The sequence below is a fragment of the Sarcophilus harrisii genome, chromosome 4 (genome assembly GCF_902635505.1).
Source record: "Sarcophilus harrisii chromosome 4, mSarHar1.11, whole genome shotgun sequence".
Lineage (NCBI taxonomy): Eukaryota > Metazoa > Chordata > Mammalia > Dasyuromorphia > Dasyuridae > Sarcophilus > Sarcophilus harrisii.
The window spans coordinates 275,995,932-276,117,827 of record NC_045429.1 but is presented as its reverse complement, the minus strand read 5'-3'; the positions used below and the strand labels follow the sequence as shown (position 1 = coordinate 276,117,827).

The window sequence follows — 121,896 nt, the reverse complement described above, 5'->3', positions numbered from 1 at the left end:
TTAAGGGAATGGGGGGAATAATGGGATAAGAGGCTTTTGGATTTTAAATATGCGGTTATTATAAAGGTTTGGCTGGAAGCACAAGACGAGAAAGAGGGTTGCGGGGGGTGGAGAGCTAGGTTTCAATGAACTCTGACAAAGTAACCACGCAGATTCATTCATACTTGCGCCCCCAATCCCCTAGCTTTAAAGTAGTGTCCCGGCGGAGGGCGCTTGTGGAGAAGGCGCAGAGACTCCGCGGCTCCTAGTCTGGTTCCCCACTTTTCCGGTGCACCGGCCAGAGTCAGGTCTGAGGTGGTGGGTCCTCGCTGCGACCCTGCCTCTCAGCTTCGGGGCCCCTCCATCCAAGGGGAGCCCCACCCCGGATCGACCCGCCCCCAGCTCCTCCCTGACGGGAGGGGGTTGGGGGGCGGCTCTAGCCCGGCTCCTCCTCCCCCGGGCGCGGGCCCCTAGAGCTCCCCGGGCCGGCTCCGATCTGCTCCTTTCTCAGTACAGCGGTGCCTCAGGTGGTGGACATGCTTCGGTCCTGACCCGCCCGCCATGGCCAGTCCCCCAGCCCCGCTCCGATTCACCCTCCTTCTGCTGGGCACGGTGGGCAGGGCCGGCCCCCACCCTCAGGTATGACCCCCTGGGGAGCTGGGGGAGGGAGGTCAAACGCTGGAAACCACCCGTCCACTCTGGACTCGTTGGCCCCAGTTCCTATCCCACCGCATCCTCCTCTCTCTTTCCCCAAGCTTCCTTCTCCTTCTCCCCATCCCAGGGAAGCCGCGGACACTACTCTCTGTATCCCCAGACATCGCAGGAGCGAGTTGGGTCTGGGGGGGGGGGGGGGGGAATGTTTAAGATGCGGGGAGACCAGAGCACAAGGCAAACTCTGGAGCCAAAACAGACCTTTAGACTTTAGGGACTGGGATAGAGACGCAAAACGGGGAAATGGGAAGTGGGGGGTTGTCTGCCAAGCCCTTTATTTCGGGAATAACGGGTGCCGTGAATCCAGGAGCTGTAACTCGAGGGGAGGGTGTGCTAGAGTTGGAGGTTCTTGCTCCCCACCACCTTTGCAGTAACTCTTTATCCTTGCCTCGAGCTCTTCCGCACCCCCTGTCCAGCAGCCACACTCTCCGACTGCCTTGACTTAGAACTCAATCCCACACCATCTCCTCACTCTTTCGGGCTCTTCCCTAGTTCAGTGGCCTCCCCTTCTTCCCCAGACATCCGGCGAATTGGACTGAGCCCCAAGAACACACACCTCCGCTAGATTCCCAGGCTAGCAGACTCTCTCGTACACTGGCTTTTTCTCTCCCCTTTAACTCCCCCTCCCCCCAACCTACTCTTTCCTCTCGATGCCTTTCTCTAAATCTACCTTCAGTCCTCCAACACTCTTACTCAGACTTTTTCTCCCAAACCTGCTGTCTCCCTTCCCGGATTTTAGCTGCAGGGGATGGAGACCTATCAGTTTCCAAGTCCTCTCACTTTTCTCCCATTTTCTGACACTACCCACTCCTGCTTTCCTGTTCCCTCCTCACTTTACATTTTTTCCTCCACTTTTCCTCTCCTGGTTTCTGTTTTCACCTCCGTTTTTCTAGTAAATTTTCCAAAGCTTTAATTTTGGAGCTCAAAGAAAGCTGGGGGGGAGGAGGAGGGAGTTTGGGGGGAGACAGGGCACCTTCAGAACCTTTCCTCTTCTCCTCCTATGCCTGCCCTTCATCTCTCAGACTGACTCAGAGGACACAATCTTAGAGTCTCTAGCCCCTTTTCTGATGACTGAGATGATGGGCATTCTTGCTGCTTCTCCCCCTATCTTATCTCTGTCCTCAGTCACCTTCTTGTCCCTCTCACTTCTGCACCTCCAGGGCTCTTTGGCTTCACCTCAGCACCATCTTCCCTATCTTCCAGTCCAATTTTTGGGACTCAGAGCCTCTGCAGCAAATCATGCAGAGAGGCCCCAGTGTCCCTTCTTATTCAGGTTCTCCCATCACACAGTATTCACTTCATTCTTTTTTCTTGTCAGAGCTTCTCTGTGTGTGTCTGTCTGTCTCTGGGTGTCTGTCTCTCTCCTATCCTCCAGTCTCCCTGTTCATGACCTTGCTGGTAAAAGGTCTTTACACCCAGTCATGACTTATCTCTTTATCTATCTCCTTCTTTATCCTTTCCTCCACAGAGTAACTGCTGTGGAGTAAGGGGAAAGGGATGATATGTTTACCAAGTGCTTTCTTGGGAAACAGATGAAGTGCTGGCTTTGATCATCATTGTTCTGGTGTCATAGACTTATCCTTTTCTTCATCGCATCCTTAGAGAATTCTAATATTTAGAGTGAGAGTAGGAGAATCTAAACCTTTCTATAATCTCCTCGGGGCCCATATGGCTTTGTCTTCAGACTTGGAGATGGGGAAGTCCAGGCCCTGGCTGAGAAAACACAAGGTACCATCTACCAATGTGGTAAATCAGATGTGCTTCATAGCAAAGAAAATGAATAAATTTCCTGTTCTATGAACTGCCTATTAGAGATTCCCCCTTCTTCCTTTGTCCCCTTCCTATCAATCTGATTTCTGCCTATGGACACTCCAGGTCTAAGATTCTCTTTTTCTAACCTCCCTATAAGCGGAACTGCCCTTCCCCATACCTGACAGTCACCCAGGCAGTCCCATTGGCTGGTGTTTTCAGGGATAGGAAGCAAGCCAGACCTGGTAGACTCTACCTTTTCTGGGTATGAATGGTGTATTTGCCAGTAAGATACAGAGTCTTGCCAGATTATTTTAGACCTAATCTATTCATGTCTCCAACCTCATCTTCCCTGAAGCATATGGGACCAAGAATAAAACCACCATTGGAAGGGAAGGGGGATGATTTGTTTACTATTCTTGCTCTCCCAATAAAAGTTTATAGATAGGGTATGAATTTCTTGGATGGGAATAAGTGGAGTGAGAAAAGAAATCCTACCTATGTGGTCTGTAGGTAGTCCATCTTTAACTATAGTGGAGGGTAGAATGCCTTCTCCCACACATAGCCATCTTCCCTTCTAAAGTATCTAACAACCCATCCTCATATGTATCCTTTGCCCAGAAATAGCAAATCTCTTCTCCCTTTCCCCCCAACCAACTGACTTGTTTTCTTCTCCTACCTAGACGTTTTAGAGATGAGATCTATTGCTTTGTGGATTAGACTAGACTTGTTACCCTAAAATGATTAGTAATGGGAGGCTCCAAATGAGGTTGGTGACTGCAGATGATCTAAAAAAAGAGATTCTAATGGAGACCACTTGAGCTCTGAGGTTATACCCAGAGCAAGTTGGTGGTCAACTACTTTCTGTCTCTAGTCAGCCCTGAACTAATGGGAAAGGGATTAAGATAAATAGAACAATTAAGTTTTGACTCTATAAATGCACAACATATACCATTACTAAATAATTTTCATTCTTTTCTGAGGTAAATGAGGTCAGAAGGATTCATTCCTCATTTCCCCTTTCGTTCCCTCACCATCAAAAATTATCTCCTTCTCATCTGAACTAATGCCACTTTGTACTCTCATACTGTGCTTTGGCGTTATACCTGATATTATAGTTATTCGTTTATACACCATTGTTCCTCTGACAAACATTTAGCTAGGCAAGGACAGGGTCTTCAATAACAAGAAATAAACATCTATTAATTACTTACTATGTGCAAGTAATTACCTATTATGTACAAGATGGAAGAAGACTGGATGGAGAATAGTAGAGTTTGGCAGGGAGTAATGTGAGATTAAAATGGGAAAGGCAGACCAGAACCAGATGTTGTGGGGCCTTGAATGCCAAAATTAGTAGTTTATACTTTAATCAGCAAACAATTGAGAGTCATTGGGATTTTTGAGGAAAGGAGTAGAGTGCTCAGAACAGGAAAATAATGGGCAATGATGTGAAGGATTGGTTGGGAGGGGAACTTTTGGCAAGTGGCCACAAGAATCTGAACTAGGACTAGCAAGGAGAAGTTGAAGGCAGCAGAGCTGAGGTAGAATTGGCAGGACTTGGTGAGTTGGAGAGAGTAATGAGAGGGAAGAGTCCATGATCTATGATGTCTCTGAGGTTACCAGCTTAGGTAAGTGGAAAGATAATAGGATAGACATAAAGAAGTTAAAAGAAGAAACAGGTTTCTGTTCTTTGGTGGAAAGAAGACAAAGTTCTGCCCCCGAAATTCCTCATATGACTTTGGACAAGCTACAATCTCTCTGGACCTCATTTTTTAATTAAGGATCTTTGAGGTCCCTTCCAGCTTAAAATTTGTGTGCTATGGTCCTGTAAGTTTATTTTTGGAGATGTTGAATTATAGATGTTAAAGGATACTCAAGGTGGAAACACCTAGTGAACAGTTAAAAATTCAGGATTAGTGCTCTGGAGGAGAGGTTAGGGCAAAGATATAGTCTTGGGAACCATCAACATAGAGATGATCATTTAAGCCATGAAAATGGATTAGATAAAAAATAGGGAGACTATATAGAGATAATCAAGGGCAATGGCCAGAGCATTGTAGGGGTAATTCCATCTAAGGAATAGGAAGAAATCATTTTCTTGCAAAGAAGAAAGAAAAATGGTCAAAATGCTTTGTCACAGTAGTTGAGTCTCAAGAAAGAGGAAATGATCAATATTGTTAGTGCTGAAAGGAAGTCCATATGAGGATAGAAAAAGACACTAAAGAGGCAGTTTATGACCTTGTAGAGAGTTCAGTAGAGTGGTGGAACTATAAGCCATATTGTAAGTGATTAAGGTATGATTGGATAGTGAAACAGTGAAGGCAAGAGTAGGACCAGGAAAAGGAAGGAGAGATGAGGGACAATAGTCTCAAGGGAGAGTGAAGTGAAAATAAGGTAAGGTAGAGGAGGCTTAAACATTTTTGAAACCAAGGGAAAATTGTAAGAGAAAGAGAAAAGGGAGATAGGAGAAAGGAACAGGAAGAAGTGGAAAAGAGTAATGGAGTAAGTCGGGGAAAAAAAAGAAGGAAAGAAAGAAGACAAAGGGAAGCAGAAAAAGGAAGAGGAAGAAGGAAATAGGAGAAAGAAGGATGAGACAAGGGGGAGAAAGAAAGAAAAAGAGAGAGAATGGAGCAAAGGAACCCACAGAAAAAAGAGGAAAGACTATGAAAGAAGAAAAGGGAAAGAGAAGGAGAGAGATTTAAAGATTCATAAGAGAGGAAATATCTAATGTAGCCAAGTCATGCTAGAGGTTTATCATTAAAGATATAGGGTTATCCTAGGGAAGGAAAGCTACTTACTAATCTGAACAGCAAAGGATGAATGAGGAATGAAAGAGGAGAATTGAGTGAATCCATATTGTTGTCTAGTTGTTTCAGACTCTTTGTCTGAAAACCCCATTTGGGGTTTTCTTGCCAAAGATACAGGAGTGGTTTGCCATTTCCTTTTCCAGTTCATTTTACAGATGAGGAAACTGTGGCAGATAGGATTAAGTGACTTGCCTGGGGTCACACAATTAGTAAACATCTGAGGCCAGATGTGACTTAAGGTTTTCCTACCTCCATGTCCAGCTCACTATCCACTACACTACCTAGCTGTCTATACTCATATCAGTTGATCTCAATCTTCTGGGTAAAATAGGAAGTAAAATCACTTTTCAAATTTCAAGTCAGGAGGTCAGAGACAGAGTTTGGGATCTGAGGAGATTCAGCATTTGGAATTTGCCTCTGGTGATATGCTAGTCAATAAGAAATGAGTAAAAGAATTACTATGAAGTGATAAGAACCCAGTTGAGATTGAAAAACACTGCACTGTAGGTGACTCAGTCAAAACAGTTTTAGGATTTGTTCTACTACTCTGGAATGTGTGTTAGCTAGCAAGGTGGAGGGAAATGCAAAGGCAAGGAACTCTACTGTGGAAGAGAAAGCATTACTGAAACGTCTGGGTTGGTAGAAAAGTAACACCAAAGCAGGCTAAATAGTCTCAAAGAACAAGGTGGAATTTAAGGATAAAAGGTCATTTTATGAAGATGAAAAACAGTCATGAGAGGAGTCTGGGGAAATATACAAAAAATATATAAAAGAAAAAGGAATGTGGAGAAGTTGAAGACTGTGATCAGAAAGAGGAATTGGAGAGGCTAGCATCTTGGAAGGAAGACAGTTTTGAGGGATATTAAAATTTAAGGTGTGACCACCGCAGAAGGGTAAGTTTGGTATATCATTCACTTTTGTGTCTTCCACAATGCTTCAGTGGTCTGCCAGTGAGAGCAGGCAGACAACTATCCCTTCCACATTTCAACTTTTTCTATTGAGGAGTTTCAATATATAGGGAATTAGTCTAAAAAATTAAATGGAAACCTTTTGGGAGTTTTGCACAAGCCAAAGATGATATACAAAGACCAGTAAATGACACAGAAAAGGTTTAGAAACTCAGAAATGCATAAGACATATGTATAATATTGTTTAATATTAACATATTTTGCCAAGCTTCTCTGATATGAAGGGAGAAACAAAAAATTTTGCAAAAATTTTTTCAGATCAAGGGGGTACAGAGGGGTGCAAGAGGGTGTTCTGTTCCTAACCCCCACCATGTGGAAAGAGTTAACCTAATATTAGGTATCTACTGTGAGCTAACAGCTGACAGAGATTCAGAGATTAAGTAAAATATGGTCACTGTCCTTAAGCAGTTCTTGATCTAGAGAAGTGTCTGAGAACAGATACTATATTTCCATCTCTATCTTAGTTAAGTGCTAAGGGATACATAATCCAAAAACTATTCTAGGTTTCAGGGGGCTTACAGACTAAGGAGAAGAGAAGGCTCCATAGTGCATTTGATCTCTGTCTTAAAAGATATGTGGGATCTTTAAAAGGTGGAGATAAAAGGTTGTAAGGATTTCAGATAGAGAGAACATAAGAAAAGGCACAGGGGCAATCAAAATAATGTCAGATGGTTTTGGAAGAATGGTTGGGTCTATTTTTTGTTGTGTTAGCACATATGGCTTTTTCATTTTAAATTTCAGTTGGGAGGGGGCAGCTAGGTGGTGCAGTGGATAGAGCACCAGTCCTGAAGTCAGGAGGACCTGAGTTCAAATCTGACCTCAGACACTTGATACTTTCTACCTGTGTGACCTTGGGCAAGTCACTTAATCCTAATTGCTTCAGGGAGGGGGAAAGTAAATTTCAGAGGGGAAAACTGAAGCCCAGAGGTTAATGATTTACCTGAAGTCACATAAACTGGAGACAGATCTGGGGCTAGGAGGGAGGTGAGGGTAGAAGGAATTAGAAATTAGCTCTCTTAAGGCCTAGCAGAGTATTTTTTCCTTTCTGATTTTTAAAATCTTTATTATCTTTTATTTTTATTTCACCTTCATGAGATTCCTCATTTCTTTGCTCTCTCCCCTCCTTACCCAAACCAACTCTTGTAACAGAGATTTTAAAAAAGGAATGAGGGAAGCACTTCAGCAAAAGCATTCTGGCAATCAGCCAGCTTGTATTTATTAAGCACCTGCTATGTGTCAGGACTATGATAACTTCTGGGGAAACAAAGGTTAAAAAAAAGAACAAACCATCCCTTGCTCTCAAGGGCTCTCACATGCATTGTACGCCCAGACAAGGTACATAGAGGATAAATGTGGACTGTTGTTGTTGTTTGTCCTTCCTTCTTGAAGAGACATCAGGGAGGTGATGCCATAATACATATATGAATTAGGTTATGTGAGGGAAGTCTGTGCAAAGTCACCGGACTCACTTTCACCTTTGGAGCCATCTGGGTCCAGTGGCAAGATAGAGATCTGGATGACTGAAGTTGGCCCCTTTTAAGCTAATCTCTTAAGGAGGGTGCTAAGATTAAGGTGGATCGGTGACCCAAACACTAACAAGTCTGACAGTCTAGTCAACATCCCACACCCAAGTCCATCAGCTTAGCACAAACAGGAGGAACTACCTTCTTTTATTCTTTGGGGAATCCAGCTTGGTCATTATGATTAAATGGTTTCAAGTGTTGTTCTTTCTGTTTACATTGTAATTCATTTTTTATACTGTTTCCCAGGGTCGGCTTATTTTACCCTCAATTAGTTCATACAGATCTTCCCCTACGTTTCTGTGAATTCTAAATAGTTACCATTTCCTGTACTTGCAGTTAACCTAAAGAATTTTACAGTAAGAGCCATCTCTGTCAGGCAGAGAGGTACCTGGTTTACTTGATGTCAAGAGGGCCTGCTTGAAGAGTCAGAGTTTATCATAAGATTGTTCCTTCTCAGTTTCTAATTGCCCATTCTTCTGTCCCTTAAACCTTTTCCCCAGGCCCTGAAGTTAAACTAGCATACTGGGTATAAAGAATAGAGACATAACTGGGAATTTTTGTGCCTGGGGTGAAAACATAAATTGTGGCTACAGCAAGTAGCCCCACACTCAATTTAGTAGAAGGCAGGAGGACTTAAACAGGAAACCATCCTGTGGAACACCCTGGGATTCTAGGGAGTGACCACTGTCAGGGAGGCTATAGGTAGGGGTGGATGGAGTAGGATAGAACTGGGTAGAATTGGAGAAGAGTTTATTTAGGGAGGGGATGTAACTCAGTGGTAGAGATCCCTGGCATCTCCAAATGTGAAAGGCCAGAAGGGAAAATTAGTTGCCTACCCTAGTTATGACTCTGGGGTATATAAGAACACTATAATTAATGAGATATTTGATCCAGGATTCAAAGGTAAGGAAACTCTTGAAATATTGTTCAGAGGAGACAGAGGATATAAATAGATAGATCATTTAGATATCTGTATCTATTATCTATCTTTATATATCTCTATCATTATCTATCTATGTCTTAATTATCTTTATTAATTTCTATTAATATCTAGGCATCAATATCTACTATCTGTATCTTTCTCTACCTATCAATATCTATCTTCCTGTCTGTCAGTTTGCTTAGTTATCTGTCTATAACTCTCTCTTTATAGGTAATTTCCTGGAAGACACTTGACACATTTCTGCCTCATCTCATTTGGAAAGGGAATTGTGTTCCTCTTCCTCTTGTCAATCAGGGAAGGCTTTCTAAAATAGGCCACTTGGGCCCTGGTCTTTGCTGTTTAGAAGACCAAAGATATACTTCCCTCCAACTCCTTTCCAGGAAACCTGCTGAAGAAGGTGTTGCATGAAGCTGTTTTAGTGCAGTTGCTGGGCCAAAACTGGAGCTAAAACAGCTTTCTAACCCTGGCTCTCTGCCCTAAGGAAAATGTCAGCCTCCCCTTGTATGGGGAACTAACTCTGATGAATGAGAGTGGGTTTGGGGTAAGCAAGACTATACTGCAAAGATGAGGATGGATAATGCAGAAAGAGTGCTGGGTTCTGATTCAGGGGATCTGAGTTCTAATCAGGGCTGTGTATCTGTATGACTTCAGACAAATAATCTTATGTCTCCAGGTTTTTTCATTTGTGAAATGAGGGAATAGGACTGGATTTCTAAAATCCCTTCTTAGAATATTAGTGTAATATAACTCTGATGTTGTAAGCCTGACTTTATTACCCTTCCCAGGGTATTAGTAGTTATTTTATTTTATTTTTTTATTTTTTTGCTGAGGCAATTGGGGTTAAGTGACTTGCCCAGGGTCACACAGCTGAGAAGTGTTAAGTGTCTGAGACCAGATTTGAACTCAGTTCCTCCTGACTTCAGGGCTGGTACTCTATCCACTGCACCTCCTAGCTGCCCCTGGTTATTAGTATTTTTACAAAAAATAAATCTGATCATTAAAACAAAGGATTTCTGATCGAAAAATTTTAGGTATCAGGGAAGGTGGATGTGTTGCTTTTGCAAAGTGAATGGTCTCCTGAAATCTTAACAGTCTGGACAAATTCCTGTTTTTCTATAAATCAGAGAATTTAGAGCTAGAAAGAACTTCTCATTTTACAAAAGAAGAAACTAAGGTCCAGAGTTTAAGTGACCTGAACAAAGATATACTGAGAGAAAAAGAGTTAGAGGTAGGATTTGAAGCCAGGTCAGGTTTTTGAAAAGAAGAGACTAGATGCCTCTTCACCCCCACCCCCACCCCCACACCAAACATTTCTCTCTTGGTCTCTTCTTTTATAATTTCCTCTCCCAATCTCTGACAGCATAAGTCTGATGAACACTCCCTTTCTTCTTTCTCTTCATCTCTCTTTACCCACCATGAGTCAGTAGGCTCAAGTTTGGGGAAATAGACCTACCACTGGGGCATCAGACTGTCTGGGTATCTACTGCTTGGATGTTTACCAAATTTGGTTGTAGAATTTGACTAGGATCTTGGTGTTTTTCTGGCAAGAGAAATACTTTATTCTACCTCTTCAGGTCTCCCAGGTCTTAACCTCCAACTGCTTGGGGCAACCCAAAGACACATTGAATTCTATCTGCTTATAAGTCTCACTTCTAAAAAAAATAAAATTAAATAAAAGGTGGGGACTAGTCTTACTTTTCAGAGCTCAGACTGGCAACCCTGGCTGTAAGGTGGACTGAAAACAAACTTCCTCCCAAGTAAAACCTTCCTGTGATTGGAGAAAGGTATTAAAAAGACTTAGAGAAAGAACACTGTGTCTTCTGGTCTTTATTAGTTTCAAGTTAAGATGCTGAGATGCACCCCATGGCAAGAGCAGATACCGCAAGCAGAAGGCAACAAGTAAAGCAATCCTCTTGGGCTATCTTTTTGATTAGGGGAAATTTGCTATAGAAGGGCATTATGAATTGAGTTTGCATACCAAAAATGTTGGTTCTATCTCCTGAAAAATATCTTCGTTGTTCTTAACATTACTTTAGCAACTTCTACATGGATAGAGATTTAGCAGCTGCTTAGATGTGGAGTTATGAGGTGGGGATTCATGGATGGATTTCAGGTGAAGAACCTTAGCGTGAGATAATGACATACTCCTCTACAGATATAGAGAAATTTGAAGGAGGGACAGGTTTAGGGCTAGACTAATGGGTTATTTTGGACATGTTATATTTAATATTTCAATAAATATTCAGGTGGAGAGCTTCCTAAAATAACGCTTTAACCATGCCATCCCCCTCCTCAGGAACATACTCTAAGCAGTGAATTCAAGGCCTTCCACAATCTGAGTACAGATTATATTTCTAACCATTTAATTAATGATGCATTTTACAATGCTTTATTATTGCAAAGCACCATTGTCTCATTAGATCTTTACACTACCTAGAGATCAAAGCTTCTTAAATTGTGGGTCGTGACTCCATATGGGGTCTTCTAACTGAATGTGGAGGTCAAGAAATAATGATTTATTGTCAGTAAATGCTTGATTAATCTATCTATTTTATATACCTATTTATCCGGGGTCACATAAAAATTTCTCAGGTGAAAAGGGGTTGTGAGTGGAAAAAATTTTAGAATCCCTGCTATGGACAACCAGTCCCAAAAACTTGTTTTCTTGGATTCCTAACAAGAGATAATTTATATAAAGTGCATTTGCAATCTTGTAGTGCTACATAAATAGCGATTGCTAGGTGACTGAAAAGCCAGATATCCCAGAAGGGAGGAAGAGATAGAACCTGGCTAGTTCTCCAGATGTCCAGTGGAGAGAGTTCAATATGGTGGTCTTCCCTAGCAATATTAGAATGAGAGCCCCCTGAGAGCTGTGTTATACCTCTCCCAAGAATCCTAAATCATAGGTTTTAAGCCACCTCAGTGGCTGTATGATCCAACTCCCTAATTTTGTAGATGAGGTGGCTGAAGCCCAGGAAAGTTAGACAGCAAGGTACAGAATCCAGGGGTAGAACCTTTAGTTTAATTGCTATTTATTTAGAAAGTACTTACTAGTTATAAAGCACAGTGTTGGATGAAATCGAAAGTTCCATAGTCAAATTCTACTTGGGTGGGATGGAAAAAGATGGAAAAGAAGAAATATTTATTAAGAGTCTACTATGTGTCTGGCCCGTTCAAAGTATTTTGCAAATATTTCAACAAATACCTCTTAGGATCATTAATATGGCCCTTAAAAAAGTGCAAGGCAATATGAGGTTAGCAACAAAACAAACAAAAACCACTATTAGGTGGGAGAATTAGGGAAGGCTTCATGGGGGTAAAAGGCACCTGAGCTGAACCTTAAAGGAACATAAGTATTCTTCAAGTCAGAAATGGAGAGGGAAAGGTAATCTTTCCAAGAAAAGGTGTAGAGTACAGGGAGATGGAATATTGAGGGGATTCCATGAAGGCAGGAACTTGTGGCTGCTCTTCCCCTTAAATTCCATCAGCCTTTGACAAGATAGGCAGTTATAACAGACTCATTAAGTCCTTACTTAGATGAACATAGCAATGATGTGGGGAAGGAGGAGGGGAGAAGAGGCAAATCTGGGAGGTCTGCCAGTAATAGGGTTGGGTGAAGGGACATTGAAGCCTGGGAAGTTAATCTGTTCTGAAGAGCCCTCCACTCTAGAGAACTAGCCAGCTGCCTGTCCCTGGAAGAGGCTGATAAAACCTTTTAGCCTCCAGGTCACCTGCCTTATCCAGTGACTGGTGAATAGGGAAAAGGCAGCGTGGGGCAGTTATAAGAGAAAGATTAGGCAGTGGGCCTTCGGTCTTCATTATTTGAACACAGCTCTAGGCTAGGCACTAAGGGAGAAAGAAAGGAGAAGACAAAGTTTCTGTGCCCTGGGAGCTCCCTGACTGGTGGGAAATGCCAAAGGCTGCATAAAAATAAATGATACAATCACATTTGCTTCAAAGAGCCCAAGAAAAAGCCCAATTAGGCATTGGGAAAGTTAATTTAGCCTTCCTAGGCTTCAGTCTCCTCATCTACAAAATTAGAAAGCTGGATCAGAGAGCCTCTGAGGCAGCTCAAAATCTATGACTAAGGATTTTAATTTGATGGGAGAGACATAATCTGGGACTTTTCTTGGTGGCTGTGAGAGGGATCACCTAAACTTTTGCCCAGGAATGCCCTGGGTTTCTCATCCTTCTCTTCCACTGTAGCTTTCAGAGCTGACTTCTGTTTGGTTCCTCTGAGTGACTTTAGTTATCTCACATAGATCAGGAGTGCTACCTGAAGATGTAATTTTGGTAGGGGTTTGATGGGTCCAGGATGTAAAGGATCACACTAGGACTGTCAGTTATAAGGAGCCTTGTTCTCCCTGATCAGTAAAGTAGAGGAGGGATTGGGATGAGGGAGTGGAGATGTTTGCTCAGGTGGGCTGGGCTGGGAAGGACAAATGAAGGAAGAGGAAAATGGGATTTTTGTCTTTCTGGGGACATGAGAGCTAGAGCTGACCCTAAGAAAATGGTAGCATGGTATGGGGTCAGAGGACCTGGCTTCAAATGTTCCCTTTGTTACTTACCACTTATGTGACTCATCACTTAATTCTCTGGGACTTAGTTTCCCCATTTGCTAAATGAATCTATGATCTTAAGCAAAAGAGATAAAGTAAGGAAACTATGTTTTGTTTTGTTTTTTAATTGGAAAACAAACTTGGCAGGCATTTTATTTATTCATGGCCTTCAAAGTTACTCCTGGGACTACACACACATTTATTCAAAATTCAAATACAATGAACATTTATATTTCTAAGGATAACTGATATTTATATAGCACTCTACGGTTTGCAAAGCACTTGTCATTTTCTCATTTGGGTCTCACAATGACCCTCCCGAGGCAGGTAACATTTGATTGTTGTTATTATTTGTCCTTTGTTCTGGAAGAGGGCCATGACATCAGGGAGGTGATGCTGTGACATGCAAGTGCATTGAATTGACGTGAGAGAGGGCTGTGCAAGGTCACCTGCCTTACTTTCTCCACTGGGACTTGCCCATGATCACAAAGCTAGTATCAGAAACAAGATAGGAATCGATTTCTTTAAGATACTAGAGCCAGAATTCTTCTGTCTATTATGAATCTCTCTTGGTAACAATAACAAGCATAGAGATAACTAGATAACCTTAGTGGTTACGCTTGAGTTTTAAAAACATTTTACATTCGTCACTTCTTTTCATTTCTACATTATTTCATGCCTACTATGTTTCTGAGAAACATCTGGTAGAGAAAAAAGACTGTAATAGAGAGTACCCAAAGAGGAAGAATATAAAATAAGTCTTCAGTCTTATGGGAATGGGAGACAGATGGTGGAGAGGTTTTATTATTAGGGAGGCTTTTGTATTTTATCAGGAGGGAGCCAGATAAGGTTTTTGAGTGATGGAGTGACATAGTCTGGTCTGTGTTTTAGGAATATCATTTTGGCCACTTATGGGGCAGATGGATGGGAAAGGGGAAAGCCTAGAGACCAATTAGGAGATTTATACTCAAGTGATGGCGTGAAATAATAAGGGTGATTGAAAGGGGAAAGTATTCATCTTGATGCACCTTTCTTGGTCTGTTTTCAAAGCAGTTAAATGATTTTATAACTACCCTTTATTGAGGAAATTCATCTTCACAGCTTTGTTGCCCACAGATGCCCACCCAGAATCTTGTTACCTGTCTTCTCTCACTTTAGGCTCTCACCTGGCCATTATGTTTCTACCTTTTTGCCCTCTGTGACAGGACCTTATGTTCCTGGTCTCTTCTGATAAGCTAATTTTTTCAGATACCTATAGGGAGATAATGAGTTAATATGTCATTTCTCAAGTGACATTATTATCAGATATGAATGAAAAAAAAAAAACCCATACCAGTCTCATCTCTTTGGGGCAATTATCATGTCGTACCCTTAAAAAAAAAACAAAACACCTAAAAACAAAAACAGTACATTTAGAAGCATTTACTGTGGGCAATGAGTAGTCATACAGCCTTTTAATGGGCACCTTCCATATGGGATACCTTAAAGAAAGATTTCTTGGGCAGTGGGGGGAATTGCAGGCATGGAGGCACAGTGGTATGGAATAATTCTATTTCACATTTCTATAGACTTTATTCAACCTTTAAAGTCTCCTTTAATACTAGGGCCTTTCCTTTGAGATGAATGCAATGACACTGTATATTTCTTGTACATACATACATAGTTGTTTATGTTGTCTTGCCCATTAGAATTTCGGTTGGCTTATGCCTTTTTTTGTATCCCCAATGCTTAGCATAGTGTCTGGAACATGGTAAACACTTAATAAATGCTTGGTGACAATGACTAAATTACTTGGTGAATAACAGCCTCACATGCACCTTTGAGATTTTTCAACCTCAAAGTAGAAACACACAAGACCTGGATTCAAATTCTAGTCTGATCATTTCATGAAATCTCAGAACTGGAAGAGACCTTGGTGGTAACCCATATCTGAACAACATCCTTCTCTACAATATCCCTTACAAGTGGTCACCCAGTCTTTAATTAAAGACCTCAGGGTGAGTCTCATTACTTACATTGACTTGGACAAAGTAAATTAGCATCTGGAGGCCTCCATTTCTTCATCTATAAAAATGGACTAAAATAACTTTTAAAGTGCTTTCCAACTCTGGATCTTATGAGACATATTTTACAAATGAAGAAACTGAAGCCCAAAGAAGTTCAGTGACTTGGGATTATAGGATTTAAAATTGGAAGGGACCTTAGTCATCATCTAGTTGAACTCTTTTATTTTACATATGAAAAAACTGAAGGAAGGAAATAAGCATTTATTAAGTGCTTACCAGATACTATACTAATCATTTTACAAGTAATATCCCATTTGATCCTCACAACTTTGTATAGTTGGTTGACTTCGGATTAGTAGGCATGGTTTTAAGTCCTGCTTTAGGCACTTATTGACTGTATGACTGTGAGTAAATCCTATAATCTTTGAGTCTCAATTTTCTCTTCTATATAATGGGAATAATACTTCCTTCACAGTATAAATCAGCACCTTCTTTGCACTTTATAGTTTAAAGAGTACCTAGAGCATTCTTTAACTGACTTTCTAAGGTCTCATCCAGTGTGAGTCAGAAGTCAAACTGGAATCCTGCTCTTCTTGACTTTAAGGCTGGCTCTCATCACTTTTATCATTTGTTATTGTTATTGTTATCTTCCTGTAGGTGCAATCCTTTTCAGAAACAATATATAAATGGAGGGAATATCGCCTGAAGTGTGAACAATCCATACAAGAGACACCTCTCCCAGCCACAGGTGAGCACTTTATTCTGTAGTCTCTGTCATTGAGAAGATACACATTAATTTGACCTTCCTCCCACATTCTACCCCACTGCTGTCCCAACCAGATTTTCCCCTTGTCCTGATACTATTCTACTAAACAGAGAAATAGAATCATAAAATCTAGAGCAAGAAGGACCTTGGAGATCTAATTCAACTGTTTCATTATACAGATAAACAAATTGGAGTGAGGAAGTGGTTTACCCAAGGTCACAAAGATAGTGAGTAGAATACTCAGGCTTGAAACTAGGTTTTTTGGACTCCAAATCTAGTGCTCTTTCTACCACATTATGCTGAATCTCAAAATCCACCACTCAGATCTAGAAATACCTCCTCCCCAAATCAGCATTTTTCCTGCTCCCCAACCCAACCTGTAAGTGACCAATCTTTTCTTGCAACTCTTAACCTCTTTAAACACTTTGCACCTCTCCTACTTCCTTATCACTTATGACTTGTATTATAGTTATTTGAGTTTGTATTTTATCCCTTTACCAGACTAGAAACTCTTTTGGAGCAAGGACTATGTCTTAATCACCTTGGGGATCTTCCTCACTACTTGGTATAAGCAATTATACCTAGTAGGGACTCAGCAAATATTGGATAGATGATAGATGAATGAATGAGAGGAAAGGCAGTGGAGCAAAATGGAAAACAATGAAGAACTAGATTTAAATCCTGACTCTGTTCCATATAACTTTTCTGTTTTCAGTTGTACCTCATTTTCCTCATCTGTAAAATGATAGAGTTGGATAAAATGATCTCCAACTACCTTTCAGATCTGAATAAAACAATGCATCAGGGAGCAGCTAGGTGGTGCAGTGGATAGAGCACCAGTCCTGAAGTCAGGAGGACCTGAGTTCAAAATCTGGTCTCAGACTCTTAATACTTCCTAGCTGTGTGACCCTGGGCAAGTCACTTAACCCCATTTACCTCAGCAAAAAAAAAAAAAAATAATAAAGAATGCATTGGGGGGACCTTAAGCAAAGGAATGAAATTATATAAACAGTATGCTAAGAATCTACTGTGGCAGATTCATTCAGATTTAATAAGAACAGGAAGGTAATCATATTAAGAGGCTGTTCCTGAACTTCAAGCACAAGAAGATGAAAACCTGAAATATGAATTAGTATGATTTTTATTGGGAATTGTAGACTGGAAGGAATCTCAAATATGATGGGAATCCCTTCAGATTGGGAGGAGAGCATAGATTGGGCTAAGTGGGCACTGAAGTGGGGAGATAGAAGAGAAACAATGGTTGGCCATGAGCTATTTCTGACTATGGATATATTAATGTCAGAGATGTCTGTTTCTGAGCGCTGATAGAAGAGCTCAGGGAAATCCCCAGTTTGGAAATCCAGGGAAAGGAGTGAAAATGGAGGAAAGTAGGGAAGATCTTTTTTTCCCCCCAGAACCTTGGAAAATGAAGGGGTGAGCTTTCCATTTCTTTCTTCTTTAGAGATGAACAAAAGATCCAGAATGAGAGAGGAACATAAAGTAGTGATGGAGGTAGTACTGACTTCACAGTCACAGAGAAGTTAGGGACAAGAATTCAAACTCAGAGCTCTTCTCCATTGGGTCAGCCGGATTGCTCTAATTTGTGCAAGAAAGAAAATTTGTGCAAAAAGAACACTGAACCTTTAAAAGGGACCTTTCTTACTTCCATTTTCACCTAATCAGCTGTCTTCTCCATTCTCTTTATTCAGGAGGCATATTTTGCAACCGGACCTTTGATAGCTATGCCTGTTGGCCAGATGGACTCCCTGGAACCTATGTCAATGTCAGCTGTCCCTGGTACCTTCCCTGGGCCAGTAGTGGTAAGAACACTCCTTCGCCAGTACCTCCTGCTTTAGATGGGTCCCTGGATGTGGGATTGGGGTAGTGTGGATGGAAACTCAATATGCCAGTATAAACAGAACCCAGAGGTTCTCTATCCTACTGTCTTGAACTAAGTAGTTTGACTATACTACCCTATACTCCATCCCTAAATACTACTCATAATTCCCTCCTCCCCTTTCTGGATCTTTATGTGCCTAGTACTGGTACCATTTGTGCAGCATTTTATCATTCACCAATCTCTATTCCTCTTTATAACAATCTAGCAAAACAAACAGAAAATGGAGGGATGCATTTTCCTTCCTCTCTCTCCTCTCCCCTTCCCACCTTCTACCATTTTCTTCTCTGTCCTATTCTTATTCTTCTTTCTCTTTCCCTTCCTCCCTCCTTCTCTTCTTCCCTCTCTATCCTTTCCATTACTCCTCAATCTTTCCTGTATTTTCCCATAGCTTTCTTCCTAGCTGTGTATCACCCATTCCCATTTTCTCCCTATTTCCTACTCTTTGCTGAGTATTCATCATGGAGTGACTTGATCTTTGTCCCCTCTTTCCTTCCCCTTCCTTCACTAAGTGCTTGCATCACTAACAAGTCCTGGGAGGCAAGGCTTACCTGGGTAGCTGGTTGATTATGTTTATACCCTAATTTAGGAAGGGGTCAGGACTTGTGATGATGATTTCCTGCTTTGTTGTGGTCTCCTATTTGACCTGATATCCTTTCTATTCCTTCTCTGTTTTCTATCTACACTGACCTCTTTCTGTTCTTTCTCTCCAACACTCACCCAAATACACACACACATACACACACACACAGACACACACACACACACACACACACACACACACCACACACATTAATTCATTGAGGTTCTGTTTTTAATCTGTTATTGTCAAGTGATTTGATGATTCACCAGGTTTCAATCAAGGTAGGTTGAAGGAAACCTTGAACCCCTGAGATTGTCCAGCACATATATAGTAGCATGTACCAGAGCAGAAGCCCCCTGAGTTTTGATGGGAGAAGACAGAAGACGCGAGGGCACATTCTGGTTGCAGTGTAGTGCATCTGGGGTCAAAGGATCCCATGTCTACCACCTACTAGCTAGATGACCTTGTGTTTATCATTTTATCACTTTGGACCTCAGTTTCTTCATTTGTAAAATGGGAGCGGGACTACCTATGATCTTATGATGAGTAAGAAAAGTTTGTTTCAAAGATTCCCACCTCCACCACCCCAACTTCTGTGGCAACCTCTCCTACCAGTAGCACTAGGAAGGTGAAGTGCTGGGCCAGGAAATACTATGTCCTGGGAGAAGAAGAAGTAGTTTGCCCTGGGTCTGTCTTTTCTCAGAGTGATGGAGGCAAACAGCAATGTCCTGGCTTCCTGGCAGGAACAATGGGGATTAGCTTCCCCAAGATTAAAATGGGTCTCGGGATATTCTAGGGAGGGCACAGAGGGATACTGATGGTAAGTGACCACCCACGTCTGCCTCTTTGAACTTGACACCCGCCTGGCCTGATTTAGAGATGATGACTTGGGAGCCGAGGGCTGGCCCGAAGTTGTTACTAGTATAATTCATTACCTACATGCCTCCTCTGGGGCCTGGCATTTCCTAGGGAAATGCTTCCATAGGCTCCCAGAGACAGAAAAGATGCTGAGGGGAAGATCAGACTTGCCAAGAGCACTGCATTTTTGCAAATGAAGTCTGGAGTTTTGGGGAAGGAGACAGATCTGTTCAGGACTCTTTGGTAGCAAGGTTTGCTCTGGAATCAGCTAGGTTATGGGGCAGAATACCTGGGAACTCAAACCATTGCTGTCCCATTCCCTGAGGGGAAAAACAAAGCATTATCCCCCCCAAGTCAAGCTCATCAGCTAGCTACATCCCTCAGGTAGCAATCCCTGCCCTGGTTCTAGCTATCAATGGTGAACTGAAATGGATTCCATTTTGCCCCATATAATAGTGCTCAGGCTGCATTAAGTGAAGTCCTGTTTTAAATGGAACAGCCTGCTAGTCATGAAGGTTAAAATACATTTATTATTCATTAATTTATTAACTTATTCAATATTGAAGACTTTCTTGAACTGTCCAGATCCACATAGTCACTGAGGTGTTTGGGTGAGGAAGAGGCTCCTAAACCCCTGGCCCTTGAGCTCCAATTTTCATGAAGGAGATAAAATCCATTTACTTGAAATTTTGTCATTTAAAGAAACGTCCCTTAAGCACACGGTACATACAAGCAAAGTTAGGGAAAGGTTTGAGAAGGATATAAGTTTAATAAGGCTCAGTCCCACCCTGGAGGACTTTCCTCTCAAACACTGAAATTCTATAGAATTACTTCCTCCATATTCAAGGGTTGCTAAGCCATGTGAGCCTATAAAATAGAACAGCCAAGAGAATACAAAGGAGGTAAGTGGATAGTCTGGAAAAGCTTGTTGAACGTACTCAGGACAACTCAAGATGTAGTTTTCATCTGACTTTCTCATCTTTCCCCATTGATGGGTTACTTAAAAGGTCTTCAACAGTAGGAGCAAGAAGCACTTGGGTTAAACCCAATTATAATCAGAATTTCTGCTACACAGTTTGATGGGAGCAAGCGGCTGTGATAGCTTTCTTCTACTTGCAATGGGTTCTATGCCCAGGGAGGTTCTAGAGGATAAGCACCCTGCTCCATCTAGCTTTCTTCCCCCTCACCAAGAGTTGAAAAGGAATGGGAATATCCTTTCTTTCTAGTGGAAGGAATAGGAATTAACTCCCTGTGTGGGAGTAGGAGGGCAGTTAGGTGTCAAAGTGGATAGAGTACTCATCATTAAGAGTTTAAATCTGACTTCAGACATTTTACTAACTATATGACTCTGGGCAAGTTACTTCAACCTGTTTATCTCAGTTTCCTCATCTGTAAAATGAATTGGAGAAGGAAATGGCAAACTACTCCAGTATCTTTCCCAAGAAAACCCAAATGAGGTAACAAAGATCAGATACAAATAAAAAATGACTGAACAACAACAGTGGGAGTGGGAATTTTGGGGAGAAGGGCAGAGCTACATTCATGTTAGCAGCACTTGAGTAAAAGTTGAGCACACCCAGGCTATCCCTAACCTGTGGGAGTATAGCATATTGGAAAGAAAACAATTTGGAGTCAAAAGTTCTGGGTTCAAATTTGTGTTCTGATACCTATAAATATCAAACTTCACATCTATTAAATGAGGAAATTGGCCCAGATGATCTCTGCGAACTATTCCATCTATGATTTAAATCATGTGAAAGAAAATAACCTATGTAAGCCTCTTTGTAAACAGTAAAGAGCTATGTGAATGTTAGCTATTATGATTATGATTATGATAATGATGGTAGTCCTAAAACTTGGGGTCAAATCCCAACCTATTTTTATCCTTTCTGAGCCTGAGTTTTCTCATCTATAAAGTGGAGAAAAATATTATACTTGCCCACTACTTCCTAGGGCTAATGTGAAGTTGTTCAGTCATTTTGGTCTTGTCTAATTCTCCGTGACCCCATTTGGGAATTAAGTAATTTGCCCAAGATCACACAGCTGGTTAAGTGTCTGAGGCAGGATTTGAACTCATCAAAATGAGTCTTCATGATTCCAGAACCTGTAATCTATCAACTTTGACACCTATAATATTGCCCAGGGGCTACTGGAAAAACAGTATCTGCAACCTCCAGTTGTTTCTGGGGATTTGGGGGATTTCCCAACCTTTTTTTTTTTTTCTTCTTCATATTATTGCTTGAGGCCATGTGGAAGCATGATCCTGAAAACATGAATACCCCAAATTTCCCCTTTTCTTCCTTGTGCTTATCTCCTATAACCCCTCGGACCTGTCTTTCCCCTCTGAACCTCAGGTTGGTCTTCACCTTCCCAGCTATCAGGAGTCTCAGCCAGAAGCAGCCTATCATCACTCAGCCTCAAACCCACCCCCAACTCTGCCTCCTTCTCCCAAGCCCCATCCATCACTTTTAATTTTATTTGAGCAGGAAATAGGCCCTCATGGTGGCCCGTTTATGAATGAACAGAGTTTTATTGCTTTCTCCATGAAGCTAATGACAGCCATCCCGACCCCCTGCCAGCCGCCACCTGGCTCACAGGACTAATTTACTCTGCTTTCTGACACTCAGAATCACCCATGACTACTGCCTGGCCCTCCTCTTTCTCCTATTGAGTTAGGGACCCATAGATGCAAGTGCTCCATCAGCATAATTGCTTTTACCACCCAGACCGCTCTCTGTCCCAGGAGTTAATGAAGCAGGAGAAATTAACCTGCAGTGAGGAAATCCTGCGCACTAGCTTGGGATCGGGCAGAGGGAGATTAGGAGGACACTGGAGGACCCTAGTAGGATTTTGACCCTTAATCCTTGACTCATGAATCCAGAGCTGATGGATCTTTTTAGTTTTCATAAAGTCCAACATAAGTATAATAATACATCGATGGATCTGTGATCTCACATGGAAAGCAATCCATCAATGTCTTCTCAGTCTGTGATGCTTATTTATATTCTCCCCTAAATGTTTCACTCAACTTGATGGAGGCTTTCTTCTAAGTCTCCTGACAGAGGTGGACACCAATGGTAAAGGTAGGCTATCTTATACCTTATGCCTTATACATTGTACAGCCCCAGCTCACTTTCTGTTCTGGTGATCTATCTCTCTAGTGACAATTTCTCCTTACTCCTACCCAGTTCTTCCCTGGTGGTGATATCTTACAGCCTACACACGCTTACACTGTTTCATTCATTGCATTTTTGGCAATGCCTGATTTTAATTTGAGTGAGGTACAAAATGAAACATTATGCTTGCCAAAGGCATCTTGCCATTGTTATGGATGAGACATAGTTTAGAGTATGATTAATAACAGCTGGCGTTTATATAAGACCTACTATGTACTAACTGCTTTAAAAATAATTTAAATTCTTTATTTACACTTTTATTTTTATAAATATTTTAAATTTTAAATTTAAATAATATAAAAATATTATCTCATAATTTCAGCTAATATTAGGTGTTATTACTCTCATTTTACAGTTGAAGAAACTGAGGCAGACAAAGGTGAAGTGACATAGCTAGGCTCAAGTTGAATTTGAACTCAATTCTCCCCTCATTCAAAGGCCTTTGCTCTATCCACTGTGCCATATCAGCTGCCTCAGTCTTTTGATTAAGGTAAATCCATCCAGAATCATCCCATTAAGATTCAACAATACTTATATGAAATTGAATTTGCCTCCTTGTCTTGAATTTGTCTTTGGCTCTGGATTGTCAACATTGATAAAATATCAATGACTTAGAACATACTTGTTCAAGTTTTAGATGACTCAAGATCGGGAGAATCCTAGTGATCCAGTGGCTAAAACACTGAGCCTAGAGTCAAGGAGCCTCTAAAACACACTGGAAGAGATTTTTGAAGTCATCATCAACTCCTTAATTCTTACTCTACAGAGGAGGAAAGGATTCCAATTCAAGTTCAATGACTCCACCATATCAGGTTGTCTCTCATACCCAATAAGTCACTAATTCTAATAGTTGCATTCTTACAACATCTCTTGACTCTATTCCTTTCTCTCCAGCTTTACTCTATTGAAACTAGGCTCTGCTTCTTGTCAACTATGTAGGGTAATTATACCTGGAGTCAGGAAGACTTGAATTTAAATCTGGCCTCAGACACTTAACAACCTGGGCAAGTCAGCAAGCCTCTGTTTGCCTAAGTTTTCTTAATGGTAAAATAGAGATAATAATAGCATCTATCTCCCAGGGTCGTTGTGAGGACTAAAGCTCGTAGCACAAAGTCTGATACATAAATGTTCATTCCCTTCCCCTTGGTAAGTCTTCCTACTGGCATTCTGTTCTTCATACCATAGCTAGCATAATTTTTCTTAAGTACTAAACTTTTTTTTTAGTACTAGCTTTCTATTATTTATTGATTATAGGACAAACTCCTTTGCCTGGCATTCAGTGCCCTCCATAATTTGTTGTCCTACTTACTAGCCTCATCATATTACTTCATTCTAGAAACTCTATGATCTATCCAAATCTTCCAACTACTCTCAGATACTATTTCCCCAATACACACTTTCCTGTTGGGATTCTTGCATATTTTCAATGACTGGGTCTTGATCTGCTAAATTTCTAACCATTCTTTAAAGACTACCCCAGATGCTTTTTCTGATCTAGTTAGCAGCCATCTTCTTTCTTGGACTTCAGAGGATGATTTTGATATAATTTTTTTCAGGGAATGGTAGAAATAACAGAGTCAGATTTTATTGAACTGGGGAACTCTCAATAAGGAAATTCCCTTTTCTAATACAGATCGGTAACAGCACTGGTAATCCTTGTCTTAGAAATTTGCCTAAGACTAAAATTTTAATAATGATTCTGGTCAAATAATCAGTATGTGTTAGAGGCAGAACAGGTCCCAGGTATCTACAATCCTATATTCCCTCTGCATCTGATTCCCTGTACATCAGGTACTACTAATAATTATTAGTGTTTGTGTCATATTCCTCTGCTAGACAATGAGCATCCTGAAGACATACCTTTACCAATAATTTGCTTCTTCCCCAGTCTCTTAAACAGAGTTTACATTTGTAGAATAAATGAATAATTTAATAATTATAATTATATTTATTATTTATGCAATAATAATAAACAATAAAATCAAATAAAAAGGTATTCTGTAGTCTCATCCAGAGATATTCTGAATTTAGAATTAGTGTAACCATAATGAATGACTTTGTGTTATTTGTATTTGCATTGTGTCTTATAAACCTCTTCTTTGGGGTATATACCTGTTTTTTTCCCTTCTAAAAGGGAACTCCCTAAGGAAACTGTAGACTGAGTCTCCCACTAAGATAAGGGCATCCAAAATCTTGTTACCTAAAGAATTTGGTCTAAAGAGTCCTACCTCATCTCCAAGGTGGGCTCCAGAGAGATTAGAGTCAGAAGTCACCTTTGTACCTGTAGAGGAATCCTCTTCAGTTTGAAGATACCAATGGAGAAGGAGACTGCTACTTACCAATGCTCCCCATTCCACATCTGAACAGCTCGAATGGTTGGGAAATTTTTTTTGTTTGTTTACATTGAGACTCTGCAGTTCCTACACAGTCACCATTTCTCCTTCTGCCCTCTGAGGCTAAGCAGAACTAATCTAATCCTTCTTCCAAGGGACATTCTTTCAAATATTTGAACACATTTATCATATCTCCCTAAGTCTCTTTATATTCCAGGCCAAACTCCAATAGTTTCTTCAACCAATCCTTATATGGAGTGATCTTGGGGTCCCTCGCCATTCTCTTTGCCCTATGCAGGGACTCCTTCAGACTATCTACAGCCTTCCTAAAAGTAGCACAATCAGATGTAATATAAATAAGGTAGAATTCAGTGATGTAATCATGCAGATTTTTTTTTATTCCTTTGCTGTTTTATTTTTTTCTGACTATTGCATATTAACTTTTTAATACACATTTCTTTATGAATCATGTTAAGAGAAAAAAAAATCAGAACACAAGGGGAAAACCACAAAAGAGAAAAAAAAAACAGAAAAAAGAAGTGAACATAGCATATGTTGATTTATATCCAATCTCTATAGTTCTCTTTCTGGATACAGATGGTGTTTTCTTTCCAAAGTTTACTGGGATTTCCTTGGATCGCTGAAAGACTGAGAAGAACCAAGTCTTTCATAGTTGATCATTTGCACGATCTTGTTGTTACTGTGTATAGTGTATTTCTGGTTCTGTTTGTTTTGCTCAACAAAAGTTCTTGTAAATGTTTCCAGTCCTTTATACGATCAACTTGTCCATCATTTTATATAGAATAATATTATTCCATTACTTTCATATACCACAACTTGTTCAGCCATTTCTCAATTGATGGGTAGATATCTATTCATTTTCCAATTCTTTGTTATCACAAAAAAAGCTGCTACAAACATTTTTGCACATGTGGGTCTTTTCCCTTCCTTTATGATTTTCTTGGGACACAGACTCAGTAATGGCACTGCTGGGTCAAAGGGTATGTATGCAGAGTTTGATAATCTTTTGGGCATAGTTCCAAATTGCTCTCCAGAATTGTTGGATCATTTCACAATTCCATTTTGATGTTTTTTAAATTAGCTTTTCTGATTGGCATATAATTTATATTAATCCTGTGGTCCTTCAGTATCTCCAGAACTTTTGGAGAGGAACCATTGTCTAACTCTTCCCCCCCCCCCCCCCGCCCCCAATTGTACGTTTGCGGAATTGATTTCTTGAACACAGGTGTAGGACTGTACGTTTATCTCTATTCAATTTCATCTTATTAGATTGAATTTATTCTTCTAGCTTGTCAAGAATTAATATAGAGAGAGGAAAGACAGGAGAAAGCAAGGGAGGAGGGAACAAAAAAAGAAGGAAGGAAGGAAGGAAGAAATGGAAGAAAGAAACAGGGAGGAAAGAAAGAAGGAAAAAAAGAAAGAAAAAATCAGCAAATAAAAATTTAGTATCTCTATCTTATCAGTAAATAAATGTACCTACTATGTGTTCAATATTTGTATCTTATGATCTCATGTGACTTGTTGGTATGATAAAAGAAAATCTTAATAATTTCTTTGGGAAAAGAGTTAATGGTGTTACCACTAGAAACATAGTGAAGTCAGAAGGAGCAACAATTTATGGAGAAGAAATAAGTTTAGTTTGGAAATGTTGAAGTTATTGGGATGCGTCAGCTTTTTGAAGTTGTCTCCTTCACCTTGTACAGTTTATGGCACAGAGAAACATTTAATAAACTCTTGTTGAATAATTGATTTATGTAAGCTCCCTGAAGGCAAAAACTTTCATTTTGAACATTGTCACTCTTAGTATCTGGCACCATGATTGACATATAGAAGGTGCCTAATAAATGCTTGTTGACTGATGACATCCAAGTAGAGAGGCTATTTAGACCATTGGAGATGTAAAGCTAGCCTTCAAAAGAGATATCTGAACTTTGTGTACAGTTTTGGGACTGTCCTTTAACAACAATAACAACAGTGATAACTAACATTTCTGTAGCATTTACTATGTGCCAGGAACTGTGCTAAGTGCTTCACAAATATTATCTCATTTGAGACTCATAGTAGCTCTGGGAGCCAGATGCTATTATTATCTCCATTTTATAGAATGAGAAACTGAGGCAAGTAGAGAGTAAGTAATTTCCTCAAGATCTCACAGCTAATAAGTATCTGGGATCACATCTGAACTCAGGTCTTCCTGATTTCAATCCCAGTGAGTTTCTGCTAGGTCATCTAGCTGCCTCTTTATAGAAATGGTTGTGTACAATTGTTGTGAGGCAGAAAGGAAAAAAAATAGGAATGGCCTTCCGGCCACTGAGGAACAACCCTATGGAGGAGTGAGGAATGAAATAGAACAAGAAAACTATGGCATCTCAGAAACCCAGGGAGGGGAGAAACTATCCAAAAACAGCTCCAGCATCATGCATATACTAATTGTATGACTAATTGCATGTAAGTATATGACTAGCTATGTGCAAAGAAATTTATTGCTATCTACCTCAGTTTCCCTGAAAGGGTTGGACTTCAGTCTCTGCTGCTCTAAATCTTTGATGCCATAAAGAATAGAGATAGAGCTGAGAAAAGAAAAGGCTTGAAAAAATATTGTGAAGCTCAAGAAGGACGGTTGTTAAGTGGGCATTGTGGACCCAACTGAGGTTCCATGATATAAATTTATAGTGGGTTAAATGAACTTGATGTCATGATTTTCTGCCAAGCAATCCTGGGTTGGGAACAGAGAATCAGATGGTAGGAATTTGGGGAATTTGCAGACTGGGAATAGCAGAAAATGGCATGGAAGAGGAAAAATCTAGAGAAGAGTGTCAGCAGCTGTGACTAATGAAACACTTTAGAAGTGGTTAATGAGGTAAAAGTTAGACATGAAGATTTATGAAATCAGAATGCAGAAAATTATCTAGAATAGGGGAGGTCTTTAACCTGGGCCTGTAAAATTTATAAAAATATATTATTTTGATGACTATATTTAAGGATAATTTGTTTCTTTTGTAATCCTCTGTATTTCACTTTATGGATTAAAAACCTCATTCTAGTGGTTTAGCCCAAAATCTGTTCTGAGAAGGTATCCATAGGTTTCATCAGCATGCTAATGGAGTTCATGAAACAAAAAAAGGTTAAGAATCTCTTGATCTAGAAAAATAGGAATGAATAGGGATGAATTATGGGACCAGAGGTAATCATAAGGGGAAAATACAAATGGAGTGTTCAATAGTAGAAAAACTTTAGGGTTAAAGGTTGTTCAGTTGCGTTCAACTTTTTGTGACTCCATGGGAACTTATTGTTCATGGGCTTTTCTTGGTGAACACTGCGTGGTTTGCCATTTCCCTTTCCAGTGAATTAAGGCAAATAGGGGTTAGATGGTTTCTTGCCCAGAGTCATACAGCTTGCAAGTGTCCAGTCCTCTTTAAACTCAACTCTTCCTGATTTCAGTCCCAGTGTTCTCTCCACTGAGCCACCTAGCTATCTCCTTGGAATCTGAGGACCTAGATTTAAATTCTGTATGTACTACTTGTCTCTGTACCTGTAGGACTTAGCACAGTGCCTTGCAGATTGGAGAACTTAATTAATGCTTACTTGCTTGCTAGATTAATTAATTGATCTGTGGCTTTGAGAAAATGATTTCTTTTACTGATTTACATTACCTATAAAAGAGGTTGGACTAGGTAAACCCTAAAGTTCTCTTTCCACTTGTAAATCTACAATCTTGTGATTTATGATTCCTTTTAATTCTATGTAAAGTAGAAAGAAAGGTATGGTTAGAAGGGAAATGATAACAATTGTATTTTGGAGGGATGGAATTCTGAGAGATGGTGAGGAAGTCTGGGATATGAGCATACAGGTATGTGGCAGACGTGTAAAAATGTAGAGAATGGGAGAAAAAAGAGGAGGGGAAAAGATACTAGACCTGTGGTTTCATTGGTGGTGGGAGTTCCTGATGTGAGACTTCCTTCTACTCAAGAACACTGGTGTGAGCAAAAAAATACTTAGAAAATTGCCAGGAGCAGAGATTATGTGATTTGCCCAGAGCCACAGAGCTTTCTTTGTTGTTCAGTACTTTTTTTCAGTCTTGTCCACCTCTTCCTGACCCCATTTGAAGTTTTCTTGGCAGAGATATTAGAGTGGTTTGCCATTTCCTTCTCCAGCTCACTTTCCGAGGTGTTATGATATGGTGAAGTGACTTGCCCATAGTCACCTAGCCAGTAAGTGTCTGAGGCTAGATTTGAACTCAGGGATTCCTGACTCCAGGCCTGGCAAGCTATCTATCCACTGTATCCCCTTAGCTAGTATATGACAATAGTGAGACAAATAGCAATTCTCCCCAAAGTTCCCAACTGTTTTCATCCTTGCTTTTCAATAAATCTTCCTATGCTTCCTATTTCTGTAAAAGTAGAGACATTTTTTTGCTTATCTGTATATGTACATAAGAAATTATAAAGCTTTGTTTGGCATATACCTTTTTAATTATCATAACGTTTTAAATGTTTATCAGAATGCAATAAAATAAATTCATGAGGCTCTTGATCATGCTTTCTGTCAGCTGCCAACTGTTTTATTCTTGGTATATTTTTTGAAAGAAATTATTCCCATTTTATATTCAGTTCAATTTTTTTCTTGCTCTAGATTTGAACAATCTTAAATCATGGAGCTTAAATTGTTATAAACAGAATTAGCGTCTTGTAAACCATTTTAGTAAGAATGGGCTAGGTTCCTTCCAGCATTCTACAATGCTTTTATAAACACCAAAAAAAATTTTAACTTCATTGTTTGGAAATCAGTCCAGAGTTTCTGGTCTGATCTGTAGAGATCAATTAATTTGTCTTTCATTGTTTTGTTTTTGCTGATTTTTTTTCTTGTTGCATTTGGAAAAAGGTTTCATAGCCAAACCTTGTTCATTTGTGGGTGGAAGTGAGTAGAGAGCTCTAGACTTGGGAGTCTAGAAGACCCTAGTTCAACTCCCAATAAGTGACCCTACTCACTGTGCCTCAATTTCATTTTTAATAAACATAAGGGAATTGTACTTTTTGGCCTCAAATTTCCTTCCAAAGTTCCAAAGTCCTTCCAAGTCACATGCTCCTGTGAATTATTCCCTTCAAGGTCAAATTTTTCAATTGTGCTGTAAATGGTTTTCCTTTTCCCACCCCATCTTTATATATCTCCTTCTTTTTTTCTCCCAGTCCCAGAATTTTTCATTTGCACTGCTGTAATTAGCAGACTTCCATAGGATAACATAGTTATTTGCCAAATATTTCCTGTGCCCTCTCCCCATCAGTTTCTTATAGTCTTGAGGATATTCTAGCCCAGGTTGAGAATCTTTGCTCCAAGCTTGCTTTCTTATTCCCCTGCTGCTTATCCTGGTACTAAATGGAAATTAAATCTGAGCCTGTATTTGAATTCATGTGTTCCTAATCAGACCTCCAGTGCCCTATCCATTGTTCCACTTAGTAGACTACAAGTATACTTAAAGGAAAAGAGGAACTGGGGAAAAGAAACTCCTGCCACAAAATAGCCTTTGAAAAAAGGCTTCAATCTAAGAAATGGAAGTGAAAAGGGAGAGCATTTCAGGCTTTGGGAACAGCTCAGAGGTAAGCCACATTTGATTAAAGCCAGAAGGTAAAAGGGATACTTAGTTGAAAAGTTTGAAGACACAGAGTGAGGGGTTCTTAATGTGGAGCAAGTTCTTGTGAACTTAATTTTTTTTTTTTTTTGATAACTACATCTTAACATAATTGGTTTAGTTTTTATATGTATATATTTTGGTTTTTCCTTTAAAAACATTATTCTTAGAATAGATCTATGGATTTCACTAATCTGCCAAAGGGATCCACAATCAAGCAATGGTTAAGAATCCTTGGAAGGAGTTTGCTGAGAGCAGAATGGACATTCCAGAAGGAACTGGGTAATACACTGGAGTGAAGCTAATAATGACTTTGCAGACTCTCACTCACTTAAATCCAATTCACTTGCAAGTCAAGATATCATCTTTCTGATATCATTAGTCTTCCTTGAGAACAAAGGACAAACAACAACAATATTATAGAGTACTAGACCATGTGAGAAGCAGATAGGAAGGAGCTGAGGCAGAAGGCAGGAGTGGGGTCAGAAAATACACATACTTCTTGTACCTAAGGCAGAACTAGGAAAGACCAGGGTTGGGGGGAGGAGAGGGCTGTCAATACATGGCAGAAATAATGGTGCTTTTGAGTTACATCATCAGAGTCTAATCAGTAGAGAAATTAAGATGCTTCCACATGGAATTTGTTTTCATTCTTACTTGAGAACCTGCCTTTATAAAGGCTCCTTTCCAGAAGTGCTGCCGCCCAGGCTTCCAGAGCCAGCTGCTGAAAGGAGCTAGTCTTTTGGGCTCAGGGAGAGGACAGCCGGGAAGACATTTCAATGGGAACTGACAGCCTTTTAGCAAAGGTTTGCAAAACCAATTAGTGGTGGATCTGTGAAATGCAAAAAGAGGTTTTAAACTGTCTAAAAAGAGGAAACTGGAAAAATCCTCAAATACCCCAAAGTGGACTCTCCCTCAGTCACAAGCAGCTTGTATGCTAATTACAAATCAGTCTTTTCTCTTCATTAAAAAAAAGTTGGCCCCCTCCTGATCTTAAGGAGGTTTTGTTAGCTTTGCTCTAATTACTTGAAAGCTGTAAAACCACTCTCATTTGAAGAACTCTTTAATTCAGACTTTTCTTTCTGCCCATTTTTATTTATTTCTTCTAATTAATTTGAACTTTTGTAACTCCAACCCCACTCCCAAGGTGAGTGCCACTAAGTGGAGCAAGTGATCTGAATTTATATTTAATGTGGATTTGGGGGACCAAGTACCCTTCAAGCATAAGAGCCCAAAGAATGGATCTTTAGTAGTTGAATTTGAGGTGGAGGAGAGGAAAGAGAGTGAGCTTTCTGGGAATTTAGTATAAGTGGAAAGAGGGAGACTTGAACCAAAGCATTCAGATCTAATAATAAAATAACTACTTTTGTGAACTTGGGCACATCAGTTATCCTCTTCTATCCTCAGTTTCCTCAACTGTAAAATTCGGGGATTAGACTAGGTGGCCTCTGATATCTCTTTGAGTTCTAAATGTTCTCCCTGTGGAGATGCTGCTGGGCAGAAGGCAGAAAGCAGTGGCTTAGGGAAAGCTCCCCTGACCCCTGGAATTCCTTGAATAAAGATAGGGAGGACATGGAGCCCTTCACCCCCCCACCCCACCCCCCACCCCCAATAAGAAATCAGGTTTAAACTGCAAATTCCTGAAAGAGACCACCGAAAAGCTAGCTTTCATCTTAACTGATCTTTTCCACTCAACTCAACAAATGTGAAATGTCTACTGTGTGCAAGGCATAGAAACAAGACTGAATCTCACCGGCTCTGAGGTCTCTTTCTGCTCTAAAACTTAGGATCATGGTGGGCTTCAGTGGGGGTAGGAAGAAAACAAAAATGAAACTGGTCTCTGCTCTGTGAAGGAGGGAAGAGAGAGACACACAAAAATAACAACTAAGGCTGAGGAAGTGACTCACGGAGATCTCTAAGCCTGTGCTAGTAAACCACAGGACAAGATTAAGGCTAGTAAGCATCCTAGGCTGCCCGCCTACTCAGCTGCGGTCAGCTGTTCTCAGGCTGGGCCCGTGGAAATCTTACGGTCGCCTTTTCAAGGTCTTGTAGTGATGACGGTATGTGTGTACTGGAGTGCGAGCGTGAGAATATATGTGTGTGTTTATATTGGGTATAAGTATATTGTATGTAATTTCTGTATAGTGTGTATGTGAATTGTGTTGTGCATATGTGTGCATATGTATATGTAGATATGTATATGTAGATACATATATATGTATATGTAGATAAGTGTACCTGTGTTCATTGTGTACGTGTATGTGATTGTGGATTGTGTTTGTGAGTACAATTATGCATGTATGCATATGGGAGTGTACACATGAGTGTTATGAATATTGTGTATATACATGTATGTTTTATGTGTGTTGTATTATGTGTGTGTGTGAATGCGTACTGTATTGTGTATATATGTATATTATATTGTGTATTGTGCATATTGTATTGTGTGTTTAATATTGTGTTATTGTATTGTGTATGTGTGTATAATATTGTGTTTCTGGTCTGTTGTGTTGTATATGTGTGAATGCATAATAATAATAACAGTGTGTATTTGTGCATACTTACTGTGTATATGTGCATATTATATTGTGTATTTGTATAATAGTTTATTACATTGTGTGTGAATGTGTACTATATTGTATCTTTTTGTGTTGCACTTTTTGTATGTGGATGTGAACTACATTGTATATATATTATAGTGTGTCTAATATTGTGTGTATTGTATGTGAATGTATTCCATATTGTGTGTTTATCTGTATATTATATTGTTTGCATAAATAATGTGTTGTATGTGAATGTGTTCTGTATTGTATTTTTCATATCATGTGTCTGTGTTGTCTGTGTGTGAATGTTGCTTTCCCTTCTTCTGACAAGTGAAGGAAGTGGTAGAGAAGAAGGGAAGGCAACTTCAGCTCTGGCTTCTTGATCCATTTCTTTTCCTTTTCCATTTTATTTCCCTTGCAAACTGGGCTACCTGAACCTCTCCTGCTAACCTTTTCAGGAATATGGGTCACTCATAAGGAGCAGCTCAGTGGCTCACGGGGTGTTGATTCTGAACTCGAGTTAAAAAGATCTGAATTCAAATCCCACCTCAGTTATTGACTAGCTACATGATTCCCTGAGCAAGTCAGTTTTCTCATTTGTAAAGTGAGGGTTGTGGGGATTAAAAGCGAAAACTTTTTTTTTTTGTTTAATACTTTGATTTTTCCCCAGTTATATGTAAAAACGATTTTTAACATTTATTTTTAAAACTTTGACTTCCAGATTCTTTCCCTTCCTCCTTCTCCAACATCCCTTCAATGAAAATACAAGTAGTTTAATATAGATTATACACATGTAGTTATGCAATGCATTTCCATAATAGTCATGTTGTAAAAGAAAACATAGACCGCTCCCTCCAAAAAACCCTCAAGAAAAATAAAAGTTTAAAAAAAGTATGTCTCAATCTGTATTCAAAAACCATTAGTTCTTTCACTAGGTATGGAGAGAATTTTTCATCTTTAAATCCTTCAGAGTTATCTTGGATTATTGTATTGCAGTGAATAGTTATATCATTCACTTTGTACACTATATATTTCCCTTTTCATGAGCTCATTGAAGTCTTTCCAGATTTTCTTGGTAGCATCCTGTTCATAATTTCTTATAGCATGATAGTATTCCATCATAATTACATACTACAGTTTTTTTTCAGCCATTCCCCAATTTATTCAGCCATTCTCCAAATAATGGGTATCCCCTAATTTCCAATTTTTTGTCTTCAGAAAAGAGCTGCTATGAATATTTTTGCACATATAGGTTCTTTTGCTTTTTAAAAAATCACTTTTGTGAAACAGATCTAGAAGTGGTATTGCTAGGTCAAAGGGTAAGCATGGTTTTACAGCCCTTTGGGTATATAGTTCCAAATTGCTCTAAGAATGGTTGAATCATTTCACAACTCCATCAACAAGGCATTCATGTCTCATTTCCCCCACATCCCCTCCAGTATGTCATTTTCCTTTTCTGTCCTATTAAGCAATCTGATGTGTATGTTGTAGTACTTCAGAATTGTTTTCATTTGCATTTCTCCAATCAATAGCAAGTTAGGAATTTTTTTCCCCATATGGCTATAGATAGCTATGATTACTTTATCTGAAAACTTAACTTTTGATCATTTATCGGTTGGAGAATGGCTCTTATTTTTATAATTTTGACTTAGTTCTCTATATGTTTGACAAATGAGGCCTTTATCACAGAAATTTGCTTCAAATTTTTTTCTCACAATTATTCTTGCTATTGTATTTCTCCCTTTTATTCTATTCTCTTTCCCCTTTCATCCTGTCCCTCCTCAAAAGTGTTTTGCTTCAGACTATCCCCTTCCCCAATCTACTCTCCTTTCTATAAACCCCCACTCCCTTAGTCCCTTCCCTTCCTACTTTCCTGTCAGGGAAGATAGATTTCTATACTCAATTGAGTGTTTGTTATTTCCTCTTTGAGGGAGTTCTCACTGAGAGTAAAGTTCATGACCATGCTTCTCCCTTTATCTGTTCCCTCTTCCCCTACACTATAAAGTTTTTCATGCTTCTTTTATGTGATAATTTACTCCATTCTACCTCTCTCGTTCTGTCAGTACATTCTTCTCTCACCCCTTAATTTTACTTTTTTTGTTATCATTCCTTCACATTCAACTAACACTTGTGCCCTCCCCTTCCTTCTAACTGCCTTAATGAGGCAAAAGTTCTTATGAGCTTTCTAAGTATCATCTTCTGATGTAGGAATGTAAACTGTTTAATCTTATTAAGTTCCTTATGATTTCCCTTTCTTGTTTATCTTTTTATGTTTCTCTAGAGTCTTGTATTTGAAAGTCAGATTTTTTATTCAGCTCTGATCTTTTTATCAAGAATGCTTCTTTCTTTCATTGAATATTCATTTTCCCCCTGAAGGTTTATGCTCAGTTTTACTGGGTAACTGACTCTTGGTTGTAATCCCAACTCTTTTGGTTTTCATAATATCAAATTCCAAGCCATCCCATCTTTTAACGTAGAAGTTGCTAAATCTTATATTATCCTGAATTGTTTCTTTCTGCATCTTGTCCTGCAATATTTTCTTCTTGACCTGAAAGGTCTGGAATTTAGCTATAATATTCCTGGAAATTTTCATTGTTGGATCTCTTTTGGGAGATGGAGTAGATTCTTTTGATTTCTATTTTACCCTCTTGTTCTGAAATATCAGGATAGTTTTCCTCTACAGTTTCTTGAAAGATGATGCTTAAGCTCTTTTTTTTTTTTTTTTTTTTTTTTTTATCATGGCTTTCAGGTAGTCTAATAATTTTTAAATTATATCTCCTGGATTTATTTTCCAGTTTTTTTTTCAGTGACATATTTCACATTGTCTTCTATTTTTTCATTCTTTTGGTTTTATTTGTTTCTTGATTTCTCATAAAGTCATTAGCTTCCATTTGCTTAGTTCTAATTTTTAAGGAATTATTTCCTTCAGTAAATTTTTGTACTTCCTTTTCCATTTGTCTAATTCTATTTTTAAAGGAATTATTTTTTTTCAGTAAAATTTTTTCCCATTTGGCCAAATCTACATTTTAAGGCATTCTTCTTCTCATTGGCTTTTTGTCCTTTCTTTACCATTTAGTCTAGTCCATTTTTAAGATGTTATTTTCTTTAGCATTTTTTGGTGTTTCCTTTACCAAGGTGTTGGTAAAATAATTTTTATGATTTTTCATGATTTTCTTGCATCACTCATTTCTGTTCCCATTTTCTTCTACCACTCATACTTGAATTTCAAAATCTTTTTTGTACTCTTCTATGGCCTGAGATCAATTCATATTTTGAGGGGAGACTTTGGATGTAGGAGCTTTGCCTTTATGTTCTCAGTGTGTGTTTTGATCTTCCTTATCACTACAGTAACTTTCTGTAGTCAGAATCTTTTTCTGTTGTTTGCTCATTTCCCCAGGCTATGACTTAACTTTTAACTCTGTTAAAGTAGAGCTCTGTTTCCAGGATGGAGGGTACACTCTCCCAAATTTCAGGGATTTTGTGTAGCTGTTTTTAGAGATACTTTTAAGACTTGCAAGTTTTCACTTCTTCCAAGATAATTGGCTCTAAGGAGAGATGTGTTTACTACTGTCCTGGTCTGTGCTTTGGTCTGTAAGTGAACACACTCTTTTCTGCTCAAGTCACTGTGGCTGCACACTGGGGTGTGAGTACTCCTACTTCTCCTTGTCCTGGGGTTGCCATCTAGGACTACAACCCACACTTGAGTATGGGCAATAGAGTCCTGCCTCAGTGCCAGCAAAGAGGCTCCTTTAATCTCTTTCTGACCAGTTGTTTGACCCCCTTACCATCTGTGGACTGAGAGCTCTGGAAGTTGTCACTGCCACTGCTGCTGCTGCTGCTGAATCAGTGGCTTCTAAGGCTTCCTCCTAGTTTGCTCCTCCAGCTAGGGCTGAAGCTGGGGCTGTGCTGGTGTGACCTGCTATGAGAGAATATTTATAAAGCATTTAAATGCTAGTTATTGTGGGGTGGGAAGGGAGGGGGAACTGAGCTAGATTCCCCAGTTTCCCTTTCCCATAGCTGACTCTCCCAGAGCAGAACTAAAAGTTATCTTTGATACTAAAAGCTGGAATGGATAGGTTGGTTGGTGGGATTCTGAAGCATCATTGCTTAGTAGGTTTAAATGGTAATTGGAGGGGATGGGGTATCTTACAGGGACTGACATTCCAGAACCTGTCTAGTGTGACTTCCTAACTACTTGTGACCTTGGATCATTACTGAGTCTCTTTTTCTTTGGCAAAGTGGCTGGCTAGTTAGAATAATGGACTTTAATTAAGTTCAAATCTCATCTCAGACACTGACTAGATGTGTGACCTTGGGCAAGGACTCTCTATTACTCAGTTTCTTCATCTATAAAATGGGGATAATAATAGCACCTACCTTCCAGGATTGTTGTAAGGATCAAGTAAGTACTTAATCACAGTGCCTAGCACATAATAAGTGCCTTTTCCCTTTCCCTTCTCCCTTAGAAGATCTCTAAGGTCTCTCCTGGCTGTAAATCTATCTGAGACCTAAAGATAACAAAGGACAGGCACCCACTCATGAACACACACACGTAAACCATAGCCTGTGAAGCTCCCCTCCAAGGTCTAGGCTCTTTCCACCAACCTGGATCCTTCCAACACTTTGACTTGCTACGCTGTCAGATGCTCGGGACGAGAATGATCAGCTTGTCCTCATCAGCTAACTTAACAAGGCCTGCGTGTGTAAGCTCTCTGTCAATTATCCTTCATTAGCATTAAGTATTAAAACGCCCAGAGAAGTTCCTGGCCATCCCAGGGGTCCCCAAGGCACCGATCTTGGCTGGGGAGGAAAGAAGGCAGGAGGAAAAAATGAGGCCGTCCTTCCTCCCCAGCCAAGCCCTTCTGAGCCTGATGGGTCTTGTCAAGGCCAGGAAACAGGCCTGAGTGCCTGCCAGGGAGGCTCAGGAATATTTCATGAAGTTAGACCCTCCGGCTGGAAGTAATGCCCCAATTAAACACTTGTTCTGATAAACAACCGTCGATCCAAGCGAAGCTGAGCCAAGATGGTCCATTAGTCATCTCCCACGTCTGTCAGGATGAATTTATTCCAGCCATTGTCCCTTTGCCTCCCCTCCAGGGAGTACCTAGGGGTTCAACTTCATGAGCATGAAGGTCCCTCTCAATTTTGAGTCCCAAGATCTCCATGCTGTGCTTAGATAACAATCTGGGATGGAGCTAGACAATAACTGGCGTTTATATACCACTTTAAAGTTTGTAGAATACTTTCTAATATAATTTCATTTATTATCACTTCCATTTTATAGCTAAAGAAACTGAGGCAGACAGATATAAAATGACTTGGCCAGGGTTACACAGCTAATAAATGTCGGAGGCCACATTTGAACTCCGATCTTCCTGACCACAAATCACACATTCTACAACTGCAGTGTTTTTTAGCTGTTGAAATTAATGATACCGTGATCTCTCCTGGGCTGTCTTCCAAATGGATGATAATAATAATAGGTAACATATAGCGTGCCAGGCACTGTGCTAAAGGCTTGACAGTTATTATCTCTGATATTCACAATAGTTCTGTTTTCCCGACTGCAGCCCTAGGGATCCTACTGAATTCTACAGTTCTTTCCTCCATTTGCCCTGACTCCTCAAATTTTCACCTCATTACTTTCCGGATTAAATGGGAGAAAATACCCATTTAAAATAGAAAAGGAGGAAGATAGAATCTGAATTACAAATTACAGGGTCCTCTAAAAGTGAAGTTTTATGACTTTAAAGAATTAGAATTAAAAATCCCTTAGGGGACCTATTTTAATGAAAGGAAAAGGATAGTGTATAATTAGCATATCAATGGTAAATTAAGGCCCACTTTGAGGTTTTTCTACTGTTATTTCTCGGTAGTATTGATCTTTTGAGACTTTGCGGATTTCATTTGTTGTTCTCTTGATTTGTGTTCCCTTTTGGGGTTTTCTTTGGGGTTTTTCAGAGTGGTTTGCCATTTCTTTCTCCAGCTCATTTTACAGATAAGGAAACTGAGGCAAGCAGGGTGAAGTGACTTGCCCAGGCTCACACAGCTAGTGAGTCTCTGAGTCTGGATTTAAACTCATGAAGATGAGTCTTAACTCTTTGTGCCTCCTGGGTGCTCCTTTGGATTTCATACTCCAAGGCAAATCTGGCAGCCTCTCCACCTTGGTCTGCAACTAAAAAATTAATCGCCTGGTAATCTCACTGCTGGACTAGTCCTCTAGGTTTCCTACATCTTTAGGCAAATCATTTTTCTTCCCTGGGCCTCCATTTACTCATCTGTAAAATGAGGGAGTAGGACTATATGGTCCCTGAAATTCTTCTAGTTCTAGAGGTATGGTCCTTTGATCTAGTTATTCTTCCTATTACCTGAGTAAAGGTAGCCACTCCCTACTTCTGATTATGGCTTAGCATCTTTCAACCACATAGTAATTAAGAATAGGGAGAGAAGAGATATTCAGCTTGTGCCCAGGTATTCTCATGTGAGACAGGGCTTATCTGATCTAATCTTTTAATCATTTGACAAACATTCATCATATGTTAAGCACTGGAGAGCCAAATAAAGGCAAAAATATTGTCCTTCCTTTCAAGGAGCTCACATTCTGAAGAGGGAGGAGAGATATTTTTTGCCTTTATTTAATTGCTTAACACAGCAAATGGTGAATGATTGACTGACTTGAATAGATGGGGACCATCCCATGTGTGAAAATACCTGGTCTCCAGCTGAGAGAAACATCATATAAAGAACTGGGCACTTCCAAGTATTATTATACATACATATGTACACCGTTATGTATGTATACATGTGTATGCACATATGTATGTGTTCAATAAATGTTCATAGGGATCATTTGTGTTCCATCTGTGGCAGAGTATTTTGAGCTTGTTTTGCTCTGATCAGCCACAGTCCAACAGACTGTAACTCAACTCTAACATAGTGATGTCATTTTGGTCCTCTTCGAGTTCAAAAAACAGCAATCAGCCAACCATATGCATATACACACACAGCAGATAGAAAGTAATCTCAGAATTGCAGTAGGTAGAAGTGGAGGGCAGCGAGACCTTGCAGAAAACAGGATTTTGAGGTGAGACGTAAAGGAATCCAAGAAAGCTAAGAGGAAGACATGAATAAGGAGAGAATTCCCGGCAAAAGGGAAGGCAAGGAATGTCAGGAAGGTTAATATCACTGGATCATAGAATATACTTGGAGAGGAGTAAAATGCAAAAAGATTGTTGATTTGTCAATTAGCTGTGCCCAACTCTGTGACCCTATTTGGGCTTTTCTTGGCAGAAATTGTAATGTCAAAAGAAACTGAGCAAGACAGAGATTAGAGACCAGTTCAATAGTTTATTAAATGGAGAGAAATACTGGGACCAATGGATCCCAGGGCTAGACGAGAGTAATCATCTCAAAGAGTCTAGCCCCGAGTATCGGGACAGCAAGCCTTTTATAGTATAACAAGAACAATGACATAATGCAGAGACCTAGGTGGGGATAGCCTCATAGATGGAGGTTACTGATATTCTAATGACATTAAGGAATGTCTATAACACCTTTATCTCAACCATTAAGAGGGGACGGTCATAACCTTAAGGCAGAATACAAAATAGGACAAATGGAGGAACTGGTCACCCCATTAAAAGTGACCTTTGGCATTACATTCCCTCCTTTTTCTCTTGGAACTATTCAAATCTTTGAATTACCTTCCTCTAGAAGGCCTTAGCACTATAATTTGAACAACCCTATGTGAAGTAAATCAAAATAAAGCTACCCTAACCCTGATAACCCCAGAATTAATCAACAATACACAAAAGTTCCTTATTTCAATTATTTCTGACAATCAATTGTCAGATCCTTTGCAGTTGGGGAGCATATGGACAGCTGTGGTCATTTGTGCATGACTCAGCCTCTGCTTATGGAGAGCAGCAGGCTCAAGGCAGTTGTGTTGCCCATTCAGAGGCACAACCGGCTCCATGAGAGAAGGGAGAGGCTTGGAGTAGCCCCACCTGTCCCACCCAGAGGAACAAAAGGGTTGCCACTAGAATACAGATTTCTGAGCAGATTATGCAGTTAGACCAAGGCAGGCAACCCCAAACTTTTTAGAGGCCTCGATTTCAACAAGGTCCTTTTAAGTACGCTGAAATACTAATTAAGGACCTGGGGTAACAGGAGTGGAGAAACAGCTCAGAGAGACTACCAGTTCCAAGACAGGTATCCAATTTTTGGTCGTTTCTAAAAAATAATCCCCAAAACTGAGTCTGCCAGGGCAATTCCAACAGAATAAGGGATTTCCAAGTTAAAGCACAACCAGCAAATCGTAGCAAGGAGTAAAGGACTTCCAATTAAATCTGAACTCGCAAGATACCAGTTTTCCCAATTTCCTATTTCTTCTCCTCCCTTTTTTTTCTTTTGGAAAGGAATTATCAAATGACCATCCCACGTACAAATCATACCCATATGCATATACATAACAGACTAAAAGTCCCTCAAACATAACAGCAATAGTTACACAAATTTAACAATTTCCATTCCAAGTCTTAAACACAGTACAGTAATACAGTGAAAATTTTGACAAGTCAACCACTTTCCCACTCCCCCCCATCAGTCCAAATTACATCAGGAAAAGTGGGCGATGGCTGTCATTTGCTTCTTCCAAGCTGAACAAGGACGATGCTCGGTCCTCGAGGGGGATGGATCTGTAGTGTGGCGAGCTGACAAACAAAAGTTTGATCTAGGTCCCAGAAGCAAGTCAATATATCTGCAATTTAACCAAATCTAAAAATAAAAACAAATCTAACAAAGAAAAGTTAGAACAGTCTGAGATAGAAAGACTGGCCCACAAGGACTGCTACAAGATGTGGCCCCTCATTAGTTAAAAATCTTTAAAAAACTTGAATATCCAGGCACAATATCTGGTAACCAATAGATGACCAGACTAAATACTTATTTGCTCAAGTATTTAGGATATAGTGATTATACATAACCAGATTGGAAACAGCAAGGTACCATAACTTTATCAGTTTGCTGCTTTTAAAATGTCTGGAACAGTTTAGAGGAAGGGGGGAGAATAGAATTCCATGTGACTACCCTTCCCCCAACTCCATAAGGGTGGGGAGCAAAATCACTCCAGGCTAACTAAATGGCTCCTATGGCTGAAGTAGCAGCAGTGGGGAGGGGGGGGTGAGTTTAAATCTTTACAAAAGATCCCTACCCCACCCAACATTTAAAGTAGCAGAAATCAGTGGGTGGGTGGGGGAATCCCATAAAACCTACGTGTCCAGCAGAGCTGGATTTAAAGCATATAATCCATTTCTATCTCATTTCAAATAATAACACAACATAGTTTCTTTCTCTCCTTCTGGCCCCATGTGGCCATTATTCCCAATGGACTTCTCCTAAGCCCAGCTTGGCCAGGGATGAAGCTTTCAGAAAAGTCCTTGTTACATATTTTAGGTAAAATTAGAGGCATATGACCTCTTTCAGGCAAGTTAACAGAACTTCTTTAACAAGCTATTGTTCCTTTAAGATTTTATACTTAAGGAAAACCAATTCATTTCCCAAATTTAAAATCATCTTTAAATTCCTAATCGAATGTTTTCACCAATTCCCAAATTTGATTATTGTTCTTAAATTTAACAGAGCTCTTAAGTTACCGAAACAGACAAATTACAAACAATTTCACAAAAAATCACACAGAACACAGAGCACAACTAGACTATCTAATAACATACAAGACATACTGAACACTGATCACACTTAGACTGCACAATTACAACATTCAGTAGGACACTAACATTAAAGCCAAACCAAATGGCGTTTTTAAAACCCCCAGTCTTTGTAGATAGCCCCCTGAGCATGCAAAAGCCGGAGGGCCGGCATTACTCTAACTAACACAGGATGACCCAAACAGGGAAACGAGTCCTATTTTCAAATGTATATACTTCCCACTCGATGGAAGGACCTCTCTTAGAAATGCAAAGGACGGGCCTTTGTCTCTGGAAAAGAGTTGGACAGAAAGAGTTTCCTCAAGCAAAGCATCTGCTCCAGGAAAAGAGTTTTGAGGCGGCGGAGTGTCTAGATTGCAGACAAGTAAAAACTTAGTTTTCCCAACCTTTGCAGCCTCCCTCGTATCTCTTTTTAGAGATAGAGCCGCAGCAATTCCTAAAGAATTGTGCCAGGGCTCCCAAGAGCTCCAAACAACGACTGCAGTCTTGATGACTGCAGTGTCCACCACAAGATAAGGAAAGAAAAAGTCTTTTACCTTGTCCAAAATTCCATCACACTCCAGTAGCGACCTCCTGCGTCCAGTAGGCCACTCATCAACCAAGCAAATGGCACCCCCAAAAAGGGCACCCCAAGTGACATCCGCGTCCGGTAATTCACTAATCAACCAAACCAACCGGTACCCCAAGAAAAGGGCACCCCAAAAGTGACAACCGTTCAACCGTGCAACCCGGTGAATCCGGTTATTCATCAACCAAACCAAACAAACAAAACCACATGGTACCCCAAAAGGTACCCAGACAAACTTACTCTCCTGTGGCCGAAATGGGGTTGTCTACCATCAGGCTATTGTGGCTGGAAACTGCTCTCTTTCCCGGAAGCTCTGGAAAGAAATCCAGGAGGGCCCGACCTCTCCAGGCCAAGAGTTCAGATTCCTAGTCACCCTGGCCCAAGGCAGAGGCCCCAAAGTCTCATCTCTTATCCTGCTCATTTTCTAATTATCTCGCTGGGGGGCCTCCAAATGTAATGTCAAAAGAAACTGAGCAAGACAGAGATTAGAGACCAGTTCAATAGTTTATTAAATGGAGAGAAATACTGGGACCAATGGATCCCAGGGCTAGACGAGAGTATCATCTCAAAGAGTCTAGCCCTAGAGTATCGGGACAGCAAGCCTTTTATGGAATAATAAGAACAATGACATAATGCAGAGACCTAGGTGGGGATAGCCTCATAGATGGAGGTTACTGATATTCTAATGACATTAAGGAATGTCTATAACACCTTTATCTCAACCATTAAGAGGAGACGGTCATAACCTTAAGGCAGAATACAAAATAGGACAAATGGAGGAACTGGTCACCTCATTAAAAGTGACCTTTGGCATTACAAAATACTGGAGTGGTTTGCCACTTCCTTCTCTTACAGATGAGGAACCTAGGGGAAATAGGGTTAACTAACATGTCCAGGTTCACACAACTAGTAAGTGTCTGAAGTTAGATCTGAACTCAGAACAGGCGTCTTCCTGATTTGCAGCCTAGTGCTCTATCCACTGTACCATCCAGCTGCTTCAGATTCTCCATTATCCTATAATCTTAAAACATTCAATGAGCCTCAGATTACCCCCTTTGGATTGGAAAGTGGTCCCAGATGTTCCCTCCAGTTCTAGATGGAAGCTTCCCTCTGTCATCTAGAGTAATGTAATAACTGCCAAACTGGAAGCCCCTGCAACTTGGCAGACCCTGCCAGAACCTGGACTCTGATAGCCTAGGAAGGGTTACCTCCACAGCATAATAACCATGGGAAGAAGACTTTAATGGAGAAAATAATTCACCTCTGAATTCTCAGCCACACATTTAGTTTGCTCAGGAATCCTTTCCTTGGGGAGAATGTCATGGCTAACTTCAGCAACAGCCTTGCCCAAAATTAATGCAAACTCTGAGCTAGTAAAATCATAATTAATGAATTTTTGCCACACGGTCTTTTGGGGCTTCCATATAACAATAGTGAGGAGGGTGATAACTGAGATTTATATTATTAATATTTTACTTTGTAACTCTTCTTCATAGACAATGAGGAGGGATGAGGCTCTTAGTTCCAGACAGCAATGAGGCAGCTCTCCAAAAGAAACATTTTGAGAGGATGTATTTGTATAGTGGATAGAATTGGTCTAGATACAGGGAAGTATGTTATTGTTCAGGTGTGGACCATATTGTCCATGGGATTTTCTTGGCAAAAATAATGGAATATGGGGGCAGCCAGATGGTGCAGAAGACAGAGCACTGGCCCTGAAGTCAGAAGACCTGAGTTCAAATCCAGCTTCAGACACTTAACAAGTGTGACTTTTGACACAATAAGTGACCCTGGGCAAAAGAAAGAATATTTGAGCCCATCATCCTTCCTTTAACAACCCACTCTTCCTACATACTTTTTCTTCCTTTGACTTCCATCTACTGGCTCTCCTCTTCACCAGTGTTCTTCATCAGTCTCTTGAAGGAACATTAAACATCTTGTACCTATGAAAAATGGCAGACTCCAAGGTTCCATCCTGGTCCTCCAATCTTCACCTTCTCAGGAATTTGCTCTCTGCAGATGACTCCCAAATCTAAATATCCAGCCCCAGTCTCTTAAGCATTAATCCCAAATGGCCAACTATCTGTAAGATATCTCCATCTGGATATTCCATTAACCACTTCAACTCAATGGAAGTCATTATCTTTTCCCCTAAACCTGCCTCTCCTTTAGGTTTTTCTATTTCTGTGACTATCCTTTCATTTCAATCACCAAATTTACAGTCTTCAAATCATCTTTGATTGTAACCACTCCTTTCCCTGCCCTTCCCCTTCCTATCAGTTTCTATATCCTGAATCTGCTGAATTTGTTCCTTTCTCTCTTCTGTCTTTCATCTTCTCTCATTGTAGTATTTACTATATTAGCTTCTTAATTGCTCTTTCAGCATGCTTCCACTCTTTTCCTTATACAATCCGTCTACCATAGAACCACCTAAATAATATTCCCAAAATACACATCCAACTATGTCACTCCCTGTCCCCTTCTCCAAAATCTTCTGTAGCTCCCTGTTGCCTTCAACATAATAATAATAGTAAAGATCATATAGCATTTAATATATGCTAGGTAAGTGCTTTATAATTATCATCTCATAACAACTCTGGGAAGTGATGTAGGTGCTATTATTAGCCTCATTTTGCAAATGAGGAAAGAGATTTATTGACTTGTCCAGGATCACCTAGCTAGTTAGTGTCTGTGGCTAGATTTAATCACAGGAATCCTGTCTCTAGGTCCAACTCTTATCTACCGTGCCTGATAAAATATAGATTCTTCAGTCTGGCATGTAAAGCTCTTCACAATTTGGTTCCCTCCCACATTTCTAGACTTTTCTTATATTACTGCTCTTTGTGAACTTTACATTCCCAATCACTTGTTCTTTGAAGGAACAAATGTTCTGCCCTTTACAAAGACTGTTCTCCTCCCCTCGCCCACTCTCCCATACCTGGCATCCTCTCCCTAGTCACTTCTGCCTCAAAGAATCCCTAGCTGCCTTGTAAGCTCAGTTCAGATGCCACTTCCTATTTTGGGGATGCCTATTTGTTAGCATTCTCTCTATGCTCAATTATCTTTATTTACTTATCAGCTGTATTCTCGGGTTGAATATAAGGACTGAGAAAATGCTATCTGATCAGCCAGTTAAAATAGCCAGTTACCTAGGAGAAAGCATCCATGTATATAGATGACCTTGTAGGGAAGAGGGAGCCTTCAACCATGGCGTGGGGTGGGGAAGAAGTGTAGTATTGAAGCACATTCTCGGAGTAGAGATGAGCATTGTGGCTCTTTCTTTTGATTTATGCATTTTGTTCGTCATATTGGCTGGGTACGTCTGTATGACCCTCCTCAGACTGAGGGTGATAGTGGTGCTATCTCAAGGCAGTGATTGTGGCAAAGGCAATCCGATTGGGAACACCTTAAAGGCTGAGTCTCTACTGATCCCCTTGACACTCCTCTAGATTTCCCTAAAGTCTGAAATAATGTGTTCCTCCCTGCCCCACCCCTCAAGACTGAGACTCCCTTAGGACAGAGAATTTGCTGCCCCTACCCAGAGACTACCCCAGGGCAGAGAATTTGCTGCCCCTATCCAGCCTGAGACTCTGCAAGGGCAGAGAAATTTTTTCCTCCTGCCCCCCACTGTCCCAAGGAGTTGTGAAGGCTTCCTGAGGGCAGGAGCTGAAATTCCCCCATCGCATTGGGAGATATAAGAACTGTTTCTTTTCCAATTTATCTCCCACTGAACTCCCACAAAGCTTTGCCTACAGCAATTAGTCAGGACACTTTATGGAAGAGAGCAAGAGGTAGACACTGACCTAATGTGTCTCAGAGGAAGCATGACAGGCAGTAATGGGGGCTGGCCAGCTCGCTCCCCTCTGAGCAGTGATTAAGTCGTTAGTGGGTGTGATTAAGAAGCTGTAAGCAGGGATATGGAAAAAGCTTGTCTCATTAAAGACCTGTTGGCACCAAACTACTTCTTAACAAATGCCAAGTGTGATGGTTAGGAGCAAAAGAAAGGGAGATGGAGTCTGAAAAATCCTCCTACCCCTTCACCTCAGGGGTCCTCTACCTTAAATAAACCCAGCTGGCTTACTCCTCTGAACTTCCACTTAGTGTTTCTCTCATCTCCAGGTCTTCTTATCTCAAGGACTATTTGTCTCTCTCCCCCACTTCATCTCTCCCTAAAATATCTTGCACTTCTCTTTCTCCTTCTAATTCCTCCATCAACCCTGCCCATACAAACGTCATCCTTCCAGACATTGCTCCCATCCCTTCTTCAGCAATGGGCAGCATCCACAGAGTTGTATCTACCTATGATAATGGTGGGGTGTTTTTGAAGACTAGAGTCAAGGGCATCTATATTGGGAAGGGGGTCAGAGAAGGTCTGAGGATATTATTGGGGTATTTGTTAGATGAAGAGGCTTAGTTTTTCACTCAAGGGAGAAGAGGGGATTGAAAGGATTGAGCTGGGAATGGGCAGATTTTTCATTAGTGACTTGACACTTTTGACCCTATCAATGGGAATCTTAACTGGGGAGTAAAGAGACAGGAGAAGGGAAGAGAGGAATACACTATCCTTTGCTTGGAGATGGGAAGCAGGGAATTAGATGAGACACCTAATTATCTGATTACTTCTGCTGGCATAAGTAAGAGAGGAGAGAAGAAGTTAGGATTGTGTTCTTTCTGGTAGCTAACGATGATGTCTTTCTGTCCCTGTTTTCCCATATTTTCACTCTGGCTATTTCTCCATTCTCTCCCAATCAACCTTTCTTTCATAATCTTCTCCTATATCACCAAATTTCCATTTATCACATATTTTCAATCTCCCATTCTTTCCTCACCTCCTATCTTCATGTCTTTTATCCTATTTCCCCAACTTCCTGTTTCCCAATATCCTCATCTGTGCTTATCTTTATTCCTCCTCATATCTTCCTCTCTCCCATATTTTCGCCTCTCTCAATCCGTCTCTCCTTCCCATATTCCCTCTCCTCAATTCCTTGTGCTTCTCTTATATTTCTCTCTACTCATCTCTCTGTGCCATTCCTCCTCTCCTGTCTCCCTCTCCCTCTATATCTTGTCTCCTCTCATCCTCACCTCTCCCTCTTTTCCCTTATTTCCATCTTGTCCATCTCCTGGGGTATTCCCTCCCCTCTCAGTGTCTCAGGGACATGTGTATCGATTCTGCACAACGGAGGGCACGTGGCTACATGATGACAACTCCAGTCTACCCTGGAGGGACTTGTCAGAGTGTGAGAACAAGTCAGGAAACAAGGTAAGCTGGGTTGTGAACCAACTAGGGGAAGAAAGGACAAGTGGATGATAATAGGGGAGGGGAACAGAGTGATCCACTTACATGTGAGAAGGAAGCAGGACAAGATACAAGTCCAGTATGGAAGACTCTGGGAAGACATGAACTCACCTGGATGACCATCCACTCCCTACTTCAAAGTTTTGTGCATAGAATGCATTCTGGGTCACTGAGGTGAGAGAAAGAAGGCACTTTCCTATCCTGCTGTAGCAGGAGATTCTCCAGGTACTGTTTCCCCCTACTCTGGAGACCATTGGTACAGTGTCCCTAAGAGCCTGTAGGCAGTTGTCTTCCTTTGCTTCTCTCATCCCTTAAACCAGAAGCTTATTCTTGTGTTTCAAGGAAGTGAGTGAGTAATGGGGCCAAGGTTGGGGATGATTTCTAGACCCAAATAGACTCTGGACCAGATGTGTCACCACTAAGGAGATGACTGTCCCTCTGGTCTGAGTGGGGAAGAGTTCAGGATTGGAAGTAACAGTCCTGTTCGTGTCCTTCCCCCTCCCCAAACCCACACCCACACAGAGCCACCCTGAGGAGCAGCTTCTGTCTTTCACCATCATCTACACTGTGGGCTATGCACTCTCCTTCTCGGCTTTGCTCATCGCCACAGCCATCCTTCTTCGATTCAGGTAACTACTGGGAACTGGGCAGGAAAAGGGTTTAGAGCCAGCATAGGCTGGAGTGGGGATAGGAGCTTCTCTACAGCAGCAGCCTAGCCCCACTGGAGTGTTATCGTAAAAAGCATGGTAGATTTTGAGTCAGAAGACCTGGATTTGAATCCCCTTTCTGAGCTTCAAGTTACCATCTGGGATCTTGACCCTTCTAGCCTTAATTCTCCAATCCCGAGGAATGCCTCTGGGAAGATCCATCTTCTCTTCACTGCACTAAAATAAAATCAGCAAGCATTTACTGTCGATTATGGTAGAAAGGAGTTATCTAGGTGGTTCAGTCAATAGATTTCTGGTCTTGAAATCAGGAAGGCTTGAGTTCAAATTCCAGCCTCAGATGTTTCCTAGCTATGTGTGTAGGCAAGTCACTTCACCTTGTATGCCTAAATTTCCTAATCTGTAAAATGAGCTAGAGATGGAAATGATGGCAAACCACTGCGATATCTTGGTAAAGAAAACCCCAAATTGGATCATGAAGAGTAGGATGGGACTGAAAATGACTGAACAACAAAAAGAACATTATGCTGGGAATCTCTTGTTAGGTTTCAAATAAGTAGATTCTTTCCAACTATCCATTTCTGGGTTTTTGTTTTTGTTTTTTGTTTGTTTTTAAGATTTCTATAATCTCCTAAAAATAACAAAGGTCATTAGAATTAAGTCCAGATTTAAGGAAACCTAAATTTTTTCACTTGGCTTTATTACCAATTAGCTTTGTAAAGTTCCTTTGAATGGGCTTTTTTTTTTTTGTAAAAGGGGGGTATTAGGATAACTGGTCATACCAGTTCCACCCTTAGGTGTTTGATGATTCACTGAGATGACCTTCTAGTGTTTATCAGCTCCCACTAGAAAGTCTTTTCCCAGGGTCAAGCTTTAATCTTTCCAGCAACCATTCTAATCTGATGCCTGTGGCTAGAAACTAGTCTTTGAAAGCTAGCCAGGATCTGTTTAGGTAGGGGGAAGAGAGGAAACCTCTCTAAGGGGGAGAATAGCAGAGCTGGACAATGTAGTCAGGAGTAAGCATGACGTATGTGAAAGGGTAGCAAGAGAAGGGGAGAATAAGAATACTTTATTCATATCGGTCTTCTATTTTTTTTTTTTTAAACTCTAAATGCGAGGTGTAAGGGTTTGAAATTGACCTCTATGCCCTAGGGAGCAATGGGAGATTTTAAGAACTCTTAAGAGATAAAGGTTGTTCTGGGGATCAAGTTAGATATTTGTAAAGGGCTTACCACTGTGTCTGGCAGATAGTAGATAATATATGGATATAGACAGATAAAGAGATAAACAGGCATTCCCTAAGTCTGACTGTATGCATGCAAGTGTATACTTCAATACTGTATACAGGGGAGCCCTGACAGCTGATGCTGACTGCCCTGACATAAAAAGGGTGGGGTGGGGGGGTGAGCTGAGGTAAGAGCAGCACGCAGAGGCGGCTGCTAGACAGTAGGGGCTCGGGGGCTGTGCTTTGCCCACAGACACCTGCATTGTACCCGGAACTACATCCACTTGAATCTGTTCATGTCCTTCATCCTCCGAGCTTTGTCCGTCTTCATCAGAGATGCTGTGATGAAGTGGATGTACGGTACGGCTACCCGACGCTACCAATGGGATGGTCTCCTCTCCTACCAGGTCTGTGGGTCAGGGTGTTTGGGTGTATATGTGGGGGTGGCTATGTGGGGTGGGGGTGGAGATTCTGAAGTATGAATAGAGGATTGGAAGAGGAGGAAAGAACTAGGGCAAGAGGAGGAAGTAATAAACATTTATTAAGCACCTACTATGCTCCAGGCACTGTAATTTATAAATATCTCATATAATCCTCACCACAACCTGGGATGTAGGTACTACTGTGACCCAATTTACAATGAAGGAAATTAAAGTTAAGTGACTTGCCTAGGGTCACTCAGCAAGGAAGCAGCTGAAGCTGGATTCTAATTCCGACCTTCCAGATTCCAGGCTTAGGGATAGAAGAATAAGTAAATAATAGTAGTAGTTGTTATTTTTTCAATTGTGTCCAATTCTGTGCATATTTGGATTTTTCTTGACAAAGATACTGGAGTAGTTTGCCATTTCCTTCTTCAGTTCATTTTACAGATGAGAAAACTGAGGCAAATAGGGTTAAATGACTTGCCCAGGGTCACAGTGTGTGAGGCTAGATTTGAACTCAGTTCCTCCTGACTCCAGGCTAGAGCTTTAGCTTCTTTGCCACCTTTCTGCCCTAATCATAGAGGTAGTGTGTGGGACTGTATCAACCACAAAAAACAACCAGAGACTCTCAGAGTAAGAACAATAAAAAGGGGTTTATTATTATCTCACTGAGAAAGGGCATCTCCCATCTTTCAAGGTGTTTGTCAGTAAAAGGGAATGCCAATTAAAAACTGCAAAACACAAGATTAAATATTTTGAGCAGAAGCCTCTACCTGACTTGGCCTTTTCTCCCATTGTTTGGGGGAGTCCAGGCTTACATTCTAATAAAGGAAATCTAACCCAGAAATAAAAGAATACAAGTCAATACTTATAAGCTTTTATTTAAATTTCCCTAGAGAACTGCAATATAAGCAGATATCCTCAAATAAGAGAATTCAAAGCCATCATCACTTTTAAAAGAAGTACTTAAATGCTTATTAAGAGATGATGGGAAACAGGAGGGGACAAATATCTACAACTTTTAGCTATAGCTCTAGTTGTTATTATAAAGTCTCAAGTCACAATTAAGGCTATAGTTTAAGGCTATATTCCCAGGAGTTAATTCCATGCCATAGTAATAAAGATGATGATGATAGGTCATATTTATATAGCATTTTTCACTTTTCAAAATACTTTCTATATCAATCAACAAGCCTTTATTAAGCATCTGCTGTATGCCTCTGAATGGTTTTGTAATCTAGGGCTAGTCACTCTTTTCCCTGTGCCTCAGTTTCCTTATCAATAAAATTAAAGATTTGATTCAATGGCTTCTGAAGTCTATGATCACAGGAAACAGTGCCTGCCTAAAGGAGCTTACATTCTATTGGGGAAAAACAATTTGTACATATATCAATATATTTGATACATATATCAATATACATATATATTGTATATCTATCAATATATATAAAATGTATACAAAATAAATACATCATTTTAATGAGAGGAAAGGAACAGTAATATACAAAGAACCAATTATGTGCCAGCCACTATGCTAATTATTGATAATGATAATGCTGATAATTTGATCAAAATAATTACTTGATAATAAATAATTTGATAATTATGATAGTCATTTGATAATGAGATCAAATTTTAGGTAAGGAGCTGACTAACAGCTGAGGGGAACGGTGGTAAAAAAGATCTTATGGAGGTGGGCTGCTACTGTGAAGTAGATCTTTTTTTAAAGTAATTTCATTTTATAATGCCAGAGAAACTGAGGTAAGACAGATTGGTTTTTAATCTTTTAATTGTGGAGAGTTTAGGGTTAGAGTTTTGGACTAGCTGGCTGTATGGGAGTCTTGTTCAAAGCATTCAACAGCGAGCAATAAAGCATTCAGCAGCGAGCAACTAAGGCAGGGAACTTATATAGCTACAATCTTATAGGAGAAACAAAGGCAGATAAGGGGGAGCAGAGATTAAGGACACTGGGTGATGGAACAAGCCATAATTCCAGGAAAGGATCATAACTTAGTCCTGACAGGATAAGGGTCAAGATAAGAAAGTTGAGGGCAGGACACAGTGAGGTGAGGGACAATATTTAAAAGGAGGGGGAATTATCATAGCAAGGATTGATTGAAAGCATCTGGAGTTTTATGACTTAATGGTATGTTGAAGCTTCTTTTCTGACTCAATTTTCCCAGTCCTAATGACAAGGAAAAAGAGATAGGGGGAAGGGGAGAGGAGATAAGGAAGGGGGTGATGAGGGGGTGGGTAGGAGAGGCTATAATAATTTTATTCAGGGTATTACAATTTGATCTTTACTACTCTCCTGTAATGTAGATGATATTGTTATCCCTATTTTACAGATGAGGAAACTAAGGATCAAAGAAGCATATAATTTGTCCAAGGTCATATAGGTAGTGTCTGAGGCAGGATTCAAACCCAGGTCTTCCTAATTAGCAGTCTAGATAGAGTTTAGCAATCCATCCATTTTCTACTGGTTCTTAAACTTTTTTGGTCTCAGGACTTCTTTATTTACTTACAAAGCCCCATAAAGGGCTTTTGTTTATGATCTAGGGGTATACTAAAGCCAAACTCTAACTTGAACCAGTTCTGAAATTTTCAATATGAGCATTTATACCTCAGAAATTTGCTACAAATCTGGGAAGCTAAATGGTACAGTAGACAGAGTGCCAGACCTGACTTAGGGAAACCCTTCTTCCTAAGTTCAAATCTGGCCTCAGACATTTATTAAGTGTCTAGACAAGTCACTTAACCCTACTTGCCTCAGTTTCCTCATCTGTAAAATGAGCTGGAGAAGGAAATGGTAAACCATACTAATATCTTTACTAAGAAACCCCAAATGGAGTCACAAAGAATTGGTTACAACTGAAATGACTAGACAACAACAACAAAAAACAACAAATCAAGGTTTGATTTATTTGTTGTTGTTATTGAGGATCTTGACTGAAGAAAGTGAGGGAGGAATGCTAATGATGAAATTTAAAAATGTGTTGTGGGTACCCCCCATCCTAAAAGCCAGTTGTTAAATATTTATTAGCACACTCATGGTTATCTCTAGATATTTACTTTATCAAATATGACAAAATCTTAGTAGTAGTATAAAATAATTTTAACTTCATGTTTCCCCAGACCACACTTTGAGAAACCATTGTACTATATGTACCATGAAATAATGAAACTGAGTTCCCTGTACTGAGTCTAAGAAAATATAGGGAATGGGAGAAATAAAGTCATCACCTTCAGGGGATTTATAATCTAATGAGTTCCTGGATCTGGGGGCCTCAAAGATTATGTGGGAAATAGGCTTTGCCCTTAGGAAGCCTCCAATTTTAAGATAAGGGAAGATTGTCTTTATCCTAAGAGGACTTCCAATTTTAAGGGGAAGGTATTCTTTGCCTTCAGGGAGTTTCCAAGCTTTACAGAGCAAATACACTACCTGGCTCAAGAAGATTCCATATGGAGTTTACATAGTCCCTATGTTTGGAAACCTTCAGAGGTGGTGGAGGAAGTGGGGGAAGGTTGGTCTAGTTCTTGGCTTCCAGAAGCTCTAAGTATGGTGGAGAAGACACAGACCCTAGACTAGGGAATCTCCAGATTTATTGCAGCAAAGACTTATTCAGCCATGAGCACTAATATGGATCTTGCCCCTCTACAGGAGTCCCTGAGCTGCCGCCTGGTGTTTATCATGATGCAGTATTGTGTGGCCGCTAATTACTACTGGCTTCTGGTGGAGGGCATCTACCTGTACACCCTACTTGTGCTGTCTGTCTTCTCTGAACAGAGGGTCTTCAGACTCTACGTGTTCATTGGCTGGGGTAAGGGGGTGTGTGGAGGAAGGAGGCTGGTGACTGGGGGATTCTGAGGGGACCTTGCTGCCAGGAAGTATGAGGCAAAAACCATATTGGAAAATGGAGACGCTTAAAACAGTCATATCCCACCTGCCTGTTCCCACGCAGTTGGATCATGGGTCTTCAGGGTTTCATCCATCATTTCTACCCCCATCCCTATCCAACAGACCTTTATACCAAAAGTTGAGCAGAAGCTACAAAGATAAATGAAATAGTCCTGTGAACTTACAGTTAGGAATAGGATAAAAGTTGAGCACATCTCTTTGGGAACACAGTCAGTAATCTGCGTATTTAACAACTGGCATTTCTGCTGTGTTTTAATTTTTATAGACAAATCCTTACAACAAACTGGTGATGTAGATAATGCAGTTATTTGGGGCAGTTGAATGGAGTAGGAGAGCAGAGAACATGATTACAGTGGGAGGACCTCTCAGTGTGAAAATTCCCTTCACTGATTCAGATCTGGTTGTGCTTTACAATTTATGGGTAAGAGAGATGCCTGGAGCAAAAGTTTAAATGACTTACACTAAGTCATACAGCCAGTATATGTCATGGGCAGGACTTGGCTCCGGTCTTTGCAATCCTGAAGGAACTAGAGAAGTAGACTTACCTCTCCTGACTCTTAAGCTAGCTCATGCCCTGCTACCCCCATCCCCACTATCACATTCTTTTCAGACCTCCACTTTCCTACTTCACTAGATGTTCTTGCAAGAAGAGTCCCCAACCTTCATCTGTCTGACTTCTTCCACTCCCATTCAAGATCATCCTCCTCATCCAAAAATCCCTTCTTCCTACAGGGAGGTCACCACCTGTCCAGATTCTTCTTTTACTGTTCAATTGGGTCAAAGGAATGGTCAACACTAGCAGCTGGGAATAAGAAAAAGGGAGTTTCTGCACAGGATAGGATATTGTAGTCCCACAGTGTAATATGTCAATGTTACACTTGGGGGGGGGGGGTGTTTGGGGGAGAGGTCACAGGTATGTTTTTCTCTGTTTTGTCCCACCTGGAGAAGGTGAGAAGAGTGCCTTAGCTTCTTCCATAACCCAACAAGATCTTGTATCCCTGCAGAGTTAGAATGGAAGGGGAGGGAAAATGGATGGAAGGGGAGGTCTGGGGAAATTGAAATGGCTGAGGTAGCTGATATGACTGATGGGAGGCCTGAAGCAAGAGACTGTGGGGTGGTGGGGATGACTGGAAAGGAGCAATGAATATGAATGGAGCCCAGCTGGAAATGTTTTAGCCAAAAAAGTATGCTGAGAATGACTGTGCCCTTTTTTTTGCTGGAACATTTCTGGTTGTGTTTCTGCCTTTCACCAAGCAAAGACTCACCTGAGAGAAGCGGGAGGTGGGCTACGTTGGGGGATAATGGGAAGTGGGCTGAGAAGGGAAATGGGCTGAGAAATGAAACCTGAGTTCAAATATGACTCAAATATTTATTAGCTGGGTGATCCTCGACAAGGCACTTCTCAATTTTCTCAACTATAAAATGGGGATAATAATACTACCTACCTACCTCACAGGGTTGTTGTGAGGATCAAGTAAGATGATATTTGTAGTCCCTGACATACAGCAGATGCCTATCAAATGCTTATTCCTTTCCTTCCTTAAACTGAGAAAACTTAGGGGATAACATCAATTCTGTCCCCTTCCACCTTACCTCCCTATTCTCATAAGAGAATGTACCCCCAGCTTATGTATCCCCAGCTTATTCTCCTCTCCCAATCTGTCCCCTCTTGATATGTCTCCCATCTGTGGCTACAGTCACCCTATGCCCTAGTCTCAGAGGGTCAGAACCTCTTTCCCTTGCACTCCCACCACACATCAGTCAACTCCTCACCATTTCTTCAAAAGAATAGTGGTGCTGGGGCAGCTAAGTGGTGCAGTGGATAGAACACCAGCCCTGAAGTTAGGAGGACCTGAGTTCAAATCTGGTTTCAGACACTTAAGGCTTCCTAGCTGTGAGACCCTAGGCAAGTCACTTAACCCCGATTGCCTCAGCCAAAAACAAAAAAACCCAACAACAGTGCCCTGGAAAGAATACTGGATGATTTTCAATCAGAAAAAATCTGGATTTTAGTACTGTTTCTGCCATTTACTGCCTGAGTGCTTAGCTCAGTGCCTGACACATAGTAGATGTTTAATAAATGTTTATTGACTTGACTTGATTTGACTTGAGTGAACATAGGCCAATCGTTTTCTCTCTCTGGGTTTCAGTCTTCTCACAAAAAAACAGAGGAGTGGATTATCAAGAGATTTCATTTTTTGTATGTCCTAAACTGGGACATGCTGGTAAATGTTTAACATCCAGCTCTCTGGGAGAGAGGAGGAAGTAGTACACAGGACATATTTTTAAGTTTGATCTGCATTACTAACATTTTTCTCCTTAGCATTTCTTCCTTAAGTCTGGAGAATCAACAAAACAATAAATCAAATTCTGATTTGCAATGTTTGGTGATTTTAGAGGTGTAAATGTTCACATGAAAATTTGATAATCCCCTTCTCAAAGGACTGGTTAGAGCTGGCTCCAGCTTACCCCTGATCCTGAGTTTCTTTGGCATCTTTCTCCAAATAATGTTTTTAAATGCATAAAACTAAGTACATAGGATTACAAAGGAAAGCAATTCTACTGAAACATTAATGATTAAGAAAAGGTTCACTGAATCAAGTTTAGAACTCCTGGACTAGATAATATCTAAGCTTTTTGTTTTTTTTTTAAATCTGCCTCTTCTTCCTTGTCCTTGTTGCCAACATACTAGCTCAGATCGTTCTCTCCCCTAGACTGTTGTTAACAGTCACTCTCCTAACTGATTCTCTGGGAGCCTTCCAAGGCTCTCCTCACTTCAATTCTCTCTGCACCAAATGGGCAGATTAATCTTCCATAAACATTATTTCCACATGTCATTCACTTATTCAAAATCTCATGGCCTTCTATTGTCCATGCAATCAAATCCAGACTGTTTCACTTGTCATTCAAAGCCCTCTCAAACCTAGCACTATTTCTCTAGGCTCATTTCTTACTAGTGTTCTCTGTGGATTCTGCTCAAGTGATTTGCTCTTGCCTGTCTCTTTGTTCTTCCAACCTGGCTCAGTATTACTCCAGTCTTCTTGACAGTTCATTAGACCTTTGACGTGTTCTTTTGAAAATTCTTATACTTGTGTCCTGTACATTGACTGTCCCTCTTTGACTAGATCTAGAGCTGCCCAACAGTAACAAACCAAGCATTTGTTAAGCTATATACAAGTTACTGTGCTAGGTCTTGGGAATACAAAGACAAAAACAAAAACAAAAATTTTAAGTCCCTTCCCTCAGGAGTTCACAGTCTAAGGGATGAAGGAAGATGTCCAACAGATGATGATATGAGGATGGAGCTCTGGAGAGACATGAGACATGGGTAATATGGGTGGCATCTGCATAGAGATGATAATTGAACCCATGAAAATTGGAAAGATTATCAAGAAAGAGAATCTAAAGAAAACAGAGGACTCCAGGCAGAACCTTTGTGAAGAGTACTTGGATGGGATATGGAGGGAGGATCTGGAACCCTGAAAAGGAGGTGCCAGATAGGAAGAGAACCAGGAGAGAACAATGTCATGAAAAAGTTGAGAGGGGAAAATGGGAAGCAACAGTGTCAAATGCAACAAAGAAGTCAAGGAGGATGATAGAAGAGATCTTCAGAATTAGCAATTAAGAGACCACTGGCAGTTTCATTGGAGAGAGGAGGTCAGAAACTATATGCAAGGGTTGAAAAATAGGAGGGAAGACAGGAAAGCTCATCAGTTTGGGAAGTAACACAGAGCGAGGAAATGACCATCCTCCTCATTACAGAATTATGGGAACAGAAGGAACCCAAGAGAGCCACTTAGCCCCAAATTAAATATTTCGGGTTTGTTTTCAATTTTTTTATTGACATTACTACCCAAGATTTGTTAATCTGACACACTATTTGTGTGAACAAAACAGAGCAAAACATCTCTAAATTTCTCCCTAATACCTCCCTCCTCACCATTTCTCTCCTCTGGTCTCCTAGACCTAGATTCCTAGAAAGTCATCAAAGCTCAGTGAAGGAATCAGTTCAAATCCTAATTGTCTACATCAGTGTTTCTTAACTTGGGACTCCTTTTTACCTGAGATACTTTTATATGACCCTGGGTATATAAGCATATAAAACAGGAAGATGAATCAAACATTTACTGGAGATAAATCATAATTTTGCAATTGCTACATACTGTTGTAAGACCTCATATGGGGTTGTGGACCACAATTTAAGAAGCTGGAATCTACATGACCTTGGGAAAATTTACTAATCTATTCCAAGCCTCCCTTTTCCCATCTTTAAATGAGGGGGTTGGATTAAATGAATTCCAAACTCTTCCCAGTTGTTAATCTTTGATCCTATAATCCCTGCAGCCTGAACTGCCAGGAGTTCCTTGAGGTGGACAGGAGGAGAGTAAACTGTTAGGACTTAGTTAAGATAAGTTTGACCAGTCCCTATCTGGCTGATAGCCAAGGCAAAGCTCTCCTAAAAGTGCATGAGACAAACCACAGGATATCTGTCCCTTCTAGGAAATGGCCCTTCTAGGCCATCTTTGTTAATGGCCTATCACCATGGAGACCAGAATGCAGGCAAAGGCAGTGGAGAAGGCCTGGGAGAAGATAGAAAGACTAGGTATCAAAAGGGTTTCATGGTTGGTAGGAAGACTGGAAGGAAAACAAAGCATGCTTAAGTTTCCTGATCTGGAACATTTGAAGAAGAGAGTGGTTGTTCAGGTGAAGGAGAAATAGCAAGCAGGGATAGGCTATCTCCCACACAATCTACCTGACCAAATAATAACTCTCAACACCTTTATCTCTCAAGTTTCTTCTTTCACTTCAATGGAGAAGATACTCCAGAGAGAGAATCCAGTGGAGACCCCAAAAGGACAGTCAACCTTGCAAAGTTAGAACAGTTTGAGAAATTATCGGCTGCTGTTAAAGTTAAATTTTTAAAAATCAAGTGATATTTTATGTTTTTTTACCTCTCCTTCACATCCAAATCTATCTTTTGCTTCCCTTTCCCTTTCAAAGCAATCCTTTGTAATAAAAAAGAAAAAGGGAAAAAAATAGCAAAACCTATTAACACTAATCAAGTATATGCAGCATTCCATACTCATAGATCCCTAACTCTACAGAGAAGGGAAGAAAGTGCATTTCCTCATGGGTTCTTCAAAATCAGATATGGTCATTATCATTAGGTAGATTTCAGAAGTGAGGATTTTTCAGGACAAGCTCACCAAACCCCAATCCCATGTTTAATCACTACCAAAGGCAACTGTGTAGGTTGTAGCCATACAATATGGTTTGGTAGCTTTAAGAGAGAATTAAGTACCAGGGAATTATTGCTTTCCTGAATGAGTTTAATTTTCTTCCCAATTGAAATTTCACTCTACTCCCCACTTCCCAGTTATAGCCCCTTTCCCCCAACCTGGTTTCTCTATTTCTAAGTGGAAAAAAAATGATAAATCCAGTTGAGAGTTGGCAATATTTCCAAGTCAGGGCAGGATTTCTGTGTGTTTAAAAAAAATTAAAAACAAGAAAAGAAGTCTTTGTTAAGGAGATGTTGCAACTGCAAAGCTCACTAGGCCTGATTACCAGGGTACCTAATCTCTAACTATTGCTGCCTTCTCTTTCTCTACCTCCATCCCTATTCCCACTACCATCATCTTACTCTGGATGAGGGGCAGTCTACTAAAAACATTACTGAGAGGATTGAAGATTTGGGAAGAGAAGAAAAAAGAAATAACCTTAGACATGTCTTTTGTCCACAAATGACTTGGAGTCCATCACATTTGTCCTCCAATATCCAGGAAGAATTTTCTTTTAAAAACAAGGAATGAATAATAGACTTGAAATCAGGATATTACAGTTCAAATCTTACCTCCGGCTCAGTGGCTGTATGACTTGGAGAAAGGAAATCTAAATCACTCTGGGTCTCAATTTCCTGAGAAAATGGGGATGATGATACCTTGTGTACTTCATAAATTTATAATGAGGAAAGTGTTTTATAAACCATGAAAGCACTATAATAATGTGATCCTTTATTTTTAAAAAAAATTGGTCATTTTTTTCTTGGATCCTGTCCTGTACATAAAGATGATCAGGAAAGGGGTTTCCTGATTTTGGTGGTGGTGATAGTGACAATAATAGTGAAGACTAAGAACTAAGATTTCCTGTCTCAGAAATATCTTCTGATTTAAATAATTGAAGAGATATTTGGCTGTCAGTATGATTAAAAATCTTTGGTTTCAGATGTGTCTAACTGTCTATGATTCCACTTAAAAGTTTTCCTGGAAAAGATACTGAAGTAGTTTGCCATTTCCTTTTCTATCATTTTACAGATGAGGAAACTGTGCCAGACTACCAGGGATTACTTTGTTACTAATTAAAACAGGGAATGGGACAGGATCTATTATTTCACTGATAAAGAGAATGCCCAGGCAAGGAAATTCTGGCTATCAATGTTTATTAGCACTTTCTCTATAACTTAGAGTCTCAGCAAGCGCCTAGAACACTAAGTGATTATAGTGACTTAACCAATGTGTCAGAGGTATGAAAAAACCATATCTTCATGACTCCCTAGGTACTATGTTACAGCTGCCTCTTAACAGTTTGTGGCATAAGAGAACTAAGCCTAAAGGATCTGGCCACATATACTAGCTGTGTGATTTGGCTAAGCCATTTAATCGCTCCTTGCCTCAATTTCCTCAACTACAAAATGGATGGAGAGACCTATCTCCTATCTAATAAGACCTATTTCCCAAGACTGTTGTGATGATCAAATGACATAATATTTGTAAAGAACTTGGCACATAGTAGGCACTTAACAAATTCTTGTGTCTTTCCCTTCACCTATACAAATATTAATATTTATATTGTCATTTAATAAATTGTATATATATTAGACGTTAAATATCATTGTAAATATTAAACAGATAAAAGAAATATCCCATGGAAAGAAATGCCATATAGACATTTACAGAACATGCCCATGCCTACACACCTAAATATACATCTTTACCTTTCCTGAAAATAGACAACAGATAGAAAGTCTCACAGAGAAAAAAGAAGAGATTCAGAGACGTCAATACATGAACATAATCAGAAAGATTCATAGACACAGTCTAGAGAGAGATACATAAGTATAGACATCACTAAGTCTCAGTCCTAATAATGAAGTCTCCAATTTGAAGTCTGATGAATGATGGATAATTTGATAGTTAGCTATATGCACATACACACACACATACACACACACACACATATATATATATATGAATATACCCTATTTGTAATATATTACATAAATATATTTATATACATGTATGTATGTGTGTATATATACATATATCACCAGACTCCAAGATGGAAAAATTATATATACACATATAGACACACACATATGTATGTACACGTGTGTATATGGAGAGAGAAAGAGCGTAAGGGACTGAGCAGACAGAGAGTCTCCATTTGGTCAAGATTAACTGGCCTTTGAGATTTAGTGATTCTTTGATCCTTCTGCCTATTACATTGCATGATATGAGAGGTGTGGAGAGTGAGCAACTAGGGGCCAAGACTTGGGATCTTCTGAGCTCCAAACCTGGATCACCAATTGCCTGCTGAACGTTCCCCTCTGAATATTCCTTAGGCATCTCAGCATGTCCAGAACTCATCATCTTCCATCCCAAACCCTCCTTTCCTCTAAAATTCTCTTTTTCTCTTGACAGCATCACTCTTCTCAGTCAAGCAGGTTCACAATTTTGGGGTCCTTTTCACTCTCCCCTAACCCCTGTATCCATCAATTACTTCATTGTTGTTCAGTCTTTTGGGTTCTGTCTAACCCTTCATGGCCCATTTCTTGGCAAAGGAACTGGAGTTCTGCTATTTCCTTCTCCAGCTCATTTGAAAGATGAGGCAGACAGGATTAAGTGACTTGTTGAGGGTCGCCCAGCTGGTGGAATTTGAATTCAAATCTTCTTGGACTCCTGGCCTGACCTTATACCCGCACTATCTAGCTGCTGTAAGCTTGTATCCAGTCAGTTGATACATTATTTCAATTCTACCATAGCTCTCCCATTGAATTGTCTTCTTCCTATTCAAAGGATCACCTCCCTATTTTTCAGACCTTTAGCTCTCTCACCTAGACTAATATAATAAGCTCCTAATTGATCTTCCTGCTTCCCACCTCATCCCTTTCCAATCCCACAGCTGGCAAAATCATCATCCTAAAGTACTCTGATTGCGTTACTGTCTTTGCCCAAGAATCTTTAGTGGCTCCTCCCAGAATCCAGACTTCCAGCCCGGGTCCCACTTACCTTTATAGTTTTGCTTTACCTTACTCCAGACCAACCCACTTGCTGTTCTTGGAGCTCTTCATTCTGTCAAATAAAAGAAATATCCCCTGGAAAGAAATGCCATAAAATCATACACAGACACCCTTTCCATAGGCTAGCCTTCAATGCTTACAGTGCTCTCCACTTCTCCTCTACCCTGGAATCCTTATCTTCCTCCAAGACTCAGTTCAAGTGCCTTCTGCTCCATAAAACTCAATGATATCTGCTCTCTCAACTTATCTTTATTTATAGTCACAGGCATGCATGTAGGTACCTAGGTACCTAGGTACACCCTTGTGCTCAAAGATTTGGCTTATCTTTTGCTTCATTTTAAAAGTTTAATTGTTTTAAATTAAGTTTGTTTAATGAATAAAAATGTCTTTTATGATTGAATATTCAATAAATGCTTGTCTTAAAAAAATATAAAATGGAATTTTCTGGATATATATTCTATAGGGACCTAAATTTAACTCATGTATTTTTGCATTTTATTTCTCCCCCTCCTCCTTGAATATAAGCTTCTTGAGAACAGAATCATTTTTCCTTTTCCTTTCTACCTTCACAGTGTATTGTACTTAGCAGGTATTTAGTAAATGCTTTTTTAAAAAAAGTATTTATAAAGCACCTACTGTGTGCCAAGAACTGTACTAAGTGCCAGGATCAAAAAAAAAAAAAAAAAAAAGGCAAAGACTGTCTTTCAGAAACTTGCCATCTAATGGTTGTTAGATTGACTTGAATCCAAAAGATATCAGGAGGTGAGCTCATCAGGACTTGCCCTGACCCTTGTTCATGTAGATCTCTCTTTAAAATCTCTGTGTGCTATTGGTCTATCCTGTTCTGTGTCATTTGATGGAGATCTCCACAGGTTACTGAATAATGATGAGGATGATTCTGGGGAGATAAACAGGACAGAAGGCTAGAGCAGAAGCCCCAGTTTCTTGACAGTGATGAGAATGTAGTTACGTTGCCTAATGCCATTGGATGGCAGGTCCAAATGAGAGACAGATTCTTAACCATTTTTGTCATGGCTCCTTTTGAGAGTCTGATGAAGCCTGTGGATCCCTTCTCAGAATCATGTTCTGAAACGCATAAAGTTAGATATATAGGATTATAAAGGAAGGCAATTATCTTGAAATATAGTTATATTTGTGCATGTATATGTATGCCTATATACATGCATATGTATGTATATGTAAATTTTATATATGTGTGTGTTTTATATATATAAAAATATATATATAAACCAAGTTCATGGGCCCCCAGGCTAAGAATCCAGGGTAGGGAGAGCTAGTGTAGGGGCCCACTTCCTTGCCTGTCTCCTCCTCCGCCTCCCATTTTTCACTGAGTGATAACATGACCTGAGGAGTGGTAAACAGTCTGTGCCCTCTTGCTTGCAGGGTACCACTGGGCTGGCTGTCCCCACAGCCAGCCTCTCTCTCTGTCTTTTCCCCCAGGTGTTCCCCTGCTGTTTGTCATCCCCTGGGGAATCGTGAAGTACCTGTACGAGGATGAGGGGTGGGTGTCTTGCTCAGTCACTGGTAGTTGGGAATCCTTGAGGGTTCTGAGGCTGGCAAAGGGAGCTGGCTGGCTTAGGGTGAGGGAGGCCCAGTCCTGAGAGTTTCACAGGAGTCTTTAGGCTGGCTGTGTGACTCCTGTCTCTGGGGAGTATGGAGGAACCAAAAATATATACTATCATCCCATCCCCTAGGAGTCCATTTCCCCAGTCCTTGTTATTGTGGGACACTTTTAAAGGTCCTAAAGACTAGGACTCCATAAAAGGGTCTGTCTGGAGAATCAGTATCCCTGTTTGTAACTACCTGGCTGTGCTTTGCATGAGCTGTGTGCATGTCTTTCCTTATTTGTATGTGGCTATGATTCTTTGCCTGTGGGCTATCTCATGTATTATACATATGTATGTGCATGTATGAATCCGTCCTCTCTCCAGATGTTGGAACAGAAATGCTAACATGAACTATTGGCTGATTATCCGGCTGCCTATTCTCATGGCCATAGGAGTGAGTCACCTTGGGGAAGTGAACCCAAATTGTGGCGGGGGGCGGGGGGGAGGGAGTTTGTGGAAGGCTCTGGTGGGAGATGGAGTGGGGGCTGAGAGAAGAGCCAGGGGATTATTAGTAACAGAGGAAGGGGAGGGCTAAGAGGAAAGAGGGGAGAGAAAAGGACATTGCTGCAAAAGTGATGTTATTGCACATCTTCCCCTTTCTATTCCACAGCTGAATTTCCTCATCTTTATCAGAGTTATCTGCATCATCATCTCCAAACTGAAGGCCAATTTGATGTGCAGGACAGACACCAAGTGCAGGTGATGAACAAGTTACTCAAAGGATAACCTAGACTTGTTTGCTGTTTGGTGTTGGTCCTGTACATATGGATCTTTCTACCCCAAATTAATGTCTTAGAACCGGAAGGGAAAATCATAGTTGATTTTCAGTTATCTATGGCCATAAGATCAATGAGAAACTGGTATCAGATTCATGGATATTCCCTAGCACATCACATTTTAAGGCAAATTTCAACATCTCCACCAGCTCTTACAGGATGGTTTGGGAGCACTGAGTACCCTTCTGGAGAATTTAAGTACAGATGCGTGATACAAAGCAGCAGACAAACTGAGATGAAAGAATGGTGATCTCAGTGTTGAAGGCTGGGAGGAACAGGAGTTATCATTAGAGACTCAAGCCAGAGAAGAGATTTTAAGTGGGCTTAACCCAGAACTAGTAACAGAATCAGGAATGGAACTCAAGCTTTCTTCTCCATAGCTACTGTAGCTTAAAATGCCAGACCTGGAAGGGACCTTAGAAATTGCCTTGAGTGGCAGAATTCCCTTATTTCATAGATGAGGAGAGAGAGAAAGTGAATGGCTTCAAGTCCCCCAGGTGGCAGGGTCTGCCCTCCCCTTTGCTGGCTCCCCTGTCAGCAGCTCATAGATGCTTCTTTCTGCTCATCAGGCTGGCCAAATCAACCTTGACCCTCATCCCCCTGCTGGGGACCCACGAGATTATCTTTGCCTTTGTGATTGATGAGCATGCCCGAGGCACCCTGCGTTACATCAAACTCTTCAGTGAAATCTCCTTGGCATCCTTCCAGGTAACATCAAATAGCAACAGGGATTGTCAAAGGAACCCTTTTACCCCCCTTTAGCCCCTTAGATCCATCAAAAGCCTCTTCTATCTGATCTATTGGCCCTATTCCATTTGGCTCTATTCCAACCCTAGGAAGCCAAGGCAAGGCAGAAGCATTCTTACTACCCCCATAATACAGATGAAGAAACAGTTCTAAAGATCATTATTTCCAGCACAGAGTATGGGGTTGCAATGTTCCAGGGTTGGGAAAGAAGCAGAATATTTGAAGAAGTAAGGGTGCTGAGGGCTCCCCAGAGCTGATCTATGGAGCCTTAGCTTCCTGACAACAATATTTGATTTCAGGGGCTGATGGTGGCCATCTTGTACTGCTTTGTTAACAATGAGGTAAGGAGTGGGGAATCTCAATGCGGGAGGTGAGGGAAGGGGGAAAAGGTGTTTAAAGAGCTGGGAGAGGCTATTGCCTTGACTGGTCCTCTGAGGGTACTGGGCTGAGAATAGGAGGATAGCTCCTTCTTAGCTAGATTTCCCAATCTACCTACACCTCCCACGCATAATCCAATTCTCCAGTTTTTTCTCACAGAATACCTACTTTGTAAACAACCTGAAGGTTTTTCAACCTAAAGATATTTTCCTCCCTTCCATACCACCTATTCCTCTTACTCCCCATTTACAGTTTTTATTTGTCTGGTGTAACTTTAGGAATATAATCTCATATGAATGGCCATTCTAATCCAAGTATAATTAAAGACATCTGCCTGTTAGTAAGAGATCATAAAATGAATGTCAAAGCTAAAGAGAAATTAATGGATTAATCAATCAATCAGTAAATTCAGCCAACATTTATGGAGTCATGCTCTATGGAGAGAAAGATACACAATTGCCAAAGTTCTCAAAGAGCTACCAGTAGAGGGAAGATTCATTTACTCCAAAAAGTATTAGGTGCATGAGAGAGCTACAAAGTGCTACGAGAGCACATAAAAGAAAAAGATCACTCCTAGCCAGGGGATCAGGGAAAGCTGCTTTGAGAAGGTGGCTTTGAGAATGAGAGTTTAGTAAATAGAGAAGACATTGCCAGCATGAGGAAGGACTTGACCACCTAAAGGGAAAACATATAGGTTTGTTAAAGGGTTCACTATATAAGTAGTTGGAAAAGTTAAATCTGGAGGTCATGGATGGAGGCGTAGGTTTAGGTGTCTTGAGTATTGAGGGGATAATGGAAGCTTTGTGAGTGGATAGAATCAAAGTGGAAGAAAGCTCAAAGAGAAGACCAAGAATATTATTGCCCAAATTCAGAAGGTAGGAAGAGGGAACAGAGTCAGCAAGAGAGACACAGATCCATTGGTCAAAGGAGTAAAAGGAAAGCTGGAAATGGATAGCAATACCAAAGTCAGGAGACAAGAGGGTCTCAATGGGGGCAGAATTGTCTGATGCCCCAAAGAATGCAAAGGGAAATAAAGACTGAGAAAGGCCATTGAATCAAGCAATTGCTAGGTTCTTCATGACCTTGAAAAGAGCAGGCTCAGTGAAACATGAGTTTCTTGTTGTTTAGTTATTTTCAGTGGTGTCCACCTCTCTGTGAGTTCTTTTTTTGTTGTTTTTTGTTTTTTGGCAAAGATCCTGGAAGGGTTTGCCATTTTCTTCTCTCTGTGAGCCCTTTTGGGGTTTTCTTGGCAAAGATCCTGGAAGGGTTTGTCATTTCCTTCTCCAGCTCATTTGATCAATGAGGATACTGAGGCAAACAGGATGCAATGACTTGCCCAGAGTCACACAGCTAGTAAGTGAAGCCAGATTTGAATTCAAATCTTCCTGACTTCAAGCCTAGTACTCCACCACTGCACCACCCAGCTACCCTTAAGCATAAGGAATAGAAACCAAATTACAAGTGGTAAAAAGTATCTGAGTGGTAAGAGAAGTGATTATAGTCATTAAAGAATTTTGGCAATAAAAAAAAAAGAGTTAAGAGATAAGGCAATAAATTGAATGGGATAATGGAGTAAAGAGATTTTCTGTTTGTTTATCAAGATAAAAAAGATTTGAGAATGTTTGTAGGTAAATGGAAAGGAATAAGAAAGAGGTAACAGCTGAAAATTGCCTGAACTTCATCTTTGTGTGTCTCTCTTGCATAGTGCAAGACTTCATAAATGTTGGTTGAATTAGTCCTTGCCTAGAGGAAGCAAAAGGGGACAGGCTCAAGGCCACAGGTGGAAGGGTTAACTTAACAAGAGAATGACCACTTTTTCATTTAAAGATTGGAGGGTAGGAGAAGAGAGAGTGTAGCAAAGGAGAATAAGCAGAGGAGCTGAGAGAGGTGTTGAGGAAGCTCATGTCAGTGACAGAGGGAACTCTGAAAAATAGAAATCAAGGTGATTTGCTTTGAGTGAATCTGTTTTTGAGGGCTTTGAGTAAGTTTGGGAACTCGGGGAATGAATTTTGGCATGTTTTCTGTAGAGAATATAATGAGATGTCAATGAGATGAATGAAAAAGTTGCCAGGTGGCAGCAAGGTCTCATGCCCTGAAGAGTCACTATCTTGTTGTTGTTCAGTCTGTCTAACTCTTTGCAATCCCATGGGCCAACTGGCTGTGGAATTTTCCTGGCAAAGATTCTGGAGTAATTTGCCATTTCCTTCTCCAGTTTTATGCTGGCGACCAGGGTCTTAAGTGACTTGCCCAGAGTCACATAGCTAGTAAATGTCTGTGGGCAGATTTGAACCCTGGTCTTTTTGATTCCAGGCTTTGTGCTATATCCATTGCACCACTTAGCTGCCTCACGGTTCATTATACCAAGATCTTATGGGTAAGACCTGGATTCCCTTACAAGGAAGAAAAGGCAGTTTCTTCATTTACTAATAACCCTAGTGTGGAGATGTATGTCAGTGGGAAGGGGGAGATGTTGTTTTAGTCCCCCTCCCCTCCGGAGTTTAATAGTGACCTTGTCCACGTGAGTTGTCACCTGAGGGAGAGAGTGCCCCTAGAGTCAGGCTGTTAACCAGCATTGTGAAAGTCAGTTCAAGGATTTTCTCCCTAACTTTGGAGAGGCAGAACAAGGAATAGAGACTATAGTTAATCATTCCATTTGGTGGCTGAGACCTAGGACTGGGTTGGGGAGGTTAAAAGGAGTTTAGTATGAAAAATGCTTTTGTTCACTCTTTTTCTACTTTGGGGAAAACTGCCTAAATAGAAAAAAAAAATAAGATGCTAGAGACAGAAAAGAAGGGTATAGGAAAAGACCTAAATCATATCAGACACATTTAAACGTCCAGGAATTGAAAGGGGGAGGGAGTGTGACTTTCCCAGGACCAACCAGACCAAACTAGGGGTCCCTTCCTTTACCCCATGCTTCCCAGCCACTCTGCAAGAAAGACCTAAGTCAGACTTCCCTCCTGAGTGACCTCTCAAAGGTGCCAGGTGAGTGCAGAGATGAGACTGCTCCAAAGCACCCTCTCTGGTGCTCCTCCTGCCTTTGTGAAAGATTTTCTCCCAGCACCCACTGCTTCTTTTCCACCTGACCCTTCTCCCCCCAATTCATATGAATCTCATTTAAGATCTTGTTACCTATGACAGACTTAGCTCCTCTCAGCAATATCATGATCCAAGACAATTCTAAAAAATTTATCATGGGGAATGCTCTCCACATTTAGACAAAGATCTATGGAGTCTGAATGCAGATCAAAGCATACCGTTTTCACTTTTTCTTGTTTTTCTTTTTTTATGATTTTTCCCTTTTATTGTTTTTTCTTTCACATGATTAATGTGAAAATATGTCTACATGATGGCACATATCAGATTGCTTGCCATCTTCAGGAGGGGAGATAAGGAAAGGGAGGGAGAAAAATTTGGAACTCAAAATCTAATAAAAAATGAATATTGAAAACTATCTTTACATGTAATTTAAAAATAAAATTTTATATATATACATATATTATATGTACATGTATATATATACATGTATATATGTATATATTATATGTGTATATGTATGTAAAGTGTTGTTACAAAGCTGGGAAGTCCCTGCATCATAGGGACTAGGAATAAGAGGGATCCCTAGCTCTTTCTTTTAAAAGAAACCTTAGCCAAAGGATTTTCATAGTATCACAGAATGTGAAACCTGGGATGGTCTTTAGAGATCATTAAATTCAGGACTTCTTAAACATTGTCTACTCGTAACCCCTTTTCACCCTCAAATTTTTACATGACATTGCATATATAGGTATATAAAATAGGTATATAAATCAAACATTTACTATTAATAAGTAATAATTTCATGTCATGTCCCCACATTCATATATGAGGTTATGATGTGCCGTTTAAGAAGCTAGGAGCTAACCCAGTCCCCTTATTGTAGAAGGGAAGAAAGTCAAGGCGGAGCGAGAAGGTGTAACTTGCCCAATGTCAGGATTCAAGTCTTGTGTCTTGTGGTTCTCAGTTCATACTGATCTGATTTTCAATAAGATGTGAGATGGTACAGAATGCTTTATGCCCTCCCTTAATTACTATAAAATATAGTTTTAGAGCTGGAAAGGACTTGATTCCAGTGAGTGTTGACCAACCTCTTAATGTACAAATGAGGAAACCAGAGCATGATTAGGGTAAGGGTCTAGGATAAAATTTAAACTCAGGCCTTCCTGAATCCCTTGCTCAGCTCTTTATTTACCAAACCACCTAGGAATAAGAAGATAAGGGAAAATCCATATAGCTTAAAGGTCCAACTCTAGTAGGAGAAGAGAAAAGGAGACTTCTGCTTATTCTCTTCTTCCTTCTCAGGTACCCAGGATTCTTCCAGATTCTAGGGATGGCTCAGCAAAGTCAGTGAACTGGCACAAATAGTTTATGATGAATGAGGGACAGTTCAGGCTGCCTTGCCTTCAGTATTCCCCAGTGGGCCCTTTGGGAGGGCTTTTTAAAAAATGAACAAAACGTTGAAATATGTGAAAATAAAAATGCTTGGCCTCTTGTGTTCCCTTCAGGAATTATTCACAGGTCTTATGGCCAAACTTTTCATCTTCCCCTTCTCTCTCTGCTCGAGTGGTGATTTGCTGCCCTGGACCTAGATCTGGGTCCTTCATTTTATAGTTTTCATAAGGGAGAAGAGGTACATTTCTCCTACCCACCCTATTCTCGCCTCTTTCCCCTCCCCTCCCCTCGTAGAGCACAAACCATTGAAGCAATAACATTGGAATATGGTACATTACTGGAAAGAAAATCACTCCAAAATAAGCATTTATTTACCACTATGAGTCTGGCACTTTACAAATAATATCTAATTTGATCCTTACAAATCAGGAGGGCCTCAGGAGGGAAATACTCTTATGATTCCAATTTTATAGTTGAGCAAACTGAGGCAAGTACAAGTTAAGTGACTTGTCCAGGATCACACAGCTAGTAAGTGTCTGGGGCCAGATTGAACTTCAGGCCCTTTAGTCTACCCACTGTGCCAGCTAGCTGCCTCCCCACCCAGAAGCCAAGGAGGAACAAGATTCCAAGGGGCAGAATTTGGCTGTGGAAGATGAGACAGGCCCTTCTGTCTTCCACAACCACGTCACTTTCCCAATCCACTCTTCTTTCTTTTTTCACCTTTCTTTGGAAGTGCTTCCTCTCTCTCCTCAACTCTAAAATACATATATACATATACACGTGTACACATACACATATACACGCATATATATATATATATATGTATATATATATATATATACATATACATATACAGTATCCTATCTCATTAAAAACAAAATATACATCAGACTATGTCTCCATGGACTCATATTGGAACAGAGTATTCCATTCCCCTAATCACCACCTTTATCACCTTTTTTTTGCCAGTGACATTGCTTGTATAATGCTGGACATGAGGAGCCCTTTAGTGGGCTCCAGTCTTATATATGAATTTGTGGCAAAATTTCTCAGACCATCAAAATTTTCTTTTGCCCACAAAGCATTTGCTCTTGATTATATATCCCCTTTCCTGTTGGTTTCTTCCTATGTTAAGGTTTCTGCTTTCTCCTCCCTCTTTATCTACTAATTAACAATGATAACAGACATATGCAGCTTTTCTCATCATTAAAAAAAAACCACATGAACCTCTAAGACATAGGAGTCAGAGTAAGAATAGTCAGCTGAGGAGCAAAAGACTAAAAGTTCAAAGACTTGGATTCTAGTCCAGGTTCTGCCACTTATTACCTGCCTGACCTTCAGTAAATCACTTTACCTCATCTGTAAAGTGGAGCTAATACTTCTAGCTGCTTCACAAGATTGTTGTAAGAGCTCTATGAGGTCATATCCATGGAAGGGCTTTTTAAACTGCAAATCACCATCCCAAAATGAGGTTCCAGTGTCACTTCATGCCTCATCTTTACACCCCGTCACTGGATCCTCATTAGGCTAGCTGTCTGATTTCCTTTTGGTTCCTGATTCCTTTCAAGTCCTGGCCTCCTCTCAGCTACCTCTGAGAGAGAAGTGACATGTGTTAACCATCTCCCAGGAGTTCACAAAAGTTCACAACCCATTGCCTTGGGCTGGTGCCACAAAGGGAGAGAGCATATCTTATGCCCACTGCCCAGGGTTGCTATAGCAGTGTTTCAGGTCTATGAGAAAGATGGCCAGAAGGCTCACTCTAAAAGCTGCCACATCTATTCCAGTTACTGAAGACACAAAGATCTAGGAGAACTGAGGCAATGGAAGGAGGGAGAGAAGAAGGAAGGGTTGCAGGAGGTAGTGTTGGTTTTTTGCCAAAGATGGTTTCCTCTTGTCAAGGTTTAGAAGGAAGGAAACAAATATTTACTATTAATGTGGCGGGTACTTTGTTGAGCACTTTATCTCATTTGATCTCACAACAGCCCTGGTGGGTGGGTACTATAATTATTCTGATTTTGCAGTTGAGGAAACCAAGGCAGAGAGCAGTTATGTAATTTTCCCAGCATCACACACCTACTTAGTGTGATGGTGATATCTAGACTTTCAGTACCTCAGAATCCATCTAATCCAAGCCCCTCAGAAGAAACTGAGGTCCAGGATGGGAAAGGAATTGATCTGTGATCTAATAGTTTGTTCTTTTTTTCATAACTTTGATGAACCTGCTGTCAGTGCCAATATATCATGGCTTAAGTGCATTTTAGTACTCTGATTGCAAGAGTGAGAAGTATATAAAGTCCTGTCTTCATGGCAGATTTCCTAATCGGGTGAAGATGTAAGATCAGCAGGTTACCATGGCCAGAAAGACAGGAAATGGGATTGCACTCTTCCCTTTTTCCTTTCTGCACTGGTCTTGTTTTTGTGACTTCAGTTCTGAAGGCAGCAACAGCATGTGCTTTGGGCAAGCCCTATAATCTGCCTGGCCCCATGTGAGGGGCTGCAGTACCTCGTGTGCACATGGACGACTTCTCTGGACATTATCAGCTCTGAACAGAAAAGTTCTTTTAAGGGATGGCATGCAGGGTGGCGCAGACATCTCACTATGCTAGCTTAGACTGATGATAGATGTTGGGAAGAGGAGGAGGAGGAAGAAACAGACGGGGGAGGCAAGGATTAGAATGTTTGCCATAGAGACTTAGCAGAGGGCACACAGCTGGCTAACCTGGCCAACACCAGCTGCACCTCTGGCACAGCAAGCAGGCCCTACTGGAGGGAGAGCCGAAAGCTCAAATATGGCTAAGAGAATGGCCCTGAGTGCAAGTAAGTGCCCAGAAGGTATTGATCCTTCTAGTCCTGGGAAATTACATGGAGATTCTTGCCTGGTAAAGCAAGCAATATTTACCTTGAAATTAGAAGCAGTTTCCAATCTCTTGGTCCCAGGGACTGGCTGTATAGCTCCCAATACAGAAAACAAACATATACTAGCAGTATTTAGGTCCTAGAGTCAGAAAGACAGGAGTTCTACTCTCAGCATTTCTTTGAGGTCAAGGAGCCAGCCTTCAGGGACACGGTTATTGGTGCCAGAGTTCTTGACAATATTTTGGGTATATTTACTCTCCATCCAAATGAGGGGAGCTGAGACAGAGGTCACTGAAGCTGTGTGTGTTCTTTTGGCTCTAGGTGAAGGATAATATTGCCTTATATTTTACTGTCAATATAGTCCATTTCCTGGGCACATGCCTTGTTCTCTTTGGCTGCTGTTTTGATTTCTACTTGATGGACTGAGGATAGTGTCCTGAATCGTATCCAGTTATTCCAATGCACACTGTGGTCAGTTCTACATTTAGAGAAAGAATATTTGTGTGTGTGTGTGTGTGTGTGTGTGTGTGTGTGTGTCTATGTGTGTATGTGTCTGTGTGTCTGTGTGTTTACACATACCTAGTTTCCTCCTGAGCATACTAGGCTCCTTTTTTGTTTTGTCTATTTATTTTTTATCTTTAGAAATATAGATTTAGTGGCATTCCAGTAGAGGAAAAGGGGGCATCTGATTGTCTCTGAAGGGGTCCAATCTCACTCTAGACTATGAGATTAAAACTGGGAATATGTGAGCTGTCTCTCTGTGTCTCTGTTTCTTTTTCTCTCTATTTCTGTCTCTGTGTTTCTCTTTCTCTCTCTCTTCTCTTTCCCTTGCTCTCTTCTCTCTTTCTCACTCATCCTCTCTTGTTAAATGATATTGTGATGGATAGTAAAATGTACTTAGCTGAATCATAGAGTTTAGAGATGGAAGAGTCCAATTAGGTCATTGAGCTCATTCCTCTCTCCTGAGAAGAGGAAAATAGGAGACAACAATAAACAATTTTATTGGGATATTAATTTAGGCGCCTGAAGGTCCTGACTTGTGTCTCTTAATATAAGACAGTAGATTTTTTTCTTCTTCCCCTCTAATGCAATAAAGAAAAGCTTTTGCAATTTGTGGGCAGTTTGGTTTATGTACTTGTTTTCACTTTCTCTCCTTCTCCTATGAAAGGTCCAGTTGGAGTTTCAGAAGACTTGGGAGCGCTGGCGACTGGAGCATTTGTACACCCAGAGAGATTGCAGCATGAAGCCCCTCAAGTGTACAGCCAGTAGCCTGAGCAGCGGTGGCACATTGGGGAGCAGTCTATATGCAGCCACCTGCCAAGCCACCTGCAGCTAAGATGCCCAGGTCTCTCTCTACCCTGAAGTCCTATCTGGGGGAGACCCCAGATATGGGAGGTCTCTTCCTGGGTACTTGGGCAAATATGCATGCTCATACACATATACCATTGCACACACAAGAGCCTTCTGCTTTATCTCCCTCTCCCCGGAACCTAACAAATAGGCAAATGGATGATGCCTCCTGGGATTCATGGACATATACATTTTCTCCAAGGAAAGGCTGCCTGCTAATTCGATCACTGTGTCAAAAGAAGAGAAAAAAATGATTGCAGCTAAAATGAGGATTTCTTCCCAGTAAGGCACAAGGCCCCTGGGGTTCCCCAGAGAGCAGCAAATCAACCCCAGTCCTATATTCAAGGTCAATAGCCAATTAGTGGGGCTGAAGCTGGGAAGTGGGGGTGGAGAGCAACACAGAGAGTGGGATGAAATTACAAACACAACACAGAGTCAGTTTTGAATAGAGATGTCATTTGGTTCCTGCTGGAGTTAAACTGCCCAAATATTCTCAAAAAATTAATTAAAAATCTGTGCTGGGTGGGGCATCCTGTTTGTGTTGCCCTATCCCTTCAACTCATAACTTGACTTGCTTTGACCATAACTGGCCCCACTTCTGAGCACAGGAACCCTCAATTGTGTAAAGGACTGAAGGAATATCATCTGACTCTCACCATGAGGATTTTCCTCCCCTTGTACCCAATTTTTCTCAGCCTGAAGAGCTATGGTAGACTTTCAGCTTGGGAGATCCAGGTATTTGGGAGGGAAGTTATCATATTTGGATCCCTTTAATTTTACTCCAAGATATTTCTAATATTCCTTTAGAAAAGCTTTAGGAGCACAAGTAGGTAGAACCTACTGCAGTGAATGGATTACTCTCAATAGCCCATCAGATACCAAGGTCTCACTGCAAAGTTATATATAAGCTACCAGAGAGCTTTTTCAAGGATAGACTGAAGTACCCAGCAATTGCTATGGAGGCAGTACAAGGTTGCTCAAAGTTTCCTTTCTTTGAAAACCACTCATTTGGGGATGTTTCAAGCCTCTTGGTTATTCTTCTTTCTTGCCATGACTATTTGTCAAGTGTGAATGTGCAATCCTTACTTCTCCCATCTATAGAGATGAAGAACTAAAGTGATGATAACAGGTTTTTGAGTCATGTGGGGGAAGGGGAGGGAGGGTACAATCAGTTAGTGAACTCATTCATAGATTGTGCTAATTAGCTTTGCCCTGTCACCAGCTGCAGTCTTGTAAATAATCATAATAATAAGGAAAACCCATAAATCCTTTCCCCTTTCCCCCCAGCCATGAAGATAAACTAGATGCATACAACACTGCAGAGTCTCAAAGAGAAGGAAAAAAATCAACCTGAAGGTCCAAGGATTAATTTCATGGAGCAGGAAAGATGTTTCTAAAGCATCAGCAAACTTTGGGAAGCATAGACTAATCATGGATGGGGGGGGGCAGTGGGAGAAAAGGGAAGGAAGTGTTGGAGTTCTGGATGAATTATTTTATGACTCAGTCTCCTCCACCTCCCTCTCCATTTGATGAGCCTGAAGATCCTCCCTGTGGCATTGTAGCAGATATAGGTCCCAATTCTTCCTCTAGAAGTATGTGATGTGTAGGAAAAATAATAATGGGGCATTAAAACCACACCAAGTAGAAAATTTCTTAGATCTGAGCTTCACTGGAGTGTTATGTCTGCATTAATAGGGAAGCTGAACTGCAGGCTAAAGTAAGGGATAAGGCAAACTGTATCACTCACTTTGGGCAACCTGTTAAGGACAGGCGGGAGGGGCACAGAAAATGCATAACTCCCCCAAACAAGGACAAATGTTATAGTTTGTCCTTCTTACTGATTTGTGAGTTGGGGCACTGACAAGAAGGGAAAAGTCCTGAGCTGGGTGTGACAGATGTGGGGGTAACAGTATGCACTTGAGTTTGAAACAAAGAGCAGCATTTTGAGAATTAATAACATGCACTAGTAATGGCAGGAAGATATATTGATATATACGAGCTTCATAAATTAACCTAGTGCAGAGTCGGGGGGAGAAGGAGGGAATTGCCAAGGGAAAGTGCTTACTTGGGCATCTGCATAGTTTCAGTTGGTTTCAGTGTATGTAATGGACAGAAGTCTCTCCCCTGGCACATGTTCTGTGGGTCTTCTTGGATCTCTATTATTATATCTAGGGGTTCCAGAAAGCTTGACATAAGCACCTCTTTTTGGCTCTGCAGTGTTTTCCCCCTTTACAACCAGATACCTATCTGATGAAATGTTTTCTCTACCCTTAGACCCTATGACTATTAATACTCCTCTGAGTGACAGTGTACTAGTCAGAGAACTGCCCCCACTTGAAGCTATTCCCAAACTATCCCAAGCTAAGTATAGCTTTACCAGGTCTGGGAACTATCGAATTCAAGGCGCTCTGAAATTCCTCTGGCATGTCTCTGATTCTGTTTATATATCTAATGCCATAGGCTTGGAGCTTGCTGAGAACTTTTTTGTCTGCCTCTTTACTCTCTGTCTATACTGCTGACTACCAAGGTGTCCTCATTGTATTGGTCTGTGGGGGTCTGATGGCTGGTCTGTGCTGTAGCTGATTTCAGCACTCTGGCCAGCTACCTGGAACTAGTTAACTAATTGTATTATAAATAAGGTTAGTGAGCCTTGTCCTGTGCAAATTCACAAAAAATAAAGGTCAAGATACATTTGAATTCATAGTTCCTTTCCTTCTTAAAATTACTCCATTTTGCTTCCTGAGCTACAGATTTAGTCTGAAAGATTAATTCCAACTCATCTCCCGGTGTAATAATTACACCGATTCAGTATTAGACTCCCTAGAGTGGTACACCTTGAGAAGTCAGCATTTATTAGAATCTACTATGTACCAAGCACTATGATAAGCACTCTGGATACAAAGAAAGGCAAAAGATCATCTCTGTTTTCAAGAAGTTTACAGTCTAGTGGGGGAGACAACATGAAAACAACTGTGTAATGAAGATACATGCGAGATAAATTGGAGGATTATTAGAGCTGTGAGTTTACATATATAGCCCAAGCCCCATCCTTCTGTAGATAAAGAAGATGAGGGTACAGAGATCCGATAACTTTCGGGTTATGAAATCATAGATTTGGAACTTGAAATATAAATACTGCCTAGTCTAACCCATTAATTTTCCAGATGAAGAAACCTAATACAATGGTTCATTTCACAGGTAAAGAAAATGATATTTCCAATGTCACAAAGCTAGTCAGTGAAAGAACCAGGACTAAAACTCCAGTCTTCTTATTCATTCCCAGTCTGCCTTTATGAGGAAGAAAATATAAATAATGTAAATAATAATCAGGCTATTTAGAGGGAAAGTTTTCAGTGGTAGTTGGCAGCATTCTATTGAATAAAGAAACAGATGGCAACAAAGACAGAAATATCAAACAGTGAAGGTCTAATCTTGCCTGACCAAATTCTATAATTTATGTGAGTGGGAGGACAGAAGGACTTTAGTGCTCCTACTGGAGTAGCTTATTCATTTTGAGCTTATTGTGAAGAAACGAAATGCCTCGACACACATGTGTGTACAGACACACAATAAATACATTTGGAATAGCAAATTCAGTGCTTTCTCATTAGACTGATTTTTTATTTGTCTGATGCATCTGAGCTTCTCTGGGGAAACATTGCTATCCCTATGGAAGAAGATGTACACAAAAGAAACTTCTTTTGTGTCTCATGTCCTTGTTGCCTTTATTATTTGCCTCTCTGGCCCTTCCTAGAGTTGAAGTGAAGTCAACCATCCTAGGAATTGAAAACAAGCATGGAAAGAGCAGAACAAGAAGGAAGAAATCAGTCTCCATCTGGCCCTTCAAGACCCTTATAAATGAGTAGCAGTGTGGTAGAGTAGAGAGAGTCTTAGACTGAAAATCAGAAGATATAGGTTCTGTTCCTAAAGTTATCATGCATTAGCTACATGAACCTGAGTCTCAATTCTCACATCTGTTAAAGTGTATTTAGATCAGTTAGTCACGGCTGGAACCTTAAGAGTACCTTCAAGATTTGACATTCTGAGTTCCTAGGACAGTAACTTACCAGAGATAAGAGGTCTTATCCCTTTCCCTAAGCTTCTTTCCTCAATGTCCAAAAGTTTTATTTTGTGGACTCGGAGTCAGCTCAGCATTTTGAAAGATGAATCCAGAGTCACCTTACCTACTGTGAAGGTCATGAGACTGTATAACTGAGAGCAGAGTTGTTTCAGAACCTGAATGGTATATGTGTCCTCTCCATGCACAGACAGAACTCCCATTATCACTAATGCCTGCTACGTGCCCAGGGAAGGGAAAATATATTTCAAGGCCTTGTTTTTCCTTCTCTAAATTGATTCTAATCTACAATGCTGCCCCCGCTTTTGGCTCTTATGAAGCAAGCTCTATAAAAATCCTCAAATAAAATGTTCCCACTTATTCTATTATGACAACTTTCTTTAATTCCTAACAGACCAACTTTCTCTTTGGTGAATAGGAGCTGTGGGGAAGCTTTGGCAATCAGAGGTGAATCTACTGTATCTATAATTACTTCTATGCTGCCAATGAGTCCAGATGGGCAGAATGTAGGCAAACTTAATGATATAGAAGGTATGCTGGACTTTCCCTAGATTTTAATTGATCACAGTAAAGTGTGCGCTGTTTATTTGCATTTGTCTATGCAGGGCTGGCCTAATATGTCATCATGTTGTTCGCTCATCTGCAGTTGTACCTGACTCTTTGTTTCCCTTTTGGGGGTTTTCTTGGCAAAGATCCTCAGCTGATTTGCCATTTCTTTCTCCAGCTCATTTTACAGATAAAGAAACTAAGGCAAACAGGACTAAGTGATATGCCCAAGATCATACAGTAAGTGTCTGAGGACAGATATGAAGTGGGGTCTTCCTGACTGCAGGCTCCATCCATTATGTCATCTCCCCTCCCCCCTGCCCTGATATTCACTTCTGACCAATTCACTTATTATTTATTTAATTGGATCTTATTCACCAAATAGTGAATTTTTGTTTCAAAAATTTAAAGATTCCGGTTTCTTTAGTGTCCCATCATGCTGTTGCTTAAACTGCCCCCTCGGAAAGGTGATCTTGCTATATTTGCTGTAATACAGGGGTCCTGCTGGCAGAATGCAGCACTGAACTAAAGTAAAATGTAACTGGGAAGCATTACAAAATAACTGGGAAGTATTACAAAATACAGTAGGATATAGTAATGTCAACATGTAGTTTCTAAGTCAATATATAGCCCTAAGGGATCCTTATTACATCTTGTGGCCCCATTTCTAAGACATACCTTCCAGTTGGGACCTAATGAAGGAGAAAGGGTAGAACTGAAAGGGAATCAGTGCTAACGTGATGTGTGTGAAAAACCCTGCACTGCAAAAGACATCTGAGCCAACTGTTAATATCCTAAGCTTACACGCAGGTTACTCAACCTTTTCAGTTAAACTTGTCAGAATATCTGTAATTAGTCAGACTGTACAATCTAGCATGACTAATTATCATTGAATCAAAGCAATCCAAGGAAATGTTTAAAAAAAAAAAGAGGAAGAGCATTTGCATGTAGTGAGCAGAGAACTTGACCATCCAAATTGGAAATTAAAGACTAGTCACTGCTTTCTTTCCTTTATGAAGTCTTTGCTGTTGAGTTGCCATGGAATTTCAGGGATGGGGAGTCAAGAAGGTACAAAGAAAGGAATCACAGGCAAATCTAGAGCAATGTCTCAAAGTTAGTGCATAATTTTACCAACGGGACAAGTTATAAAGACACAAAAGCAAGCCCAGACATCTGTCTTTGCATTTTTGTTCCTCTTGTATTGATTTCATGTGGCTGATGTTTTCCTTGCCAGTCTCCAGTTGTTATCAGCTCCCAGCACCTCCCCACCCTGAATCACACCCTTGAGGAGCAAAGCAAAATGAAATCTGCACATAAATGGTTCTTGCACCTCACTAGTTTGAGGCTATGGCACTCATAGGAGTTTTGGTGGGTTTCTAGGGAGTCAGGTGCTAGTCTTTAAGTGGAAAAGAAGACTAGGTACACAAGAGAATAACCTGCTTCTATCTTTGCTGCTATGGGAGATAATTGTTCTTCATGAATGTTTAAACAATGTAATTTCCATGTGACTTGATGTTCAATGCCATATGCAAATAAGACCAGCATCTCTCGATTGCATTATGTATATAATGTATGAATTTCTTGTACATATATTAATGTGTACTCATTCTTATTTGACCTGGTAAGACAAATAAAAGCCTGCCATTGATGTGACTAATTTTTTTTTTTCTCTGTCTATGAGAAGATGTCAACTTAGGTGACTCATGGTACAGTGGGAAAATACAAAAGATGTGGTTTTCATCCCAAGAAGGGAGGGAAAAAACCCTGCTCATTACTCATATAATGCTTTTCATCTTCGGAGCACTTAACAAGTGCTAATTTATCCACTGCTGAGCCTTTATACAGTGACTGTAATGTCATTTAATTAGAGATGTTGGGTGGTCGAGTGGTTTAAACAATAACTGACAGGCAAATGGACATGTATTCTAATTCCACTGATTCATTTGATCTCCTGTCCAAATGAATGCAGTCCATTAAATTTGGCTTTTAAAAAAATGACATAAAAGCAAAAGCCTTGTTTGCAAATCAGTCATAGTATTTGAATTGAGTTCATGTTTTGAAATCCATGTTCTGAGAGATAAACTTTTTTTTCAACTTAAATAATCACTCACTCACTCCTGGAATTTGTGACTTGCTCACATTTTCTTATAGAAGTAGAACTTATAGCAAACCACTCATTTTCACTATCAGCTTACTGTTATCCTGGTTTTTCTGAAGGTCAGTTTAGTTATCAGAATAAAGAGACCCTTTGTTGTTGTTCAGTCATGTATAACTTCTTTGTAACCTCATGAACTATAATATCCATGAGTTTTGTTTTTGGTTTTGGTTTTGTTTTGTTCTTTTTTTTTTTTTTTTTTTAATTACTGGAGTGGTCTGTCCTTTCCTTCTCCAGAAAGAGCTTCTTCAGCATATCTAATTCAGACAAGCTTTGAGATTAAAGACTTTTGGGATACCTTTTGTTAGGAGCAATATGGTGCAATCAGAAAATGCACTGAGCTTAAACTAAAAGTCCTGAGTTTGAATTCTGACTCTGTCCCTTTCTATTTCTGGGCAATTCTCTGAGTCTCAGTTTTCTCCTCTGAAGAACAAGACCAGACAAGATGGAATTGTGGCATCTAACAAACAAGACAACAAAAGAACACAGGGGAAATGGACAAAGCTAGCAACCTGAGCCTAAATGAATATAAATAGGGGTATACACAAAGTGCTGGGAATGTGAGTCAGAGGACCTGGGTTAAAATTTTTGATCTGTCACGATGCACCTTCTGTGTGTCTTCTTGTTTGGAACTTGTTGGTTCCTCTCTGTCATCTCTTTGGGGGATGTTTTATCTTTTACTGAAATGGATTCTTTTTGTAATTATTTTAGGTAAGTTCAACTTAGGTTAGTGACTTTCTTTATGACTTTATGTTCCCATCTGTAATATGGGGGATTCAATTTGACCTTCTAATGCTCCTTCTACTATGATTCTATAATTGGTGTGAGGCTCACTTTCAGCTAGATAAATCATATTCAACCAGCTCTGTAAGAGACCCCAAAAGTCAACTAGTTGTCATTTTTTAAATCCTAAATATAAAAACACATTCCACAGAAAATTGAAAGTGACATCAGAACATTTGGCAATATTGTCAGAGACAATCAAGACAACTTTTACTATGGTGATCACTAACCAGTTTTGTAGATTATGAAACTAATTAAATCATTTCTCCCCTTTGAAAGCCAATACTATCAAAACAGAAAATATATACATTCACACAATATAAAAAAAGAAAATAATAAGGTTGAGTATTTGGGGATAGGGAGATAGGATATAATAATGGAAAGCTATAGGAAAAAGGAAATTAGAATTCCAGAGCAAGCTGAAGTTAATAAATATGAATGAATGTGACCAAATAGTTAGAGGGAAAAGAGTAGGAGAAACATGAGAAAATGATAGATGAAAAGCAGTAAGAAGAAAAGTGGACAATTCAGACAAGCAATAGGCAGATAGAAAGGAAGGGGAAAATGGAGAAAAACAAGAAAGAATCCAGAAAACAGCAAGAAAGGAGATTGGGAGATAGGGGGAAAAGGAGGGAAAAGAAGTAGATGTGGAAAGAAGAAGGAGAAAGAAAATAAAAGGACAGAGGAGGAAAGAAATGGAATATACACATAATATGCTACCAAGAATAATAAAGATACCAGATTTCAACCACAGGTGTTTAAATGATGCTAATATTATGCACAAATATTATTCTATCCTGGTGAAATTATTGAATCCTAATATACTACAGGTCACCTTTGGTTTGAAGGCTAGCCCAGTGACATCAGGAAGGAAAAAGGGCAGCTTCTGAAGTAGTTAAGAGGTCATAGACTGATTGTCCTTTTGAAATGGCAGTGGCCACAAGTATGGGAACCAACAGACTCTGCCCTACCTAGTACTGCTTTGGACACATCAGATTTTTCTGTTACAAACTCCAAGAATAAAATCAATAGGCAATTACAAATGTAGTTCTGACTTGTGCCAAAAGATTGAGTAAATGCCTCAAGAGATGGGTATGAGCTGACAATGCCCACAGAGGGCCAGTGGTCAGGAAAACCTCATTGGCTTTCGAAGTCTCACAGGGTAAGATTTTGAAGTAGTAAATTAAAGAGGAGTATTTCTAGTGTAAAGATCACTGAGGAAAGCAGATATAACAACTGAGGTTTACAAAGACACATGCACATAGACAGAAACAGAGAGACAGATTGAGAGAAAACATTTTATGCTCTTCTACAATTTGTAGTTACCTATACAATTTTTTTGCATCATAAAGTTGGCAGTTTTAATGTATATCTATTTTACCTCCCAGAAAGCTTTTACATTTTCAGAGTTCTTAGGACAATGAATTTCACATTTTAATGAAACCCACAAATGACACAATGAGATTTTCCTCTCATTTAAAAAAATCTTTAAAAATGAATTCTGAGGATGAAAAAGAGCATTCAAGGGGCATTGCATACTATGGCCAAAGAACTCAATTCCAAGGGTCTAGTGACCAGGAAGTAACAAAAGGACAAAAAAGGACAAAAACACAGAAACAGATTATATCCCACTTCAACAAACTTTTATTAAAGGTTTATTATCTTTATCTAGATTATGACAGAAGATTTATTTTAATATCCAGTAGGAGATCAAGTTTTTGCACTCAAGGTCAAATAACTAAGAAATTTACAAAACAACTCCCATTCCAGTAATTGGTTGGCAAAAGGCATAAAATCTAACAACAGAAACCAGCAAGTAAATCCCAAACAAGGAAACACATGGAAAGTGCAACATCATAGCTTCTAACTGCATACAATCTTACAAATGATATTCAGAGGACTACTCCTTCTGCTTTCCCAATATGGTTGCTGTTAAAGTAGTATTTTTTTGAATCATTCTGGCAGCACAGGTCGACTTGAGCTCTCTATCTCCCTCATTTACACATTTTCTTTGTCATTCACCATGGAAAAAAAGCAAACTCTCTTTTTCCTGCCTACTCCATAGCATGGACAGTGAAAGTTTCTTCATAATAGTAATTGGAAAATACTTAGTGCATCAGAATTCCTTGTGCCCAATAATTCGATAGATGTAATACCAGTGGTTAATTTATGCACATTTCCTTGGACTCCTGAAGTGAGATACTTCCAAAATCCAACCTTTGTTTCATGTTGGGTATTGGAAGTCATTCTCAGGCTGACTGCAGTTGACATGGCTTTTGCTTCTGTACCCTTAGCCCGATCCCCTCAGGATAGAATCAGATTTTCACTAAGCATTGATCATTCACTGTTTCTGGAGAATTCACATAATTCTTGGCAGATATTTCTTTCCTGGAGGGTATTGCTGTGAACATAACAAATGGAGGTGGATTCTGGTAATACTTAATTAAATAGCCATATATTTGGTTTTGCTGTTGTTGTTTTTAACATTTTCAATGTTAATAGTTAAAAACTGAATAGAGGGAGTGTTATGAAATAAATGCTATGCCTATGAGGAGCCAGGGAGAACCAAGGTGCCCTGTTTATTGCTCTACACATATGTCCCCAATCCTTACAATAACAAGTTGGGTGTTTTTATTATTCTGGAGACTTCCCAAAGATAAGTCCTTTCTAAAGCAGATGACTATCCCCAGGAGGACAAACCACGTCCACCTGGCTGACCAGAAGATACGGATCTCAAGTGAGTGACTGTTCAGGCAGTAAAGACTAAGGAGTGAAATCTGTTCAGCAGTTTCCTGAGAAGTCTAGAAGTCTTTAGTTCCTGGGAGAGTATAACTAAAATGAAGAACTTCTCTGGATCTTCTGAGTGCCTCATATAATTTCCATTATCTGTTTACAAGCTACTGTGAGTCTTTGGTTATCAGCTTTATGTTTTAAATGTGTGTCAATGAGTGTTTATGAGTCTTTGCTTTTGTCAAGGAAATAAGGAGCTGGTCCACACCTGATATCTGCCTGGTAGCCCAGAGAATCAAGTACTAGGGCTATATTAGGCCTCAGGAAGATTTCAGTTAAAATGTAGCTTCACATATTTACTAATAGTGTGGACCTTAACTTCCATCTACCTCAGTTTCCTCATCTGTAAAATGAAGATAATAATACCATCTCCCTCTCGAGATTATTGTTTTGATAAAATGAGGTATTTGTCAAGTTTTTAATGAACTTTAAAGCACTATATAAAAGATAGTTATTACAAATATTTTGTACATTAAATAGTTTTCAGTATGAACTCTGTTAAATACTTTTGAAGATACTATACAGATATAAATCAAACCTAACCTTTGTTTCTAGAATAATTTAAAGTGTATATGTTTGGGAAGGGGAGTAGGGAGGACAAGGAAAGAGTCAAAGTGCAAGAAAATACAGTTATTAGTAAATATATAACTATACCTCTCAAGAAGAACTTGATCTCCTTTTTGGGATTAGACTCTTCTCAGGACTGAACCCAATTTTCCAGGGTCTTTTGTAGAAAAGGATATCTTTTTCCCTATTCCTAACTAGAAGTCTAAAGAACTGTTAGGAATCTCAAACTACTATTTGAAAGAGGGTCTTACTGGTGGCTCTTCCTGCCTCAGTTATTCCTTTTTTCCAATACAACTCTGTAACTCATCCTGCCATAGGGACCCACCAGGAGCCTTTTTTGTTAGCCAAGGGGCAGAGTGCATGGATTATCAGTTTCATGGTAAGTACTTGAATCTAGCAAATGGGAAGGGCTTCCCCAATTATCCTCATTACACAGGTAAAATACCATGGACAAAATATTGTTCAAATAAACATTCTACTTCCCCTCTAACTCCTATCACAGCTTGGAGATGTGAACACCCCAGAGAACTGAAGACATTCAATTACAAAGATAAGATGTACAACAGTACATTTCTTATTATAAGTGTTATATAATAAGCTCAGTAAATTGTTTGTTAAATAGATGCCTGTAAAACACAATGCCTCGCATATAGCAAATCCCTAAATGTTTGTTGAACTGAATTTCCACATATCACATGGAACAGATTAACTGGTGCAGAACTCACTGAACTTCAGTCTCCCCTTTTAAAATCCCTTTGAGGGATTTTATTAGACATAGCTAGGTGGTATAGTAGATTGAGCACTACACATTTATAATCAGGAAGACCTGAATTTAAATTCAGGTTCTGATATTTGTGATATTTGTGACCTTGTCTTCCTCAGTTTGCCTATCTATAAAATGAGGATAATTATTATGTTATATAATTATTATTATAACATCTATTCCCAAGGATTATTTTGAGGATTAAGTGAGATATTTGTAAAGTACTTTGTAAATCTTAAAGTTCTATATATTTCTCTTCCACTATTGTGAAAACTAAGTGGGATAATAAATGCTAAATAAAGTCACTGGCCTCTTTGCAGTAACATTCATTTTTTATTTTGCTGGACTGTTTGATGCTATTGACCTTCTTCTCCTTGTAGATACTCTCTCCTCCCTGGATTTTCATTATATTACTCTCTTCTGGTTCTCCTTCTACCCATCTGGCAAATCTTTCTTAGCCTGTTTTACTGGATCATTGAGCCATATCCCAATTCCTAACCATGGATACACCTAAGAATCTGTCTTGTATATCCATTCTCTTCAAAATCTCATCATATTTCAAAGGCTCAGTCACCATCTTTATGTAGATAACACCTAAATTTAGGTAGCAAGGGGCATAGTGAAGAAAGCATTGGATTTGGAGTCAAGGAGATCTAAGATCAAATTCTGGTCCAAATCCTGCCTCAGCACTTATTAGCTGTGTGACTCTAGGCAAGTCACAATCTTTTAAAGTCTCAATTTCCTCAGCTATAAAGTGGGGATAATAATTGTACCTCCCTTACAGGGCTATGGACCAAATGAGATCATATAGGTCTGCTCCAAAATCTTAGCACAGTCTTAAGCTTTAATGGTTTAAAACTTTTTAATTAATATCTATTAAGTCTTTTATATATAGATATCCCAAAAGTCTTAGTGAAGTTTTAAGCTTTAGTAGATTAAAAATGTTATTTAATCTCTTTATGATATTAAAGCTTAAAATTGCACTGACTTCCAGAATGTCTATATTTAAAAAGCTTTGTAAATCTTTACGTCCTTTTAGCCTTACAACATGAAAGTCATGCTCAATGCTTTATTTCTCCTTCATTCTCCACATATTGCTAAGTTTTGTTAATTCTCCCTCCTCAAAGGCAGCTAGAGGTACTTTGTGAGACAGTGAGGAGCATGCTGGGTCTGGAGTGAATCTTCAGTGGCTTCCTATTGCCTAGAGAATAAACTACAAACTATTCTGTATGGCATATACAGCTCTTCACAGTCTATCTCTAATTTATCTCTTTTAATCTAATTGCATATTACTTCTCCCTTCATAAACCCTATATTACAACCAAAAAGTCTTATTTGATATTTTCCATATGCCATATTCCATCTCTGTCTCTGTCCAGGTTATCCTATATGAATAGAACACACTTCATCTTCATTTCCCACTTTAGAATTCCTGGATCTTCTCAGGACTAAGTTTTAGTACCAATTCTAACATGAGGTCTTAACTGATTCCCTTCCCTCATCCCTACCATTGAAATGACTTCATATCTACTTTGTATTGAGTTATTTGTGTATAAGATTCTTCCAATAGAATGTAAACTCCTGATTTTTATCTCTGGGCCTAGGACAATGCCTTGTATATAGAAGGTGGTTACCAAGTTCTTGTTGAATGAATGATTCAATTATCAAAAGCTTTGTTAACACAAATTATTTTTTAGATGGGGGGCTTGCAATGTTCCTTTTGGCTGGCTAATAGCTCATTATAGAGAGACTGTATCCATCTCTGTTTTACCTCCAGTGCCTGTGGCCTTGGGAATAAGCTTTAAAATAATCATTAAAAGAAAACTCCATAAGCATCAAACCATTTAGTTGTCCCCAGGAGAATCCAAGTTGAAAACTGCTTTCCTCTAAGAGCTGGAGGTGGATCACAGGATATAGAACCATAAGGGACCTTAGGAACGATTTACTCCAACTCTCAAACTTTACAAAGGAGGAAACAGAAGCCAAATAACCCAGCTGGTAATGAGTAGGATCAACCTTCAAACTCAGTTACTCTGACTTAATTCTAGGACTCTTTCCACTGCAATATGGTGTGGGCTCTTTCAGCTCAATCAGCTTTTGTTCTTACCTCCCTGGAAACTGTATTTAACTGATCTTTAAAGCTAATTCCTTGCTTGCTGTAAAGCTCTCAATGTTTGTTTTTTCCCCTTGCTTCTTCTGTGCTTGGCCCTTTCAGTAAACAGATCTGTCAGTGACAAACTCAGTTGTTCATTTTTCTCATACACATGCTTCCCACTCTTTGCCAACTTCAGGGATCTTGACACTTTTCACATTAAATCATGAATGGAAGAAACTAAAAAAGTTTCCTAACAGTTTTCATATGACATTCCTTCCCTTTCTTCCGCACAGCCACTATCACTCCTATCTACCATGTCTGTCTTCAGGCTTCAGGCTTCAACATTTTAATTTGTAAGTTCAGCAGGCACTAGACTCTACTCAAACGTGACACTGCCAGGTTTGGTCAAGAAGTCACGGTCCCTCTCTAGCTCTCAGTTTCCCCATCTTTCAAATGAAGGACTAATCTCTAAGGTCCATTCTAGCTATAAATTTGTGGAAAACAATACCCATTTTTGTTTAATATTTTTAAAGCACAGTCATAGCAATCTTTATTCAACTTAATTTTTCTGCCTGCTTGCTAATTCATTATTCTTTCAGCTCTCTCTGATCTCACTGAATCATGACTGATCTAGCACCTACCTAAAACTTTGCTTCCCTGAGGAACACACAAATTTAAAAGAATTAAGTCAGAATTCTGTTAAGATTCATGGGGACTTTGTTCTGACTCACAGTTTAATCAGGCATTATGGAGAACAGCTGAGCAGGGAAATCAAGCTAGGGGAACAAGAGTAGAGACAAACAGCAACAGAAGTGGAAATCGGGGACCAAAGAGATGTATTCATTTCAACTCAACAAATATTTATCGACCTGTTAATGTAGTTATATAGTTATTTATATATATTTAAATTAAGACATGAAATTGAAAGCAGTATTCTATAGAGAAAAGCTTCTTAAACTGGTTGCAACTCCATTTGGGATCTCCTAACAGAATGTGGGGATCACGAAAAATCTGGCAAAAGTTTCAAATATTCCACCAAGATTTAATTATTTATGTAAATTAACAAGCACATTTATCTCATTAGTATGCAAATTTGCTTTCGTCTTTAATAAATGATAAGATTATATGAATACCAAAGAATTCCTTTAAAATAAATTTATGATTTATTATCAGTAAATGTTTGTCAGGGTTACAAAAAATTTCTTGGGCAAAAGAGGGCTGAATGAAAAAAGTGAAGCCCTGCTCCAGGGAATTCAGGTATTCCATGCTGCTCCCTGGTGGCACTCTGCTCCATAGCACCCTCCCTCAATGTGCCCACCCTATTGATTCCTCTAGACTTACACTCAAGACTTCTATAGAATGTTAAGAGTGGAAAAGAATCTTGGAGATCATTTAATCCAAACTCCTTCATTTTATAAAGAAGGAAATTGAAGTCCATAAAAGCAAAGTGGTATATCCAACGTAATACAGGTAGAAAATAGTAAATGGCAGCACCAGGTCCTGACTCCAAATTTAGCATTTATTCTTTTTTTTTATTAAAGCTTTTTATTTTCAAAACACGCATGGATAATTTTCAACACTGAGCCTTGCAAAACCTTGTGTTCCAAATTTTCCTCTTCTTCTCCCAACTCTATCCCTAGATGGCAAGTAATCCAATAGATGTTAAACATGTCAAAAATATAGGTTAAATCCAATATATGCATACATATTTATACAATTATCTTAATATTCATTCTTTACATGATTGCAGGCTTCCTCCATATTGTCTGAGATGGGGTGGAAATGGGTCTTATATCCTTGATAGATATGAGCTTGTTAAAGACAAGCACTTCACACTCTGTGTCCCTGTGTTCTATTGGGAGGAAATTTGACACATGTCTTTTCCCCAGAACCTGACTGCCAGCTCTTCAGGAATAAAGAGCATACATCATTTTTCTGTGCTATACCCCATGCCATCTGGGCCATTTTTTGTAGCTTGTAAATCAGAGGTTTTCCTATAGCTGAGAATACTTTTTCAACAAAATGATCAATAAGCATTTATAGAATACTTCCTGTGTGCAATGATCTCAACATAGAAACCAAAGTTCAGTGTGCTGTGCATATAATGAGCACTTTAATAAATATTTACTTTATTATGTTTGTATTATAAGCATAACTTCCCTCTTCTTAGACCTGGGGATACTAAAAACATTAAGAAGTGAACTATGTTGCCACTGATGGGAGCTTTTCTCATCTGTCTTCCTAAGCAATCCTAAGCAATTCAGTTATAGTTCTTCGTAAGTAGGTATAGCTGGGGATGGAAAAGAAATGCTCAGAGTCAATCACTGTTCTCTGTCCAATCCAAACTGCCGTGGAAAAAATAATGGAACTAGGATCATTAGGTCTGAAAAATAAGAGCCTAGGTGGGGGTAGGGTGGTTTAATAAAGCTTTTCCAGTTAAGAAGGACTCTCATGGAGTACAATGACCATTCTCCATTATGATTAGAACGAGAGGAAATGAACTGATGTATCAGAGGGGATTTAAGTGTTAAAATTACTAAAATCTGTTACTGACAATTGAAGATATGGAAATCTCTTAAGAGATCACTAAAAATTAGATGATTTAAATCTGATCTTATCAAATGGCAGGGGGGTGGGAGATGAATTGGGGGGGGGGGCAGCTCCAAGAATAGCTTCCAGCCTATGCATTCACAATCCTTAGAAGGCTCTGAGTAGGCAACAGGTAGCACAGAGGAAAAAAGTTTAGTACTTGAAAGGCTGTTTCCTTCTCATACATACCTTTACCAAATTGACCAAGGACATCTCTAGGGCTTTAAGCTTTCTCTGAAGACAGCAGATAAAGGCCATCAATAGAAGCTGCTTTGTAGATCCTAATGATCAAGCTGTGAGTAGAAATTCCAATGATCAAGTAGGTCCTTACAAATTTCAGTAATCAAGACTTCACTAAAGTTTAATGGTCTGGTAAGAACAGAAAAGATATACTGTCCTTTTCATTCCCCACTATCAGCCATTTGTTTACCCCCAAATGCAACTTTTGGGGAGAGGTGAGTAGGGACAGATGAGGGGTCATTTTCACAAGATCTCATAAAGTTGAGCTAAAATCTACCCAGTTAATAATGGCCTTGTTCTAGAGGGATTGGGGATGGGGGAGGAGACCACAACTGTGACATAATCATATGTACTACATACTACACTTTTTTTGAATTATTGAAGTTATTAAAAAAAGTCAAAACTCACCCAGACTAAATATTTAGAGAAAATTTTGAATGCAGTAATTTAGGAAACAGCATATTATAGTGTTAAAAAAAAAAAAAAAAAAAAGCTCTGGCTCTGATGTCAGAGTAAGTCACAACTTTCCTGGACCATAGTTTTTGCATCTATAAAATGATGAGACAATAACTCTATGATCCTGTTTTTATAAAAATTCAAGTAAAATTACTTTCAAGTATAGTACATCATCACCCAGGATACAAGCCTCCATTGAACTCTCTGTATTTGTCTAAGAGAAAATGGCAAATCACACACACACACACACACACACCCTTAAGAATTTTTTCAAACAAATAAAACTTTTATAGTTCATATTTCTCTTTATTTCATACACCTTTTCTATCTCTGGTGTTGAACATTATTTCTTTAACTAGAAGGTCTTTTATTTTTAACTATAAGATACCACAAGGTTAAGCTAGAAGGAATCTCTCTGGAATTTTAGAACCACCTCTTCATTTTAATAAGAGTGAACTAAGACTTGAGATTTAACTGTGTTCACCATTTTCTACTCTGAGGCCTAAAAAGGGGTTTAATTCATCTTACAAATGATTTTCAACAAAATTTACAAAGAAAAAGGATTTCAAGTTATTCTTCAGAAAATGCAGTCAACCAGAAAAATGCTTTTCTTAATAAGCAAGTTGGCTGAAATTCTGTTGCAGTAAATAGAAAACAATAATGAAAAAATAAAAATTTATAACTTCCCTACATTATACTACATTTCAAATAAAAATCCTTTTATGTAAGACAATGGCTTCTACTAAAGTTGCTCATCATGCCATGAGTGTGGCCATGGGTCCTTAAAGGCTATCTCAGCTAAGTAGAGTGGAGATTACCATGCTGTAAGGGGTTTGTGTAGGGTTCAATGATGAACATGTGTGTCACCAGGTACCACCTAAGTGAGAAGAGTTTTTAAGAGTTGGTCACTAGAAGACTCTTTTTTTCCCATACCTTCTCAAATCAAGTACTAAAGCACAGAAAAAGCTGTGATTTGCATTGGCAAAGGGAATACTCACATGACTAAAATCAGGTATCTTTAAAGTATGAGTTAATTATTGGATCTAGAAATTGAAGAGATCTTTAATTCTTTGAATCTTTGGTTTGAAAAAAATGTCTAATTTTGTACTAAAATCATAGGAATTAGATTTGGAAAACATATAATCCAAAACCATCATTTAAAAGTGAGACAGATTTCTCTTACTTATAAATATGACTCAAAGAATAGAATTATTTTAAACTTTTTACTTAGTAGGAATCCCATATACCAAGAGTCAACTGTCACAATATTAGTTTAATTAAACTAATATTGCAAAAAAGGAGGCATCATGAAAGATTTTGCTCTCTATCATGAAAGAAAATATTATTACAATATTATGAAGACAAAGAGATAAAATGATTGTCCCAGAGATTAGAGCAAACCAGGACAAGTCCAGGAAGCCTCTGTCCCTTATACCATATGTCTAGTGAGTCTGGAATGCTTCTTCCAGGAATAACCTCTGCATACAAGCTACAATTTTAACAACCCTTTATAAAATTTACCAATGTTGACATGTTTCTATTCCTTCCCACTACACACCACCAGTACTGTTCTTTCTTTTCTTCCTCCTTTCCCTAAATGATAGGGAAAGAACATAAGGAGGAAAGATATAAGTGGGATGGTAAATTGACCATTTATGCCCGTCTTTTTACAATCTGTGAAAATTGATGAGTGGAGGAGAAAGTGACATGGCCATTATGAAATAAGAGTATAACATAGGAAAAAAAAACAGTGTCTTAAAATCATAAAATCTAGTTCCTATCCCTATTTATGCTCCTGAAGAAATCATTTCCTCTCTTTGGGCCTGAGTCTCCCTATTTATAAAATAAAGGATTTAGCTAGATGTGAAGTTCTCAAAATATAACATGAGAATATTTCAAGGAGGCTCCACAAGATCAAAACTGTTTTCAGAATACTACTAAGACATGTTAATTTCTAACATGGCAAATACTGGTAGATATAATCCACAAAAACTTAATTCTTTGGAAGATCCCCAATCATTTTTAGGGCAGAAAAAAAGGTCCAAAGGCCAAAAAGTTTGAAAACCATTGGTCTAGATAATTCTTTAGGTCCCATCCATCTGTAACATTCTGTAATATTCAATATCATTAGTAATAGAAAAGCAAACTGCAATTTTCACCTTTTCTTTGAGGATGATATATATTTAAAAGATGTTTATGATTCTCATAGTGCTGAAAAGGTGAATTTACTGTCAGATAAGATTTTTAATATGTAGCATTTCATGTGAAGGAATGAATCATTTTTTCAAATTAGTTAAATACTTTACAATGCAACCCCCATCCCATGTCTCTAAAATTGGTCTAAATAAATATCAGAAAGAGAAGTCTTTATTAAAGATGTTATTTTTGGAAATGACACCAGATCAATTGTGATATTGGATTTTAGTGACTCTCAGAAAAAAAGAAAATTTAAAGATGGAAATGCAAACAAATACATTGGTACTATAACAGCAGACAGGAAAAAAGGGGTGAATGGATGGATAAATGGAATTCCAAGAACAAAGTTACCACTCATAGACAAAAGATTGCCCATATTAATTCCAGTCTGGCTCAGGGGGGCTAGATAGTCAAAGAATACCGAAGTGGCAGAAAACTCAGGAAAACAAGGACTATCTCCCAGCCAGGGGATGAAATTGTAATTCTCGCTCAAATTGTTCTGCAGTCAGGGTTCCTTGGATGGATTCACAGCCGGGGTTGAACACAGAGTAAGCACTCTTTTCTCCTTTCTTCTTTTCTCCAGGACCACGGGTGCCGACATACATCCAATAAAACAGGGAAAGAACAAAATAAACCAGGCCAAACTCTAGTTCTACAAACAGTCCCAGTAAGACCAACCAAAGTGCCACCTTCAAGAATATAACATTAGGGAGAAAGAATTGGTCCCATCGTGATGAAGAAACAGCTGTTGGATTCTGTAGTGGGCTTCCTTGAGTCTCAAGTGTTTCCTAGGAAATAAACAGAAATAAGAATCAAGGATAACAAAGCTGACAAAATCCAAAATGGCAGTTATTATTGCTTTTCAAAGTTTTCTGGTTCATTAGTTTCTATTTCCTCATTCTAGCCTCTAAAATAATCAACAAAGAGCTCAGAGGTTAGGTCTGCTACCTGTGAGTTCTTAAATTCTTCAGATGAATCAAAATGGATCAGCATTTAGTAGGACAGAATCTAATAAAAACTGTATGCTATCATTATAATAGCTAGTAATTATATAGTGCCTAGGATTCCTATCCATCATCTAATCAAAATCCTATTAAGTTATTATCTGCAGACCTCCAAGGGTCACTCCCTTTCTTCCCTCAATGAGTTTGACACCTGGCTTAAAATTTTCTTCTCCTCCCCAATTCCTACCTTCATACTTCAACATGCATAATGATTCTCCCTCAAATACCCACTCCCTTCCCATGAATTACTCCTCTATGCTATTTCTACCACACTTTGTATAGTTACCCTTTATCTCTCCTTACACAGTAGTCACATTCTTAATTTTGCTATAATCCAAATCCAAATGTACTATTTCCACGTTCAAGACTTCTGAAACTCCCTTATCTGATCATAATCTATTGGCTTTTCAAATCTCCCTTTCCTTCCTTTATCAAACCCTATGTATCTTCTGTACTAGGACCTTTAATCCCTTCATCCCTCAGTTCTCTCACAGGTTCTCTCTCCTGCACTAGTCACTTTCTTTTCTTGCTTCGTGAACCAATTTGATTTTAAACTGCCCTTTCTAGAATGTCTATGCTCTCTTATTATAGTGTTGATTATGCCTAGCCAACGCACACCTTGAATCATTCCCATCATGCATCTCCTTTGCTCCTATACTGCTGAAAGATGGTGGAGAAAATCACACAATGTTCTGAATGGGTCCAATGGCAAATTTACATTTACAACTCAACCGAGTCCTCATTGCTTGTAAGTAGTGCTACTGTATCTTCCTTATCAACCCACAATTTCAGTCTCTATAAAGGCTCTTTCAAATCTTTTTCTCTCCTCAAACTTCCCATAGTTTCTCCTCCTCTCATCTTCTCTGCAAAGAACATAGTCTCACATTTTACGGAAAAAACTAAGAGTGCTCACTGAGCTTCCTCTTCTCACTCTTCCTCATCTGCCATCATCCAGATGCTGTCTGCCACTATCTCCTCTTTCACCCCCATTCCATATGAGGAAGAGGCCTTACTAAATCTTTACCAAGAATACAAGGTATCTTTACTCATTCCTCTGTATTTTCAAGTGATCCCATTCCTCCCACCTCCTTTCACAGACTGCCTCCTCTCTGCTAACCCCACTCTTTCACTCCTTTTCTGTCCCTCTTTGTCTACTGGTTCATTTCCTGTTGCCTACAAACATAACGAGCTAGGCAGCCAGATGGCTTAGAGGAAAGAACATTGGGCCTGGTCAGGGAGATCTGAGTTCAAATCTAGCCTCAGACACTTCTGACCTGTGGGTGAGCCTGGGTAGGTCATTTAAGATCTGTTTGCCTTAATCCACTGAATCTTTGCCAAGAAAATATCATGGAGAGTATGGACCACAGGTCACAAAGAGTCAGACACGACTGAACAACACTACACAAACATGACCATGTCTTCCCCATCTTGAGCCTTCCAATGGCTAAATATCTTCCTCTATCTCTTCTGCTCTGTGTAGTTAAGACTCCTCCAAAAGACCACTTCCAAAAGGTGCCTGAACTTTCTCCCTTCTCACTACTCAGTTCTCAACTCCCGGTTTCTGACATTTTCATTCCACAAAAAATGTTTTCTCCAAAATCAACAATGATTTCATAGTTGCTAAATCAATGCCATTTCCCAATCCTCATTCTCCTTGGCCTTTCTGTAGCCTCTAGTATTGCTGATCACTCTCTCAGAGTTTTCCAAAACCCATTCACTTCCAGATCATCTCTTTCTCCTTTGCCAGATCCTCCTCTAGACCCTGCCCTTCAAACATAGATTTCTTCAAGGTTATGTCCTATATCTTTTCTCCTTCTATATTTTTTTCACTTGAGCATATCAGTTCCAAAGGATTTAATTACCATTTCTATGCAGATGATTCTCAAATCCACCTTTCTTGTTTCAAACTCTCTGCTGATGCCTTTAAGACATCTCATATTAGATGTCCAATAAACATCTTAAACTCAATGTGTCCAAAAACCAATTCATAATCTTGTCTCCTACACTCCACTTCATATTTGACTCAAATCTTCCAGACTGTAGGCCCAGCACTCTATTCATTGCATTGCCTAGATGCCTCTCAATGCTGATAATCAATTGAGTGATATATACATTTATATTCAACACACAAAATCTTCAGTGATGGATAATTTGTTACTATAGCAATAATATACCATGGATGTATATAAGATGTACATAACCTCACCAACTCATTTTAAAACTATATAGAATATTGTTGGAATCTTTTACAAAGTGTTAAGACATTTCTTTACAAAATGTTGAAGACATTGGAGTTGATTTGATCTGCTTTTGGGCCAGAACTTGAAACAAGGTATTAGGTGGAACTGATTGAACAATGCTTGTGCTCACACCTTTAGAGAGCTCAAGTATCTAAGTACTCAATGGAGTTCACACAAGAGTTCAGGGCTAGTATGAGAGCTGAATTCACACCTCCCTTAGGACCAGAGAGCACTCTGGGAAATAACCCAGAATCCCTCTCCCTCCAGAAGGTGGAGTTAACCTTTGGGAAATCACATAAATGAAGGAAGCTCTTGGAGCGAAAGGGGAATTTCTCCGGAACATCAATAGGGCTCTGAGACAGAACACTCTGGAAGAAAAGACTACTTGCCACAGACTGGAGATTGAGAAGCCATGAGACAGAGTTGAGCTGGAGGCTGAAGAAAGCAGAGGCAGGAGCCAAGGACAAAGCTGCAAGATTTCTTGGAACCAGGAAAAACACCAACAGAATATAAAAGCAATTTATCAACAATAAACATTTTTCTAAGAATATTATCATCTTAACAGATTTGATTAACTTTCCTGAAGCATTGTAAAGATCTAGCTTTATGATGGGAACCATCAGAGAAACAAACAGAAAAGAAGACTATATCTTCCTTTCACATGTTAAAAAATACAAAATTCAGTATATACCCCAAATTTATAACTACTTTTTGTGGTAGCAAAAAGCTGTTCTTTTCTCCCCATGTTCATTCCTCCTAAGAATTCAACCATTCTCAGAGTTTAACATGCTATCCTAATCCAGCCTCAGTTTCTCCCCCAAACCTTCACTCTCTATTTCAATTCAACAAAAACATTGTGCTGATCTGAGTACTAGAAATATAAAAACAAAAAATAGCCTTTGCTTCCAAGATCCTTTACATGTTCCTGGAGGGTTTATAATACATACACAATAAAAAGAGTTTGGGGTATTATTTGGTCCATTCCTATGAGTTCAGAGTACAAAGAAGTTGCTAATGCAGACAAGCAATTTTGTGTATCATTTCTAATCTTGGAAAGTTGCTAGGGATACTGTAAAGTTAAGCAATCTGGCTGTGGTCACACAAAAAAAGTTAATGTGTCAGAGGTACAACATGAACCCAGATCTTCCAACTCCAAGGAAAGCTCTTTAGATCTAGGCCACACTTTCTCTCACACAAATGTCAAAATCCAACTAAGAATTTACAAGGTGAAGTAAAGAGGAGGAGTGCGCTAACAAAGGAGAGCAGTAGACTAGAGCAGGAAAGAGAACAAGGGAAGAAGCAGCTCACATTGCTCCCTAGAAGGACATAGGGATTTGGGGAATTTGAGATGAGGATGTTCTTTTTCGAGTACAGATCAATGGAAAATTGTGTGATGAATTTAAGAAATCTGGTAATAGGCTGATTAGAATGAAGAGTTCTAAAACCTCCTATCACATGACACAAGTCAGAAAATATTAAATCATTATCAGTATGCCAGGTTTCAAAAGTCATGCTGAGCAGTTTGTATTTTATTACAGAGGATGTTGGAAAGTAGCTAGTGAAAGTCAATGAATAATCAATGATCAATGGTCAGACCTGTGATTGAGGAAGTTATTATTTTGGTTACTGGCTGGAAGATGGATTGGAGATATAAGAGATTATATTAATGGAGAAATAATGTAAGAGAGACAGTGAGAAATTTAACTAAAAAAGCAGTGGTTACATGAGTTAGAGAAAGTTTTAAACAGTTGAGGGGATATGTACATAGTAAAGACAAGATTTGACAACTAAATGGATTGGGGGGGGGGTGTACCAGAAAAATTAGAATCTAAGATAATAACCCTAAGATTTTTTAAACTTTGTTTCTAGAAGGGATGATTGTGCCTTCAATGGAAATAAGGAGAGTTTATAGAATAAGCAGGTTTGGACTAGGAAGATAATCAAGTCTTTGGAAATGTGTAACAAGATGGGTATGAGACATCCTGGATGAAATGTTTATCCATAGATGTTTAGCTGGTAGCTGATGGGGAAACTTGGAAATATTTGAAATTCATCTTCAGAGATTATACTTGAACTTCTGGCAGCAAAGGAGATCACCAAGAGACAGTTTAAAGGGCCTAAAACTGAGACCTGGGGTACACTCTCTCTAAGGGGCAAGGAGTGAGGAAAAGAAGGATGATGGTCCATTAAAGTGACATGAGGAAGAGAACCAGAAGACAACAGTGTCATAAAGTAAGAAGAAGAGAGACTTTATAGGAGAAACAGGTAGTCAACAGCATCCAAAGTTGCAAAGAAGTCAAGGAAAATGATTGAGAAAAAGGTAATTAGATCTAGCAGTTAAGAGATAAATGGTAATCTAGGCAAGAAAAAGTTCACTCAAATGAGAGGGTTTGTAGTCCAATAAAGGACTGAAAAAAGAGTAGATGCTAAGAAAATGAAAAGAGTTTAGGTGATTTTTTTCTAGGAATTTGGCAGTAAATGGAGGTCAAAACTAATCGAAGGTTATAAACCTAGTCAAATGGGATGATGAACTCTCCTTAACAGAAATTGGCAAGTTTTAAAAAGACAGCTGAAAGAGGGTTTTTTTTTTTGTTTGTTTGTTTTTTGTAGGGAGGAGAAAGGAGGAGATGTAGAGCTGGTATGTAATTAATAACAGTGTTAATTAAATGTTATTTCCTTCTGGTAAGAAAACTACCTCTTATCACTAACAGGTCAGTAACTGTCCTGTAGCTTAAGTCTTAAAGGGTTGCCTATGGAACTGGAAGTTATGTAACTGGCCCAAGTGACAGAGCCATGTCCATGCAAGATGATTGGAACCCAGCTCTTCTCGACTCCAAATCCAGATTTCTAACCACTATACCAACTGCTAGGTGTAGACCTGGGTTCAAATCCTAGTTCTGACAATTACCTAAACAAGTTGTCTCTGATCTTCAGTTTCTTCATCTATAAAAAGGCAATAATACTTTCACTACCTACTTCTCAGAATGTGAGGAAGTGTTCTTTAAACTTTAAAGCACTAGAAAAGTTAGTTTTTTATGCATCTCTAAATGTAGATATTAACAGCTACTGAGATGATCTACCTTTATCTCAAGCAAATGTCTATAACCAAACAATTTCCTTCCCCTAAAACCACTTCTCTTCCTCCAAACTTGTCCATTTTCCAGTCATCCATACTCAGCTTCAGAAGCAATCTTTCTCTTTCCTCATACATTTTATCATTCATCAAGTCCGTGATTCTTTCTTCACAATGGCTCTCTCATTAGTGCAATTCTATTTCTTATTACTATCATAAGGCCCTCATTACGTTTTTCGAGAACTGATCTTTTTGTCTTCAACCTCTGACTGCAGTCAGATTATCCTTCCTAAAATTCTGCTTTTCACAGATTATTTTTCAAGGTGATCAAGTCATGTGGCAGGAACAAAGGATTATCAATGGAAACTTATCAATGGAAAGTTTCTGTGTTCCAGTGACATCCTAACTAAGAGGAAGCAAAAAGGTCCCCAGTGTATTGGGGCAAACTTATTAAAGGGATTCAGACAAGAACACAGTCTGTTTCATTGAAGAAAATATTCAGTCAGTGAGATTATTACAGATTCATTTAAGCATTTGCAATAGACTGCAAATGCCAAGCCAAATACAAAACAAGAAAATTCTTGCCCTCAAGAAGCTTACAGTCTATTAGGAAAATATGTATGTACAGAGGGGTAAACACAAGGTAACACAACTCATATTCTGTCAAATGGAAATTTCCTTGTTTTGCAATTTTTCTGCTAAACTCAAAATGGAAATGGAATTTCTCTCCTTCACTGTTTTGCTATAAATTGTGCAACATTAGGAAGTAGTTAAATGTGGTTTGGTTCAAGGGGAAGAAGGGGAGGAGAGGAGATAGTGAAAAGCCATTGGTTGGCTTGTTCTCATATATTGTTCAAGCTTTAGTTAATATTCTGCATGGGAGGACAGGCTGGGACATGGTCATATGCATGAAATTCTCAATATATAGCAGACTGTTTTGTCATTTGTGGCAGATATTCTTCAGTAAATATTATTATTTCTAAGTCTATTTTTCTAAATATTTTGCACTCTATACATGGTAAAACCCATTACCTAAATTCTCAATATATTTTGTATAGCAATCATGTTCGTGTTTTTTACATATTCATGGTGAGCTAAATTTAAAAGTTCAGAGACAGGACTTAACTACTTGGTTGTGAAATAAGCTTGGATTCCTCACTTGTGCTACATCACTTCTGTTAAATAACTAACTGCATTGATACGCAGATCTTGTCACATGCCCCTTGCAATTCTTATAACTGAGAAAGAACAAAAAGACCATTCAGGAGATTACTATTTTTACTTATCAAATTTCTAAAGCTAAATGCACTGCACAATATCCTAAACTATTGCCATTAATATCCCCAAATCAAGAAGTAATTTTAGCTTCTAGACTAAAAGGATAGAACCTTTTATTAGAGGACACCAAAAGGTTGCCATAGTCCTCTAATATCCTTTCTGGCTCTAAATCTAGGATACTAAAATATGTTCAAAATGTGAAACTCTCTGGAGAAGAATTAAGTATGAAAAATATCCTTAGAATATCTTAGAATCTGCAAGTGACAGTTCTTTTACGAAGATTAAAGGTATACTATTGCTTTACTTGTGAATGAGACAAGAAACAGAAAAAAAAAAGTCATTTCAAAATACTGGCCTCAAAGAACTTATTCCAGGAAAGAAAAAGCCAGCTAGTTGTTACTGACTGAAAAAGTTTTTACCTTACTTAATTTAATGAAAAATTTTGTCAAGGTGAAAGAATGAAATGAAGTAGGTTTTATCTGATGAATAAATTTCTAAGAATCAGCAAGACAAAAATCAAAGAAGGTATCCTTATGAGTTTTCAAGTAAGAGAAATAATGAAAGATACTTTTTAAAAAGAGAGAACAACTGAACCTGAACAAGCTATACGTATTCATTTTTAAGTGTCCAAAAACTTTTTAGGGAACAAAATTATTCAACTGACAAGCATTTATTAATAAGTACCTACTATGTGCTAGATACTGTGCTAGGTACTGAGAATAAGGTACAAATGAAGCAGTTCCTACTTTCAAGCAGCTTAGATTCTAATGGGAGAGATGAGTACATAGGTTAAGTATATACAGAATAAATTTATAAAAAGAATACATGCAAATTTTAAAGAAAAGTAGCATTTGGGTGGATAGAAAGGTTTATATGCAGGAGATGGTGCTAGAGTTGCATCTGAAAGAGAAGTTCTTTAGGAAGAGTTCAGAAGGGCATTGTAAGTATGGAAGATGAAACAAAGGCACAGGCACAAGAGATGATATGCCAGTTGTGATGAGCAGAGAAAAGATCTGATAAGACTGCAGAATCAGAGGAGGAGTTGTGAAGAGGAACAGTAATATAATAAAGCTGGAAAGACAAAGTTCTATTTTATCCTAAAGACAATGGTGACCTACTGAAATTGAATAAATGAGTGACACAACGAGATCTGCACTTAAGGAAAATCATTTTACCAGCTGTATGAAAGATGGACTGAGATACTGTAATAATCTGGACAAGAAGTAAGAAGGGCCTGGACTGGGATGATGGCTATATGAGTAGAGAGAAAGAGTAGATGCAACTGACTAGACATGTGGGGTGAGAGGAACTGGGGAGTCAAAGATAATGAGGGTACATATCTTGGAGACTGGGAATACCATAGTGTCTTCAATGAAAATCCAGGACTTTAGGGGAAAGGTACTCTATGCTAGGCAAGTTGGGTTTAAAATATATTTGGGATGTCCAATTTGAAATGTCTAATAGGTAACTGGTGATGCAGGATTTACTTAAGCTCAGAGGAATGACTGGCCAGACTAGGTAGAAAGAGTTAGAAGGAGCCTGGGTGCCAGACTGGGCCTTGTTCAGCAGCCTGGAGACCAGAGCCAGGAAGAGTTCCAAGGCAAAATCCCTGACTCTTGTGCCTTTCCTCTAGGAACAAACAGGCCCTGAATTCAAGGAAAGGACCGGCCTGCAAGTCTGCCTCCACAGTGGCCTCAGGGTATATAGATCACAAATCTGGACAAATAAGCCAGCCAGCTAGAAATATAGATCTGCAAGCCAATGGTAAGATGATGATAATTAAACCCCAAAGAAAGTCACACACAGAGTATGGAGAGAGCAGGGAGTCTAGGACAGAGACTCAGGGCATAACCACCGTCAGGTGATGTGATATTGATGATGAACCAAAAAAAGAACAGAAGAACAAAGTCAAGCAGGAAGGAGGAAAACTAAATGACAAGTGTCATGAAAATATCTACAGAGGAGAAAAGGATTCGGAAAGAGAGGGTGATCAGTGCTGTCAAATGAAATAGACCAAAAAGAAGAGAATAGACTAGATATGGCAAATAAGAGGTCACTAGTGATGGAAGCCAAGATTACAAGTCAAGACCCAGTAGAACTCTCCCAACATTCCCCTCCAACAATTTTAAAATAATGCCTCAAATCAAATTTTGGAGCAGCAAAACCAACAGAAGACCACCTTTATCTGGCCTAAGACAACTTAGGAGGTGTGGAGGAGAGAATGTAACACAGGAGTGGGCACAGGTCCGGAGTACAGCAGGAATACCAGTGGGGGGCCTTGGAGATGGCTGTGACATGATAGCAAGAGCAGCTTCAGGAGTTTACAATCCTGCGCAGTTCTGAGTCAAAGTTCCATGGTAGAGAGGTCAGTTACAAGGGAAGAGGGGCTCTGGTCACAGTCTGAGGACCAAGATGCAGACATCCTTCCTGGATAAACACCAAATCAAAGACCAAGAGAGCTTGAAGCAAGGAAAACTTGCAGATGTATGATAAAGGTTGTATGATAAATCCTGAAGCTTAAGACAGTGCCTTTATAGTCTGAGAGAAGTGGAGAACTTTAACATAAAGTTCAAAGTCAAGAAATAGGTTAGAAAAATGAACAAACAACAAAAAAGGGGTGGATGGGCTTGACCACAAAAAGCTATTACAGTGGCTAAGAAGACCAAGATAGGAACCCAAGCTCAGTAAGAATTTCCAGAGAAAATTTTAAAAAACAGATGAGTGGTGAAAGAACAACTAGGAAAAGAAAGTCAGGTCCATTAATATACTTTGGTGAAGTCATAAATTGGTCCAACTAGTTGGTAAAAGTTTGGAATAATGCAAGAAGAGTCACTAACCCGGTAAATAGACTTACTAGGTTATAGTCAGAAGAGGCAAAAGACTGAAAGAAAAGTTCCATTCACAGAACTTTTGTAATAGTACAATGATGCTGTTGAAACAGCTGAGAAAGAACTGAGCGAACTGTGGTAAACCCAATGTATCATAATATATTGTACCATAAAGAAATGACAAAGTGAGCAATTTGGAAAAATAGAACCACAAAAAAACCCAGAATTACATGAACTGATGCTGAAAGAAAGCAGAGTCAGAACAACATACATAATGACTACAGTAATAAAAACCAAAAGTACAAAAAAGATATAAGAAATCATATTAAATACAATAACCATCCATTTCAAAGGATGGAAGATGAAACACACTCAGTAGAGGAGGAATGGATTATAGGTGCAGAATGCTACATACATTGTCAAATGTGATCACCCTGTCAATCTTTATGCCTAATTATAGACTATTTGGGGCACAAGAGGAGGGGAGTTGAGGACAAAGATGAGATGGTTTTTTGAGAAGTACCTTGTGACCAAAGAGAAAACAACAAAATCTTGAAAAAAGAATAAAGGGATTACTATGCAGAAATTAGGTTCCAGCTGAAATTAGATATCATAATTGTATAATCGACATAATTGTATTATTTCTATCAGTGTTCAGTAAATGGGAAAAGAAGTGAAGAAGATAGGGATGATTTGGAGTCAAGGACTAGTAGATATAAACAATAGGGCTAAAGATTCAGGAGTGGAGAAAAATGAATGGCTGAAATGGTTAATCAGAATCAAGACTATGAAGGGAGAAAAATGAGGCCTGAGAGATGATGACATAGGAAACCAGGAAGACCTGCAGAAGTCAGGTTTAGGTGTGAGGATCAGGCGGAAATGGAAGAACAAAAAATTGTGATCACACAGGGGAATATAAGAGTTCAAAATACTGGAGGTACACAGTTTGAGGGTAACAATGATCACTCCAGTGGAGTTGTTGAGGTGAAGATTCAGGTTATAGTAGTTGAGAAAATTAATGAAGTAGGTCAGGGTTTTTAATGTGCTATTACAGTATATGATGAAGTTACTAGGAATGACAGCTGGGATTAAAGTAAAAAGGAAATATGAAATGCAAATATGCAATTTCTTGAGAAAGGAAAGAATATAGCCTGGTTGGATTACTGCAACAAAGCTTTGGATCAAGTGATATGGGTGGGTAGAACAAACAGAATAAAAGGGGTTGAAGAGGGATGGCAGCAGGCAAATACCCTGGAAATGGGAGTAGGGAACAAGGAATCTCTTTTTCTTAGACAGTAGGTAAGGAGCATGAGAGAAGGTGCAATGCTGAAGATGAGGTATTTTATCTTATGTCACATCCAGGCATGAAGTATATTCCAGAGATGGACAAGTTTGTATTATGTTCAACAAGATAGGATGATATAAAGAAGATATCTAAATATGGAGTGGGGTAGAGGTTGAGAAAGGCGGGGGAAGAAGTGTTCTAAAAAGCACACTGGAATGAGGAGGAAGAGAGAAAAGACTGAAGAAGGAAAAGAACTAAGTTGGAGAAGTATCAGAATATGAAGAATCTAAGTTAGAAAAAAGGAGTTTTGCCTCAATAGAGGGAAAATGAATAGTAGGAATTAAAGAAGCAGGTGATAAGGGTTTGCCTATCTCAGGGGAGATAATAGTATATTAGTGCCTTCCCCTTCCTGTGTCCTCTAATAGAAGACTAAGGAAAATAGAACATGTTATATAGCAAAACCAGCAAATTGGGAGTAAATCAGGAATCAACCACAGGAGAAAAAGAAAGCTGAGGGAGCTCCTATACATGTTAATGAAGGTCCTGTTCTACTATGTATTTGCTACTTTGTAAGATTAATTAACTTTTTTATGTTGTTTGTTTTCCATAAGTCTCTCATAAGTAGAAAACATGTTCATACCTCGTACAAAGCTCTCTTACATAACATCTGTGATCAAATACATCACTATCATCAGCCAATAGAAAACATAATAAAAATTACCCTTTTTGCTGTTAAAAAAGAAGGTAGGTAACAAATTATAATAATAAATAATAATTAATATTATTGATGATCCATGAGTACAAGATAATTCCAAGAAGAGGAAGAGAAAATTAAAATAACAAACAAACCCTAAGTCACCTTTTATGGCATTTTAAAGGCAGATGACGCTCAATCTCAATGAAACATTTAATAACTTTCCTATCCCAAAGATTTTCAAGATAGTTCTATGTTCAGAGCAGCTAGATTGAACAGTGGATAAAGCACTGGCCCCGAAATCAGAAGGATCTGAGTTAAAATCTGGCCTCAGACATTTAATACTTCCTAGCTGTGTGACCTTGGGCAAGTCACTTAACCCCAATTGTCTCAGGGGAAAAAAAAGATCTATGTTCTCTGCTTTCTAAGGGTACAAAAGAATAAAGCTCCATTCCCCCCCCCCCCACAAAGCTAGCCTTTTCACTGGAAGAAATAATACTTTACTTTTTTAAGTCTAATTTTGCTTCACATAATCTAGGACACATTGAAAAAAATACTGTGGAATGCTTCACATCAATAACTAACTGAAGAGAAGTAATTACAAAAGGAAAGATAAAGAAATCTATGACAAGTTACAGTGTTCTACGGAAATTGCAAAATAGAGATAGACTGTAAATTGGGGGGGAAAGATTTAAATGAGAATTTTCATACCAGAGCAAATAAAAGGAATTGAGAACTGACTCCCTTATGAAAATGCAGCACTAATAATGACCAAAGTTTGATAGCCAGCATTTTCTACTCCTCTTTGGACCAATAGTGTCATTCTCTCAGTATTTGGGTTTTTAATAATGGGGACTTTTCCAGAGTTGGGTCTCTATATCTGACTCAATGATCTTATAATCCTTTGGCAATAAGACATACAGCCAACAAACTGATTCTACTATTACAAGTTTGGTTTTCGACTGTGCAAGATCAAGAACAAAATCACTCAGGAAATTGTAAGCAATTATTTGCTAAAAAGAGCTCTAATAGACAATAAACTTCACAAAAGAAAATTAGAAAAAATACATAACAGGAAAATGGATTGTTTGTTCCCTGCTGAACCTTTTTTTTTTTTTTTTTTTTTTTTTTTGCTACTCTCTGTATTTCACACAGAACAAGCAGTACTCTGAAACATCACACTCAACCACAAAATGAATAATGTTTCCTCAAGTTCTCCTTGACAAAAAAAATCTTTCTTTAAAATAAGATGTTTTACAATTCTAAGCATGTCTAATATGGAAAACTTTGTTAAAAGACAAAGGAAAATGCTTTTTTAAAAAATGGTTTAGGGCTTACTTAAAATATGAGGGGGAGAATCAGTCATCCTTCAAACCTTAAGTTCTTCTGAATAGACCCTGCAGGGGAGGAACATTTAGTCTTAAATTTTTTAATAATGCTTTAACATTATACTTTTATATTTTTCAGTTTGCTATTGATTAGCACTCCTCCTCAAGTCTCCTTTGCTGAGATCCTCATTCAGATCATGTCCTCTAACCATAGATAACCTTCAAGGTTCTGTACTGGGCCCCCTTCTCTTCTCCCTCTATAGTATTTCATTTGGTGACCTCATCAGCTTCAATCATCTTTACGCTGATGGTTTTTAAATCGACCTTTTCTGCCTCAAACTCTTTGCTAACCTCCAGTCTCACTTCTCCAATTGTCTTACACTGTTGTTATTTTCAATAGTGTCTGACTGTGACTCCATTTGGGTTTTTCCTGGCAGATACTGGAGTGATGTACTATTTTTTTTTTTTCTAGCTCATTTTACAGATGAAGAACTGATGCACAAAGGGTCAATTGACTTGTTCACAGTAACATAACTAGAAAGCATCTGAGGCCAGATTTGAACTTAGGAAAATGAGCCTTCCTCAACACATTCTCTCACCTAGCTGACCCCACCTTGCCACCCCCTACTCGAAGTTCATATGAATGAATTCTAGAATGAATTTAGAAAAAAGGAAAAAAGCAAGGAATAGAAAAGCTATTCTCCAGCTGGAGGTCTAGCAGACATTTTAAACTCAACCTGTACAAAACTGAACTAATCTTTCTCCCAAAACTTCCCACCTCTCAGCTTCTCTATTACTGTAGAAGGCAACCCCATCCTCTCTAGTCCCTAAAGCTCAAAACCTGTCATCTCTCCACCCCTCATTATTTCTCTCTCTGCTCCCCTACTCCATATGCCATATGTTAAAAGAAGACATGTCAATTTCCTTCTCTCCCCTGAAACTGCCACCTCCCTAGTGCAGCCCCTCATCATCTCATGCCTGGATTAGCAATAACCTGTTGGAGGGCCAACCTGCCTTAAGACTCTCATCTCTCCAATTTATCCTCCATTCAGCCACTAAAGTGATTTTCTTAAAGGGAAATTCTGATCATGTCATCCTCAGCTCTCTCAATAAACTTCCTTTCACCTCCAAGATAAAAAAAAAATTCTCTGCTTGCCATTCAAAACCTAATCCCCTCATTCCCTTCCAGTCTTACACCTTAATCCCAAACACATATCCAGTGACACTGGTCCTCTGGCTGTTCTATGAACAAGAAATTCCATCTCTCAGCTACAGAAAATTTCTCTGGCTGCTCCCCATGCTTAGAACACTCTCTCAACTTTCTTTCTTTCTTTTTTTTTTTATTATTTAAAGCTTTTTATTGACAAAACATATGCATGTGTAATTTTTCAATATTGACTCTTGCAAAAACTCCTGTTCCAACTTTTCCCCCTCCTTCCCTCCATTCCCTCCCCTAGGTCGCAGGTAGTCCTATACATGTTAACTATATTAAAGTATATGATAAATACAATATATGTATATATATTTATACAAATGTCTCGCTGCACAAGAAAAATCAGATTTAGAAAGAAGGTAAAAATAAAATTCTCCACTTCCTTTTAAGTCTCAACTGAAATCTATGGGAAGCCTTTCCCAACTTTTATTAATTCTATTACATGTTATTTATCTGTTATTCCCAATGTTAATTTCCTATTTATCCTATTTGTATATGTTTGCATGTTGTCTCATCTATTAGACTGTTAGGTTCTTAGGGGCAGGAACTTTGTTTTGCCTCTTTTAGTAACCCCAGCATTTAGCACAGTGCCTGGCACACAGTAAGTGTCTAATAAATGATTACTAATAGAGTACATAAATGGAAAGGTTTGACTCAAAATCCATCCACAATACTGATGGTATTATTTCATTTACTTTCACTCAGGAGACTTTATCTTGGAAGAGAGGGATGAAGGGAGGAGATGGCTATACTTATACTACTTATACATACACACACACACACACACACACGCACACACATTTGTACACCTAGATATACAACCATAGGGTTGCTGTGAAGAAAATTGCATTATCAATTTTAGAGTGCTGTAAAAATGCATTATTATCATTTAAAATGTTGACATACTAATTCAAAACATTCAGTTTTCTTCCCTGAATGCAGTCACACAAAAACTGCTACTTTGGCTTAAAAGTCATGGAAGCACATAGTATTCACTGGCTACACCTCAACAGTGAAATGTTTTGGAATATCTCAATCATATCTCTAAAGCAGATTATACTACAAGTAGTAGCCTTGATATCAACAGAATAGTTAGAATCTTGGCTCTTCCACTTAATGATTATTAGCTGTGGCACTGGAGGCAAACCATATTTAATCTTTTGGAGATTCAGTTTTCTCTTCTACAAAATGAGGAGGCTGAATAAAATTGCTTACGGTCCTTTCCAACTCTGGTCATTCTGAAATGGATTTGTCTCAAATAGGGATCAAAGTCGAATAGCAATAGCTAACATAGCTAACATTTATATAGTGCTCATTATGTACCAGGGACTGTGCTAAATGCTGTACAATCATTATCATTTGATCCTCACAACCACCCTGGGAGGCAGGTATGATTATTATTCCCATTTTTTCAGATGAGAGAATTGTGGCACAAAGAAGGTAAGTGATTAAAAGGGAAAGGGACCTGTATGTGCCAAAATGTTTGTGGCAGCCCTGTTTGTAGTGGCTAGAAACTGGAAAATGAATGGATACCCATCAATTGGAGAATGGTTGGGAAAATTGTGGTATATGAATGTTATGGAATATTATTGTTCTGTAAGAAATGACCAGCAGGATGAATACAGAGAGACTTGGAGAGACTTACATGAACTGATGCTGAGTGAAATGAGCAGAACCAAGAGATCATTATATACGTCAACAACGATACTGTATGAAGATGTACTCTGATGGAAGTGGATTTCTTTGACAAAGAGACCTAATTCAGTTTCAAATGATCAAGGATGGACAAAAGCAGCTACATCCAAAGAAAAAAACACTGGGAAATGAATGTAAACTGCTTGCATTTTTGTTTTTCTTCCCGGGTTATTTTTACCTTCTGAATCCAATTCTCCCTGTTGCAACAAGAAAACTGTTTGGTTCTGCACACATACATTGTATCTAGGATATACTACGACATATTCAACACAGACTGCTTGCCATCTAGGGGAGGGGGGAGGGAAAAATCGGAACAGAAGTGAGTGCAAGGGATAATGTTGTAAAAAATTACCCTGGCATGGGTTCTGTCAATAAAAAGTTATTATTTAAAAAAAAAAAGAAGAAAAGTGATTAACCTAGGGTCACACTGCTGGGCAGGGTCTAAAAGAACTCAGGCTTTCCTGGCTGTCTCCACGAAACCTCCTGATCGCCCCATTACTGACTTTAATGATGCTACTTTATCATTTTCCACTGGCTGTTTACAACTCGCACAGTTTTAAGCGAAGCACCCTAAAAGTGGTCCGGACGCCGCTTTAAAAGCCCTTAAACGTGACAACCAGCCCAGAGGAGGAAAGATGCCAAAGGTGCTTCCTCCCCACGTCCCAAGTCCCTCTCCATTCTTTAGCTAAGGGCGGGTGCCCGCTCTGCAAAAAAAAGGAAGTGACTTCAATTTCCAATGCTGGATGACAACCAGGGCTTGAGAGCAGCAAGTTCTAGCACCAGGGGAGGAGAGGAGAGGGAGGAGGGACTAGATCCGGCCTTACAGCCGCCAAGGCAGCACAGCACAGAACAGAACAGTTCCTCCCTGGCAAGGTAACCAAGCAGCGTCATCGAGACAGGGGCGGGGACTCCTACGCCAATCACGCGGTGGGGCGGAGTCTGGCCCCCTCCCCCAAAGCGGGCGGAGCTTAAGTTGGAGTATTGGGGTAGGAGGGCGGGCCTTTGAGATTCTCCCTTTTCCCGGTCTCACCTCAGTGCTACCGCCCGGGCCCCCTTGCGCCTGAGACGGCGATGGGGAAGCTTTTCCGCTCCTCCCCGAGCAGCTGGGCCCTCCCTCTAGCTCGGCTCGCTTCCGGGAGGCCCGGAACGCCGCTAACCGTTGCTCCATGGAGCTCGCCCCTACGGACGCCAGCGCGAGCTGCCGCCGCGTGATCTCGTGACCTCGCTTGGGCCTTGTGCGCGCGCGCGCGCGTTACTTCCTACAGGCGCCCTTTTCCATTCTCCCCGGCGGCTTAACTGACTTTCCCGCGAGTTGGCGTCATGCGCACGCGCAGAAGGGGCTCCTTGGCACCCGAAGCTTGAGGGAATTCTGAATCGGGCTTTAGAAGGTCACGTGGCATCTTGAGCCGTATTCTGCAGGTCGGGTCTTAGTCCTTCCCGTGACCTTAGCCAATTTCTCAAGCTCACAGACCTTCAGTTCTCTGCGGTTTTATAGCCCGAATCCTCAGAGTTCCTACAGGACTGATTGTGCTATGTGGCATTTATGGTCCCGACGGGGAGCTTCAGGAAGAGTTTTCTCGCCCGAGGATACAGCAGAGTTTAAAATAAATCTTTGTTGAACCCTCAGAAGATGCAGCATTAGAGGGGAAAGAGACCCCAAGGCACGTGTTGCCCGAACCCTTCATTGTACAGCTGAGGAAACGGAGGTCAAGAGAGAAAAATTTTTTTTTTTTAAAATTTATTTAATAGCCTTTTATTTACAGGTTATATGCATTATATATACAGCATTAACAATTGCCAAACCTCTTGTTCCAATTTTTCCCCTCTTTCCCCCACCCCCTCCCCCAGATGGCAGGATGACCAGTACATGTTAAATATATTTAAAATATAAATTAGATACACAATAAGTATACATGACCAAAACGTTATTTTGCTGTACAAAAAGAATCAGACCAAGAGAGAAAAATTAACCGGCCCTCAGTCCCACGACTAATAATGCATTTGTTCCGTTAAATCCAGACCAGGGATTTCATGCCCTGATCCCATTCAGGACCTGGATAAGAATGATGTCTTTGCATCAGCTGGGCTGATTCTGGACTGTAGCTGCTAAAGATAGTCAATTTCCTATTCCTTCAGTCAATTACAAAACTTAATAACAGCGCGTCCAAATTCTCGTTTACCTCACACATCGAAAGTAATAGAACTCAGGCTTTATAATTCTTATATTCTTGCTTACCGTCCTTTTCAACTCTGGTCATTCTGAAATGGATTTGTCTCAAATAGGGATCAAACATCAAAAATATATAATTCTTAAATAATTCTTAAAAAGGGCACCTGAGTCAAGTTCACTCCTAACAATTGCTTTTAAACTGTTTTTTAAAAATGCAAAACAAAATAACAACCAAAACAAAAAAACAATTTTCCACTCTTTCTGTTTCCTTGCATTTTTGCTTTTTTCTTCTCCGGTTATTTTTACCTTCTTTCTAAATCTGATCTTTCCTGTGCAACAAGTTAACTGTATAAATATGTATACATATATTGTAATTAACATATACTTTAATATATTTAATATGTATTGGTCAACCTGCCATCTGGGGGTGGAGTGGGGGGAAGGAGGGGAAAAGTTGGAACAGAAGGTTTTGCAAGGGTCAATGTTGGAAAATTCCCATATGCATATGTTTTGTATATAAAAAGCTATAATTAAAAAAAAAAAAGTACACCTTCACCCCGATCTACCATTTGAATTTAAGCTACTTGAAGACAGGGACTATTTTAAAAATTTTTAATTGTATCCCCATCATCTAATTTATTGCCTGATTTACAGTAAATACTTAATATTTGATTGCTCTAAAAACTAATCATGGGTGTAGCACTCTTCAACAATGAGATGATTCAGACCAGTTCCAATGTTCAGTGATGAAGAGAGCCATCTACATCCAGAAAGAGGACTGTGAGAACTGAGAGAACAACATAGTGTTTTCACTTTTTGTTGTTGTTTGCTCGTATTTTACTTTCTTTCTCCCTTTTTCCAGTTTGATTTGATTTTTCTTGTGCAGCAAGATAATTGTATAAATATATATATATATGCATTATATTGGATTTAACATATTTCTACCATGTTTAACATATTTTAGACTACTTGGCATCTAGGGGAGGGGGTGAGGGAAGGAGAGAAAAATTGGAACACAAGGTTTTTGTAAGGGTTAATGTTGAAGAATTATCCCTGTATATGGTTTTTTTTTTATAGTAACTTTTTTTTTTTATTGACAGAATCCATGCCATGGTAATTTTTTTTTTTTTACATTATCCCTTGCACTCACTTCTGTTCCGATTTTTCCCTCCCACCCTCCACCCCCTCCCCTAGATGGCAAGCAGTCCTATATATGTTGAATATGTCGTAGTATATCCTAGATACAATGTATGTGTGCAGATCCAAACAGTTTTCTTGTTGCACAGGGAGAATTGGATTCCGAAGGTAGAAATAACCCGGGAAGAAAAACAAAAATGCAAACAGTTTACATTCATTTCCCAGTGTTTTTTCTTTGGGTGTAGCTGCTTCTGTCCATCATTGATCAATTGAAACTGAATTAGGTCTCTTTGTCAAAGAAATCCACTTCCATCAGATTACATCTTCATACAGTATCGTTGTTGACGTATATAATGATCTCTTGGTTCTGCTCATTTCACTTAGCATCAGTTCATGTAATTCTCTCCAAGCCTCTCTGTATTCATCCTGCTGGTCATTTCTTACAGAACAATAATATTCCATAACATTCATATACCACAATTTACCCAACCATTCTCCAATTGATGGGCATCTACTCAGTTTCCAGCTTCTGGCCACTACAAACAGGGCTGCCACAAACATTTTGGCACATACTGGTCCCTTTCCCTTCTTTAGTATCTCCTTGGGGTATAAGCCCAGTAGAAACACTGCTGGATCAAAGGGTATGCACAGTTTGATAACTTTTTGGGCATAATTCCAGATCCCTGCATATGTTTAGAAAAATAAAAATTTTTAATTAAAAAAACCCTAATCATTTGGATTGGCCCACAAGTATTAATCTGAAGCCAGAAATAAAACAGCTCTTTGTAGGGGTGTGTGTGTGTGTGTGTGTGTGTGTGTGTATGTATCAATCTTCTATCATCTACTTACCTATGTATCTATATATCTGGCTGGCTGGCAAGCTAGCTAGCTTCTGCTCTTAGCATTTGCCTTATGCACTAATCACAATCTCTTCCATAAAGAGGGTTATAAACATTTTTTGTAGCAGAGGAACAAGGCTGATTTATGGAACTAGAAATTCTAGAACACATGGTGTGATAAGACCATTATCTACCAGGGTTGACCTCTCTCCCCACATTTGAGTTATCCTAGTTTCCCTCCTAAAGTGAAAAAAAGCTGTCCCTGAGATCTGTTTTGGTCAGAGGACTAAGGTATTTGCTTTGGTGCAGCTTTCTGCTAGCCTCTGGACATAAATTATCTGACTCATTATGTGAACTGGGGCCCTGTAGACTTTGGGGATATTCCAAGGCCACATATGCTACCCTGTTGACCAGATGAATTTCCACATAGAGACAAGGGGAACTAGGTCTGTTCAAGATAATGTGTCCTTTTGAGTATCCTTTTTTATGATATGTCTAAAGTGTTAACTGTTGAATGACCTAGGAGTGCCTCATTTTATTCCAGCGTGAAACCTGAAGTAAAGGTATGAGCCTGAGTCAAGTTCACTTCTAACAATTGCTTTTAAACTGTTTTAAAAAATGCAAAACAAAATAACCACAATAAAAAACAAAACAAAGGGAGTAATCATTAATAGACCAAGTGAAAGCAGCTCTATAATTGCATGGGAATTGACAAATCTCCAGTGGGAAATCTCCAATCTCATAACTCTGAGATTAGAGCCATAAGACAGAGAATGAAAATAGGACTAACTCCCCTTAAATAATTCTGTCTGATCTGTGAGGATGGCAGATGACATTTGTCACGTGCTTGCAGGGGATCACTATAGCTATTTCTGACCCCATCAGTGTCTAAGTCTATAAGACCAGCAAGGCCAGGCCCAGGAGGAGTGGCAAGGGGTAACATTACTTAACCAATGCTTTTTTTTCTTTATTGACTTATTAATAGTTGGTTGTTAGTCCTTCATTCTCAAAAAAGATCTAAATGACATCACTATGTCAGAGTCAAGTTATACTATGTCCAACTGTAACCCAATACAGGCTTGGTTGACTTAATAAGGAATATAAAGAGCAGCTAGGTGATGCAATGGACATGAGTTAGGCACACGAGGCTAATACTATTAAGTGGAAATGGTGCATTCAAAATTATACAATCATTTTTTTATTAAAGCTTTTTATTTATAAAACATTCATGGGTAATTTTTCAACATTAACCCTTGCAAAACCTTGTGTTCTAAATTTTCCCCTCCTTTCCCCCACCCCTTCCCTAGATGGCAAGTAATCCAATACATGTTAAGTATGTTAAAATATGTAATACAATCATTTCTGTGTTTGTAGTGAGTATAATAGGTGAAAACTTCTCAGAGACACTAGGATAAATTTGTTCAAATGCTAGGTCTCAATTTCATTTACCAAAATTTAACTGATTTAGAAACAGGAACTCCAAGTCTCCCTCCTTGAGTACCATTGTAAGAGTTTGCTACATCAGCAGGCGTTACACCAAATAAAGTTATGAATGCTTTTATGATTTTGAATTGATTAATTTCTGTTTCTTTATTCTTTGTGTCTGGGATAGTCTAGATTGTGAGTCTGCCTCCAGGTAACTGGGATTGGTGGGTGGGGAATCTCCAAGTTAAGAACTGTAAAATTTGGTCTTCTCCTTCTGTAACCCTCCTCTCCTTTGCCTGACTGCTTGTTGGGAAGAAGATGTCCTTTCTCATGAAATGGTAATAAAATTCCTTTCTACATTCACCTTAATAAATCTCCTTGATTATTTGAGTCAGTGGTCTTTGTCCCACACAGTTGGGGCTGCCTCTGGAATCTTGAAGTCTACCTGGGAGAAGAGCTTTCTCTCCAAAACTGGAGGTGGCTTCTCTCCTGGTGTGCTAAACAGCCAGAGAAGGATAAACTCGGTGAAGCAGAAATGAAACAGGAAGACTCTGATTATCCAAAATCCCTGGCCAGGTGAATGGAGCAGTCATACAAGATATATACACTATAACCCACAGGTGAGCTGAAGAGGGCCTTGGGATCATTAGAGAGAGCAAATTAGCAGAAAGGGACAGAGCCTAGTAAGCTAGGCTGAATGGGAGCCCTGGGATCACTAGAATCCTTCCCAGATTAAATCAAGAGTCTAAACTTGTGATACCAGTAGACAGCCCCTTGGGGAATAAAATCTTAAGAATTGGGAGAAAACCCCCGAAAAATAAAAGGAGAGATCAAAGAAAAATGATAAAATATTGTTATTCTGTATGGGGAGGATGTCTCAGGGCTATTTGGGTGTCAGACTTAAAGCTTTATGTAAAAGCTGGAATAGGGAATGTCTATGTGTCTGTGGATATCTGCTTTGCACTGTGTTCTGTGTTAAAAGTTAACAACTTTGTGAAAAATAAGCATTCAGCTTCTATGTTGCTGGCTTGGAGAAATATCTAGCCAAATTGCTGGAATTTATTCAGAGTAATAATTCTTTCAGAGTTTCTCAATCATCATCTGCTTCTACCTTGAAACTTAACTCTTTCCTGGCTTACAAAAGAGAAGAGGTTTGTGTGAATTAGGAAAACAACTAAAAAATTCTGCTTGAATGGTACATATAGATAGATTTTAGGGAATCTTAAACTTAATTGATTGTGATACAGATTGTTTCTGTTCTACTTGAACTGATAAGAAATGGGTTCTTTCCAAGATTGTAGAACCCAGATTTGGTTTGTTACCTAAAAATCTGAATGTTATTAAAATATAAATGGAAAAACTAACAGGAAGTGAAAAATGCGTTAAAGAACCTGTTATTATCAACTTTACTAACTCAGTAAATGTAATTTAGGAGATTTGATATTTCCATCCATGCTTGTGAGTTAAGAGGAAATTACAGCTGACCATTTGGCTATTATGAAAATTCTAAGATTGTTCATTATGTTAAAACTTACAATTGGTAATTACTGTGTATGTAGAACAAGAGTAAAAAGGAGGAGATTTAGTAGTTAATGGAGCAGCAGGAGTTTCAGAAATTGTTGGAAGTAAAGGAAAAGATTTCTGTGTACCTATTATAGAAGTCACTGCTGTATATGGGAAAAAAATTAAATGATAGATGTAAATCCCAGAGATGGGGAATAACTTGTCAGACAGAAATAAAATTATACAAATGGTATTGGAATTAAAGGTGTTGAACCATCAGGTGGATTTAAAATGCACCCTCTTTTGGTAGAATATGAATGGCAGAATTAGGGGAGGTTTAAAAATTTCCCCACTTAAAATCAATCTGAAAAATCCAGAGGATGTGGTGTGTCTGTTAAATAATACCCTATATCATTGGGAAGGAAAAATAAGATTGCAATCAGTAATAAAGGGATTTATGAAAGATGGACTATTAAAACTTTGTATGTTCCTTTTTCAATATCCCTCTTTTGCCCCTTGAGAAATCAGATGAGACTTATGGTTTAATATAAGATCTTGGGGGCAGTAAACAAGTAAGTGGCATGTTCTCTGAGCTCTCCTACTTTGAGAGGTTAGTAGAATAACACTGGAACAAATTATACTTAAATATGGATTGCTAGGGACTATTGAATTCTGATAATGGAACATACTTTACTTCAAAGGTTTTATAAGAAATAAGGGAAGAGGAGCTGTAAATTGAGTACATCTGCCCTGATCAGGGAAAGTAAAAAGAATGAATCATGTTTTAAAGAAACAAATTACTAAATTTATGTTAGATACTAACTTGCTTTGGACCAAATGTTTTCCTATTGCTTTGCTACAAGAATTAGAACCATCCCCAGAAGAGATCTGGGGCTTTCCTCATATGAAATGGAGGGGAAAGGAAATACTCTCCCTTGAAACAAATAAAGTTTTAAAGATAGATACTGGCAGTGTCCTTATCCTTTTCAGCCCTTGGGAAACAAGAACTCCTAGCCCAGACAATACCTTTGGAGTTTGTAATTCCAGGAGACTGAGTGCCTTTTGAATCCTGGAAGTCTCAAAGTAAGAAGGATCTTATCAGATATTACTTATGACTGAGACTGTTTTTTATATCCTAAAGGAGGTAAGTGAGTATTTGGCCTAGTCATTTATCTGTTGCTAGGTTCATATGTCTGTTTTCTTTAGCATTTTTGTTGTTGAATTTTGTGATTGGCATCTTTATTTGTGAAAGGTTATCTACTCCAAATACTAGAGACATATTATATATATATATATACACACACATATATATATGGCACTGCTAACTAGGTTCAGGACAGGAGCTGGGGTTATAGAACTCCAATTAATAAGAAGGAGGAGTATATGGAAAGTTTAGCCTTTCTTCTTGATGTATGAAAATGGATGATAATGGTAAATTGGTAAAGAAGATAGTTAGTGGCATTAGGAAGTTAGCCTGTTTAAATCTGGACTCTGCCCTTTAACAACTCATGGTAGTCTTGGTTGGGGGAGCTGGTGGAAGCAAATTTTATGCTATTTCCTTATATCATTCAGTGGGGTTCTCCTACTCCCAATCTTTATTCCATGCATGATGCATCATCCAAGATGATTAGAATGGAGGCCAGGCTGGAGCTCAGGTTAATGGTTCATAGAGGTCAAAAGTGGGCCCTTATTGATGTGGAAGAACCCTGATGAGAAGGAGATGGATAATGAAGATATAAGCAATGGTTTGAGAAGTCTTTAAAGAGCTAAAATACAAGAAGAGGATTGAATGTAATAGGTGAAGACTTCTCAGAATCACTAGGATAAATTGGTTCAAACTCTAAGCCTGTTTGATATATCAAAAATCACCTGACTTAAAAACAAGAACTCCAAGTCTTCTTCCTTGAATTGTAAGTCTTTGCCACATCAGCAGGAGCTACACCAAATAAAATTATGAATGCTTTTATGATTTTGTTTTGGTTAATTTCTGTTTCCATATTTTTTGAATCTGGGATAGTCGAGATTGTGAGTTTTCCTCCAGGTCACTGGGTTTGGAGATCAGTGATGGGTGGGGGATGTCTGAGTTAGTGGTATACAATTTGGTGTTTTCCTTCTGTAATTTGCCTCTTCTTGCCTAACTGATTGTTGGGAGGAAGATGCCCTTTCTTGTGAGATGGTAATAGAATTCCTGTCTGCTTTCACCCTTGAAAAATCTCCTTGACTATTTGAGTCCTTTCATGATGCAAAAGCAATTGTATTCAGTAGCTATTAATCTGGTAACATGGAGATATTCTGCTCTTGGAAAGACCTTCTCCCCTTGGGTTGAACTACAAATTGTGTGGCTGGATTTGAAAGAGCCTTGAGGGATGGGGTGGAGAGGTCTTCACTAATTGCTGCAGTGGCCATGGATCTGGCCAAGTGTTCTAGGGCTAGAAAGAACAGGATTGGATAATCAAAGGTACACTCACCTTTGGGTCAGGACCAGTGGAGAAATTTTGTCCCTGCCATGCATTACATGGGGTTGTTTGTGGAGCATGTTGGCACCTACAAGAGTCATGAAATGCTTACTCATGAATCAAACTATCAGGTTGGAGCTGTTATAACAACAGCCGAGGACACTTCTCAAAAGTGGGATTGTGGCCAATTTGGGTGTCGGGATGGTGATATCATGTTGGGCAGGATGCAGGACTATAGGTTTCCCTCTAATGAAGGATGAAATAGATTGCTATTCCTGCCCAGCTGGACTCTTTGTGCCTGTTTAGAGTATCCATGCAACCCAAATGACCCTCAATTTATCCCCTGCTGGCAAAATGGCCCACTTACTCACCTCAGAAAAAGAGATTTTATCCTTCTAGTCAGCATATGTTATGAACCTGACTGCCCAGGTCAAGGATACATCCTCACAACAGTCATGTCTGTGATGAATCAATGTCACCCTAGGAAGAAAAATTACTCTCTGGTTTAGTGATATCTTTTGAATCCAATCTCCAGGAAGATGTATCTGATCAGAATGAACTGCTTTCAGACATAGTTCTGCCTTTCATTATTTCTTCCCAAAATAGTTGCTTAGGCCTTAAAATCTTTAATCCCATTAATGGACTCCATATTGTTCTGAAAAATTAGGTCAGGTCCCCATCAATTCCCAGACTTCCTTTTCTCTAGGATGATTTGAACAATTCCTTCCTAGAAAAGACCAAAGAGTGGTATTGTTAATAGTGCCTTTCTTTCTGTTATAACAGTATGGGAGAAGTGAAACTGTCGTTATATAACTGTGTTAAATGTATATTACTTGGGAAAAATTGATCTCCTAGACTGACTTGGTGATAATTCTGAGTCAGTATATCAAGGGGAGGGAGAATCCTAATTTAGCTATGGTGGAGACTGATGGTAGCTCCTCTTCAGAGGCCTCTAGGAAACAAAAATTTGGTATCATCCCCTGGTGTGATTCCCAGGAAATGGAAGATTTGGAAGACAAAGGTGGAACAAGTAGTAATGTCTCAGAATTAGTTTAAATCATGGGACTTGTTTGTTGCATGAAGGACACTTTTGACCTCTTAGGCACTTTGCTACAGATGACCCTGATGAAAATAGAT

The 121,896-nt window shown here is 39.4% G+C and overlaps 2 protein-coding genes and 1 long non-coding RNA gene across 3 annotated transcripts; 1 reads left to right on the top strand and 2 right to left on the bottom strand.

Moving 5' to 3' along the window:
* Positions 1–262: 262 nt before the first annotated feature.
* GLP1R (glucagon like peptide 1 receptor) lies at positions 263–75,403 on the top strand. Its single transcript, XM_031964908.1, has 13 exons — positions 263–618; positions 15,906–15,996; positions 17,724–17,834; positions 48,489–48,604; positions 49,163–49,269; positions 50,784–50,937; positions 54,614–54,773; positions 64,629–64,689; positions 65,120–65,189; positions 65,406–65,494; positions 66,141–66,279; positions 66,618–66,659; positions 75,152–75,403. Exons 1-13 carry the CDS (start codon positions 541–543, stop codon positions 75,317–75,319), a joined length of 1,386 nt encoding a protein of 461 aa, XP_031820768.1. The 5' UTR covers positions 263–540; the 3' UTR covers positions 75,320–75,403.
* Positions 75,404–94,744: 19,341 nt separating this feature from the next.
* On the bottom strand, positions 94,745–112,535 carry SAYSD1 (SAYSVFN motif domain containing 1). The gene is made up of 2 exons (XM_003769029.4): positions 112,260–112,535; positions 94,745–95,379 (listed from the first exon to the last, which is right to left on the bottom strand). The coding sequence occupies exons 1-2, from the start codon at positions 112,395–112,397 to the stop codon at positions 95,044–95,046; spliced, it is 474 nt and encodes a 157-aa protein (XP_003769077.1). The 5' UTR covers positions 112,398–112,535; the 3' UTR covers positions 94,745–95,043.
* Positions 112,536–116,653: 4,118 nt separating this feature from the next.
* On the bottom strand, positions 116,654–121,764 carry LOC116423199. The gene is made up of 3 exons (XR_004233699.1): positions 121,131–121,764; positions 120,772–120,847; positions 116,654–117,297 (listed from the first exon to the last, which is right to left on the bottom strand). It is a non-coding gene; the product is annotated as an uncharacterized LOC116423199 (long non-coding RNA).
* Between the last annotated feature and the right edge of the window lie 132 nt (positions 121,765–121,896).

What these genes read in the sequence shown, in the direction of transcription:
- GLP1R (XM_031964908.1), top strand. Translation starts at nt 541, where the DNA reads ATGGCCAGTCCCCCAGCCCCGCTCCGATTCACCCTCCTTCTGCTGGGC. An exon ending in CCTTCCCTGGGCCAGTAGTG is followed by an intron (nt 17,835 to 48,488) that starts GTAAGAACACTC and finishes CTCCCCTCTCAG; the next exon opens with TGTCTCAGGGACATGTGTAT. An exon ending in ATGGTCTCCTCTCCTACCAG is followed by an intron (nt 50,938 to 54,613) that starts GTCTGTGGGTCA and finishes GCCCCTCTACAG; the next exon opens with GAGTCCCTGAGCTGCCGCCT.
- SAYSD1 (XM_003769029.4), bottom strand. Translation starts at nt 112,397, where the DNA reads ATGGAGCAACGGTTAGCGGCGTTCCGGGCCTCCCGGAAGCGAGCCGAG. An exon ending in GCCCGGGCGGTAGCACTGAG is followed by an intron (nt 95,380 to 112,259) that starts GTGAGACCGGGA and finishes TTTATTTCCTAG; the next exon opens with GAAACACTTGAGACTCAAGG.